The sequence below is a fragment of the Hibiscus syriacus genome, unplaced genomic scaffold, assembly GCF_006381635.1.
Source record: "Hibiscus syriacus cultivar Baekdansim isolate YM2019G1 unplaced genomic scaffold, ASM638163v2 tig00111402_pilon, whole genome shotgun sequence".
Lineage (NCBI taxonomy): Eukaryota > Viridiplantae > Streptophyta > Magnoliopsida > Malvales > Malvaceae > Hibiscus > Hibiscus syriacus.
The window spans coordinates 1,925,174-2,047,081 of record NW_024063082.1 but is presented as its reverse complement, the minus strand read 5'-3'; the positions used below and the strand labels follow the sequence as shown (position 1 = coordinate 2,047,081).

General features: G+C 34.4%; 6 protein-coding genes, 1 long non-coding RNA gene and 6 pseudogenes across 10 annotated transcripts; 6 read left to right on the top strand and 7 right to left on the bottom strand.

Annotated features, from left to right (window-relative positions):
- Nucleotides 1-9,285: 9,285 nt before the first annotated feature.
- On the top strand, nt 9,286-21,629 carry LOC120162045 (CCR4-NOT transcription complex subunit 9-like). 3 transcript variants are annotated; one of them, XM_039172231.1, is made up of 10 exons: nt 9,288-9,508; nt 10,907-10,978; nt 12,333-12,422; nt 12,937-12,979; nt 18,372-18,478; nt 19,476-19,571; nt 20,037-20,227; nt 20,348-20,417; nt 20,756-20,806; nt 21,541-21,629. In XM_039172231.1, exons 1-10 carry the CDS (start codon nt 9,323-9,325, stop codon nt 21,550-21,552), a joined length of 918 nt encoding a protein of 305 aa, XP_039028162.1. In that variant the 5' UTR covers nt 9,288-9,322; the 3' UTR covers nt 21,553-21,629. The 3 variants fall into 3 exon arrangements, with proteins under 3 accessions (XP_039028161.1, XP_039028160.1, XP_039028162.1); XM_039172230.1 differs by lacking the exons at nt 10,907-10,978; nt 21,541-21,629 and adding an exon at nt 11,016-11,087 and having other exon boundaries at nt 9,286-9,508; nt 20,756-21,176; XM_039172229.1 differs by lacking the exon at nt 21,541-21,629 and having other exon boundaries at nt 9,287-9,508; nt 20,756-21,176.
- Nucleotides 21,210-24,010, bottom strand: LOC120162044 (annotated as a pseudogene).
- Nucleotides 24,011-46,963: 22,953 nt separating this feature from the next.
- Nucleotides 46,964-52,938, bottom strand: LOC120161568 (DNA topoisomerase 6 subunit B). Its single transcript, XM_039171794.1, has 19 exons — nt 52,635-52,938; nt 52,472-52,524; nt 52,064-52,161; nt 51,848-51,953; nt 51,450-51,587; nt 51,275-51,326; nt 51,094-51,158; nt 50,516-50,622; nt 50,146-50,248; nt 49,925-50,010; nt 49,641-49,837; nt 48,801-48,916; nt 48,583-48,668; nt 48,401-48,473; nt 48,042-48,133; nt 47,775-47,913; nt 47,594-47,688; nt 47,330-47,504; nt 46,964-47,223 (listed from the first exon to the last, which is right to left on the bottom strand). Exons 1-19 carry the CDS (start codon nt 52,714-52,716, stop codon nt 47,077-47,079), a joined length of 2,010 nt encoding a protein of 669 aa, XP_039027725.1. The 5' UTR covers nt 52,717-52,938; the 3' UTR covers nt 46,964-47,076.
- An 874-nt stretch (nt 52,939-53,812) lies between these two features.
- Nucleotides 53,813-54,020, top strand: LOC120161404. Its single transcript, XR_005519482.1, has 2 exons — nt 53,813-53,866; nt 53,906-54,020. It is a non-coding gene; the product is annotated as an uncharacterized LOC120161404 (long non-coding RNA).
- Nucleotides 54,021-54,069: 49 nt separating this feature from the next.
- LOC120161401 lies at nt 54,070-61,017 on the bottom strand (annotated as a pseudogene).
- Nucleotides 61,018-64,862: 3,845 nt separating this feature from the next.
- Nucleotides 64,863-65,634, bottom strand: LOC120161616 (annotated as a pseudogene).
- Nucleotides 65,635-70,238: 4,604 nt separating this feature from the next.
- On the top strand, nt 70,239-74,980 carry LOC120161614 (protein EMSY-LIKE 3-like). The gene is made up of 11 exons (XM_039171835.1): nt 70,239-70,539; nt 71,029-71,167; nt 71,513-71,748; nt 71,843-71,952; nt 72,060-72,297; nt 72,399-72,593; nt 72,661-72,729; nt 73,535-73,780; nt 73,866-73,934; nt 74,014-74,077; nt 74,638-74,980. Exons 2-11 carry the CDS (start codon nt 71,140-71,142, stop codon nt 74,706-74,708), a joined length of 1,326 nt encoding a protein of 441 aa, XP_039027766.1. The 5' UTR covers nt 70,239-70,539; nt 71,029-71,139; the 3' UTR covers nt 74,709-74,980.
- A 141-nt stretch (nt 74,981-75,121) lies between these two features.
- On the bottom strand, nt 75,122-77,196 carry LOC120161615 (annotated as a pseudogene).
- A 1,741-nt stretch (nt 77,197-78,937) lies between these two features.
- Nucleotides 78,938-79,963, bottom strand: LOC120162343 (AP2/ERF and B3 domain-containing transcription factor At1g51120-like). The gene has a single exon (XM_039172504.1). It carries the CDS (start codon nt 79,961-79,963, stop codon nt 78,938-78,940), a length of 1,026 nt encoding a protein of 341 aa, XP_039028435.1.
- An 801-nt stretch (nt 79,964-80,764) lies between these two features.
- LOC120162342 (protein NRT1/ PTR FAMILY 7.1-like) lies at nt 80,765-83,700 on the top strand. Its single transcript, XM_039172503.1, has 6 exons — nt 80,765-80,959; nt 81,489-81,542; nt 81,630-81,750; nt 81,860-82,077; nt 82,159-82,718; nt 82,812-83,700. The coding sequence occupies exons 1-6, from the start codon at nt 80,765-80,767 to the stop codon at nt 83,668-83,670; spliced, it is 2,007 nt and encodes a 668-aa protein (XP_039028434.1). The 3' UTR covers nt 83,671-83,700.
- Nucleotides 83,701-85,906: 2,206 nt separating this feature from the next.
- Nucleotides 85,907-110,607, bottom strand: LOC120161617 (transcription initiation factor TFIID subunit 11-like). 2 transcript variants are annotated; one of them, XM_039171837.1, is made up of 5 exons: nt 110,582-110,607; nt 87,441-87,814; nt 87,143-87,230; nt 86,626-86,725; nt 85,907-86,512 (listed from the first exon to the last, which is right to left on the bottom strand). In XM_039171837.1, exons 2-5 carry the CDS (start codon nt 87,809-87,811, stop codon nt 86,385-86,387), a joined length of 687 nt encoding a protein of 228 aa, XP_039027768.1. In that variant the 5' UTR covers nt 87,812-87,814; nt 110,582-110,607; the 3' UTR covers nt 85,907-86,384. The 2 variants fall into 2 exon arrangements, with proteins under 2 accessions (XP_039027768.1, XP_039027769.1); XM_039171838.1 differs by lacking the exon at nt 110,582-110,607 and having other exon boundaries at nt 87,441-87,816.
- On the top strand, nt 93,684-106,602 carry LOC120162341 (annotated as a pseudogene).
- Nucleotides 107,398-120,735, top strand: LOC120162339 (annotated as a pseudogene).
- Nucleotides 120,736-121,908: the final 1,173 nt, after the last annotated feature.

Sequence of the window (121,908 nt, the reverse complement as noted above, 5' to 3'; positions counted from 1 at the left end):
CATACCTTTAACTGATATAATTATATAAGGCGCGGTGCAGGTACCACACCTTGTATAATTATAGCAACTTTTCTCGGCTATAAATACCCTTCTCCCCCGGTTAAGTTCCTCACATCTCTCCTCTCAACTTATAAATTAATACAATAATTTCGTCAATGAGACAATAATTCTGACAATTTCCTCATATTTAATTCAGAAGTTCGTGCGATTTTTCATTATAAGATAATTTTATGATAAATTTTTTATTATACTTATTGTTTATTATGATTATTTGAAAAAATATTATACTAATTGTTGTCAATTAATTTATGTGTTTGTAAAATTAGAAAGCGGAAATATACGTCGAAATAGTTTTGCAGTACATGTAATAATATAAAATTATATTATTTAAATTATTTACATTTATGTGTAAAAAATTTATTCTGTTATATTTTCGTTCATATATTATTTATTTATTTAACATTGTTTCAGTTTTTTTTTCCAGATATAATATTGTCACACTTTTAAACTCAAAGAATGTTGCGACTTTCAGCTATTGTTTATTATGATGGTGAAATTCGAGAAGATGAAATCGGCGTTGTTTTTGTATCAAATGAGCGTGTTAAAATATCATTGAAGAGAAACATAACTCTTGAGGAGCTAATAACGAAGATTTCGAGGAAGATTCATGTTGAAAGTAGTAGAAGAATGTCGTCGTTGTAGTATAGATTTCCAACATCATTGTTTCCATTAACTTATACAGTGTTCAAACTTTTGAACAATGATGATGTTGAAATGATGGTTAAAGCTCAAAGTAATTATTCAGACGCCGATATTGAGATGTATGCAAATTTTATTCAAGTGCGTGCCGTTCGGGGTCAATCATTAAGCTCCCACTATGGGCTGGCTGAACAAGTTGATCAAGTTGATAACCCGACGACAGTAATGTGTAATGATTTTAATGTCATAATAGGGAGACATTCATCCGCAACTCCTTACAATATGTACCGAGGTCGGTCGACGAATAATCCGTATGGCAGCATCGTGTCCAATTCAAGGGGAAGACATTCATCTGCAAATCTGTTTGACCTTAATATGGAGATGCCATCGACGCAACCATCTGTGCAGATTCTATTTGACACGATGGCTTCAAACTCCAGGGGGAGGCATTTGACTGCGAGTTTTTTCGATCTCAATGTCGATATGCCTTCTAGTTCAAGGGAAGACGTGCAAGTAGTAGGTTCTTCGACCTAAATGTGGAGCGCATGGATGAACCATCATCTCCACCAGAAGAATCGCTTCGTGAGCCTGGTGCGGATAGTGCTGAGACTGGACTATTCATTCACCCATAATCACCGCAATCCAACTCCGATGATGATGAAGTTCCAGGAAATGTGGCACAAACTGACCCTCCTGCACACATGTATGAAGCTGATTATGATGCAATATACGAGCCAGAATTTGCGGATATGCCTCATCTCGGTGACTATGGATATGAACTTCCAGGTTGGTTTAGGCTGGTGCGGACGTTGAATCCTGAGACAATTGTGGACTTCGAAACCTCCTATGCATACCATAATGATCGAGTTCTTCGCGATCGATGCCAATTCTACCGGGTTCTTTGGAGTTACCCACAGTGTGTTAATGTTGTCAAATACTGCAAGCCTGTGGTCAAGATCGACGGGACTTTCTTGTATGAAAAATACAAGAAAGTTTTATTATTGACAGTTGTCTAAAATGACAATCGCAACATTCTTCCAGTTGCTTTTGCTCTTGTCGAAGGATAAGATACATATTCTTGGGTTTTTTTCCTCCGAAATTTACGTACACATGTTATCACGAGGGAAAATATATGTGTTAATTCAGATTGCGGAGCTGTGATTAAAGCAGCAATGGAGTCTTTGGGTCCAATGTGGCAACCACCCTTTGTCCAACATAGGTATTGTCTCCGACACATTACTGCGAACTACCATGAAATGTATAAGAAGAATGATGAGCGTCAATTAATTGTACGCATGGGTAAGTGAAACTGATGTAGTTTGTTTTCTTTCGATCGTTTTAATTTTGCAAAGAAAGCAAATTAGTAAGTTATACATTTTTTGATCAGGTTACGAACTACTTCCTCGAACGTTTGAATCAATGCTTCAAGATTTACGGGCGAAGAACGAGGAAAGATACAATTACATCTGCCTCATCGATAAAGAAATGTAGACGAACGCATAAGATGGTGGATATCGATATGGACACATGAAGACCAACTTGGCAGAGGCAATCAATTCAACTTTAAAGGGTGTACGTCACTTACCAGTAGCGACTTTAGTAAAGACTATATATTTTTGTTTGGGGGCATTTTTTGCGAAGCTCGAGGGACAAGCTCAAACCTGGATGCAAGGCGGTCATGTCTATCACCCTAGATTAGTTACAGATCTATAGAAAAAAATTTCTGCATCAAATGGAATGTCTGTAACAAGTTTCTCTAGAAGGCACGAAATGTTTCGTGTCACAGAGTTGCCGCGACCTCTTCAAGGAATTGAAGCTGTGTCGTTAAGAGTAAATCTAAGGGACAGAATGTATGACTGCGGGTTTTTTCAAGCTCTGAAGTATCCATGCTCTCGTGTTATAGCAACTTGCTCGCATACACGTCAAGACTATAACCATTTTGTGGATCCCGTATACCTACTATCTGAAGTTTTTAAGGTATATGAAATTGAGTTTCCCCCAATAGGTAATGACAAAGACCCTGATGAGGTTCAAGATTGGCTTCTGATTGTACCAAATCTGAATTTATTGAGGGAGCATGGTCGTCCAAAATCCAATCAAATTCATTGCGATATAGATATTCGAGAAAGATCTAGACTAGACAGAAGATGTGTACATTGTAGAAACCCATAACACACTAGAAAAACATGTCCACTTCTGTTGCCATCAAGTAACAATTGATGAGAAAATAATAATTCTTGTACTTTAATTTGCATTTACTTCAAGTTAATGTCATTCGATAATCATTGATGAAGATTAAAAAAAACGATACAATAATACAAGATTGGACGTTTGTGTTATATGTGATTATAATAAAATAGATAATAAGTGGCAAACTTAAGAAAGTTATCGAACACAATCATTAAATTTTATCAAACTAATAACAATTTGGTATTTCAAAATAATTTTAAATACAACAAACTTACAATAAGTATTAAATGGTAAATGATAACCAAATTGCAATAACTGATATTAAATGGTAATAAACAAAATTAACTGAAATACATTAAAAAAAGTCCAACAAATTTAACAAAATAAAGTAAGTATTAAATGAGAAATAATAAAAAATTACAATTTAAAAGTCTAATAAACTAAATACAAATATAATAAAAAACAAAATATATCGATGTCTGCGAAGCGAATGTGTTCCGCAGGGCGGTGACTGTCGGTCTCGAGGAGGATTTCTTCGTATCACTGGTTGTGACTCCTCGCTGTTATCATCATCACCATCATCATCGTCGTCGTCGACGACGTCATCCTGAGTAACTACGTTAAGTTGATGAGGAGCTGATGACAATGAAGCACCTCCATAGAATAAGGACCCTGGAGGTGTATGACTGACTATCCCATCGGCATGCGAAAACTGGGAAAACTCATAAAACCCAGACATCGCTGAGTGTGAAAACTGTACAGGAGGTGTCTGTGCTGCGGCCATGGGTGATGAGGCTGAACCCGCCAAATATCCAGTATATGAACCCCAAGTTGAATATGCAAACATAGACCCATAATAGCCTCCAGGAGGGGTCATTTCTGACGGTGGCGGCGACGGGTCATAAAACCATGTGAAGGCGGCGACATCTGGTAATGGAAAGGTGGTGGTGGCATCATATATGGCTGCGATATATAAGTCGCTGGATACGGTGGCTACTGTGAAGGTCCTGCTGGTGCAGCTGAGGATGAACTGGAAGCACCTGCACTCCGTCCACGAGTCGGGGGATGATGGTGCTGTGTCGGTGAACGTCTCTGTCGACGTCGCGGAAAGGTCTGCCCTCGTGCATCCTCGGAAAGCAGAAACGGTTTCCCGTTACTGTTGAACCACTCATAATAACTGTCAGCAACCATCAAGAGGTCAAGTAAAATGGGCTCTCTACGAGGAAGGCGCCAATATCGATCCTCCCACAACGCGACCCACTCATGATGCCTCACCAGCCAATCTGTATATGTCTTGCCGCGTCTATCTGTGTTATGCAACTCATCCATATTGCGAGGTACTTCCGAAATTGGTTGAAAACAACCAAATTGCCGGAGCACGCGATCAGTGGAGTGTCACACGACGGTCGCATAACAGATCAAGGGGACCATCGACATCCAAACATCTAATGGGCCCATCAACTCAGGTGGGATCACTACCCTCACATCATCAGTAGAATATGACACTCATTCAAACTAAAACAAATATATATAATTTTTATCAAAAGAATAATCTAATTATATAACTATAATCTAAAATCGATTTTTAAACATTAAAATTCATACTTGTGTGCCAGCCTTCTGATCGATTAGCACCCTAATTTTTTCTAAATCATCATGTAGCTCTTGATGATTTTTCCTATCAGTAGACCACCTATTCAAAAAAAATTATTATACGCTTTATAAAATTATTAATATACGAAATCAGTTTTATAATTACCTCATGAGTAGTGGAAATACGAATGAGTTCTTCACAGCGGGACATAAAAATGGCAATCGATACCATGCCTAAGACCGCAGCAGCAGGAGACATCCGTCGATAGCATTACGCTTGTAGTCAGTGGCTCGACACATCTCCCTGTACAACAAAGCCAAAACTGTCGAGCCCCAACTGAATGATCCGACCAGATGAAAGTCGCTCAGATGTCGCAACCACATGCAGTAAACTTGGTTGCGCGATTTGTCTGGTATCAGCAACCCTCTTATCAGCTGCAGTATGCATGCCCGTGCATACATTTTAACTTCATCCTCAGACGCGTCCTCGCTCAACTCCCGAAAATTGGCATCTAACCAATTTAACGGTATCCGACCACCGTTAAAATTTTCCGGGACACGTCCTATATTTTCCCTGCACAAAGTAGCCCATGAATCCTGTGCGATCCCTGATATAACATCCCCATCCACCGGAAGCCTCAGGTGCATAACAACATCATCAAGTGTAATCGTGCACTCTCCGCACGGAAGATTGAATGTGTGGGTCTCCGGCCTTCACCACTCTACTAAGGCAGAGATAAGGTCTGGTTCTATCTTACAGTGACCTTGATATCTACCCATGTAACCAAATCCAACATCTACTAAATACAGCAAGACACGACTAGGTATCACTAACTTAAGGTTCCTAATAAAAGGATCTAATACACGATCATTCTTCTAAAAATAAATAATTACAAAAATTAATTCTTAATCTAATAATCATGCATTAAATAAATCAACAAATTATTACTAATAATTTAAATTAAATTAAAACGTTAAAATGTTACAGTATCAGCAAAGTGTCGAGATATATGATTTCCATCAAAGCGAAGTAGGCCGTCTTCCATTATATATCTGCAAAAAAATATATAAGTAAAATATTAAATAAATTAAAATAATTAAATAAATTAAATACAAAATATTAAAAATATAATAAAATATACCTTAAACAGAGAATATAAGAGTATTTGAGAGAAATTGAGAGAATTTGGTGTGATGAAAGTGATTGAGGATAGGGGTATTTATAGGGAAGATTGGGGTGTAAAGCATCGGGGTATGGGGGTAATTAAACATATAGCGTGGGGCAGGGGGCGCACCTTTTTGACGCGTGGCAGATACACAGGTAAGGCGCGACCCCTGATCCGCGCTATATCCACGTGTATCCCATGTCAGCATATAGCGCGGTGCAAGGCGCGCGCCTTACCCCACGTGGCGCCAAATCAGCAAATAGCGCGGTTCAGGAGGCGCGCTTTACTGTTAAGGGTGTTAGATCGAGAAATATAGTCTGACTGGTGTTAGATTGATAAATATACCGATCACCGATGATTTTTCGAGAAAAACGCCAGCCGAGAATAATCCGATAATGGGAGAAAAAGACTACATTTTGTTTTGGATTTTAAAGTTGAAAGTGAAGTTGATGAAGAAAGGGTTTTATATTATGTTTCTGGGTTTACATTTTCGACTCCAAAGCATTCCCTTCCACCATTATTAAACAGGTTTGGCAACTGCTGCTCCCTTTTTTGTTTTGGGTTTCTCTTTCTTACTCACATTTTTATCTTTTTGGGTTAGGGAAATTACTCATTTTTCTTTATTGGTTTAGTTTTTTTGCTGTTTGGTTGTTAGAAAAAAAATACTCATTTCTCAATTTTCTGTTCCTTTTGATGATTTTATGAGTTTGTGTGTTTTTAGAAGCTGTCATCAGAAAACTTTTCATCCATTGTGATTTTTAATTTCTAATGTTTATAATCTACTAGATCAACAATCTTCATTATTTTTTATGATATTTTTCTTAAATTTGTATTAGTAATTTACTTAAATTGAAGGAAAGAGGGAAAACTTTTCTGAAGAAGAAAGTGAGGTAAATTGGAGATTGTTAGACTTTTTCTTGTTTTAATCGAGGGTGAGTTATGTTTTTTTAACATTTAATTTATTTTTCTTTAATTTTTATGTAAATAATTGTTTAACATGTCATTTATTATTTTTTATTGGTTTGTGTGCACGTTACTTTTAAATTTAAAATATTTGGTACATATTTTGACAAAAAAAAATTTTAAGTACCTAAAAGAAAAATGTGATATAGTTTTGGTATTTATTTGTGATATAAGCTTTAATTTATCAATTATGAAGTAGAATTCTAAAGATCATTCCTGTTACTATTTGTTTTGCGGATTTAGTCCTCTATTATTATTTGTATTAAAATAATCCTTCAGATTTCTCAAATTTAGTCCAAATTGATGACAGATTCTATTAGCTTATTTAGTGATTCTGATGTGACTTTTGGTATGTGTAGGTGTTTTCTTAAATAAAGGGTAAATTACATAATTTATCACTGATTTTTTTTACTCTTATTTTAATCGTTGAAGTTTAAAAAGTTAAAAAAAAGCATGATAGTTTGACTCCCTAACTGAGCAAGCAAGCTTCTTAACATTATCCTCGTTGAATTAGAGAACTGTTGAAGTGAAAAACGATCATGATAAATAATTTTTAAGAATTTGTAAAATTGTATACGAAAGAAAAAACAAAGAAGAACAAAAAGATTGAGCCTTAAAATGATTTTAATCTAAAATACTATCATGTTTAACCTAAAAATTATATAAATTTTATATTTTTTTGTTGTAATCGAAAAGTTATATTTCGGGAATTTAGGGCGTACACTCGAAAATATGATGAATAATATAACATTTTTCGATTACAACCGAAATGTTACTCTATCCAACCTAAAAATTATGCAACTGATAAAAATTTCTGTTGCAACTGATTTATGTTGTTTTTTAACGTTATGTCAACAAATTGTATTTTATAATTTCCTCGAAAAAGAGCAAGTTATTTAGAATGAAAACGGTATACTTGCTCAATTTACTAAATCGAGTAGATAATAATATCCTTATTTATTTTGATGGGTTTAAGCATTTTAAATCAAGAATATTCAATGATGGATGTGATTTTATCAAAATTAGAAGTTTAAATTTTGATCAATGAAATGTATTAGACGGTTTAATATAATAATTTTAAAAGAAATTATTTTCTTATAAAAAAATGAGATAATTTAGTGATGTGAGGTATTAGAAATAAGATCACGAATTCAAATCCTAATATTTATAAATAGAATAAATTGAATAAAAAACCATTCTATAATAATTTTGTACATTATTCAATTTAAAATAGGGTAAAGTACATAAATGGTCAGATGACTATAGGATATTATTTTATTGAGTCTCCGATTATTAAAAGTTACAAAATAGTATAATGATTATAAGGTGTTGCTTTATTTAGTCCCTCGACTATTAAAAGTTATAAAATGATCACCAGACTATTCATTATGTTATAAACTTATCCTTTTTCTTTAAAAAATTAACGAGCGTATGAATTGAATGTTAACATGGTGACTAAGATATAAAAGTCGTTGGAAATTATGAGATCTCAGTCAACAGGTTAACGTCCAACTCAAATTGCTGTCAATTTTTTTAACAGAAAATGAAGAGTTTGAAGCATATTAACATTCGAGTGATAATTTTATAACTTTTAATAGTCAGATGATTCAACAAAGTAACATCATATAGTTGAGAGACCATTTGTGTACTTTACCTTTTAAGATAATATATAAGAAAAAAATAATGTTGCATGATTTTCTTAAAGTGGTAAATATAAAATTAATGAACATGAACCAAGTAATCTTAATGATTAAGAGTTTTTTTTATGCTCGACTTTAAGCACCGTGTATATAAAAATGTTAATTGTCAAAAGATTAAGAGTCTTTAAACAAATATTATCTTATATATTTATAAAAAAATATAACAAATAATGACCACTTATTTGTTTTATAGTTACCACTTACAATATGGATAAAGATTCAAGGGTAAATTATATGTTTAGTACTTAAATTATCAATTTTATTTAATTTTAATACCTAAACTTTCATTTATTTCAAAATCATATTTAAATTTTATTTTAATTTCGTTTTGATACATCTTCGTTAAAAACTTAGTGGAATTATTATAATATAACACATTTTTATGGGTAGATTACATCATTCATCGCTCAAATATCTTCTCACTCTTATTTTAGTCATTGAAATTTAATTTTTTAATTTAATTACTTAACTTTCATATTACTCCTTAGTTAATCACTCTAACTTTCAAATTTATTTTTTTATTTTAATGTTAATGTCAACAAAATTATTAATAAAATAAATTAGAATGAGTAAAACATGAACAATTTAAAAGTTGAGTAGTTAAATTGAAAAAATTTAAACGTTGGAAACCAAAATAAGAGTGAGAAGATAATTAAATGATGAATGATATAATTTACCCATAAAAATTCGTGCAGCGGTTTTCTAACGAGGGTACTAAAATAAAATAAAAGTAAATGTTAGGTAAAAGTTTGAAATAAGTAAAAGTTTAGGTATTAAAACGAAATAAAATTGGTAGTTCAGATACTAAACGTGTAGTTTAACCAAGTTAAATTGCACAATGAGGGCAAATTTGATTGCAAATCTCACGTACATGTAATGAACGTGGCAATAACTCTTTATTTTATGAACCCTGTAGAATCAAATTCTATCTCTCTCTCTCTCCTTATTAATTTTCTGGTATAACTCTTTCTCCTTCGAGACATTTTTTTTATTTTCCTATTTCTGTAATTTATGCTAACGGTAAATCTGCCTCAATCTCCATCGATGAATTCGCTATTCGGGGGACCCAGCGCATCGAATCCAACTGTCGCAGGAGCCCCGGCGCATAAGGATCGGAAAATGGCAACGGCCGAGCATTTAGTTATCGATCTCAGCAATCCTGATCTCCGGGAGAACGCTCTTCTCGAACTATCGAAGGTAATTAATCAACATTAAAACTCTTTTTATAGTATTTAAGTAAATGTTGCTTCTTGTTCGCCTTCTCTCTTGTTTGTTTCGTAAAGTAAGGTTTTGGTTTAGAGAAATAAGGTGATTTGGGGATATTTAATTTTAAATATTTATCCATCTTTGGTTTTAGAGGAACCCATAGAAACTACATGCAAAAGTGCCTGTTTTATGTTTATATGGATAGGGATTGAATCATCACTTTATATTAGACTGCACTGCAGAAATTAATTCCTCAGAACTTTTTACTTTTATTTTTGGGTTTATAGATGGTAATTTTCCTGAAAGAGAATGGATTCATGGAACGGGTATGACATATGCATTAATGGTGGGTTTCCATGGTTTGGCAAAAGTTATTGAAAATACTGATCTGATAATGAGAGTTTTTTGGGCTATAGGAGATGAAGACTATTAAAAGAATGGTATTGCTCGGCTGGCGGAAAAGACATTCCTCAGAACAGTTACTATTAGAAGTCTGGGTTGAGTTAGAAGATGGTAGAATGTGTTATATATGTTTGATATAGAGTCTTGATAATTTTAGAATCTTCTTGCTAATCCTCTCCTTAGAATAGGGTAGAATTAAGAATGCATTAAATATGTTCCATCCCCGAGTGCAAAGTATTTTAGAATCTCCTCACCAATCTACTCCTTGTCTTGCATGGTATCATCTTTTGCAAGTACTTTTGCTTAAAATGTAATCGTTGACCAGATTCATTACTCTTAATTTGTATTGAGCCTTAATTTCATTCACTTATGTCTTTTTTATGGTTGCATTGCATGTCATTTCTTATGTTGAAACCCTGAAGGAGATTGTATTTATTTTGCATTTGGTTTGTTTTAACTTTTAAGAATAACCCCCTCATGTATTTTATTAAGGATAAAATGGGTCGGAAACTGAAGATTGCATTTGCTCTTCCCCCCCTGCCCCCCCCCCCTTTCACGTGATGCATATCAATTTTCTCACCAAGGGCTTTGGTTTCATTCAAAGTATTTAGCATCTTATTAAACCACAACCACATTTGTATGCATCAACTTCATGATGATTTTGAATATTGAGGTTGAAATACTTATCCTTCCTTGAGAGTAGCAAATTAGTCAAGTTGTCGACTACTCACTACAATGAGTGATATGGAGACATAGGTGGTTGATTGAAGTGAATTCATCATCTTTGAAAATAGAACATATGGGTTCAGTGTCATTTGTAAAGATCTAGAAGTAAGGTAAATAGCTCAGAATAGTTCTTTCTTTCTGCATGGTTCTGCAACTTAAATCTCTCATGTTTTTTCTCTATATGCAGTTATGCAATTTAGCTGTTAAGCATTTGTTTGTTACCACTATAAACTAGTGTCTACCTTTTGGTTTATTTTTTAGAACAAGGAATTATTTCAAGATTTGGCTCCTTTCGTGTGGAATTCTTTTGGTACTATAGCTGCACTCATTCAGGTATGCCTAATAAACTTGTTTTTGTTTTTATTTTTAGAAGAGAGAACTATTTCAAGATTTGGCTCCATTGTTGTGGAATTCTTTTGGTACTATTGCTGCACTTTTACAGGTATGCTATTTATAGTTGGAAGTCCAGATTCACTTCTCTTTTATCTCCCTCTCCCATTCCCTTTCTTTGTTATTTTTGTAATTTCTTATTCACTGATTTAGCATGTAGGCTTGATAGAGAACTTGTTAAGTTCATTTGATCAATGTTCTCCAATTGTGTTATTGATGTTACTGTTGTTTTTTATGCAAAAAAGGTTTTTTCCCGATTAAAATAAGGTGCATACATTTAAAAATATATATGAAATATATATAGAAAAGTCATATGATACATATAAATTATAAATTTATAATAAATGATAATAGCTAGGAAGGTAAAACTTTACATCGAATACAGATCTGAAAAATAATGAACAAAATGAATTCCAATACAATACAAAGGCAAAAATAGGGCTCTGTTTTTTAGCACTAAAACAGAGCAACACCTTTGTTTTTAAACAGGCTTTAAAGTCAACAATGAAGAAGGAGAAAAAAATTAGAAGAAAATATAGTAGAGTAGATAGAGAATGAAGATTGGCGGGAAAAAGAAGACAAATAAAAGCTGACAGAAGAAAAAGTGTAGGTGGACAGAACATGAGGGTTTAAGGAGAGGATGAAGGTTACGTTATAGTTTTTTATATTTGTTTTCATATTTTAACGAAATTAATATTGGTGGGATTTTAATTAATAAAATAAAGAACATTTATGACATTATGAGTTTTCCATATTTTGGTTGCACCTGAGCGTGTAGGCGTGCACCTTAACATCACTGGTTAACATGCATTTCTTTATTGGGCTATTTCTTCATTTCTCTGTAAGCTTAAACCTTAGAGTTCCCTCTTAGTTGCTTGTAGGATGTGTAATTTTTATTTCTTGCAATTCCATTCTGTTGTATGTATCATTTCAAGTTTAAATTCATTTTAACTCAATTTGCAAAAAATATTTGCTCCTTTTAGGACCTACTCAATTAGAATGAGGATACGAAGATGTAGAAAAAGCTGTTTGCTTCAAAATAAGTGTATATTTAGTGTAAATTGATTTTTGAGTTTATTTTGACTTTTATCTTGCACTATGAAAAGTTTTATATCATTAATTTTTTGGGGGGTCAAAACAATTAGATTCTTGTCTTTTTTAGTCAAATGACCTGACATGCTAGATGCTTCTTATGAATTCTTTTATTAATCAAGTTGCCAATTGGAAATCGAAATATTGTCATAGTTAGGGATTTATTCTGTCTCAATTCATTAATGCTAAGCTATTTTTCTTGCAGGAGACAGTCTCAATTTACCCTGTTCTCTCACCACCAAATCTGACTCCAGCTCAGTCAAATCGAGTTTGTAATGCTCTTGCTCTACTTCAGGTGATATATTTTTGGCCTTTTCTACTGTTTCTGTTGGACTGAATTTTGCTCACTAATGGTAACTCACAAGTCATGACTAATGTTACCTTTGAGTTTGTTTTACATTTTTTTTCTCAGTTTATTTTTGAAGGAGAAAAATATGTTTTACTGGAACTTTTGTTCATTTTGGTTTTGGTCAAATTAAAAAAAATATTTAAAGGAGGTTTAATCAGTTCAACTGGCCCTTTCCATAAAGGAGGTTTAAATATCATATACAGGATTTTAATATTGAATTAGTATTAAGAAAAAAGATTAATTGTATGGCATTTAATATAGAAATAGAAGGCCAAAGACACAAGTCGCCACCACTCCCTAAAACCCATTTAATTCGGTCTTCTATCTGAACCGGTTTATTTACATTCATTAGACTTATAGGCAATCGGTTCTTGGTTCAACCAAGCCAGGTGCCCAATCCACATTTTTATTTTCTTTTAAATTTCTGCTAATGTGCCTTAATTTTCATCTTTTCTTACAGTGTGTGGCTTCTCATCCGGACACAAGGATGTTATTCCTAAATGGTATGTTCTTATCTGATGCGCATACGTGTGTACCCTGTTCCTTAACACATGACCTGAATATTTACTTTTCTTATTTAATTCTTGAAGTTACATATTTAAGAAGATTTCATTATTAGTTATGGATATTCCTCTGAAATAGCATGCTGTCAAATTGGATTTGCCTTCAAGCACCTGAGTACAAATCATTGTATTGAGATTTCTTGTTGCTGGAATCATAGAAGTTGGGTATTTGCTGAATAGGGATATAAATACTGTTTGAGGTCATGGAATCAACAATTAACTGATTTTTCAATTATCTTTTTTCACCATAAGATTTCTTTTCTGTAGAAAGATTATCCTATACACCAACTATAAGAGTTATTAAACTTCATTGGGTCTACACGGAAATATTTATGAAAAAGAATAAATCATTTAATTATTAAATGGTCATATGGAAAACTTTTAACCAGACATGTGGAGATTATAATTTCACTGACAGTTTATAAAGTAATAATACTTCTGATGTAGTTAATTTTCAAATGATTTTTTATGCGGTAAAAACGCCCCTATAACTGTTGAAGTTTTATTTGAACTGCAATTCATGTGAGAAGACTACTAGAAACTTTATATAGTAGCTGATCGGTAAATGTAAACGATTTGATATATGCATAATCTTATAAAAACTGTCCTCATTTTCTATTTCTGGATGTTCTGAATAAAATTGTATATAATAAAAAGTTAATGGTTGATTTTTGCAAAATTTCCTACTTTATTTAATAATTTTTACAACTGTAATACAAAATTTGGTTTCTTGTTCCTTTCATGGGGTTGTAATGGCAGAAAGGTTGAATTCATGTCGGACACTTGTGCATTTGTCTTTTCTAGGTACCCTTGAACTAAAAGTCCTATCCTGTGTAAAGACGAAGTTCAGTATGTGGTTCCAAGTTGGTTTCTACCTGAGTCTCACGAGGTTGTGAATTTATAGGTTGTGAAATCCTAGGATTAGTTATGGAAATATGAATTGGTTCCACTGAGCTATTTACAACCGATTTTGGCAAGGATGTTTGTTCCCAAAAACTCATTTCAGAGTCATTCTCCCCCAGAAGAGAGTTTTTGATTCGGATCAATAGGAGTCGCCACTGGTTTACATCCGAGTAATCCGGTCTCTTTCAAGATATCGAGGACATATTTCCTTTGCGAGATAATTATACATTTTGAGGATCTAGCCACCTCCATTCCAAGGAAATATTTGAGTTGTCCTAGATCCTTGACTTCAAACTGGTTGGATAAGAAGTTCTTCAACGACTCCAACTCTACTGTGTCATCTCCTGTCATAACAATGTCATCTACATACACAATTAAAATAGCAATTTTACCATTATTGTGTTTGTAGAACATAGTATGATCAGACTGGGCCTGAGTGTAACCATGTTGTTTCACAGCTCTCGTGAATCTCTCGAACCAGGCTCTCGGAGATTGTTTCAATCCATAAATAGATTTCTTTAGCTTGCAGACCCTGCCATCCTTCTTCAATTCATCAAAGCCTGGAGGAACTTCCATAAACACATCTTCCTCTAGCTCACCATTTAGGAACGCATTCTTCACATCAAACTGTCTGAGAGTCCAATCCAGATTGGCGGCTAGTGAGAGTAGGACACGTACGGTGTTTAGTTTGGCCACAGGTGCGAAGGTCTCCTCGTAGTCAAGGCCGTATGTCTGAGTGAAGCCTCGTGCTACGAGTCTTGCCTTGTATCTCTCGACCGAGCCATCTGCATGGTATTTGATGGTGAACACCCACTTGCTGCCTATAGATCGTTTCCCCTCAGGTAAAGGAGTTAGATCCCACGTGTCATTCTTCTTCAGGGCCTTTAACTCCTCAAAAATTGCCTCTCTCCATCTCGGAACTTCTAGAGCTTCATGTATCGACTTAGGTAGTGCATCATCCATAATCCTGGTGGAAAAAGCTTTGAAATCTGGAGAGAGTTTATTATAAGATAAGAAATTGGATATTAGATGTTTTGTGGTACATGATCTAACACCTTTGCGCAAGGCTATGGGTTCAAAGAATTCTGTAGAAGGCTCTAAATTTGGAGAAGAAATAGGAGAAAGAGAAGTAGTACCTTGGACCATAGTCGAGTCCGATGGTTGGCATACCTTGGGGACCGGTGGAACATTACTTGGTCGAGTCATCCGTCTAGAATAAACACGAAGTTCAGTAGGTGGTTCCAAGTTGGTTTCTACCTGAGTCTCACGAGGTTGTGAATTTATAGGTTGTGAAATCCTAGGATTAGTTACGGAAATATGAATTGGTTCCACTGAGCTATTTACAACCGATTTTGGCAAGGATGTTTGTTCCCAAAAACTCATTTCAGAGTCATTCTCCCCCGGAAGAGAGTTTTTGTCAAAAAAAAGGTTGTTTTTCAAAAAACGTGACATCCATACTCACATAATACTTCCCAGATTTAGGATCAAAGCATTTATACCCTTTTTGTGTTGGTGAAAAACCTAGACATATGCATTTATGTGCTCGGGGATCGAGTTTTCCTTTATTTTGGCCGTGTATATGAACAAAAGCAATGCAACCAAAAATTTTAGGTGTTAAATCAGTGAAAGATCTATTTTCAGGAAACATATTCTTTAGAGCTTGCAAAGGAGTAATATAATTAAGAACTCTTGTAGGCATTCGATTTATCAAATAAGACGCTGTTAAGAGTGCTTCATTCCAAAAATGATTAGGAACATTCATAGCAAACAGTAAAGCCCTAGTCACCTCTAATAAATGCCTATTTTTTCTTTCAGCAACTCCATTTTGTTGGGGAGTATCGACGCAAGAACTGTGATGAATAATTCCTTTTTGTTTCAAAAAATCACCTAAGATTGCATTAAAATATTCTCGACCATTATCGGTTCTAAGAACTTGGATATTTGCTTGAAACTGAGTATTGATCAGTGAGTGCAAATTTTTGAAAACACTTGCTGCCTCGGATTTTTCTTTTAGTAAATAAATCCACGCGACTCTAGTGTGATCATCAATGAATGTGATGAACCATCTAGATCCTGAGGTTGTTTATACTCGTGAAGAGCCCCAAATATCACTATGCACAAGAGAAAAAAGTTTTGATGGCATATACTTTAAAGATGGATAAACAGATCTATGATGTTTTGCCAATTCACAAGCTTCACACTGAAAAGAAAAACCGTCCTTTTTTTTGAAAATATTTGGAAACAAATATTTCAAGTAATTAAAACTAGGATGGCCTAACCTATAATGCCACAACATTATTTCATTCTCACAAGACAAGGTAGTAAAACATCTCGGTTTCTGAACTTGTTTATCTGAAGGATTGTCCGTGACCAAGTGATAGAGTCCATCAACCTCCTTAGCATTGCCAATCATCTTCCCCGAACAAGGGTCCTGAAATTCAAATCCAGCAAATGTAATTGTAGCAATGCATTTGCAATTATGAATTATACGATTAACAGAGATGAGATTGCAAGAGAGCTTTGGGACATGTAGGACATTTAGTAATGTGAGAGATGGAGAAATAATGATAGAGCCTTTTCCAGCTATAGAGGTTAGGGAGCCATCAGCAATTTTTACCTTCAGATTACCAGATAAAGGAAAATAAGATGAGAATATGGAGGAATTACCGGTCATGTGATCTGTTGCCCCTGAATCTATGATCCAAGGGTTTGATTTAGAACCGGCTATGAAAGCTGTAGGATATGTACCTTTCTGGGCTAATGATGAAGAGGCAATATAAGATGATGGGTTAGGAGTGTTGGATAGGGAATGAGAACTCATTAGTTGATACAATTGCTCTAGCTGTTCTTTGCTGAAGGCAGACAGTTCTGAGGCAGGTTTCGGCTCTTCAGAAGCATCTTCAGATGAGGCATGGAATCCCTTTGCATTACGAGAATTTCGATTGGCTGAAAAATTCTCGGCTGGCTTCCCGTGTAGCTTCCAACACTTGGCTTTAGTGTGTCCCGACTTGTTGCAGTGCTCGCAGATTGGCCGATCTCTGTCGTTCCGACGATCGTTGCGACGTGGTGGCTGACCCGAGAACAAGGCAGAAGACTCGGTGGGATTTGGTGAGTGGCCTCCAAGCATGACTGTCCGCCGGCTCTCCTCTCGTCTGACTTCGGAGAAGACTTCTCTTGTGGTTGGTAGTGGTTCACGACCAAGAATGCGCCCTCTGACTTCATCCAATTCCTTGTTAAGGCCGACAAGGAATTCGAAGACGCGTTCTTTTTCCACCATCTTCTGGAATAGAGCCCTGTCCTTAGCACAACTCCATTCGTAGTCGCTGAACATGTCAACCTCTTGCCACAAGGTCTTGAGTTCAGTGTAGTATTGAGTGACAGTTTTTTCTCCTTGTTTTAGCCTTCATAACCGAGTTTTTAGTTCAAACCATTGTCCTGCGTTCCCGAGATCAGAATAGGTCTCGTTCACAGCATTCCAAATGTCATGAGCAGTAGGTAGGAAGAGATAATTTCTCCCTACACTCGGATCCATGGAATTTATGAGCCAAGACATAATCATCGAGTTTTCTGCCTCCCATCTTTCAGATTCTTCATCTTCTTCGGCAGGTTTTGTAGTAGTACCTGAGAGATAGCCGAATTTTTCACGGCCACGAATAAATAGTTTCACAGATTGTGACCATTGTAAGAAATTATTTCCATTCAACTTGTGAGAAGTGATGGATATGTTTTGGAAGGATTCAGTGTTTAGGGTGATTGAAGGTGAGCGAGTAGAACTCATAGAGTCGATACCAGAGGTATCATCGTAGGGTTTGGCCAACCTGGCTCTGACACCATAAAGACGAAAAAACTTGTTCCGAATAAATCGTGTTTATTTCTGCTGAATATGGCTGACTTAAATAGAGTTTACAATGTAACAACTTTACATAAAAAGATGCATAAAATTAACAACAGAATAAAAATGATTCTATATAATTAAAAATGATCCTATCTAATAACTAATAGAATAAAAAACTGATTCTATCTAATTAAAAATGATCCTATCCAATAACTAATAGAATAAAAACTGATTCTATCTAATTAAAACTGATCCTATCTAATATTTAATTTAGATATTCTCGACACTGTGTAATGTGTATATGCCCTTTGGGATAAGTGCATAACTTGTTTGTAGAAGGTTAGGATACATTGTATTTCCACATTATCACTTGGTTACTTGGTACTTTTGCTTGTTGTTAGTTTGTTATTTTCTCTCTCCCCCCCAACCAAAAAATAATAATAATAAATAAGGCAAATTTTCTTTTCTTTTGTAGGGATGTTACTTTCTTGCTTCCTATAATTATTTAACAAATGACAAATAGTCTTTTCATCACGTGTATAAAGCTGCATATATTCTAATTGATGTTTCTCACTAATTATTTTACATTTGCAGCTCATATGCCCTTGTATCTGTATCCTTTCCTTAATACAACAAGTAAATCAAGGCCTTTTGAGTATTTGAGGCTTACTAGCTTAGGTGTGATTGGTGCCTTGGTGAAGGTAAGCACACATACCCTATTTGCATTTTGGTTTCCTTATTTGTGTCACTTGAATCCTGTAATCATAACCAGATAACCAATAGGAATTATCCATTGCATGCTTTTCAGGAGCTAATTAATGAACTACTTTCTGTTCCACATCTCTTTAGTCTAGAGCATTGTGCATCCATTTCCTAGGTGTTAGTAATGTCTTTTCACTTGAAAAATGAAATAATGCGAGAGAAAGGGGCAAAAGTCAAATATGTATATTGTTTAAAAGCAATTCATGCTGGATTAGATTTTTTTTTGAAATCGGTTTGGAGGGATAAAGGAAGTCTAATTTTAGAGAGTGATTCCTATAATGAACTAAAGTGGATTTCCAATCCGGAAACATGTCCAGATCTTTATGTTCATGTGGTCAGAGTTATAGCCAAGTTAGTTAGTGAGTTCAATGTAACTACTAGGCTTGTTAACAGATGTATAAATGTGGAAGCTGATCGTTTAGCTAAATCAAGCATAGGATAGCACAAGGTTTTGTGTGTTTGTATTTGGTGGTTGTCTTTCGGGTTGGTTTAAAGGGGTTTTCTGTTGTATTTTATGTTCTGAACTACTTGTATTTATTACTCTAGTAATAAATCTTTGGGCACTCTTTTCCTCCTTCCTATGATCATTGAGTTTTTAGGAGCTTAATGGTTATGAAGGGGTTTTTTAATGAGGCCCTATTTCTATAAAAAAAAATGTATATTGTTTTTTCTTCTCTTTCTCTGTTCCGACCCCTCAGGTTTGAGAGCATGCAATAGATGATGCTCTGTATATTGGCTTTTGTTTTAATATGTAATATTTGCTTCTTAAAGTAAAAATCTTTGTTCCGTGTAACACTTGATGTTTGGGAAAGAGATTCTTATAACTGTCAAATTTCAACCAAACTAGCAATTATCTTTGTGTTGTTATTCATCCGTGTCTGCATAATAATTTTAAATATACCTATAAAATTATCTTTTCCTTTCTTTCTTTTCCAGGTTGATGATACAGAAGTTATCAGCTTCCTTCTTTCAACTGAGATAATCCCACTATGTCTGCGCACAATGGAGATGGGCAGTGAACTATCAAAAACAGTTGAGTTTGTCGATTTTGTTACTTTACCAACTGTGCTAAATTATCTGCCATTTCTGTTTCCCTATGTATTTTATCTGAAATTATTTTGTTTTAGTAGTGAAATTTTTTGGATACCAACTTGCGTTCTTGAGGTGCCTACAGCCGTGTAGCCTGCCAAGGGCCACAAATACGTAAACATTTATTTATTTTTGGCAGATTCGAATAACCAAGAATAGGTTTAGGCTGATTCATGCCTTGCCACTGTTAATCTACTATCAGTGAACATTGGATTTAGGTATAGGCTATTGTGTTATGAAGAATAGGCGGGTCGGGATTCTGGGTAGGTTGGCTTTTGGTTGATGATTGTTGTATAGCTTGATTAATTTAAAAGGGACATCTTCTCATTCTGTTGTTCATTTGTTACAGAGTTAAGCCCTAAACCAGTAAATTTTCTTGATAAGTGACAAATGATTGTTTGATGGCAGGTTGCCACTTTTATAGTTCAGAAGATTCTACTGGATGATGTTGGCTTGGACTATATTTGCACTACTGCAGAGCGGTTTTTTGCAGTTGGTCGAGTTCTAGGAAATATGGTTGCAGCACTTGCTGAGCAACCCTCTTCACGACTGTTAAAACATATTATTCGATGTTATCTTCGATTGTCAGATAACCCAAGGTTTGTTAATGAAGTTGATAATGGATTCATTCATTAGTTTTTGGCTCTAGCTCACCCTCTTTCTTTACTTTTCCCTAGTTTCTTTTTGAGGTTTATGCATAAAGTTGATAATAAATTCAGGGCTGGCGATGCGTTAAGAAGTTGCCTTCCGGATATGTTACGAGATGCCTCCTTTAGTAGTTGCCTTCGTGTAAGTACTGATATTTCTATTATTTTTTTATTATTGGCTATGATTAATGCATGGTCATCAAGTTGTATTTTATCTTGAAGAGTCGAGCTGTTAAGGGTTCTATTTTTGGTGGCCATAAAGTTAAAATTGAAAAATATTACTCCTATTGTTTCTCTGGCTCTTGTTGAAACCCAAAAGTATCTTGTGAACATGTTCAGCCAACTATTTTGTATCATTTGAACTAAAAACTAAAAACCGATTGGATATTTTCAACCGGTAGGTAAAATTAAATCCACTCAAAAAGATTGATTTACATATTCCTTATTTTGTCTCATCATCCACTTTGTTCATGCTTCTAGGAAGATCAAACCACTAGGAGGTGGCTGCAGCAGTTGCTTCACAATGTTGGGGTGAGTCGGGTACCAACTCTTCAGGCCGGTGCAGGATTTGATCACATGCTGGTTAACTGAACAATCATACAAAATTCTTTCCATCATTCGAAGCTGGTTTTAGCCGGCATGGCCGTGGAAGCATCACTCGTGGTTTTATCTAACTAGTATTATTGTTAGTATTGGTATTTTATATTAAACAGTAGTTGTAATTAGTGATTTGCTGTTTGCTGTTTGCCCTTAGAAGGGAATGCAGTAGTAGGAGGCGCAAAATGGGTGTAAGGTGTAGGGGATCAATGCCTGGTCAGACCATTCTCAGTGTTGAATCTGAAATTGTGTACAGTTGTGTAGCTATTTTTCATGTGTAATGAAATTATGATAATGTCGTCCATTGCTGTGCTCGCTTTTTTGATCCGAATCTATAAAAACCGAAAGCAAATGATGGAGACTTTGATCATGCAATAATACTTGGAAAAGAGAAATGTAATTATGATGAAGTTAAAATCTAGAGCTTGACAACATAGGATACAAGAGATTGTCAAGGGGGAAAAGCATAGAAAGAGATTGCAGTCGGCATGAAATTTACTTAAATAAGGAAGATGAGAATTATATAATTATACAAGTTATAGCAAAACCATGAATTCACCACCAACTCAAGAGCTCCAAGTGCCGCTTCGTTCTTCCAAAGCTAGACTTCGGAGAGGAGGAACATATAATGCCTGGCTGTGCTCATAACATGCTGTCTGATCTTGCAGGCAGTCTCCTAAAGAAGTTAAGAGGTGTAGATGGAAGCTTGTGGCGGAACCTCGGGTGCCGTAAGATGTAAAGGCCTGTCAGAAGAGCAATAACTTGGAATGGCGTGACGTAAAGAACCAAGGCCGCGATCAAGCATAATGTCACAAATAGAGTGGTTGCTCTGGGGTCCCTCCAACTTAGCAGAGACTGGAATCTTTTTCCCCTTGTGTTGCAAGGTCACCGATCACGGTCTGAACTCTCCCTGCTATGCTTCTTATACGATCATACCTCATCCGGACAATGTCTGAGGGCCGAGAAGTGGGGAAGGTATCAAACTCTTCATCCAATTCATCAGGATGAGTGGCATCAGCATGAGAGAGTCGAGTGTCCATGTGAGGAGGGTGTCGAGGCCTCCAACGGTAGTTCCAGATACCGATTAGGAAAAGGTAGAGAAAAACTGTGGGTAGTATTAGCTCGGGATAAAGAACCAATATGATGAAAAGGATGTGAATCAAAATGGTTGTAAGAGGGTTCCTCCAGTTGCAGATTTGATCAAACCATTTTCCAACAGCAATCAACCCACTCAGAACTCCCATGATTCTGAAGAAGTTTGCTTTGCTTCTCCTCATGCTCCACATGTGTGAATCGACATCGAGCATGTACTCCACAACTTCCTTCCTCAAAGGAGGCTAAGCCCGGCTCAGTCTCATCGAGACAATCTGCATTGCTTGATGCCTCAAGACATCGAGCTGAACCACAGACAATGGATGAATGTAGTGCATCTTCGGCAATAGTGGATGTGAATACATATGCAGCATGTTAATCAAACTAAAGCAGGTGAACCTCAAAGCCAATTGAATTTCACCAGTCTTTTTAACCCCCGAAGGATGCAGCGCCAGAAGAGAGTATGAGTGAGTATAGACCCTATCAGCTTCAAGTGTAGAAAGTCGAATCCGTACCTTCCCAATTGTCGAGTCCTTTGACCCTCCGGCTCCCACATGAATATACCATTGTCAAAAACACCTACCGTAATAACAGTACAAGTGTCAAAAACCTCCCAAGTGTACTGCTCATTCCACCTTGGCACAAAGTTGTCTATGATCGTCCTTGTCCGGACCCATTTCTGCCCATACTTGGCCACACAATAAGAATCTGTGGTTCCTCGTCCGTCTTTCATTTTCATCGGCATCAGACCATGAGCACTTAGAATACCCAGTTCCAGAATTCCAATGCTCGGTCTCCATAATTGTTTTGCCGTCGGCCTAAGATCACTACTGTAGTGAGTAGATTCATCCAAATCATGATACCCTCCTTCTAAACAGATCCTCAAGTTAATCCTACTTGCAAATTTTATCACTTTTTTCTCTCCATCAACAATCACATGTTTCTCCAGATTGAGCCACCTACTGTTCATTGGTTTATGGTCTAACCCTCTCTGCACCATATGCAAAGGGATCACACACATACCCAAGCTTTCATCCTTGTTCGATCCGACCCTATCTTCCACACTTAGAACCAAAGGCTCCTCAAAAGGTTCAGCAGCTACAAACATTAAGTCTTCATTCCACATTGGATTGATAGTCTTACTTTGAGATACTCTAGTTCTCAAAGCCTGATTTCCGAGAACCGCTTTCACGAAAACCTCAGGGAACATGCTTTTATCAGTAAGTACCAAGTCCTGAGCTTCAATCACATTCACCCTCACATACCAAAGCTTGGGGGAAAGATAGACTTTCGATCGGATGTTTGAAACCGCATCAGGGCCAACCGATGCAGCATCCGAATGCCATGAATCAGGAAATGCCTCATCTGCTTGAGTTCCCATCCAGACAGCAAGCATGAGCTCTCCCTTAACTTTATTACCCTTCCGATCTTCCAATCTATACCACTGTGGTGCCAATGGACTGTCTGGAGGAATTCTTTTCGGAATTTAATTGAGATCGAACAAGGCCCTGCCGATTAAATCATCCGCGACGACATCCTTGTCCTTCACATAAACTTCCAAAACAGAAGCTTGAATCCTTTCTTTCGAGAAAGCAAACACTTGATTCCATTCTGGATTGCTCTTCTTCTGGAAATGCTTAGTGATTCCCTTGTAGTTCCCGAGTTTAACTTCGACATACGGATCACAACTACCAGTAACATCCTTTCCAGGTAAATCCTTGGCCTTCACAACTCGAACATAGAGGTATTGCATCTGCTCAACGAGGTCATAGGTGCTCACAAGCTTATCGCCCGTAAGAGCTCCCACCCCGATGTTCGGCGAGGTCTCCTTCAAGGCAAAGTCTGCAGCTTGTGGAGGCTTCTGCATCTTTGTTCTAAAGAACACCCCACAGTTAAGCAAGTGGCGACACGGGACAAGGGTTATCAGAAGAAGAAAAAACTGAAGTGTTTGGTTTTTTTCTTTATTACCAGGCAAAACTAAACTTGTAGGAAAGCTTTCAACACAAAAACCTGCAAAAATAAAAAAATAAAAAAAATCCAGGAAGAACAATGAGTAATAATTGTTAACACATCACACTTCCATCTGGATTCTGGATTCGGAGCAAAATAAAGAAAACGACATAGTACAACAGTAGCAAATACAGTGGTCTGGTTTCTGTGAGCTGTCATTAGGCATTACAATTACCAGGAAGGGATCATTTAATGGAGTTTAAATTAAAAGCCAAAGTGATGTGAACTTGATGATTCCTTTAAAGAAGGGAAGGAGAAAAAGAACTTTCTCAGCTACCAAACAGTATTAAAACAGAAAACATTTATCAAAACGTACAATAAGACAACGAATGTGCATTTCTTGTAGAAAAGCAGAAACAGATCTAAAACAAGAAAAACCCATCAAACCAAACAAATATTGGAAACAACTAAAGCCAAAGAGAAGAAAAATGCATTATCTTTTATCATGCATTAATGATATTATTACCATAGAAAGCTTAAACAGCTAGTCAAACCAACCCCAGAAATACAATTCTGAACCAAAACCAAGGCGTTCATTTTGTTTTTGGTAATAGAAGTGGAGTAAAAATGTTACCTTTCCGTGAAAATGTAAGTAAAGGATCGAACTTTCTTCGAGAATGGGAAAGGATTTGTAGTGTTAATTGAATGGCATGAAAGCAATTGAACGAACTTGAGAGTGAAAGCAAAGGGAGTGAGTGAGGATTAGGAATGGGGACATGTGGGTTGGGACACTGAAAGCTCTGTTAAAAAAAGACTGAATCTCTGCTGGATACCAGACCACATTTCTTTATTTTCATTTTCATTTTAGCATGAATAATGATATACTAATTGTTGGGCAATTTTCCCAATAAATCACTGGTGATTGGTATATTTACTGATCTAATACCGGTCAGATTATATTTTTTGATCTAACATCTATAACAGTATAGCGCGCCCCCTGCCCCGCGATATACGGTGATCTGGCGTCACGTGGGTATAGCGCGCCTCCTGATCCGCATTATACCTGAGTATCTGACACGTGAGGTATAGCGCGGTGCAGGGGGCGCGTTATACTCCTAAATACACGTCCCCATCCTCCTTATAAATATCTCCATCCTTAATCACTTTTATCACACCAAATTCTCTCAAATTCTCTAAATTTCTCTCAAATACTCTATCTCGACACTTTGCTGATACGGTAATATTTTAACGTTTTAATTTAATTTAAATTATTAGTAATAATTAGTTGATTTATTTAATGCATGATTATTAGAGTAAGAATTAATTTTTGTAATTATTTATTTTTAGGAGAAGGACCGTGTATTAGATCCTTTTAGTATGAATCTTAAGTTAGTGATACCTAGCCGTATCTTACCGTATTTAGTAGAGGTTGGATTCGGTTACATAGGTAGATATCAGGGTCACTGTAAGATAGAGTCAGACCTGATCTCTGCCTTAGTAGAGCGGTAGAGGCCGGACACCCACATATTCCATCTTCAGTGCGGAGAGTGCACGATCACGCTTAAGGATGTTTCTATGCACCTGGAGCTTCCGGTGGATGGAGATGTGATATCGGGGATAGCTTCCGGTTCTTGGACTACTTTGTGTCGGGATAGTCTAGGACGTGTCCCGGAAAATTTTATCGGAGGTAGGATACCGTTAAATTTGTTAGATGCCAATTTTCGGGAGTTGAGCGCAAACGCCTCTGAGGATGAGGTTAAGATGTATGCACGGGCATGCATACTAAAGTTGATAGGAGGGTTGCTGATGCCGAACAAATTGCGCAACCTAGTTCACTGCATGTGGTTGCGACATCTTAGCGACTTTTATCTCGTCGGATCGTTCAGTTGGGGCTCGACAGTTTTGGCTTTGTTGTACAGGGAGATGTGTGGAGCCACTGACTACAGACGTAATGCTATCGGCGGATGTCTCCTGCTGCTGCAGTCCTAGGCATGGTATCGATTGCCCTTTTTATGTCCTGTTGTGAAGAACCTATTCGTATTTCCACTACTTCTGAGGTAATTATAAAACTGATTTTGTATATTACAGCCTATAACAATTTTTTTCCTTGAATAAGTGGTCTACTGATAGGAAAAATCATCAGGAGCTACCTGATGATTTAGAAAAAATTAGGGTGCTAATCGATCAGAAGGTTGGCACACAGGTATGAATTTTAATGTATAAAAATCGATTTTAGATTATAATTATATAATTAGATTATTATTTTGATAGAAATTATATATTATTTGTTTTAGTTTGAATGGGTGTCATATTCTACTGATGATGTGAGGGCGGTGATCCCACCTGAGTTGAGAGGTCCATCAGATGTTTGGATGGCGATGGTTCCTCTAATCTGTTATGCGACCGTCGAGTGGCACTCCACTGATCGCGTGCTCCGGCAGTTTGGTTGTTTTCAACCAATTCCGGAAGCACCTCGCAATATGGACGAGTTGCATAGCTTAGATAGACGCGGCAAGACAGATACAGATTGGCTGGTGAGGCATCATGAGTGGGTCGTGTTGTGGGAGGATCGACATCGGCGCCTTCCACGTAGAGAGCCCATTTTTACTAACTTCTTGATGTATGCTTGTCAACACACATTTTTCGTCTTACTAGGATTCAAACTCCTAAAAATAGGATAGAATTTTAGGATTCAAACTCCTAAAAATAGGATAAAATTTTGCTAGGATTCAAACTCCTAAAAATAGGATAGAGTTATACTATTATATAAATTCCTAAAGATAGGATCCACAAGCACTATAAATAGCCATTGTAACTCACCATTGTAAGACACGATTTACACACAAAAATATAGAGGAAAGCACGGAAAGATACAAAGGCAAAACTATTGTAAATGATTCGAAAAGGAAATAAAAGGTAGTATTTTCTTTTTTCTTTCTTTTGCATGTGCACGTTATTTTTCTTGAAATTTGGTTCGAATAACCCAAAACGTAGGTTGCGCCGATGACCAAAATGGGTAGGGTTTCGAAGTTTCGAACCTAGATCTACCCCGAGGCTTATTTTGAAAAACCGGTTTGATTTTTGGTTAAAGGAGGGGAAGAACTTTTTAAAAATCTATATTAGTCCCTTTATTTATTATATGGATATTTTATTCATTTATTTTTATTATTCATGTTATTATTATTATATGTATATATATATTTATTATTCTCATTCTTTTACTATATTTTATTATTATTATTATTATATATATATATATATATATATATATATATATATTTCTTTAATATTCTAGTTATAAGTCTATTATTACTATATATATTGTAATTATCTTTATCTAGTCATATATATTTTTTATACTTTTAATAGTTTATTTATATACCTATTATTAATATATATATATTCTTAATTATTTTTATTTGGTTATTTTATAACTTTATATATATATATATATTATTATTTTCGTTTATTTATTTATTATTATTATATTATTTTTTAAAAAACCTTGTGTCTTTATCATTATTATTATTAAACATTATATTATATATTACTAATATAGAGGATCCATTTTTTTGTCTTATTTCTGACTAAAGCCCCTCACTTTCGGTGACGTGAGATGATAGCTTTTCTATTTTTAAATATTTGGTGTATATATATATAGCTTATTTATTTATTAATACTTTGATGTATATATATATATATATATATATATATATATATATATTTCCTTTTTCAAATATTACTATATATAATTATTACTTTACTATTTTTCTTCCTTTATCTTATTTATTTATTTTATTTTTCCCTTTTATCTTATTTGTTTTCTTTACCTTGTTTATCTAACACATTTCTCGATTTTTTAAGGATATTTTCAAATCAATCAAGGGTAAGTAATTGGGGTCGAAACTTTACCTTTTAATTTAACTTGTTATTTTTCTTAATTAAGACAACTGGAAATTACGTTGTACCGAAAGGGCGGTTCAAGGGTGCTAATCCTTCCTTGACCGTAACCGACTCCCGAGCCCGACATATTTCTGGTAAGACGCAGATCATGTAAGAAATAGGGTATCCGATCAACCCATTTATTTTTAAATAAATGATCGGTGGCGACTCCAATCCACATTTTTCAAGTCGAAGCCCAATTCTGGGGCCCAACCGAAAGACGGTTGCGACAGCTTGGCGACTCCGCTGGGGGCATTCAAGTGAGTCATGCTAAGGTAATTTTCAGTTGTCTTTTTAACGAAAAGGGTAAGTTTAAATTTTAAGGTAACATTTCGATCTTTATTGCTTACTTTGATTATATTTTTTCGAGTAAATAGTTGTACTAACCGTTTTCTCAATGATTTCAGCACTTAAAGTCTTTTTTCATCTAAGGCTCTAAACCCGAGCTCCGAACCCGTTTTAAGTGGGGGTGAAAGTGACGCATTCGTGTGAATTTATTCACCGCATATGCCTAGCAAGTAGCCTTCGGGATTCATATACCTTATGTCTTCGTGTGAATTTATTCTCCGCATAGACATAAGGGAATGTGTCCTCTCGAGTTTAACTTAGTCCACACAAGCTTGTAATAGGCTTAGGACTAAGGGTCTGGCAAGCCCAAGGGGCACCAGCAATGAGAACTCGGGTACCATTTTTTAGAACCTAAACCGGGAGACGATGGAGAATTAGAGCCCACCCCAAAACCTCATTCCAAACCTTAGGCTGCTTTGATTTTATTTCATGCCTTACTTTCTGTTCAAAGCATGCGAACTAGATAAATATGCGGTTAGGATTTGTTTGAGATTAGCATGCGGGATAGAGATCATGTCCGGGTAGGAATAATAAGCATGTGGGGTAGATATCATGTGGGGTAGGACTTTCATTTTTATGATCTTTTTTTATTATTTTTTTCACCTCACTAACTCTTTTCATCTTTCTTTTATTTTATTTTATTTTATTTTCATCACTTGCATCATAAAAGAGGTCATTGATCCACTAAAACGTGTTTGTTAAAACTCGAATAATCTGAATCCATGGACAAAGGTGTTGTAATACAAGAGATTAAAAACCCCGAGGTACGACTATGGTCCGAGAAGACTCAGAAGGAAAATGGAGATAGTCTTCAAGGAAGCTATGTGTCAGAGCTAGTTAGCTACGCCTCTATCAGTTTAAAACAGAATAATGTGCAAGAACTTCGAGACATATGAGATAGTTGGAAGAATGATCGGAAACAGAAGTTCAATCAGCGGTATGGTGACATTGCACTTTTGCTTCATGTTAAGACCAATGAGCCCTTAATCAGAGTCTTGGTTCAATTTTGGAACCTGGGATACAGTTGCTTCACTTTTAACCAGGAGGACATGATACCTACCATCGAGGAGTATACTACACTATTGCACTGTGAAAGCATTAAACTGGAGCGAGCCTACATCAAACACATTAAGAGTCAGCCTTTCAAGAACGGACTGGCTAAGATTGCAGGAGTTGATGAAAAATGGGTGACTGACCGACTCCGAAACAAAGGTAACGGGCAAGACTATAGACCTTTTTGCACTAGGTCTGTATGGCTTGATCATCTTTCCGAAGGTTTTAGGATGCATTGACGCAGCCGTGGTGGAACTGTTTGAGCAACTTCCGAAACGAGTCAACCCATCACCGACCATCTCAGCCGAGACCTTTTGGTCTCTCAACCATTGCCGAAGAGCTGGCGGAGGTAGATTCATTGGATGTGTTCAGTTCCTTCAAGTCTGGATTCACATCCACTTCTAGAAGACTAATGGGGTTGCCTACTGTATATTTAACACTACGTATTCACCTTTGAGAGAGTTCATCACCATGACAGGATATGAAGGTGCTTCAAAAGAGAAATTGATGAAAGTCTTCACTCATCTACAGGACCGGGATATTACCTGGAGAGCCCCCTGGTTGTTCCTCAGTGATGTTCTTTTCAAGTGTGGGAATTCTGACACTATGACCCTATTTGGACTTTGAGGTGCATTTGGGTATGCTTCGTTGTTGGCACTTAGACAGTATGGGGCACATCAGTTTGTCCCAGCAACATATGGATTATCTATATCAGAGTTTATGTATCAAGGTGACAGTTATAAGAAGATGATCAAAGAAGCAGTCGAGTCATGGAAGAAAGTATCTCGGATGGATGTCTAGAAGATTTAGTCCGAACATACCTTTTATTGTTTTTATGTCTCTTACAAGATAAAACATTTTTGTCTGAATAAGGATTATTTATGATAATGGACACTTTTCTGGATCAATGCCTCGAACATTTCATGCATTCTTGCATTTTGCATTTTTGCCTTTTTGCATTTTCATCTACATTTTAAGCATTTTCACAAACATGAAATTAAGTCGTGAAGGGCTCGATGAAGCGAATTTAACCACATAGAAGCAAGATTGTAAAAGTAGGAGCCTGATCAGCTGATTGTAGGACAAAGCTTGCCAGGATGATCTAAGAAAAGAATCCCCATATCCTAAGGGCCACGATGTTGAAGCTGCTAGCTGTTACCACGTAAGAAGCCCCAAACATTCCTCTGAAACCTGTAAGGCGCTTGCCGAAGAAGGAGGCATGGCATATACCATTTGCACTTAGAGGATTGTTTTGTTTGAACACGTCTTTGATCTTTCGCTTAATCTGTTAAATGATTGAATTTATGCTACTTTCTAAGGTAGAGCAATTGAACAAATTTTAATCTTTAGTTCTTCGAATATTAAATGAATTAAGGATTCTTTTAATTCTTCAAGAATTATAGATTTTTGACATATGACAAGATTAGACCTTTCTTATCATGTCTCAAACCCCAAAATGAAATACCTTGATCATTACCAAAAAGACCAAATTTTGACATAACTTCCCTTTGAAATTCTTGAACATTGTCTTTATCTTTTTGATACACCCATACCTTTCTTTGAGTCAAATAAAGTCACACCATTATACTCAAAATTGACATTTTAATACCCAAGGCATTGAGTTGTTCATTTGAACATGAGCATTCTTCTAAGACACAATTTGGGGCATCTCGCCGGGAGCCTGAACATTGAGATATGTTGGGAGCAAGGAGCAAAAAAACAATTCATTCGAAATAATTCTATCACGCATTAACTACACTGTTTTCATGTGAATGAAATTAATCCTGAAAATCTATCCCCCTGGGGATACCTCTTCTGTGAGGACTTCCATGTATGAAATGATGAACGGCTTTCTTTCTTTATCCCTTTACAACAGGAGAAAATATATATCCCTTGTGTCCCCTTTTGAGCCTATAGTATTTTTCTTCTGATTCAACCCTAACCAAGGATCACCCTCCACATTTGGGGGTAAGGTGGAAGAAATTTGCTCACATGAGTGAAGACATCAATCAAAAAGAGACACCAAAAGGTGGACCAAATGGCAAGTGCGAAGATCATATCAAGAACAAAAAAGAAAAGAAGCAAAAAAGCAAAAAAAACAAAGAAAAAGAGAAACAAGAACAAAAAAAAGAGCAAAAATCAAAAAGAAAAAGGGACAAAAAGCACATGCAAAGATTCCCTAAAGACAAATGGCACATCAAGCTTCAAACTATGAGATTGATCAAGCACAATCATTCCCGAATCTCTGAATCACTTCACTCGAAGATCATGGAACATCCAGAGAAAATCCAGAGAAACACATATGAGCATATCCAAATTGAGCAAGACAGGATTGAATGCATCAGAATGAATTGATCCTTGGTTCAATACCCTGAAACACTTATTTGGGCCTATTTATCCTTTTCTTTCATAACCACGAACCATGGCCTACATTACGTGCCTTAAAAGTCCCTTCTAATCATACATAGATTTCTAAACATAAGAGACTATCTTCAGATTTCATCCCGCCCATCAAGATTAATCTTTGTTTGCAAAAAAACAATGTAATTAATGTATGGTAGAGAAAAATAACAAAGGGGGGTTCAAGACATAAATCCTGAATAACGTCTTGAAACCAAAGGAGGATTCGAGTTGAAAATCTGAAAAGGCGGCTCGAATATAAAAATTGTGCAACTGAGGCGATCACACAAATTCCTTGATAAGGCATCGCACAATCCGAGTGTGACAACGAATGTTGGGAGTCAAAGAACACTTCCAGTAGAGAAGCATGCAAGCTACCCCATCAATCTTTTGAGCATCAAATACCAAACCTTTGAGCATCAAATGCCAAACCTTTGACCAAACACAATGACCTGAGACTTTTTATCCTTTCCTTACTTGACCATCTCTCAAAGATAGCTTTGATCTTGACACTTGTCAAATAGCTATAATTTATTGAAGGATTAACATTGTAATTAATTCTTTGATATCCAATGAACTCTAGTTTTATGATTCGTCTCATTTGTAAAACCGTGAAAGGGGCAATATTTTTAAAACTTGGGATTAAACATTTTTTGAAACTCTTTTAATTGATATTAAAAGAGAAAGAAAAACATTTTTTTCAAACAAGACAGTCTCTCTAGAGTGGATCTTGGTAAATGACATGTGACTCTTAGACACAAAACTCATGCTCATAATCAATGCTGAAGCAAGAAATGAGGAACATTTGGGGCATCTTTGAAGATTCAACATGAAATATTGGGGCATTTTTTTGGGCATCTTTGGGGATTCAACACCCTAATGCGAATTATCAGGCCTTTTCCGAGAGATAAAATATAACCAATTCATTTTATATGCATCTTATGCATACATTTTAAAGCATAATTTTTCCCCCACATACATAATTTTTGCAGCTTTTAGAGTCAAGTTTCGACTTCAAGACGAAGGATACTCGATTCAAAAGCACCTTTAAAGATTGATATTGGTTGCTTAACTCAACAGCAAGAAGCTACACTTCAACCAATTTGACATATTGAAAGATCGACAGATCTTAGAATCAACTTCAGACGAGTTCGAGAGATAATTCAGAACCGATCCAGTTCGCATTTTCAAGTTGGATTTCAACTTCACGACGAAGGATATCCAATTCCTGGCTCAACTTCACGACGAATGGGCCACCCACGATTTCAACTTCACGACGAAGGGAATCGTGCTCACCATTGTCTCTCTTGAGACAGTTTCCCTTGAAACAAACTTTGTCTCTCTTGAGACAGTTTCCCTTGAAACAAAATTTTTTCTCCCTTGAGACAGTTTCTCTTGAAACATAAACATTGAAAACATTTCCCTTGAAATGAGTTTTGTCTCTCTTGAGATAGTTTCCCTTGAAACAAAATTCCGTCTCCATTGAGACAGTTTCTCTTGAAACATAAACATTGAAAACATTTCCCTTGAAATGAATTTTGTCTCTCTTGAGATATTTTCCCTTGAAACAAAATTTTGTCTCCCTTGAGACAGTTTCTCTTGAAATATAAACATTGAAAACATTTCCCTTGAAATGAATTTCGTCTCTCTTGAGATAGTTTCTCTTGAAACATAAACATTGAAAACATTTCCCTTGAAATGAATTTCATCTCTCTTGAGACAGTTTCTCTTGAAGCATCATCTTTGAATATGTTTTCCTTGGAACTAATTTCATCTCCCCGTGAGACAATTTCTTTTGGAACTAAGTTTTGTCTCTCTTGAGACAGTTTTTCTTAAAACAAAATTTTGTCTCCCTTAAGACCGTTTCCCTTGAAACAACAAATATCTTTGAGATCGTTTCCCTTGAAACAAGTTCTGTCTCTTTTGAGACAATTTCTCTTGAAGCATCATCTGAACCGTTACACTCAGCTCAGGCACATACTTGAGATGGTCGAGAAGCATTTCTCAAATCAAAAATAGAATGTGCACATCAAATTTGAACATTTGAAGAATTCAAGATCATGGATCAAAATTTGAAGATTCAAGAATCAAGATTCCAGACAGGTAACTAGAGATCGAGATTTCTCTCCAGAGCCCCAAGATAACATATGTTGCATATGCATTTTAGGCACACCTAAGAGCATTGCATCCATAGCATCACATATATGCATAACTTTTTCAGGTTTTAGCTAGAGTCAATTTCAACTTCGCGGCGAATGATATTGAACTCAAAGCGACACAATTTGCTCGAGAGTGGATTTCAACTTCACGACGAAGGATATCTAGCTCGAAGCCAAACTTCACAATAAAGGGGTCTCCACGGTTTCAACTTCACGGCGAAGGGAATTGTGTCCACCCACAACATACAATACTTGGATTTCAACTTCACGACGAAGGATATTCAAGTCAAGGCTCAACTTCACAATGAAGGGGCCATCTGCGATTTCAACTCCACGACGGAGGATATCGTGGCACTCGAGACAACACAAGTTCAACTTCACAACGAAGGGACGACTGGTTGTCAACAAACAACTTCTCAATTTCAGAGCCAATTTCAACTTCACAACGAAGAATATTGGACTCCAGACAACGCAAGTTCAACTTCACGGCGAAGGGACCGCTGCCTGTCAACAACAACTTCTCAATTTCAGAGCCAATTTCAACTTCACAACGAAGGACTCCAGACAACGCAAGTTCAACTTCACGAAGAAGGAACCGCTGCTTGTCAACAACAACTTCTTAATTTCAGAGCCAATTTCAACTTCACAACAAAGGATATTGGACTTCAGACAACGCAAGTTCAACTTCACGACGAAGGGACCGCTACTTGTCAACAACAACTTCCCAATCTCAGAGCCAATTTCAACTTCACAACGAAGGATATTGGACTCCATACAATGCAAGTTCAACTTCACGACGAAGGGACTGCTGCTTGTCAACAACAACTTCCCAATCTCAGAGCCAATTTCAATTTCACAACGAAGGATATTGGATTCCAGACAACGCAAGTTCAACTTCACGACGAAGGGACCGCTGCTTGTCAACAAAATTTCATTCAGATTCAATTTCAACTTCACAACGAAGGATATTGGACTCGAGACAACACAAGTTCAACTTCACAACGAAGGGACGACTGGTTGTCAACAAACAATTTCCCAGTTCCAGAGCCAATTTCAACTTCACGACGGAGGATATTAGACTTGGAACAATGCTACTTACTTGGATTTCAACTTCACAACGAAGGATATCCAACTCAAAGAAGGATTATTGTCGAGTTCGACTCCATTCAGCTCGATAACACATCAATCGTACTACTTTCCGGTTACAGTCGAGGTTTTCAAGTCGAGAAGAGGACCTGGGTTAGCCGTGCCTTAGTGACAAGCAACCATTTTCAAACAGCATAGCTTAAGTCAAGAAAAAGCTATCTGTCAATGAAGATTTCTGAGTTCGATTCCGATCCAAGGTCTTTAAACCGAGAAGAAGACCGAAGGGTAACGGGAAGCCACGTGCTGATTCAAATTCTGAACTACGGCTTTAATTTCATATCATTTCAAGATGAACTCGACTTCACGATGGAGGAGTCATCCGTAACTCAATTCGACAGGGAGTTATTGAAACATCAGAGTTAATTTTCAACTCCACTGAACGAAAAGTGTGTCTTTTAATCTTTGCCCTATCCCCGTTACACGACTATGGGCAAAGAGGGGCAGCTGTCAACACACATTTTTCGTCTTACTAGGATTCAAACTCCTAAAAATAGGATAGAATTTTAGGATTCAAACTCCTAAAATAGGATAAATTTTGCTAGGATTCAAACTCCTAAAAATAGGATAGAGTTATACTATTATATAAATTCCTAAAGATAGGATCCACAAGCACTATAAATAGCCATTGTAACTCACCATTGTAAGACACGATTTACACACAAAAACATAGAGGAAATCACGGAAAGATACAAAGGCAAAACTATTGTAAAGGATTCGAAAAGGAAATAAAAGGTAGCATTTTCTTTTTTCTTTCTTTTGCATGTGCACGTTATTTTTCTTGAAATTTGGTTCGAATAACCCAAAACGTAGGTTGCGCCGATGACCAAAATGTGTAGGGTTTCGAAGTTTCGAACCTAGATCTACCCCGAGGCTTATTTTGAAAAACCGGTTTGATTTTCGGTTAAAGGAGGGGAAGAACTTTTTAAAAATCTATATTAGTCCCTTTATTTATTATATGGATATTTTATTCATTTATTTTTATTATTCATGTTATTAGTATTATATGTATATATATATATTTTATATTATTCTCATTCTTTTACTATATTTTATTATTATTATTATATATATATATATATATATTTCTTTAATATTCTACTTATAAGTCTATTATTACTATATATATTGTAATTATCTTTATCTAGTCATATATTTTTTTATAATTTTAATAGTTTATTTATATACCTATTATTAATATATATATATTCTTAATTATTTTTATTTGGTTATTTTATAACTTTATATATATATATATTTTATTATTTTCGTTTATTTATTTATTATTATTATATTATTTTTTAAAAAACCTTGTGTCTTTATCATTATTATTATTAAACATTATATTATATATTACTAATCTAGAGGATCCATTTTTTTGTCTTATTTCTGACTAAAGCCCCTCACTTTCGGTGAAGTGAGAGGGTAGCTTTTTTATTTTTAAATATTTGGTGTATATATATATAGCTTATTTATTTTATTAATACTTTGATGTATATATATATATATATATATATATATATATATATATATTTCCTTTTTCAAATATTACTATATATAATTATTACTTTACTATTTTTCTTCCTTTATCTTATTTATTTATTTTATTTTTCCCTTTTATCTTATTTGTTTTCTTTACCTTGTTTATCTAACACATTTCTCGATTTTTTAAGGATATTTTCAAATCAATCAAGGGTAAGTAATTGGGGTCGAAACTTTACCTTTTAATTTAACTTGTTATTTTTCTTAATTAAGACAACTGGAAATTACGTTGTACCGAAAGGGCGGTTCAAGGGTGCTAATCCTTCCTTGACCGTAACTGACTCCCGAGCCCGACATATTTATGGTAAGACGCAGATCATGTAAGAAATAGGGTATCCGATCAACCCATTTATTTTTAAATAAATGATCGGTGGCGACTCCAATCCACATTTTTCAAGTCGAAGCCCAATTCTGGGGCCCAACCGAAAGACGGTTGCGACAATGCTGAGGATTATTATGAGTGGTTCAATAGTAACGGGAAACCGTTTCTACTTCCCGAGGATGCACGAGGGCAGACCTTTCCACAACGTTAACAGAGACGTTCACCGACACAGCACCATCGTCCCCCGACTCATGGACGAAGATCAGGTGCTTCCGGTTCATCCTCAGCTGCACCAGCAGAACCTTCCCAGTAGCCACCGCAACCATATATGATGCTGCCATCGCCTTTCCATTACCAGATGCCACCGCCTTTACCTGGTTTTATGACCCCGCCATCGTCACAGATGATCCCTCCTGGAGGCTATTATGAGTCTATGTTTGCATATCTGACTTGGGGTTCATATACTGGATATTTGGCGGGTTCAGCCTCATCACCCATGGCTGCAGCACAGACACCTCCTGTACAGTTTTCACACTCAGCGATGTCTGGGTTTTCCCAGTTTTCGCAGGCCGGTGGGATAGTCAGTCATACACCTCATTCTATGGAGGTGCTTCATCGTCATCAGTTCCTCATTAACCTAATGTACCTACTCAGGACGACGACGACGACGATGCTAGCGAGGAGTCAGAACCAGTGATACGAAGAAATCCTCCTCGATACCGACAGCCACCGCCCTGCGGAACACATTCGCGACGCATGCATCGATAGATTTTTTTTTATATTTGTATTTACTTTATTTTGTTTAATTATAATTTTTTATTATTTCTCATTTAATACTTACTTTATTTTGTTAAATTTGTTGGACTTTTTTTTAATATATTTCAGTTAATTTTGTTTATTACCATTTAATATTAGTTATTGTAATTTGGTTATCATTTACCATTTAATTCTTATTGTAAGTTTGTTGTATTTAAATACCAAATTGTCATTAGTTTGATAAAATTTAATGATTGTGTTCGTTTTTTTAATCTTCATCAGCGATTATCGAATGACATTAACTTGAAGTAAATACAAATTAAAATACAAGAATTATTATTTGATAAACAAATACATCATTTCCTCATCAATTGTTACTTGATGACAACAGAAGTGGACATGTTTTTTTAGTGTGTCATGGGTTTCTACAATGGCCACATCTTCTGTCTTGTCTAGATCTTTCTTGAATATCCATATCGTAATGAATTCGATTGGATTTTAGACGACCACGCTCCCTCAATAAACTCGGATTTGGTACAATCGAAAGCCAATCTTAAACCTCATCAGGGTCTTTGTCATTACCTATGGGGGGAAACTCAAATTCGTATACCTTAAAAACTTCATATAGTAGGTATACGGGATCCACAAAATGGTTATAGTCTTGACGTGTATGCGAGCAAGCTGTTATCACATTAGAGCATGAATACTTCAGAGCTTGAAAAAACCCGCAGTCGCACGTTCTGTCCCTTAGATTTACTCTTAACGACACAACTTCAATCCCTTGAAGAGATCGCGGCAACTCTGTGACACGAAACATTTCATGCCTTCTTGAGAAGCTTGTTACATATATTCCATTTGATTCAATAATTTTTTTCTGTAGATCTGCAACTAATCTAGGGTGATAGACATGACCGCCTTGCATCCAGGTTTGAGCTTGTCCCCCGAGCTTCGCAAAAAGCGCCCCCAAACGAAAATATGTAGTTTTTACCAAAGCCGCTACAGGTAAGTGACGTGCACCCTTTAAGGTTGAATTGATTGCCTTAGCCAAGTTAGTCGTCATGTGTCCATATCGATATCCACCATCATATGCGTTCGTCCATATTTCTTTATCGATGAGGCTGATGTAATCGTATCCTTCCTCGTTCTTCGCCCGTAAATCGTCCCCAATTAATTGACACTCATCATTCTTCTTGTACCTTCCATGATAGTTCGCAGCAATGTGTCGGAGACAATACCTATGTTGGACAAAGGGCGGTTGCCACATTGGACCCAAAGACTCCATTGCTGCTTTGATCCCAGCTCTGCGATCTGAAATGACATAGATTTTCCCCCTTGTGATAACATGTGCACGTAAATTTTGGAGGAAAAAAGCCCAAGAATCTGTATCTTCTCCTTCGACAAGAGCAAAAGCAACTGGAAGAATGTTGTGATTGCCATCTTGTACAACTACCAATAATAAAACTTGCTTGTATTTTCCATACAAGAAAGTCCCGTCGATCTGGACCACAGGCTTACAGTATTTGGCAGCATTAACGCACTGTGGGTAACTCCAAAAAACCAGGTAGAATTGGCATCGATCGCGAAGAACTCGATCATTATGGTATGCATAGGAGGTTTCGAAGTCCACAATTGTCCCAGGATTCAACGTCTGCACCAGCCTAAACCAACCTGGAAGTTCGTTGTAAGATGCATCTCATTCGCCATGAAGTTTGACAATGGCATTTTGTTTTGCAAACCAAGCTTTTTTATAGGAGACGGTGTACCCATAATGCGATTGTATAGCTGAAATCAACACTGCAATAGCTATATGAGAGCTTGCTTTTACCATGGGCATGATGGCTTGGCATGTCATTTCAGAGTCCAAGTTGGGATGATCTTGGTTGACCCCTCCAGCACAAAATGTGTGAGGACCGTTGTATATTGTTAGTTCCCATATGTTGTTTTTCCTCTTCATTTTTGCTACGCAAACCATCCAATTGCATCCGTTTTCGCGTCGGGCACAGTAGCATACATATTTTTCGATCATCGATCGATTGACTCTGGACTTAACAGAATTACGGATATTGTAATTTTTGATAGCCACCACCGCTTCTCCTTTGCTTGAAAACTCCATGCCTAAAGATAACTCACCATTATTTATTGATGAGTAATATCCATAGTCACCGAGATGAGGCATATATGCAAATTCTGGCCCGTATATTACACCATAATCAGCTTCATACATGTGTGCAGGAGGGTCAGTTTGTGCCATATTTCCTGGAACTTCATCATCATCGGAGTTGAATTGCGGTGATTCTGGGTGAATGAATAGTCCAGTCTCAGCACCATCCGCACCAGGCTCACAAAGCGGTTCTTCTGGTGGAGGTGATGGTTCCTCCATGCTCTCCACATTTAGGTCGAAGAACCTACTAATTGCACGCCTTCCCCTGGAGCTTGAAGCCATCGTGTCAAATGGAAACTGCACAGATGGTTGCGTTGATGGCATCTCCATATGGTCAAATAAATTTGCAGATGAATGCCTTCCCCTTGAACTGGACGCGGTTTTGCCATACGGATTGTTCGTGGACCAAACTCGGTACATATCGTAAGGAGTTGCGGATGAATGTCTCCCCATTATGGCATTAAAATCATTACACATTACTGTAGTCGGGCTGTCAACTTGTTCAGCCAGCCCATAGTGTGAGCTTAAAGATTGACCCCGATCAACACGCACTTGAACAAAATATGCATACATCTCAATAGCGGCGTCTGAATAATTACTTTGAGCTTCAACCATCATTTGAACATCATCATTGTTCGAAAGTTCGAACGCTGTATAAGTTAATGACAACAATGATGCTGGAAATCTGTACTGCAACGACGACATTCTTCTGTTACTTCCAACATGAATCTTCCTCGAAATCTTCGTTATCAGCTCCTCAAGAGTTATGTTTCTCTTGAATGATATTTTAACATGCTCATTTGATACGAAAACAATGCCGGTTTCATCTTCTCGAATTTCACCATCATAATAAACAATAGCTGAAAGTCGCGCTATTGTTTGAGTTTAAAAGTGCGGTAATATTATATCTGCAAAAAAAATAACTTAAACAAACCTGATTAAATAAATTATATATGAACGAAAATATAACACAATTTTTTTTTACACATCAACGTAAAAATTTTAAATAATATAATTTTATATTATTACCTGCATCGCAAAACTATTTCGACGTATGCTCCCGCTTTTTAATTTTACAAACATAAAAATTAATTAAAAATAATTAGTATAATATTTTTTCAAATAATGATAATAAACAATAAGTATAATTAAAAAATTATAACAAAATTACCTTATAACTAAAAATCACACGAACTTTTAAATCAAATATAAGAAGATTTCCAGAATTATTACTCGTTGACGGAATTATTGTATTAATTTATAAGAGATGAGAGATACGAGAAGATGTGAGGAGAGATGCGAGGTATTTATAAACATATAAGGCGCGGTACCTGCACCGCGTTATATGTAATTATTACATAGTGCGGATCAGGGACCGCGTTAAATATAATTTTGGTACGGCGTATAGCGCGACCCCTGATCTGCGCTATACCCCTACGTGGCGTATAGCGCGGATCAGGGGGCGCACTATACCCACGTGGCACCAGATCACCATATATCGCGGGGCAGGGGGCGCGCTATACCCACGTGACGCCAAATCAGCGTATAGCGCGATTCAGGGGGAGCGCTTTACTGCTACGGGTGTTAGATCGGAAAATATAATCTGACCGATGTTAGATCGGTAAATATACCGATCACCGGTGATTTTTGGGTAAAATCGCCTAATTGTTGTGGGGTTGTCTAAAAAACGCAGATTAATATACTGTTAAAAAATTGTATGACTGAAAAGTTAATAAGATAATTAATAAATTTGATAAATCGATACCTAGTATGTTGATAGACTCATAATGTTATAGGTAGAAAATATGAAAATTATTAAAAAATTTGATAACCGGTAAACTTTGATTATCGGTAGGTATCGATACATATATATAAGTGTTTATACTTATTTCACTATGTAAAACATTAATTTAAAGTTATATTTTGAGTGAGTTTTAAGATATTAATTTAATAATTATACGAGTCTAATGATTTATTTTTATGTTACGGTATATATTATTATTAAATTAAAAATAATAAACATAAATATTACATATTTATTATTATCTTTGGTTAAAATTGTTAAATTTAAATTCTAAATAATATTTTATAAAATATTTAAACAATCAAATAATTTTTTGTGTAAATAAAATTATTAAATTAATATTGTAGGTAGAAAACATGAAACACTAATAAAATTTTTTGAAACATAAATTACATAAATTTCAACAAAGTATCGATACATGTACAAAAAATATCGATACTTTCAACATATCCGGTAACTCTTTACTGGTTTTGTCATAATGAAACTGATTTTGTCATATTTTTACTGTTATATTGTTATGCATCGATACATTTTTATAAAGTATCGATACTTTTAACATATCTGGTAGCTCTTTACTGGTTTTGTCATAATGAAATTGATTTTGTCATATTTTTACTATTATATTGTTATGTATTGATACATTTTTATAAAGTATCGATATTTTTAACATATCCGGTAGCTCTTTACCGGTTTTGTCATAATGAAACTGATTTTGTCATATTTTTACCTGTTATATTGTTATGTATCGATACATTTTTATAAAATATCGATACTTTTAACATATCCGGTAACTCTTTACCAGTTTTGTCATAATGAGACTGGTTTTGTCATATTTTTACATGTTATATTGTTATGTATAGATACATTTTTATAAAGTATCGATACTTTTAACATATTCGGTAGCTCTTTACCGATTTTATCATATTGAAACTGGTTTTGTCATATTTTTACCTGTTATATTGTTATGTATTAATACATTTTTTTAAAGTATCGATACTTTATAGGCGCTATTATTGTTTTTCTTTTAAATTTCAAAAGTGTCGATACTTATTTAAATGAAATCGATACTTTCAACATATCTGGTAGGTAGTTTAATGTAATAGGTAGCGCCTATTTTTTTTACCGTTTACATTATTAGCAACCTTAAAAAAACCGGTAGGTATTTTAATGTATTAGGTAGCGCCTATTTTTTTACCATTTATATTATTAGCAACTTTAAAAAACCGGTAGCTATTTTAATGTAATAGGTAACGCCTATTTTTTTACAGTTTACATTATTAGCAACTTTAATAAAAACGGTAGCTATTTTAATGTAATAGGTACCGCTTATTTTATTTTACCGTTGACATTATTAATAATCTTTAAACAAACTAGTAGTTATTTTAATATAATAGGTAGCACCTATTTTTTTTACCGTTTATATTATTAGCATCCTTCAAAAAAACCGGTAGGTAGTTTAATGTAATAGGTAGCACCTATTTTTTTTACCGTTTACATTATTAGCAACCTTAAAAAAACCGGTATGTATTTTAATGTAATAGGTATCGCCTATTTATGAGTCATACCTAACAAATCTCCACCTTGGTGAATATTCTAGCCCTTAGGGTACATTCAATATGGGTTGGATTACCTTACTTCTTTAACAACTCGAAACATTCAACAAGTCCAAGCAATGCTTGAACTTGTTTGTCATAACTGACTTGGTGAACATATCAGCGACATTCTCATCGGTATGTACCTTCTGAAACAAAATATCTCCAGATGCAACCAACTCTATGATATTGTTAAAACGTACATCAATATGCTTTGTTCTAGCACGATATACTTGATTCTTAGCCAAGTGAATAGTACTTTGCTTGTCGCAAAGCAATTGAACTCCACCTTGCTGAACACCCAACTTCTTACAGAAGTGTAGAAACTATGAATCTGTGTACTCCGTACCATTGTCAGACCGCAAACACTTGATTTTTCATCCTGTTTGGTTTTCTACATCAGCTTTCCACAGCTTGAACTTCTCAAAACATCGGACTTCTGTTTTAAAAAATATACCTAAATTTTTCGTGAAAATAGTGTTAAGGATTGAGAAAATTCTATAAAAGAATTTTTTAAGTGAGTGAAGATAAATTATGTGTGTGATATTTTTAGATAGTATCAATTATATTTAAAATGATATTAATATATTTTTAAGACAATGTTATTTTAAATGTATCAGGCGATAAGATAAGTCAAGTACATGGGTGTAATTGTTGGGATGACAGTGGAATCGAGAGATCCTTGAATGATCGTACGAGTAGATTGTTATACGAAGTATTTTATCCTTTTATATTTTTTTCTTTTGAAAAATTTTCTGAGTATGATGAAATCATTAAATTAATTTATAAATTGTTAAATTATAAAATATTAAAAGTATGATTATAAATTAGTTAAAAATTTAAATATTTAAATATAATATTTATAAAATATTTTTTAAGGTAAATTATATAATTGACCACCTAACTATTTACTTCTTTTACTTTAACCACCGATTTTTTTTGTCAATCGGATCATCTAACTATTTAAATCTTATTAATCAAACCACTTGTTGTTAAATATTAACGGAGGAGTTAATAAAATTTGTAGAATTACACATTTAGTCCCCATTACTTACATATTCTATTAATTTGGTCCTAACTTTTAATTAAATTAATAAACCTAATCCTCAATCAGATGGTAACATGTGTCACCATGTGATTGGATTTTTTTCCTTAATATTTTTATTTAATTTAATAAAATTTTCATCCAATCAAATGGTGCCACATGTCACCAATTAAATGAATAGAAAATAAATTTAACCAATAACTACTGCAGGTGAGGTTTGAACCCAAGATGTGAGGAGAGGAAGCAATCGCCCCAACCACTGGGCTACATCATTCAAATGACAAAACTATCATGACATAATATATATAGTTAATGGCAATAAAAAAGGGAAAATGACCTAATAAGAACTCCAACATGAAATAATTGATTAATACGATAATATGATATATATACACAAATATTATAACTGATTAATATGTGAATGTATATTATTTCTATTTTTAATCATTTTACTGGAAAAAATAATTTTAATATATTATAATTAAAATATAATGAAGAGCTTCGCTGACATAGAATTTTCCTAATAGTTGAGAGCTTATCGTAGTAAGCATTTTAACTTATGCATTGACTTAATTATATCCCGGTTAGAGTAAGAATTTTATATTTTATTATTTTTTCATTATATATTTGAAGAAAATTTTAGGGGAAACTTGATTTTATTGAATTAGTCTATTTTAATACAGAGTTGTTAAATAATATTAGAATCCGATCGACGTTATAATATTTTAAAATATAAGATATGATACATTTTATTTCAATAAAATTAGAATAATGAAGACAATTTATTAATTTTAAATATGTAAAATGGTACATTTCAATTATAACATGTTAAATTCACTTTTATTTTAGTTTTTGCATTAAATGTGATTTAAAGTCAAAATAAAACATTTATTAATCGATTATAATATTTATTTATATATATTTTATATTTTCATACTATTCAATTATTTCATGTTTGAGTCCTTATAAGGTCATTTATTAACATTAACTATATTAAAAATTATGTTTTATATACTAGACAAATTTAGTGGTCCACCTTAGTGATTAGGGTGCTCAATTTTTTGGCTTGCGTCTGAGGTTTAAACCCTACTAGCAGCGGTTATTGATTTAATTTATTTTTCATTCATTAAATTGGTGACATGGGGCACCATTTGATTGGACATATTTTTTTATATAAAAATAATTAAAAACATCTAATTACACAGTGACACATGTCACCATCGAATTGAGGAGTAAATTTATTGAATTAAATAAAAGCTATGACCAAATTAATAGAATGTGTAAGTAATAAGGACTACATGTGTAATTATACAAATTTTATTAACTGTTACATCATCTCCTTCATTAATATTTAAAGGCAGGTGGCTTAATTGAAAAAATTAAAAAATCGATGGTTAAAGTAAAAGGGGTAAATAGTTAGGTGGTCAATAGTACATTTTACCCTAAAAACTAATGTTTTATAAATATTATATTTTAATTAAATTAAATTTAATTTTTTAACTAATTTATAATTATATGTTTAGTACTTTATAATTTAAAGTTTTATAAATTAATTTAATAGTGCTCATCATTAACGGTGTTCATCCGTGCTCGTCAAACGTGACAACATCATCATATTTTTAATATAGATTTACAATATAACGTAATGTAACTTAATGAAATCTTCATACCAAACATTTTAATAATATGAAATTGTAACTCTATTGATAACTGATAAGATATCTTGTTTTACAAAGTATTTATTAATGAAATATGATTTGTGTGTGTTTTTTTTAATTAATCATCGGTATCTGATCTATTGATAGATTAATCTAGATCGGGTACTGCAGAGACGAGGGTGACCCTCTCAACCCAGTTTGCTCTCACAAACGTCAGGAGTTAAACTCCTAACCTTACTTATGGGATCTAATATCTCATTCTACTAGATCAACTAGTGATCGGTGATCGGTGATTTGTTTTTTTTAATCAAAGATGTTGACCTTATCAAATAGGGTCATTTTGACCCAACTAAATAGAATCGTCATAAGATATAGACGTACATGTACTCACCCATATATTTATATGTAAATGAATTTATTTATATTTTATCCTTTATTTTTAAACTGTGGATTAAAATTATAAAAAAAATATGCTTTTAAATGTACGTGATTGTATCGTCTCAATTTTTTCTTTCTCCATCAAAACTCTAAATCAACCTTGATGTAGTTTATTAATTATTTCCTTCACTCAATGAAACGGAAGTATCCCAACACCTTTTATGGATTCCAATGAGATGAGGTAAACTATAATAATATCTTCGTGCCTACCCCTTAGATGATATATACATCATTAACATAATTCAATAAAGTTATAAAAAAAATCTTGTTCCTAATCCGACAGTTATAAATAAATGCAAAAGAACTCTTTAATCCCCTGCATCTATAACTTTCATCAATGCGACTTTCTTTAAACAATTATTATTAATTAAACAATATAATTCTTCAATCATCTATATTTATAGTTTCTTAAGAATCAAATTCATAAAAAATTATAAACATAAAGAACTACCAAAGTATTGGCTTTTTATATAAATATTAGGACAACAAATAACGATAAAATTGGAGGAAGTTGGGGAGACTTAGTTTTTCAAATAAAAATAGTATAGAGACTTAATTTCACAAAAAAATATAGTATAAGGACTATATTTTAAATTCCAAAATAGTACACGAACTTATATATTTAAACCAAAAATTATAGCATAAAAAATCCACTTAATGGTATCCAGGCTAATGTACACTCAAATTCAACACAAATAACGAGTTTTGCTTGTAGGGATACAAATCAGTAAAAATGAGGTCGCTAAATTGCTAAATAGAACAAATGATGTAATTAAGAACCAAGTGTATGGCAAACTCCCTATAGAAAGAGTCTAAAGACAAATATAGGACTATGGAAATCAAATAAGTTACCTTTACCATCTAGTGACTGTAAATATATATCTTCACTCGGTTCCTCTCTTACTCCGGTTTGCGTTGCATACTCTAATGCCATCTGGTAATCCACCTGAAAATACGACACCGTTAAACATCAATATTTTCCAGGATGAACATATGGGATTGTACCAGTGCTGGAAGATGTTTACTCCGGGCAGCAAACAACAATAACTCACCTTTTCCACATGTTCAGTGAGCTTTTCCTTTAGTGTCTCGTTAGTAATTGAATGATCAGATACTTTTCGAAGAATGTCTGCATCCCCCTCCTCATAACGTTTCTTTTTTGACACATGAGACCTTGCCATTTCTTTCAAAACATCATAAACGGCATTCGTGGCATCGGGGATGTACCTGGAGATGGATTGTTGTTATATTTGGTATCTGTTTAAGCTAAATGAAGAAGAAATACCATTTGGATAGGATAGGGGATTTGAATTTACTTGCTCAAATTTCGTTTTCTCTCTTGCTGTTCGCGAGCCTGCATTTTCTTTACTATTTTTGACTTAAGCTGGATGCAGCACTGCTGAATTGCAGACTGAAAATAAAGGGTTGCTAGATTATTCATTATATTCGTAATGAAAACTTGGATGCAGAAATTAGAAAAGCAGAAAACTTTCTCACTTTGACAGCACTGGCTATTTCGCTGATATCATCCCCAATGTATTCCTTTCCAGTCCCTTTAAATGGGATTTTTGTGCTTACGATACTCACAAAGACGCCGATTTTATCTTGAGTTTGGTTGATCTTGTAATTATTCCAACTGAATATTTGATTAGAAGAACTGTTTACAACTCACATTGTTTTTTTATGACAGTTTAATTGTAATAAGCCAATAAACAGTTCACAATCATGACCTAAAGCAAAAGAATTGCACGTGGTATATTTTACCTGATTCTCTTCAGCGCGGTCCTTGTGACAACATCACCACCTTGCTCAAAAAGAAGTGGTATTCGATTTGCAAATCGGAAAATATTCAAACCCTGTAATTTAGGGAGTATTCGTTAGTTCAATTTTCTTGCCTGATAGCTTTGGAGCACTAACAAAATTTTACTTGTAAAATATCTCAACCCTGCCACTACCATTGACATTGGTTTCGAGAGATGATAGAAATGACAGATTGCTAGAACAACGAAGAATTCAAATATAGATTGCTTCGTTCATTCACTCTGGAACTTTTTGCCTTTTACCTTGCTAATTTGAAATGACAGAACTAAATAAACTCAAGTCTCAGGAAAGCAGGAACTTGCCTGTTTAACATCTTTTCCACCCACACTAACACCAGCTTCCACAATGAACGGGTGTCCCTCAAAAACTTGAGCACTGTATAAAATTGTAAAATATTCAATCATTTAGGAAAAGAAAACTTATCCGACATTTCTTAGCCAGGTGTATAATTGATCCAAGTAGAAATCAGCCCACCGGGACAAACCTGCCAGAATAAGTTGCAACCATGTCAGGGTGTAGCTCCTTTATAATTCCTAAGCGAAGGTTGTACTCACCTGCAGGGCTTAGACACTGAAAAAAGCATTGAAGTTAAGAAGGGAGGTGCTTTGGAATGAAAGATGTAGTAATAAATTTAATAGCAAGGCAGTTGTATTATATAGCTTAGAAGACAGAAAACTGAACTATCAAAGAAATATAGCTTACATCACCACTGGGGTCATCAAATTTGGCTTGACGAAATAACTGGTGAATGCGAACTATTTGCTGATCGGTTAGAGATTTAACGGCCATTTTTGGACTAAATTCTGGACCCATTTCTCCTAAAGAGTGAGCAAAACAATCACAATACAGCTCAGTTTAAGCATCTAAAGATTAACCAATATCGACCAAGGAACATATAAGAATATTTCATATTTTATCAATCTATCAACACTTGAAACAACTTCAACACCAACCACATTTTAACTAATCCTAGTTCAATATAGAAAAAGTTGCAGCACCAACCAAATAGAAACAAGCTACTATTGACCACCTCATAGAATATTAATCCACAATAGCAGAAGTACTGTTCAGTAATAACTCCTGCCCTTCAGAAAAATGCCAACCCTCATTGAATCAACGTAATCATAAATGTTCCCAATCTCTACTAAAAAATGATTACATATCAGATATACAAGAAACTCAAAGTGATAGAACCAATGCCTTGTTAACATTTATTTTGTAAGATACCTTAGTGCATCATTTTGACAACTCTGTAACTAGTAAAAAGAAATAGAAAGGGTAAAAAATGCAGTTGACCTCAACAAGATAAGAAATAACACAAAGACATTCTTACTAGAATGGGGTAAAAAGGTAAAAGAAAGAACTCTCAGAGGAATGAAAAGATAATAACAAAAAACAATTCCCAAGCTAGATCTCAACAAGATAAGAAATGCCATTATGACATTCTCACTAGAATGTGGTAAAGAGGTAAAAGGATAAACTCTCAGAGGAATGAAAAGATAAGAAAAGCATTCCCAAACTATATCTCCAAAAATTTCTTACCAATTAATCTCTCAGCAAGAGGTTTCCCAATATTAACAAATTCATGCTGAAGAAATTGCAAAAGGTTTGGCTTTGAAGTTTCAGCAATAAGACGCTTGATTAGTAGTATGTCAACAGATGAAGGATGGTGCTTTGTCTCAACAGGGACTGGAGGCACTGCATCTGTTCTCCGTGCAAACTTTATAGTGATATTTTTACTGCATAAGGAAAACATAAAAAATTTAAACACAGGTGAGCAAAATTATGTGCTTGTGAAGACTGATTGAGATAGAGAGAGAGCATACTCAGGGGTGTCCGATACAAACTTAAACAGAAATTGAGCATAGGGGGTGATAACAGCCATTTGTCTCATATAATGCAATATTTTGGACTGCAAATACAAACAGAATGATCATTTAGCTAATGAAACAAAGGAGTACCAACTGCTACTTTCAGTCATCAAGAAACATTAAAATGCAGAGGCATCTATGAAACTCAAATAAAATAATAAGCAGCTGCTGCATACACGGTATGTTGTCCAATTTCCCTCGATGACCACTTGAATTTCTGCTCCATGCCATTTATCCTTGTTGTCACGTTTTTCATGCAAATGAATGTGAGGAATGTTCCTGAAATTAAAAATGCCATTATGGTACAACCATTCACCAACGACAAGAACTACTTACCGTCAAATAAATTGTGGGTTTTCAAACAAACTATAACCCTCAGAATAGATACAGAGACAAGAATTCAGAGTTTATACATCTTCATGAAGAAAAAATATCCTAGAGTGAAAAACGCAGAGATAAATCAAATGAATGTTTGTGGTTTATATATATCAAAGAAACATTTGTGTTATTGAGATAATTAAAATAAACCTTGCATTTAGATCATACCTATGAATGTCAATATCCAACCTACAGAATGAGATATAATTTTGACCCCTCATTGATGATGAGATGTCAATTGGCAGGCCGGTACTCATTTTGGACCAAATTAAGGCCTGCATGAAAGTAACTTCCACAAATTCAATATGTACCAAACCACAATAGTCAGATAGAGAAGTAGGAGCCAAATTACATAAGCTATTCTCTTAACAGCTTTGTTCAATATCATATGCGGGGAAATTTAAATTGAATTGCTTTGAGTTATCATGTCCTATGGGCATCCCACTGCTTGTTCCAGACATTGAATGGTTTCAAAGAGGACAATATTGGCACAATAATGATTGATTTAAAATTGTGAAATGAGAGGATTCAGTAAAATCCAAAAGGCATGCAGCATTTTATTGAAGGGAGTATTCAAATTAATACACTGACACCTAAGGTGCAAGATAAATCACAACTAAACACAAGCAACCTACAGTACAACCAGCATTAAAAAAGTCAAGCGAATATAATGAACATGTTATGCATATATCTATGTCAAATTAAATACTGAAATTAAAGTAAGGAACACATGTCAGAAGTATAACCATTTTTGCACCAAGACCAAACTTCCCACGTGTCTGTTTCAAGCCATATTTCGTGCCAGACAGAACTGCATAAATGAGCATTCAGGCAGGGATTAAAATGGAGGTGGAAAAAATTATCTACAATATGAAAAACAATCAAACTAGAGCCAATCAGGAACTTAATATCATAAGTAATTTGAACCTCGACCAAACATGTTTGGGATGTCATCATGTGGCATGCCTCTTCCATTGTCCTGCATTTCAAATCAACACCAGTCAAGAGATTTAGGCCTAAGGGAAAAATTTAGAACAAATCAAAGAACTAAAAAAGGAAAAATCCAATATGGTAAGCAGGGTTGAGATGGTGGTAATTATACCTTGCATGTCACCCTGTAAAAAGAAGCTTCACCTCGACCCTTGGCACCCTTGGAAACTGTATGTTCCTTGACTTTCTTCCCCAGGGAAGCATTCTTTGCTTGTATTTCTTGAGCTCGAGCTTCTTTTGCCAATCTTTTCTGAACGAGTGAAAACAAATTGGAGCAGGAGAGTGTGAGATGACTAACAAACAGCTAAGAGAAGAGTTTTTATATTCCTTACTACAACAAATTGTGTGCATAAAAAGCAGTTGAAAGAAAATCTAACCACTTCAACACATCAAGTGAACTTAACACATAAAACTCCAAAACATATGCAAAATCTGAAGTACCCTACGCTCTACATAGTTCAATCAGGAAGTTAAAAACAAAAGAGAAAGCATATTAGAAGGTGCAGATACCTCACGGGCCTTAGCTGTCTCATAATCATCATATAATGCTTCATCAATACGTTCTCTATCAACAAGCCCAATCATGGAATTGAACTTGCTTTTGATGATCTCTTCTCTGCAACAGCAATGTGGACTTAGGCAGAAAATAAATAAACATATATTCACAAATAAAATGATAGCTGAAAGCATTTTCCAATGTATTTCCAGCAAAGACCAGAAGCTTACATTGTTATTTCTATCACCGGAAGCTCAGATATTGACTCTGCTGAATCTAGAGCGTTTTCAACAAATTCTCGAACAGTCGTGTATAGACATTTCCCAGGCTGAAATTCAAACATAAGTAAATCATACCTTATATAAAATCTTTAATGAAATCACTTAAAAAAATTGCAATGAGCTTCCATGATCTGTACTTAAATTTATAATATAATAATTGCAAAATTACAAAAATCTTTTACACTGAATCTGATTTTACCAATCAAAAAGTTATATAATGAAATGCATCTTTAATTTTTTTTTCTTCAATATTTTCAAGAGCTACTTTCGACTAATTACAATTTCAGGTAAACTAACATAATAACAAAAGAAAATTAAATTGCAGAAAGAAAAAAAGAAGAGAAAAACGTAACTGACATTATCAAATCCAGCAATGTTCTTGTTCTCGGCAAAGAATTCGGCAGGAGACTCTGCATAATCCACACGATTTTTTTAAAAGGAAAAAAGCAAATAATCTCAGTATTGATCCATCTATGTACACATACACGCATGCACATATTTTTGGTAAATCGGCACATACTTTGCTTGAGAATGCTTTCTTTAGCTTTTTTGGGAGTTTTTGATTTGCCTTTCTTTGTTTCAATTGGACTTTCACTTTCCATTTGAAATTCTCGAAGAAAAAAATGAAAAAAAAAATAAGTTAACAAAAAATCATGATAAAATTTTCAGAAACCAAAAATAATAATAGCAGAATCAAGGCAACAGTAGGGAATTTGAGAAATGTTCGAGCAAAGAAGACGAGGGAAAGCTAGGGTTAGTAAAGCAAACTGTGATACCGTACGGTCATCTGTATAATAAATTATTGTGCGCGCCATTTATCCGTTTCATACTGTCCCGCCAAAGATTGTGTGTTTTGTTTTTCCGCGAAGTTTAGGCTAGGCGCTGCTGATTGCTAATGGGATCTCGGTATTTGGAATTAGAATTGTAGTTGAGACTGGATTTTTATGCGAAATGTGAATTAAAAAAAGTATTTGAAATTATTTCAATTTATTTAAATTCATATTATTATAATTTAATGTGAATTCTGAAATAAAATAAATTTTAAATAATATTGTATGAAATTATTTTAATTTTTTAAAATTCATATCATAAAGGATGTTGTGACCAGGATGAATCATTAGAAGAATGTTGATGAAACCCTCTTTAATAACCTTCTAAATATGATTACGAATTTGATCGATTTCGAAATTAATAAAACTATAGTTGTCTAACGCTAAGTGATGTATTTAAAAAAAATTCAATGTTATCATTTTTTTCTATTTACGCTTTAAATTGTCTTTTAACAATTAAAATCTTAACGTTTCAATTTTTTCAAATGAATTCTTTTTAAATTATCACTGACAATCAATATTTTTGATAACGTGATATTTTTAAGGACATAACATAACGAGATAAAATTGAGATTTTTGGGGTGCTAAAAACGCATTTTTATTGTTCAGAATATATTTATGATATTAAAAATAAATGTCAAAAAATAGTTTATAATTAAATCTCCCATTCCATATTTTCACTCCAATAAGGTAAGGAAACCATCCCTCATTTAAGGGCATTTTTTTAAATAAAAAAAATACCATGTTCAAGTTCAAAATACATTGCAATCATATTTTATCAAAGAAATCCCCATTAAACAAGAACGCATAAAACTGGTTAAAGTCACCTGAAAGTAAATAAATATTAACAGAGCTCGAACTCAAAAAACTAATTCCATGAATGCTGCACCACCTAGGATGATGATAATAGACAGTACAGTCTGTAGTAAATAGAATATCTATGAGCTAGGATGACGATAAGAGACATTACAGTCTTTTGTAAATAGAATATCTTACAATCTGGCCATAGTTAGCATGAATGGGACATATTTCGGATACGAAAGAAGTACATCCCAAACCTAGAATAGATGAAAATGAGCTTTAATAAGCAAAATGGAGAAACAAAAGTTTGTGAATAGGCTTAGCATTGGCTTACCATGTCAATAAATGCAAATGCCTATCATCTTCTTAATCTTAAGGGCATTTTCTTTGTATATATGAAGTTCCATGTTCTTCATACCTGTAAGATGAATGCACTTAAAATTAAGTAATTTACAATAACTTACTATATGATTACTTCTACTGATGTCGGTAACATCGAGATTGCAATATGAAAAGTTAAACATGATGCTTACTCGGAATTCGAGAACCACATTTGCTGGAATGAACCAAGAGATGCCAAGATACTCCCTCCTATCCAAACACTGTTTCATTCATGTTAACAGAATTTAGTAAGAGCAAGAAAAAAACAAAAATTCTTACTGAAAATTTAAACAAGCTTATGCTAAAATAGCAAATAGAAAAGGTAATAAGTTCTTATAATCAATAGAAGGTAATTACTATGGTTTTTAATCATTCATCTTATATATTCATGAATTCTATATTTTTTACTCTTGGAACTTTCTGTTCACTATAAATCCTCGAAGCTTGGGCAAACATCTTAGTAATAGCTCCTCCTCCAGATATTTCAGCTTTTTCAATTACGTAGTCAGCTGTACTTGAACCTCCTTGTTAGTTGTCTCTTATTTCAATGATTTGCTATATCTCTTGCAAAGGAAATGGTGCATGCATTCACATAAGACCTTTTTGGCTTCTTGATCATCTCCACTCAACATGAACCATAAAAATGGAATCTCATTCATCTTCCTACCGATAAGACCTTACAACTGCAAGTTGGTTTCTAAGATACAATCATGTTTATGAACATATCAAGTGCCTAAAAGTGGTTACTGGTTCTTGCATTACTAGGGAGTACATGATCAACAACAAGGTACAAGTCCAAAAAATTATATAACAAGGGGGACACATGGAACTTGTATCATATACTTGCTGATGAGATTCAACAATACTACTTTAACCAAAAACAAAACAGATAAAATAAATTGGGTAGAACCCAAAAAAAAAAATTAAACCACAACAAACTTTTTTTTTGAAAGGTAAACAGTTTTATTAATATCAAAGAAAGACTTGCATTGTTAGGGGCCCTCATTAAAAAACCTCCCTAAACCTAAATGGAGGAAAAAGAGTACACCCTAGACAATGACAAAATAGCAACACTTAGCCTCCTTATAAAATCATAAATAGAGTACAACCTGAATCTTCTTTCTGTTGCATTTCCACTCGCCAATAACTCTAGCAGCATGAGGAGATTCCTTCATATAGACAGACAATGATAGTGTTAATTTGTTACCAAAATTTTTATTCTACCAACATGCAGAATTATGACAGAAACTGTGGTGATATGAAATCATGTTCTCAAGGATTATGTCAAAACATCAACAACTGCTAAAACATGAAATCAAGCTTTAGGATCATAAATAGAGTAAAAAAACACTTGTGCAGGAATGGAAAACAAAAAAGAATACCTCTAGCAAGTCTTTCTCAAGTCGTTCTTTCAATTGTTGCATTGATGCTGTGCCACCAGCAAGCTGCAATATAAAGGAATAACAGAAGTGATAATATCAGTTATGCAAAAAGATCTGACCTAAAAGATCATCCATGTTTATCAATTAAATTATTAATACACATTTCATCCAGTCAAATAAGCTACTTGTTTTGGAATATGATATTCAAAAGAGAAACATGAGATGAAAAAATTTATCAGGACACTGGAGTACGGGCTTGCTTGGGTGTGATTGTCTTACCAATATACTGCCAAACAATTCTTTCCGGATGTCCACATCACATCTATTGATGCTTTCTATGACCTGCAAAAAATTGAAAAAATGCTTAATTAAATAATCCTTGTAAAAATACAATGTCCATTGAAAGGAGTAAAAAGAGGTTGATATTAAAGGCAGAATGCATGAAGTAAATTAGCATACCATTTGTGGCAAACCACGAGCAGGTGAATAAATCTCAGTAAAATTGTCCATTCCAGGAATCGTCTAGTAACAAACAGGAAATCAGAAAAAATATCAACATACACACTAACTTACTAATGGAAGAATATACTCTAGTTATGCATGGAAAATAATAAATAAACTACAAAAAAAAAACTTTAAATTGATTCTTCATATTCATTTTATCAACAAGAATTACAGGTCAGCCAAGAAACCAAAAGTAACCGATTGAAAGAAGCAATGAATTCAGAGACGGATGATATCAACAAATTAATTAAGAAAATTCCAAATCCAGCAGCAATTCCAGGAATACCATTCCTTAAGGTAATAATCAAACTTATTCCCAACGGTCTATAAATGCCAGAGGAATAAGAATGCTAGACCAACCAAGTTAAGGCAAGACTCCTTACATATTTCATTAAGACAAACCTAAGAACTAAGGATCATTTCATACCAATCTTATACAACAGAAAAAGTTGCAATTTTAAAACCATGCACATTAGATAAATCCAGAATAAGCACTTCACAAATAGACAAGATAAGAGGTCCTATCATTGTTATAAAAAAAAGTGCACAATGCATATATATTTAGGACAAAAAGCTGCAGACTGAATACACGCTCAAAAGAACATCAATTGACTATAAACATGCTGATGAAGCATGTTGGAAATAAGTGCTTATGGATTAAGCTCCTTAAGATTTTATTTTTGTTAATTTACTACATTTTAGGAGTTTATTTGTAAAAAGCTAGATATAAGCTTTCTTTTCTTTATGTTGGCTATTTTGCATTCTTTAGTGTTACAATTATTTTCTAAGTATTAGACCTTTAGAGTTACACTGGTATTTGACATGGAAACAAGGATTTAACGTTCAATATCTGGCAGCTTTAAATCATGAAAATTTTGATGGAGTTTTGATTTCTTTCACCTAGGATCATTTTGCTTTCCACTCCTGATTGTTCTATTTCTTTCCGAAACCCTCTTTTCCCCAAATTTCTTCTATCTCTTTTTTTTCTTCTCATATCACTGTTTCACACTTTTTCCCTTCTAGTCCAACAACACGTGCTAATGTCCCCAACAGAACTTGGATAAAAAAAATTAACAAAAAAATGTAACTGCAAGTGCACAAAAAGCATGAAAGAAAATGAAATCAGGATCCCCAAATTTTGAAGACCACCTACCTGAGCCAAAGATGGGTTAAACAGAATATCAGGGATCTTGAATCTATCAGCACCAATTTCAATTGTCCTGAATTAAAATAAAAGAAAATGCAGGATCAATTAATATAAGTAATAATAGAAACAGAAATCCAAGGACTATTTTGTCATAGCTAAACAGGATTAGACAATCCTGTTGATACTACAAGTTGTATGGTGAATGCAAAGGGTTCAAAAAAAGCACAAACATTGTTTATACTTTATAGTTCAACTCAAGGATGATAGCAAACAGAACAAAAGCAACCTAATTATGACAACAAAACGGTTCTAATAAACTAATAAGGAACTCACTGGCCATCGGGAAGCTCATATGAGGTCATTGGGATATTTGAATATGAACTTTCTGCAAAGGAAAAGGCAGCATACAGCTGTATAATCAAATCAATAATATCATTCGAAAGAGATTTTTTAAAAAGCATAATGCCATAAATATCAATCCAGCTACAGCAGACAAGAATATTTGAGATATTATTGAAGGCAGCTTCCATGACTATGAACATACATAAAATACAAACATAAAATAGGAATAAAAGGATGAAGTGGCATGACTTCATGATAAAAGAAGATGGAAAACGAATACAAACCATCATATGGAGTATCTGGAGCTCAACAGACACATTCCTTGATATCACTTGCGATCACTCTCTGTTGTAAGAAAATATAAAAAGGTATTAAAGGAACGAACTTGTCAATTTGGAAAGGGGTAACAATGATTAAAAACAAACCTGGGAATAAAGCTTGTAGGATTCTGTTGTGTGTGGCAAATCAACATCTACAGTCTAAGATTCTCAAAACAAAAGCAAAGAGAATTGTCAGAAAGCAATGTAGGTTATTTACTAGAAATTAATATGAAAAAGAAAAAGTGAAACAGCAACTGGAGAAAATTTCCGTCAGAGTACGTTGCAGTTTCAAGAAAACTATTTTTACTTTGGAAAATCAATTAATATAAGAACAAGACAAGCATCATTCTCTACCATATGGCAATGCTTTGAAGTTCTTTTGCCTTCTCTTTCTATAGCGTATATTTAAATAAGGGATTTTCCCCCATACCATTAGAAAAGAAGAGGAAGGGAACTTTTGTCAGTGTTTAATTTCTTTAAATATCACTCAGTGACTGTTAATATTCAAATCGCTGAAACATCACAGGAAGCAAGGAGTGATGCCATCTCCCACTTGCCACATTTGAGCAGCATTAAGGATTTCAAAACAAGTCTTGAAACTGATCATAAACCTTAATGGGTTTTTGTGCACCAGTGTTGTCAAAGAAAAAAGTCGAATAGTTTTTTGTTTAATTTCATTAGGACTGCCAGTGTTGTCAAAGAAGTTAAACTTAGGATGACATGTATGCATGAAATGCAAGAAGCAAAAGCAATTAATTGCATAAAACTTAAATGGGTTCCAGTGATATTCTAAAATACCTGGAACACCCCTGGTTGTATTTCTTTTCTCTTAAAAGAGTACCTTGGTTTTATCTACAAACATCAGGATAAAAACAGTTGAAATTGAAGCAATGAATGATACATGAATTCTCACATTATGCCATCACTTACCACGATGCCTTTGCTTTCCAAGCTTTTCATCAAGCAATCGGTAAGAAATTCACCTCCAATAGGAGAAGAAGACACTGCCTGTTTATTGCAAACAAAAAAGGTAACAGGGGAAAGGTAAAAACAAAAAAGACAGATCATCGGACTTGTAAAGGCTAGTAAGAATTAAAAAAAGTAATAAATCCAATGCTTAAAGATCTCATAGAAATAGAATTTCATCCAGCAGGAAGTTCATTTTCAGGATAAAAAAATTAAGAACATTGCAGAATTTTGCTCCCCCAGCAAATCATTACTTTGCAGAAGAAAAATGAAGAGAGTGTGCAACAATTAACTTATAAAGCCAAGGTGCATATTCCAGCCTCAGTTATAAAAATTTTTAATCGTAGGAATTTGCAACTCAACATAGCTGCTAACATATTGCCAACTCCTAGAATTTTGTCCTAATTCCTATTAAGAACCGCAAGATAAAAAATTCCCCCAGAAAAAGCTCCTCGATACACGAGCAAAACATTTAGTCCTTTCAAGACTAATTCAGAATTGAATAATTTTGGGGGAAAAAGGGCAATCTGAACAGCAAAGTAGAGGGAGAGAGAGAGCAATACCTTTTGAAGAACATAACCATCATGTACTGGGGCAACCATAGTTGATCCTCCACCACTAAAGGAATTAATAGTTATACAGAAAACATGTTAGCAAAAGAAAGCAAGGAAAATTGTACAACCAGTACAGAAAAGTGAAGATACTTCTTTTGTTCTATTTATATGTAAGTATACAAATGCAACTGATCCATATAACCTAGGTTCTCATAATTCAGTATCTAAACTATGAAAATAAGTAATCTTTCAAGGTTCTCTCACTTCTATACTGAATGTGATTTCTGTGGTTACTCTTACATGCAACTTCCAGTTTTCTATGTTCAACTTTTGACAGACTAATATTGATAGCTGGGTAGAAGTCCCAAAGGAAGCCAAAAGAAAGTGAATGGCATTAAAGCCACAAGGTATTAAAGCCACTCTCTGCTCACAGAAAAATTTAAGAATATAAAGTATACCTATCAATGACAACAGAGGTAGCAGATGTAAGAACCTGGCATAGAAAAGAATTTTAATCAAACCCCAATTATTAAAACGGAAAGAATTGGAAATGAGGAAAATAGTAATACCGCATTCTTGGCCAAAAACAGAGCAGGAACTTTGTACTTTTCAAACATGAGTTCCGCTGTCCTGTTAGATTTTAACAAAACCAAACAGCATGTTTTCAGATTGGGGGAAGAAAAAAGCGAAGAAAATTAACTAGCTTGATTGCTTGGAAATTCTAACTTTTCCCTCTGTTGTTGAGTGTTGGAAGAAGGTTCAGCAAGTAGCATTGGATGTTCCTTAGGATCAACAAGTAAACAATCCTTTAAAGCATGATCCCAGATGTTATCAACAATATCCCAGTCAACAACAACCCCATCCTTTAGGGGAGACACCACCTGGCGAATGCAAGCAGCTGTTAACTAACTAATGCATACACAAATAGTAAATACATAAATGAACTAATACCAAAAAATCAAGTATCATCAGCAAGGACCTCACCTCCATATGGTCACGGCGAAAACCCAAGGCTTGAGAGCCTACATACAATTTGCGTTTTCCTTTGGGTTCGTTGGAATCGGCATTATTGTTGTTAGTCTCGGAATCGTTGTTTTCTTTGTCATCACTAGCATCCATTTGATCAATGCACCCCACAACCTTAACAAACAAACAAAAGAACATAAAAAATGAAGAATTATGTGATTAGGTCAAAAAAGAAGAAGAAGAAAAAACAGAAGGCAACATCAAATTAGAAAGAAAGAAGCTAGGACTTGTCTTACAGAGGGAAATACAGCCTTGGGAGCATCTTCGCCAGCATAACCAGCTTTGCAAGTGTGAGACCCTAAGTCTATCACTATAGCCGATACTTCATCTGTGCATGTTGATTATTATGTATAGTTACTTAATTTTGAGATTCAAGACAAAAGTAGGCAACGCATCAAAGTAACAAAACACATACACACACAAAATGCTAAATGAGGCTCAACTTTATTTCAACTCACCCCCTCCATACATGGCTGAAACTCAGAGTGAAAACGAGCGATACTGGAGGGAACAGTTCGTAAATGTGGTTTCGCCAGTCACAGATAGGATGAAGAGACGGCGAAAGTGCGGTCGGCGGCGGCGGGAAGAGTTTCCTTGATTTTTTCTTTGATTGTGATTTGGGCTTTTTTAGGTTTGAACGGTTTCCAACTATCTTTTTCGAATTAGGTTTTTTTTGGGCCCTTTTACAAATTTAGGATCTATAATTTTTGTATGTATTTTTCATTAATTTTAAATAATATAAATTTATTCGGAAAACAAGTGTTTTCTGTTTTATATGATTAAATTTTTTTCCAATAAAAAAATTCTATTTTCTAATTTAGAGTTTATATTAATGATATTTTAATGTGATTCAACCGTTATGATGTGGGTAAAGCCATAAACGACCACTATAAATTGATAGTAAGAGAATTGATAGCAAGAGAATTGATAGTAAGAGAATTGATAGCAAGAGAATTGATAGTAAGAGATATCAGCTTTATCACTATCTTATTTAATTAGGCTGTAAACCGTTTGGCATTAGATCTATCAACTGCTGGTTAACAGTAGGAGCAATCATCTTCTGAAAATTTTAAATTATTATATATTTTAATATTTTAATTTTATAAATTCATTAACTCCTAATATTTTAAGAGTGTTGTACACTCTTTCCTACGTGTCTGATTATAAATAGGATTTTCGAACGAATGTGATAAGATGGTTACAACAAAAAGAAATGCACAAACTTTGATAATCGTGACTCTCATTTCTTTCTTTATGACACCAAAATATCTAAAGAAAAAAATCTTATGCAAATATGTATTTCAGGCAGTAACAGAATACTCATTAGATCATATGGCCTTGATGTTATCAATAAGCAGTAAACTATCAATAGCCGGTATGTTAGAATTCATTCTAAATTCTTGCAACTGTGTCTGTATGGATCCCCAACAGCCCATATGAAAGCCAACTTTTCATTGGTCTTTAATCTTTTATGGAAATGACTGTCAAGCAGAGTATATTTTTGCAGAATAAAGAGCTCGAGTCATAGTGATGCTGTAAAGCACGTTGTCACAAGGTAAATCCAGGCCGATTTATCATCTTCCTCGGGCTTCCCCTCCTAGAACTCGGCCTTTCTCTGCTTCTGCGTCATTTAATCTAATAAAAACTCAATGAAGATGGAAAAATCTAGAAATAAATGAATATACACACTGCATTCATGCATATATAATGTTAAAGATATATGAACATGAAACACCACAATCATATACAATGTTAAATAGAAGCTAACATTGTAAGTTTGGAACAGGGAGAAAGAATAAGTGATATCTGAGAGGACATTAGCAAACTAGCTGAGGAGCATGAACATCGGGTAAAAGGACAGTAACTTGGAAAGAAATTCTTGTGTGTGTGCATGAGAGAGAAGAGAGAATCCACTTTAACACTTTTGGTTCTAAAGGTTCTATTATCTACCTGAAAGGATTTCTAGCAGCATTATTATAAGGTAACATGTTTAGTTGTCTTTACATGAGCTGCATCATGGATCATGTTACCTAGAAAAGTAAACAAAAAAATATAGTACCCCACTCTTGTTTTGTTCATCACATGAAGTCACATGTAAAAAAACTAGGGAGATCAAGAGATGATTCAAATTAGAATGGTGCAACTTCTGCAGAGACTTACACTGCACAAAGAAAAATTAATTCAGGCCAAATGTAGCCATGGAAATAACCAAAAAAATGGAAACAAACAATGATTAGCACAAATATCACAGACAAGATGCTTGTGATCTTCTCAAAGAAACTCCATTATTATTATTTCTTACAGTTACAGGATACTGTGAATAAACTTTAATTTCAGCCCCAAGTCTACCACAAAACAAGACTTGAAGAAAAAAATAAGTCAGTATTGATAAGTAGCAGATACAGAAAAGAAAAGAAAGAGTAGAGATCCAATAGTCCTATCTATCTGACAGTAAAAGTAAGAATACTGCAAAAATGTTGAATGATAATTGGGCCTTTATTTCTCTTTCCTCCTCAGATCTCTAGGCAGTAGGAAAGCACTGGAGTCACTTGTTTTGGTTGGGATTTGAAGCACTCGGTGGTGCTTGTCTTAGGCTTGTCTCCAAAGGATCTTGAATGGCTTCACTCAACTTGTCTAGATTTGCAGAAATAGAAACAAAAGAACCTAGCAATCTCCTCGGTTGATTTCCAGCTCTTGGATGAGTCTTTCTCCAACAGCAGAGGGACAGCGGAGAACATATGAGTAAATTAAAGAGTATCAAGGCAAAGACAGCAAACGGAGCTCTATGAATGAATTTCATATTGATCTTCTGTTGGAAAAGAAATGTAATAGAGATGACTTCGGATCTAAGACATTGAGAGATATCTTCAGGAAAGGTGACACTGCATGTCTTACATGCTTCTGCTAAAGTCTTAAAATGAGTGTAATATATAAAAATGTTACTAGACAATAACTCCATACCTACTAAAAACACTGTTTCAAAGTTGAATATTCCTATCTTGACTAGGTATCATGTGCTTAAACTAAATACAATATCACAGCCCTATCTTGACTACGTATCATGTGCTTAAACTAAATACAATATCACAGCCCTATCTTGACTACGTATCATGTGCTTAAACTAAATTCAATATCGTAGCTAGTAAAGCAGGGCTATGGTATATTTAACTCAACTGGTTTTGATCACCAGATATAACGCATATCCGATCAGGTTCTAAAATAATGGAGCAAAGATACTCATAAGCACAATTATTCGCAGTATAACCAAACATCAGTATAGGTTAGAGAAAACTAAAGACAGCAAAGTAGGCTAGTAAGTCCATTAAAATAATCATAAATTGCATGTTGGGATTTCTACTAATAATGTAGATTATAATATCTTCTTGATCAGATTTATTCTTAATCATTTTTCTTTGTTACTTAAAGAAATGGGAACTCAGAAGCTGCTGATCATGTGACGCTGATTTGAAAAGCATTTTTCTGTGTCTTTTCTACAATCCTCAAATGTTAGATAACATGTCTCATGTGACCAATCACATGAAACCAAAATCAGTTGCATCATTTGCCTGTCCTAACCCTGTAACAAAAACAGCTAAAGTTAGCTGGGTAATCCTGCTTTCTGCTAAACAACCACTCATAATGTTTCTAGGAAAATGCCTTCCAATTGAGTCTTTTGAACTTCACTGTGGTTATAGCAGGGTCTTCTCCTTTCTAGCATAATCTCCTTTTTTTTTCCTGATTAAGTTTAACAGGCTTGTCAGCCATGATTGAGGACTGATGCACTTAATTTAATCTGAAACTTCTTCGGGTCTATTTGTATTCCTTGGTTTCAAGAGCTTACTGAACATAGAACAAGGATTTCAACTACGTGGCATAGTAAAGGAAGTCTATAACTGACAGACATTATTAAAGATTTTAAAAGCAAGTTGAAAAGACTTTTTTTCTATATTTGACAAGCTTTCACATCACTGATTAGTCAGCAGTCAAGTTCAATGGAGGGGAGGGAAGTTTACATGCATAATGACAGTTCCATCACCCTAGGAATGGTGATAGAAATAGAATAGGAACATCATCAATATAAAAAACTCTGCTCAAGGGACCCCTGAAATTAGTATTCAAAGGATTTATATATTACCAAAATCACTTGAAACAGCCTGGATTAACACTAAAGAAAAATGATTGATTCAAAACCAAATGCTTAGGCTGGGATTGACCAAAAGATAATACACAGGTGATGCTCCAAAGCTAAGGAAAAGAAAATTCACTCTTTCAGCAGACTTTTCCATCCATTTTATGAAAATAAAAAAAGTTGAGGTATTAAAGGTGTCAACCACTTTATGCCTTGAGGATAGCGTAGAGTGTGAACATCATTCAACTTTGAGAATATCTTCTACACATCCTGAGTCCAACATCAATGAGGATCTCTAAATTGAAGTCACATGATGAAATCAGAAAATTTGATTATTTATCTTCCAAGAATGAATTAATCAAAGTTTACATAGTCAAATCATTTGACACGATACTAGCTGCAACTCACTCTATTTCTTCATGATCAGACACTATTGAAGGATTCTCCTTACATACAACAGTATTATAACCAAAAAGTCTTGCAAAACAAGAAATTAACTGCCCGTGAATGACTTCTTCAGAAGGAAGCACGGTAGATGTCTCTCTACTCAAGGATGTAACTTCTTTATCTGCAATTCCACAAGGCACAATATGTTCAAAATACTTTAAATCAGAATCAATGTTGAATGCTAGCCCATGAGAGTTATTCCAAGTGATATCCGGACACCAATTGCACCGATCTTTCTTTCTCCAACCCAAACTCCTGTCTCACCCTTTTGGCCAGCACAAGCTTTCACACCATACAAGAATGACAATTCAATCATAGTCGACTCAAGTTTCACCACATAATTCCTGGCACCAAGCCCAATTTCACGAAGTGAAATAATAGGATATAGGATGGCTTGACGGGGACCATGAAATGTGATGTCTCCTCCCCTTCGCGTATAATGAAGCTCAGCTCCTATATTTTTCAATTCAGACGCAGGAATTAGCAGATTGTGATCAGTTTGTCGTTTTCCAAGTGTATATGTTGGTGGATGTTGCAGGGACAAGAGAGTATCAGGAATCCTACATAATTTTCTATCAGATACCAGCTTCTCCTGCAGCTTAAGTGCATCCAAGTAATTGACAAAGCCCATTTTCCACACCTCAAGTTTAAGTGGACCTCTCATTCCCTGTGGAATACAACATCAATGAGCACATTTATGATATCAACTATCCGGTACATCATAAACCTACTACTGCTCGAAGCATCTAATACTAAAAGGCATTGCAAAGACAATTCTTCACATGTAATGTTTAAGTTATTGTTAATTCACAAAAGAGCTTAGCCTTACAAGGATTTAGCCGACCTGCACTTAAACTGGGCCCAATCTTTTACTAAAAGGATTGAGCCGATCCTATAGTCTATATATTTTGGTTAAATACTTTTTTTAACCAGATATACAATAAACAATATCTTAAATACAAAAGTAAATGAGTAAACCCAACTCCAAATTCAGATCAGAAAATAACATTAGCATTGAAAACTTGAAATGATAATAGTCAAAAAAAAGTTTACCAACTCGCTGTTTTCCAACCACAACTACGTGGCAATACCCAAGGAGAAAATATGAAGCTTAATGCTCTACTTTAGTACTTTCTTAAACAATGTAAAGTTAAGGGTTAATAGTCTAGTGCCTCATTTCTTCTTTCTTTTTCTTATTCCTCCTTTCCTTTTTCTTTCTCGACCTAAATCCACCCAGAATCGGTCTCGCGCTGGCCGCCATTCTGGTCACTGTCGACCACTGTCATCAGAGGTCGACGAGTCTCAAAATATCTCACCATACTCGCCTCACCCTTTTGAACGCGAATCTTTTGTCCATTTAATCGAAAAACAACATAAACTCTATAAATCTAGCTTTGATACCAACATCGTTCATCATGCTTTGGTCACCATTCGCGTTGAGACCAGGGCCGAATGAAAGCTTTTCCTCTCCTTTTTTTAATCATTTGGTTTAGAACTTTATAAAAACCATCCTAAAAGGCATGACTCCAAATTAAAGTCTATATTTTTTGTATGCAACTGCAACAACCGGAACATTGGGAAATTTATGAGGTTGAAAAAGAAGTATTGAACAGAAAATAAACAAAAAATATGCCAGAAATTCAAGTTAACTTTACTTTACATCTCAAAGAAGCATTTTGTCATACACTTGGATACGAGTTTAAGGAAAACTGAATGTGTGTTGGGAATTGGACACAAAAGATAATACCAACAGCCTTACCTTTAGCAAAAAGCCAAATTTTCACCTCTTATCTTAATTTATTAATGAAGGAACGGAAAAGAAAGCTCAAATGAAGAAATCAAATGCGAAACAGTAAAAATAGCTCAACTATGTGTTAGATTTGCAGAGGACAAACCAGGTATCAGAGCTCGCTTCCTCTCTGAATTCTCTTATAGCGTTGAGTTGCTTTGATCTCAACAACTACTGGCCCCTGAAATTCTAGAAAATTTGTCATTATATCCTTTGAAATTTTAAAAATATAATTGGGCTCTTAAGTTTTGAAAAATTATCATTTAGTCTTTTAAGATTTTTTAAAATGATATTAGTCATCTTCAAATATTTGATTTTTTTAAATATATATATATATATATATAATTTTTAAGAAAATCATTAACATGATCAAACACATTTGACTAGCCGACTAAGTTGCTCATTTTCCCCCTAATATTTCTTTAGGTCATAGGTATAGATATCCACTAAGAGTACTCCCTCTCCTTCCTCTAGGATCTTCCTTCTCCTACCATTTAAGTAGGATTAGAGTTAGGTTTAGAATTTATCAAAAAAAAATAGTTAATATACACTAATATAGTGATGATGACAATTGCAAGTTCTTGCTATTACAAATTGTTAAATTGATGGATGGAAGTATAAATATGTAATTTTGACATTTGATTACTAAAAAGGTTAATATGTGTAAGTGCATAGTATTGATGACAATTACAAGTTGTTACATCGATGAATTGAAGTATGGATAAGTAATTTTAACATTTGGTGACTAAAAAGGTTAATTTTTGTAAATGTATAGTGATGATGACAATTGCGAATTATTACTATCACAAGTTATGACATTGATGAATGAAAGTTTAAATATGAAACTTTCAAATTTGGGACAAAAAAGGTTAGCTTATGTAAATATATGGATATGATGACGATCACAAGTTTACGTTGTTTCAAGTTGTTATTTTAAAAAATACAAATTTCATCCTTCAACTATCTTTGACTTTCATTTTGATCATTAAAATTTTAAAATTACAAAATTAATTGAATTGTTCCTATTTTTATCATTTCATAGTTAAATAATTATCGACATCATGATATGGCAACCTTCACCAAAACAACATAATTTTGGATCCCTATATAAGATCAAATTCTATCTAAAACGTCATTATTTAATTCCATATAAAAACTTTTTTATTCGTTTCTCTCACTTCTTTTTTATTCTTCTTCACATTTACTCCCTTTCGATCTAAACCAACATAAAATTCAACCACCACGTTGGTTGTTTAATTGAAAAATAATCCCAACTCAACAAATTTAAAGTTGATATCGTCATCGTACGTCATATTCTGATCATTATTTGTATTGATATCGATGTCGAATGAAAGTTTTTCCTCTCATTTTTCAGTACTTCTATTTAGATCATTGTAAAAAGATAATTAAATAATAATTTTTTATAATTTATTCTTAAAAAATTTAATTACTCTACAAAGTTGTGTGCTAAGATCCGTCATTAATAAGAGATGAAGCTAAGCTTATCATAACCCTTATCATTATGTAATGCACCTTCATAACCACTCTTAGTAGAAAAATAATTGATCTATCAATATTAATTTTTTTTCTTCTGAATCAATAAATAAGCTCAAAAGAGTAAAGAATTGTGAGGGTAGAGTTTGGACTATGTAATTAAACAAAATGACATGGAATTATGGGCGTAGGGAGCGGAACTCAAACTAAAAAAATTGCGCCATAATAACATATTTCAAGTCCGCATTCTTTCTTTCCCCTCTCAAACATGGGAAATGTTTACGTGTGGCGTTTAATATGCGGTTAAAAAAAAGTGATTCTGATTTTGTGATTGTTGTACACAATAAAATCAGTAAAAAGTATCGAAAACATTAATATTTTTATCTATTTGTTATTATTTTGACATTTTATCGGGTTTCTTAACAAAATCGGTAAAAGTATTATCGATTTTGTATCAAAAAAATTATTATTTCTATCGGTTTTGTTATTATTTTGGCATTTTACCGAGTTTCTTAATTAAATTGATAAAAGCGCTACTGGTTTTGTTATTGTTGTGCATAGTAAAACCGGTAAAAATTACCGAAAACATCATTATTTCTACAAGTTTTATTATTATTTTGGTATTTTATCGGGTTTATTAACAAAATCGGTAAAAACGCTATCGGTTTTGTTATTGTTGTGCATAACAAAACCGGTAAAAATTATCAAAAACATCATTATTTTTACCGGTTTTGTTATTATTTTGGCATTTTACCGGGTTTCTTAACAAAACCGGTAAACCCGGTAAAAGCGCTATCGGTTTTGTTATTATTTTACCTGTTTAGTTATTGTTTGACATTTTACCGGAAATGTTAAAAAACATGGATGTTTTAGGTAGAAATAATAATGTTTTAGGTAATTTTTACCGGTTTTGTTATGCCCAACAATAACAAAACTGGTAAAAATATATTTTTTTAATGACAAAATTAGTAAACACAAAAATTTGATTCCAACATTTTGTCCAGTATGGTTCTCAAACATAAAGTTTCCAAAACAGTGTCGATACATTTATTGTAAGTATCGATCATCAAAACATCGAAACCAATTATTATAAAGTAATACGTAAAATATACCGGTTTAATGAGAGAATAGGTAAACATATGCGTCGATACATTTTCTAAAAGTATCGACTCCAAAAACATCAAAACCGATAATTATAATGTAATAGGTAAATTTACAATGTAACTGATATAAATATACCGGTTTTATGATAGAATATGTCAACATTTTGTATCGACACAATTTTAAAAAGTGTCAATACATTTTGTCTAGAATGAATGTCAAACGAGGTGCACACATAAAGTGTCGATACATTTATTAAAAGTATCGATCACAACAACATCGAAACCGATAATTACAATGTAATAGATAAATTTACAATGTACCCAGTAGAAATATACAGTTTTTATGAGAAAATAGGTCTACATAATGTATCGACAAGTTTTAAGTTTGTGTCGATACTTTTTTTCAGAATGAATGCCCAATGAGGTGCACACATAAAGTGTCAATACATTTAAAATTGTATTGATCCCAAAAACATCGAAACTGATAATTATAATGTAATAAATAATTTTACAATGTTATCGGTATAAATATACATGTTTAGCTAGAAAATATGTAAATATAAGCGTTATCTTTTACATTATATAAGTGTTACCTAATATGTTATTGTACTTGATAATATTTTCAGTTAAATGCCTATTTTATTATATAAACACTACATATTATATTATATAAGCGCTACATATTACATTATATAAACGCTACATAATATTTTATTGTACTTAATAATATTTCTAATTAAATACCTATTTTATTATATAAGCGCTACCTAATATGTTATTGTACTTGATAATATTTCCGATTAAATGATATAATATAATCGGTATAAATTTTAATCGATCAATTATTTAATCAATTACGCCCCTTTTTAACCGTTTTTTTAACGGCCGCACATTAGAACTTCCCCTCAAACACACACTCTCTCGTGCAAATCCAATACCATATCTCTTCACACTAAAATAGTAAAATTCACTCTAAAACCTAATTTTATCCCCAATCTCCATACCGAAGCATCTCCTTATTTCCTCAGATTCCCATCGCTGTTCAAGTTTCAAGCAGAATTCGAAATTTTGAAACATGAATATTCTCCGCTTATCGGAAGAATTCGTTTCTTGGGATTTAACTTCTTCCGAGCTTCTTTGACCTATTTTTTTCTCGGTTTTCGAAGAGGTTTTGGAGAAAGCGTTGTTGGAAGCTGATTGAACGAGCAAGGTGAGCTCGTATCTTTGTATTATGTTGTTTTAGTTAAGATCTTACTTTTGGAATTAGGGTTTTGTTTTAACGAATTTTTCTCGAAATCATTTTTTTGTAGGGGGTAGGAAAATTGCATTTTATTGTTCAAAAAGAGTTGCGTTTTTTTTAACTTTATGCTTTTTTATTCAAATGTGTTTATAGAAGCGAAATGCAAGTAGCAAAATGGCGTTTAACTAAGGCAAATTCATTAAGCTAAAAAACCTAAATCACATTCGTAAAACACCACTGAACTATCACATTGTTTTGTTTTTTATTGATCTAGTTGAAGCAATAAAGAGTAATTTACATGCTTAATATTATAAAAAATATGCTAAGGTTCATGGGTTCAGCTAGGGCTTATTTTGATAATTTATTACTGTTGATTATTGTACCAACAAATACTAGAATAATGAGTTTATAGTTAGCTAAATTGAGGCTTATGACTTGGTTGAATTTTTATGTTTACAGGTAATTGTACCTTGTCTTTCTCAAGAACTTAGCAGCTTGCTTCTGGTGCTTGTATTGGTTCATAAGTATTTTCATAGATTTCAGTGAAGATTGAATTTTTGAGGAGCTATCATGGACTATGGGCTTTCTGATAGCAGTGGTGAGTTGAGATGAAAGTTTTGTTTTAGTTTGTTTTTACTCCTTGTACTTGATGATTTTGAGATTCAAAGGACTTGGGTTTTTTCAGATTGGTTTATTGTTGGAAAAGTAAAGTGGATTTCCTTGGTTAATTTGAGTGAATATTTAGAGTTCATAAGCCATTGCTATTCAATAACTTGTAATCACTAAATGTTCGAGCCTCCTTTTTTTTGCACCCGTTCCCTCTTTCTAAATGTTGTAATTTCTACGTTGTCTTGAGGTGTTCTGCAAACCTTTGCATAAATTTTTCCCTACCATAGAAGCTCAACTCAGATAATGGATTTTTTCGGATCTGAAACAACTGCAGGAACAGATGATGATCTTCCTTCTTCACAGCAAAATAGGTTTCAGAGAGGGGGTCGCACTGCTGCAGGCAATGGAAGATCAGCAGTTGTAGGTTCTGTGGGCAATAGGAGATCAGAAGTTGCTCCTTTGCCCAGGATTCATGGTGGTGATATGGAAACACAAATCCATCTGATTGAACAGGAAGCATACAGTTCAGTCCTGCGTGCCTTCAAAGCTCAATCAGATGCTTTAACTTGGGTATTTGTCAAAAAAAAAGTCAATAATTTATCCCATAAAGATTGTGACAATTAGGTTTTAAAGCTATTTAAACCTAACGTGTTTTCCCTCTCAGGAGAAGGAAAGTTTAATAACTGAACTCAGAAAGGAGTTGAGAGTGTCAGATGTGGAACATAGAGAGCTTCTATCCAGGGTTAATGCCGATGACATGATCCGGAGGATAAGGTCTGACTATACTTTGACATGCTCTACTGAGCAGCTTTTATTAAATATGTAATGACTTCTTCTCATATCTTCATTTTAATGGGAACTATGTTCAATATTACTGTTAGGGAATGGAGAACGGCAGGTGGGATCCAGCCTGGAATGCTTAGTGCAAGTCAGCCTTTTCGTGACCCTTTACCTAGTCCTACAGTATCAGGATCACGCAAGAAACAAAAGATGTCACAATCTGTAGCTTCACTGTTGATGGTTGCACCATCTCCTGCACTGCATCCATCTATGAAACCGTCTTTATTGGCCTTGAGGCGAGCCCCCCCTACAGGTGCAAAGAGCAAGAAGTCAAACTCTGTGAGTCAATTTGTTCCAAGGAAGTTAATGAATGGAATATGCATATCCTATTTTCACCATTTACTGATGATGTATGCTATTTTGCTGTATCCTCAATGAAGTCGACGCGGTACCCTTCTGCAGGACTTCCTGGCAGACCCCAGGCTTCTAACTGTATGTTTTCTGGGGCCTTTACAACAAATGAACCTGCTGAAGCAGCAACATATGATCCATTAATTGGAAGGAAAGTTTGGACAAGGTGGCCTGAAGACAATCATTTTTATGAGGCTGTTATAACAGACTATAACCGGGTTGAGGTATATTTTGTAGTTGTATATATAGTATATTCTTAATTAATGGAGCTTTATACTCCCATGTTGATAGGGGCGGCATGCTTTGGTTTATGACATTAATACAGCGGATGAAACTTGGGAATGGGTCAATCTCAAAGAGGTAGGATTATTTCATTTTCATGCTATCTCATACAATGTATTATTTCTTTGTGTCACCTCATTTACCTTCAGCTAGTATGTTACATAGAAATTTTAATAAAATCAACTTTTATCCTTGCTGCATATGTTTTCCTGAATCTTTTATGCCATTGATAAGGCATTGCAGAATTCATGTGCATGTCTATTCTTGTGCCTTGAACCATATGTTTCAAGAGATATGGTGTAAATAATATAGTTTTACGAACTTATACTACATTGTGAAGCTTATCAGTTAATGATTAATATGTTTTTCTTGAATTTGGGTGCAGTTTGGTTCGGAAATAATGAAATTATGAAGGTGTCGATATACTATTGCATGTATTTTGATATATTTCCTAGTTGTTGACATACTTATTACTCAATTCAAGTTGTGTTACCTAGTAATGGCCAATGCCATCAACTATCTGCGCACATCTTGACAATTTGTTTCATTATTATCATTCTCAGTCAAATGTATCAAGTGTTTTGTATCATATTCAGAGAATCTGGTTCATGTTTCGGTGCTGTTGTATCAATGATCCCTAGGCATTATGCATGACTGTTCTAAGTTTGTAATATTGCATGCGGAGTGGTAACTTTTAAATAACTCCTCTCAAATTTTTGTTACTTCCAAGGATGTCTTTTGTTATCTTTTAGTTCCTTTCACTACTTGAGGCTCTTAATGAGATTTAAGAAACATGGAATGGCATTTTATGTATCCACTTATTCGGTCACTCAAATGCAATATCAAGTCCACTCAACTGATTGTTATATATATATGATGGTAGATATCTCCCGAAGATATTAGATGGGAAGGTGATGATCCTGGAATTTCCAATAGAGGTGGTCGCCCTGGACCAGGCCTTGGGATTAAGAAGTCCATGGGACATGGTGGTGGGGTGGTTGGAGCAGGCAGAGATAGGGGGAGTATAAAGGGTCAGGGCAAGAAGGGTTTCCCTTTGGCCCAAAATGGTGTTGGGAAAAAGGTTTTGGGTGATATTGAGATACTTCGTACAGATACTTTAATAAAGGAGGTATAATTGCTGCTCAAAGATAATCTATACTGAGAATGTAAAAAATGTAGTGTAATTGTTTTCTAATTTTGGAAATTTTGATTAGGTGGAAAAAGTCTTTGGTGCAAACCATCCCGATCCAATAGAGATTGAGAAAGCAAAGAAAGTGTTGAACGTAAGTATTGTCCTCTAATGATATTATAATGTTCTATATCAGCTATTGCAGCAATCATAATGGGTAGTCATTATTGCAGGAGCATGAACAAGCACTACTTGATGCAATTGCAAGACTTGAAGGTGCATCCGATGGTGAAAGTGGTAATAACTAATTTCATAAGTTATATAATTTTGGTTAAAATAAGGATGCAACAATCTTCTATTGTACAATTTAATTGTAGCTTTCGGATGTTCGGTTTACCTGTGGAAAAGGTGTAAAAATTTCCAATTAATTATTGTTTTTCCTCATTCGTAAGAACGAATGCGATGATACAAATTTCAAATAGACAAGAACACTACACCGCATATTTAACATAGCTTCTATCTTAAGCCTGCCTCGTAATTTAACTAGTTAATTAGCTGCCGTTCGTGCAACTTCAACAACAGCAAGATGTAAACCCACTCTGGGGAAAAATGAGCTGTGACATGTCCAAAGCTGTGTTACCTCATACATTTTCATTACCTAATTTTATGGGGCATATAGCTCAAAGCAGTTGAGAGGTTTTATAGCTTTACTTATGAAGGAAGAACGTCTTGTGCCATCTTAAATTCATTAGATTAAAATGAAACTTGACATTTATTTACCCATTTTTCTGCAATAGATGTCCAAAACACAGTTTGCGTTGCCATAGTTTTTATATACTTGTTTGGCTTAAAAGCAGATGGTGAGCATCCATTTCTCACAAGGACAATCAATGGTTCAACCAAGGGCATGGAGAAAACTGCAGTTTGATGAGAATGATTGAATCTAAAGGCATAAACATGGGATTTTAGCCAGCTTTATGTATCCAGTAGAGGTTGCAGAAGCTTTTGTATCTTGTTTTATCCTCTACTTTTTTCTATCAGCTAGGCTATTACCCTTTTCATTGTACATAAATCTTTTTGGTTAGAAAGTTCATTGGATTTAGTTCATTGTAACTTCAACTTGACTTGTGTCAACTAGGAAAATGCTTTGTATAAATTTCTTAAATGTTAGTGAATGATATATCCCTGACCTTGTAAAAATTTATTTCATCTTGTGTTTTGCTTTTATCATCATCTTTGTACCTATCCTTGTTCATTTGGTTTCAGTCATGTTCAGTGGGGACCGATGTTTACAAATATTGGGAAACTAAAGGTTTAATTTCCTGCAAGTTGCACAAAAATTATACACAGAAACAACAAATGTCAGAGCAATTCAAGCAACCAGTCTAAGAATAGGTTGCTTGTCCTGCAATGAGGCAATAAATTAAAGGATACAATTCACCATCTCAGCATCATAATCAGGGCCTTCCATTTCAAAGTGGCTAACTCCTTTTATTAAACGCTTCTAGGTGTGTACTGCTGCAGATTTCAGCTTGTTATTGAGCTGATCCACGCTCGTAAATCCATCCTGAGTACCAATGACACAGTTTGGTTTCAGGGACTGCAGGATGCCATCACGCCAAAAGGGTACCCCAGACTTACAAAGCCCACAATCCGCTTTAGTTGATCTACTGCATAACCTGCAATAGGTACCCCCCATAAAAAAAGAGCACCCATTTACCTCTGACCTGCAAGACAATTCAATGCAAAAGAAAACAAATCTAGTTATTTTCAGCAGATTCATTTCATGGGTGATGAACTGAAAACCATCCATGCATAAACTAATAGAAAACTATAAGAGCATTGTAATACATAATAATGATAAATTTTTATGCATATAAAGCATAAGAAAAACTCAATTTCATAATTAATTATCACACAGATGCTACCAATATATATGTATCTGATCCAATCACTTATGCTTCTCACAATCATTAATGAAAATGGCTTCCTCAAAGCAAACACTGCACGAAACCCACAATACATCAATAACTTCCAAAGGAAAAACATTAGTTAAAAAACTTGTAGAAAAAATAATTTTAAGCAACTCAAAGTACAGACTAGTTTGCCTTTGACAAAGCCTCTAGTAAGAATCCAGTCAAGCCCTCACATTTACGTATAAAGAAGAGCATAGTTGAAAAACAAAATTCACTAATTTGTTCTAGAACTAGCATAAAAACATAGGCTTCCTAGCCAAAATGAAACTCATCCCTGTCCCCATTCCTCGGTCCTCACCTTATAAGTCTAGGTTTGATAATACTCTTTACCCTTCAATTTATCTCATGGACAAAAGATGAAAGTTCTCAACAAATCATTTTCTAAAACAAATGTAACTCCACCTCGGGCATCTACTATAATCATCTACACATGTAGTAGATGTGTATTTATCAAAAAGTTTTGAGGTATTAAAGACGTCAACCACTTTATACCTGGATGGGAGGATAGCGTAGAGTGCGGACATCATTCAACTTTGAGAATATCTCCTACTTATCCTGGCTCCAACATCAATGAGGATCTCTAAACAGCCACATGACGAAATCAGCAAATTTGATTATTTCTCTTCCAGAAGATTTAATCAAAGGTTATATAATTGAATCATTTGACACAATATTAGTTGCAATTCACTCTATTTCTTCATGATCAGACAATATTGAAGGATTCTCCTTCCATACAATAGTATTATAACCAAAAAGTCTTGCAAAACAAGAAATTAACTGCCCGTGAATGACTTCTTCAGAAGGAAGCACGGTAGATGTCTCTCTACTCAAGGATGTAACTTCTTTATCTGCAATTCCACAAGGCACAATATGTTCAAAATACTTTAAATCAGAATCAATGTTGAATGCTAGCCCATGAGAGTTATTCCAAGTGATATCCGGACACCAATTGCACCGATCTTTCTTTCTCCAACCCAAACTCCTGTCTCACCCTTTTGGCCAGCACAAGCTTTCACACCATACAAGGATGACAATTCAATCATAGTCGACTCAAGTTTCACCACATAATTCCTGACCCCAAGCCCAATTTCACGAAGTGAAATAATAGGATATAGGATGGCTTGACGGGGACCATGAAATGTAATGTCTCCTCCCCTTTGCGTATAATGAAGCTCAGCTCCTATATTTTTCAATTCAGACGCAGGCATTAGCAGATTGTGATCAGTTCGCCTTTTTCCAAGTGTATATGTTGGTGGATGTTGCAGGGACAAGAGAGTATCAGGAATTCTACATAATTTTCTATCAGATACCAGCTTCTCCTGCAGCTTAAGTGCATCCAAGTAATTGACAAAGCCCATTTTCCACACCTCAAGTTTAACTGGACCTCTCATTCCCTGTGGAATACAACATCAATGAGCACATTTCCTTGATTTATTATTTCTAGTTATGACATCAACTATCTGGTGCAGCATAAACCTACTACTGCTCGAAGCATATGATGCTATAAGGGATTGCAAGGCCAATTCTTTACATGTAATGTTTAAGTTATTGTTAGTTCACAAAAGAGCCCAGACTTAAAAGGATTCAGCTGACTTACACTTAAACTCGGCTCAATCCTTTTAGTGCCCAATCTTTTACTAAAAGGATTGAGCCAATCCTATAGTCTATATATTTTGGTTAGATATAGTTTTAACCAGATATAAAGAACACAACTCAAAATTTAGAAAACAACATTAGCATCGAAAACTTGAAATGATATAGTTTTCCAACCACAACTACGTGGCAATACCCAAGGAGAAAAATATGAAGCTTTTTTCCCCCTTAATGCTCTACTTTCTTAAACAATGTAAAGTTAAGGGTTAACAGAATATAGATATGCCAAATTTCTTATTATATTTGGAAACCCACAACACATCAATAACTTCAGAAGGAAAAACATTAGTCAAAAGACTTAAACAAAAAGTAATTTTAAGCAACTCGAAGTACAGACTAACTTGCCTTTGACAAAGCCTGTAATAAGGCTAGTGTTGAAAAACAAAATTCACTAATTTGTTCTAGAACTAGCATAAAAATCTAGGCTTCCTAGCCGAAATGAAACTCATCCCTGCCCCCACTCCTCAGTCCTCACCTTATAAGGCTAGTGTTGATAATACTCTTTACACTTCAATTTATCTCATGGACAAATGACGAAAGTTTTCAACAAATCATTTTCTAAATAAATGTAACTCCACCTCGGGCATCTACTATAATCATCTAAACATGTAGTAGATGTGTATTTATCCAGATTCATAAAGTATTGATCATAAATCTAGAACCACTACTCAGCAAAACAATTAGATCACAAATTCCAGGATTAGCTCTTAACTCATACGAAATAGAATTTCTCCAACTAACTTCCCTTCAATGTTACAAAGAGATTAACTTTTTTTTCTTCTTAAGTAAATTATGTAGAATTCTATACCCCTCGAATGGAATCTAAATCTAACAAAGATCTAATCACTACCCAAAACCAAAGAACAATTCTCCATATCAGAATCAATATATTTTCCAAAAAAAGGATGATTATTTCATACCTGCAGAAGAACCCAGCAACAAGATCTTGTGAAAAGAAAGATTTTGAGAAACCCAATTGCAGACGGCAACTTCAGGAAGAAAAAAAGCTGGAAGAGAAGGTTTTCCGGTTGACCTTCCGGCACCTCTCATTCAAAAGTAACTGCGGGGCAACCCTTGTCAGCTAACCCAAAAGCAATCCCTTGCATAAAATTGATGAAAGCAGTTGGGAGTTTCAGTGTTGTTTAGTTGGACAACTGGATACAATCCGAGAGCCACGAAAGTTTTACTTGCTGGGCTACTTTTAAACTAAAAGGTATAATTTCACCTATAGTCCTTATATTATTTGGAATTTGAAATTTAATCCCTTTAGTTATGTTCCGAAAAGTTTGATCTTGAATACCATCTGATTTAAAAATTAACTTTTCATTGAAGTTTGATATTACAATGTCAAATATTTTTAATACATTCATCGAATTTTGATTAATTTAAAAAGGATGAAATAAATGAGATAGTGTAACGAAAAAAAACCAGAAACAGAAATAAGATGGAAAAAAACTTTTAGATGAAAATTTGGAGGGTTGTTATTGTTCTAATTTATTAACTTGTTAGATTGATACATGTATGTTCATCAGTTGATCTGTACTCCAAAAAGGGTAACACTTTTCTTCTCTACTGTTTTATCTTCACTACTAATCTTACAGTAACTCTTCTTCCCCAAATTCAGCTCCAACTCCAACTCCATATTATCCTCCAGACAGTCGTCATCGGCCGATGTTTCCAATGTATCTTTCTCGCCATTGTAATTCACATCAATGAGGAAGAAATTTCTACCATTTTGATCCCCTCCAGGGCGCTCGCATGCGTAAAACGTTACAGTATCTTTCTCACTCAGTTTCTTCTCCTTCACGAATCGGCTCCATCCCCTTGTGAACACAAAGCTCTGGCTACTCCTCCAGTAGCAGTAACGAAATTTCCATGTCGCCATCAACTTGTCGTAGAAGACAAGCTCGGTGTCTTCGACCTCACCGGCCAAGCTTTGTCGACCGGTCTCGCAGATTTGAGGGAAGTGTTTAACGGCGTATTTTTTAGGGATCACGAGCCGGTTAAGTTTGCCAACATCGCTCGGCGTTAATTCCTTTTGAAAAAGTTGCGTGCATGAAAACTGTGTATTGCCATGCACGAGCTTTTTGTTAAGATTAGTGGTCGATTTCCCATCTTTTTTAGACAAAATCTTGACGAAATCTTCCAACTTGGCTTGATACGAACCGTCTCTGATCATGTTCAGTACATCTTCGTTCGAATAGAGGCTTTGAAAGGCCGGTTCTTGGATGTTGAGATCTGTCCAGGGGAAGTTCCTTTGGGTGTCGCCGGCGCAACGTAGCTTGATGGCTGCACTGTCGTATGCTAGGGCGGCCTCTTTCTCGGACTTGAACGTTCCGAGCCATATCCGCTGGTGGTTGGCGTATATTTGTGCACCCCAATTCCCATTTTGCTGCGGGGCTAGACCTTTAAACCTCGGTAACGACCCACCGTGATCGTGCCGGGCACGTTTGCTGGGACGATGCTTGTAGTTGCTGTTGCCAGAAACCGAGGTTTCGGATGGTAAAACAGTCCATTTAGTGTTCAAAATGATGCTCGAATCATCGTCCATCATTAGAGACTGGTCTTAAAACAAAAACAAATCTCTACAGGCAAGAGGTGATGAAGGATAATGAAAATGGCAGGTTTTTGAATTGGAGAGATGAATTGGGTTACCAACAATTATAAAAAAAAAGTAGAAGATTAAGTTAAAACCATAAATTTAACTTAAAATGATAAAATCCCAGGAAAATATGTATTTTCCAGTGAAAATAATAGGTTAGAAACGAATTGTGTTCTTGTTGTACTCGGACAATACCGCTTGATATTAACACAGGATAATTAAGTTGAAACAAATTCTGAGTGAATGGCTCTTGATCATATTTTATTGAACTTAAATTATTTACTGAGCCTCTCAGTTAGATCCTATTCAACTAAACAATTGCCTCTGGTTCAATGGTTTTTAACTAAAACAAATTATAAATGAAACCAATTTTTAAAGAGTTTTTATTTGAAAAATACAGGTTATTTAAATAAAAAAATTATAAATATTAACTCCCTAAAATTATTATTTTGGTAATAAACCCCCTAAAATTATGTACAAATCAAAATTACTGTAAGTAAAAGGCAAAGTGTACACGTTTGACTTGCAAGAAGAATGTGAATCAGTAAACACTGAGCAGGTAAATGGCTGAGTAATTTTAGGAAAATTTGGTTACATTTAAACCGAATCCTCTCTTTTTTTATATGCCTCCAACAATTTCAGCATGCAAAAGCTTAAACTTATTCGTGTTAGTGTCGCTTCTTCATCTTCTTCACACGTAAAATTCTGATCAGTTGCGAGCTTAATAGTCTCTCATCTGTGGCAACTCTATAAATGACAATAGGCTTCACCGGATCATTGTTTCCTACTTCGTGGAGTGCAACTCTACCTCTCTCTGTCTTCAATACCGGTTCATCTCCGTCGCCGGAGTCTTTAACAATCCCTGAAGACGTTATCTTCTCCATCACCACGTTTCGTAAAAGGTTAGTAGTGACCCTAGCCAAAGACTCCTTCCCCCATGCCAAAATTGTATTGGCTTGAAATGAATTGGATGAATAAATTTTGCTTATTTAGTTTTACATGTGAATGTACAGTTTATGACTATTCCATATGCTTTGTGATGACATTATTCAAGTATATAGGAAAAATATATGATCATATACATACAACACCAAGGGTGAAATTCAAGAGTGATTATCGAAATAGTATGAACATATATACGATATCGGTGATTGAGTATCACTTTCAAATCAAAACAAAATCCCACTGCCCATTTTTCATGTAAGATTTGACTTGATATGTGGCACACTCTTCTTCTCCTTCTTCTTTTGAGCTGAAATAAAGTAAAAATTTCAATCTCTATATGTTCATTCTCCTATATATATATATTGGACTCTTTCCTCACTTTCTTCTCATACCACCCACTTCTTTCATCTCTTTTTTCCTAATAAGAAATTTTCTCCTTGTAAGTTTCTTTTACTGCAATTGTTTTAATCCATTATTAACGTATTTGGAGCTGTTTTTTTTTCACTCTCCCTTGGCATAGATTTTTTTGCAGAAGAAACTATCAATGGCTGCCGTTGAGAACTCTACCACTGAGATTGAGAGAATGGTTAGCAAATTAAAATAAATTAATAATTCACCTTATAATGTTTTTCTTATAGCCAGTATGATCTTATTTAACTATGTATAATGACAGGCTTATGAAGAAATTATTAGCTCTAGACAAGTAGAAGATGTGGACGAAAATGAGAATATTACAAATGGAAAGGATAAATACGAGAACAAAGGAGGATGGAAATTAGCAAGTCTTTTGCTAGGTATTTCTCAGTTTTATATATATGTGTGTGAGTGTATACTTTCATAATCATTTGTAATAATAGTAGAGGAATTGTTCTGCACTATGTTCAATTTTGTTTTTGGTTGCAGTGAATCAAGGCCTAGCAACATTAGCATTCTTTGGAGTAGGGGTGAACTTGGTGTTGTTCTTAACCCGGGTTCTCGACCAAGACAACGCTAGCGCTGCCAATAACGTTAGCAAGTGGACCGGAACCGTCTACCTATGCTCGCTGATTGGAGCGTTCCTTAGCGATTCATATTGGGGTCGTTACTTGACATGTGCCATCTTTCAGCTCATACTCGTGCTGGTACCGGACAGTCGTCTTCGTTCTTCTTCATTTATGTATGCACTTGATATCAGTAATACTGATTGTGGAATGTTGTTACAGGGTTTGGCACTACTGTCACTTGCTTCAAGGCTTTTCTTGATAAATCCTGCTGATTGTGGTGATGGAATAAGACTCTGCAACACCCCATCACCACTCGGCTCTGCTATGTTTTACTTATCGATATATCTCGTAGCGTTCGGGTACGGCGGGCATCAACCGACCTTAGCCACATTTGGATCGGACCAGTTCGATGATTCGCATCAGAAAGGAGCAAACTCGAAAGCTGCATTCTTTAGTTACTTCTACTTTGCACTTAATGTTGGCTCTCTATTTTCAAACACTATACTGGTTTACTATGAGAATTCGGGCAAATGGACGCTAGGCTTCTTGGTTTCTTTCGGCTCTGCAATCATAGCCCTGTTGTTCTATCTGTTGGGGACTCCAAGATATCGGTACATTAAAGAGAGTGGTAATCCGTTGCCCCGTGTCGCTCAAGTATTTGTAGCTGCATATAGGAAGTGGGGTGTCACGCCGGCTACTGTCGATGCTTTGTATGAGGTCGAAGGAACTGAATCCGCAATCAAAGGTAGCAGAAAGATACTTCACAGTGATGATTTCAAGTAAGTATAAGATCAATCATGGACATTCTACACTTGGTGATGATGTTACTTTATCATTGGTGCTTTGTTAAGCTGCTGAAAATCGATCTGCAGGTTCCTCGACAAGGCGGCTACGATAACTCCGAATGATTTGAGTGCACTAAACAATCCATGGAGGCTCTGCACTGTAACTCAGGTTGAAGAAGCCAAATGTGTACTAAAAATGTTACCAATTTGGCTTTGTACTATAATGTACTCTGTCATCTTCACGCAAATGGCATCCCTTTTCGTGGAGCAAGGAGATGTAATGGCGTCCAAACTTGGAGACTTCCGCATTCCAGCTGCGAGCATGTCGGCATTCGACATTTGCAGCGTTCTCATCTGGACTGGGGTGTACCGACATATTGTTGTGCCCTTGGCTCGAACATTAAGTAATAACCCCAAGGGATTAACCGAGCTTCAAAGAATGGGGATCGGACTCATCATCGGAATGATCGCGATGGTTGCTGCAGGCTTCACCGAGATACAAAGGCTCAAATTCGTGACCCCGGGCGAGAAGAAAAGCTCTTTAAGCATATTTTGGCAAGTACCACAATATGTTTTAGTAGGTGCATCTGAAGTTTTCATGTACGTTGGTCAATTGGAGTTCTTCAATGCACAAGCACCGGATGGCATTAAAAGTTTCGGAAGCTCCCTTTGCATGGCGTCCATGTCTCTTGGCAACTTCGTTAGCAGCCTGTTGATTAACATAGTAATGGAGATCACGACGAGAGGTGGTAGTCCCGGATGGATCCCCGAGGACCTCAACTCCGGTCACATGGACCGGTTCTACTTCCTTATTGCCGGTTTAGCCGCGGTTGATTTTATAATATATGTGTTCTGTGCCAGATGGTACACTTGCATCAACCTTGACACCAGTGAGAAGGGCATTGAATTGGAAGAACAACAGGAGGAGGTGCATGCAAATGTTTAGTTTGTATCCATTTTGGACATGGGAGGCATGAATTTTACCTGCATGATTCCCTCCTTTGTATCTTAGGACTCTGTTTCTTCAACTTTTTAGTTTTTTATAAATACCAGTCATTGTTGTTGTCTGTTTCTTTTTTCACTGTTATTATAAATAAAAATATTTAATGTTCTGATTATTATCTTAAAACTTTCTTTTTATAATTATGAAAGAACCATAGACTATGCTCACTTCTTTTATTAGCAGTTACTATTTATGATTAAGAAAAAGTCACCGGAAAAAATATGGTATATGTCACGCTTTTATTAACAATTAATATTTAAGATAAAATAGAATAAAAATAATAGTTTAATGTTAAAGTCGGACAAAAAAATAAGTACTAAAATAGAAAACTGAATATAGTTCATAAGTAGGGATGGTAACTCATAATTTGAATATTTAAATTCGATTCAAAATTATAAAATTAAAAACATATTTATTTTAAATGAATTTGAGCATTAATTATTAGTTTATATAAATTTAGATTTATAGGTGATTCAATATATAACCCTTGGAATTCATAACAAAGAAATTCAACTATATTTATGTAGTACGTGTAATAGACTAGCTGTGAGGAGGAAAACTCAGGACTCTTGGATATCCACATATTCGATTCCTAAGCTAGATAATATTAACATGAAATGATTATAATATAATATTAGTTCGTAATTATTTTTAATTTATTGATAATATATTGCAGACGTAGTTATTCAAACTTAGAATTTTTAAACAAAATTTCTAATAATTGGTTTCATTCCCAACAAAAACAATGTATTATTAGATAATTAGTATAATGTTCCACGTGTTTGTCCCAATTAACATTTTCAACGCACCGACTCAAATCATCTTTCACATCCATATTTGAATTGCAAATGTAAATGTATTAGAATGTTGAAGTGGGATTCGCAGACATCAAGTGTAAGTGGAGGATCCGGTTACATGGGATAGACATTGCCTACCAGAGTTGTCAAATAACATTGAAAACGGCCAGTTACCTGCTGACGAGGGAAGAACCTAAGCTTTTTCAAACCAGAAAAATGAGAGGACCAAACCAAATGTTGTAGTCCAGGTGATTGATGTAACAGCCTGCAAAACAATGAGGGGACCAAACCTAATGTTTTACTCCATTGATGTAACCCCAAACCCCTCTCATTTTCTTTATGTTGCTTCTGTGCTAATTAACAATATTCATTCATAGCCTTTCATAATGCTAAGTGTGTCATTATGAGGTGAAACAAGAGATTTGCATTTTGAGTTGAGACCAAGAAAATTAGAGAAACAAGCAAATGGGTATTTAAGCATGGTTTCAATTCCTTCAAGTACGTTGGCAGTTGAGATATTATTTTATAATCTTATTAATATATCCAGATTGATAAAAAATAATAATTATTTTTTATCATTAAAATGGTAATATCAAAGTCATGTAAAAATTTAACTATTCATGAGAGTGTTTATGTGAATTTTGTATACCATTTTAATGCTAGCAACTAATAGTGTGAATCTACCAATAATATTACCAAAATAAAATAAGATCAAATCCCAAATTTCAACATAATAAAATCACTAAAACCATAGTTAAACCGAGATTATCTCATTCTAGACAACTTTTTCTCATTTCTGTGAATGAAGTAAGGAACAGTGGAAAGGTTGACCAGAAGTATCTATCTTTGACGTCTCCATCCACCAACTATGTGTTGTTGGTTTGGTCAGTGTCAGAAATCACAAGAGTTTGAGCACTGAACATAACATAAAAAGGCAGGAATCTTTGTCATGTGGGGCAATAAGTTTCCATTGATGCCAAGTTATAATTGCTAAATACATGCAATTATTCCTTTTCAGAAACATCTGATTCATATTAATCCTTTAAAACAAGCAGAGGGAATCCATTAGTTGTAGTTTGGAATTTTGTTTGCCAGTTTCTGTACCTTCCCACAGATTTCATGTTTCTGACATTAAAGAACTATGCTGACGGGAAAAAGTGTTTTTTATATAAAAATTTAAGATTGTTCAGAAAAATAATCATAATCAAATGAACACGACTTTATCTAAAGCGCTTTCTGGGTGAAAAAGAAGAACAAATTTGTGCTAATGGTCATAAAATTTATAGCAGAGCAAGCCATGTATGTGATAGTCGTAGGAGATGAAGTGCAGTAAATTTTGAAATGGAATGATCTAGCATGACAATGGAAATTTGGGATAGAAACGAAATTCAATCTCCTATAATATTAAAACTAGCATGTTAATATCCAACGGCTCGTGTTAGGGAATGATAGGCTTCTTCCATCAATACATGTTAACGGATGATTCATCCCAAGTATGGAGAGCCTCCTGAAAACATCATCATGCAATGCATTGAATCAAAACTATAAGCAACGGTAATATCGATAAGTTTCGATTGTCGAAACTTGCTGAATGAAATCAGATAGAAGAGCCATCACTTTTCTCAAAGTTTCTCTGTTGTATTCAAGATCTTGTAGCTGAGCAAAGACCCTCAGCATAACACCCGCCAACGGATTCATGGCCTACAGGCATCTAACTACCACAACATTGAAAAGGAAGCACGATGGATGGTAACAAAACGTTGGAAAGTAATTAGTTTACCAGGTGTTGTCAGATACGCAAACCATGTTGATAGTAAAAAACACCTGATAAATGATGAACAAGCTTGTTTGTTGATCCTCTTAGCGAAACAGCCTTTGCACTGATCTCTTAGGCACTTTGCCCTCAAACTTCAATCTTCTATAAGCTTCTCGGATGTGGCAAGGCCTGATTGGGCCAGATTCTTTTCTTTCTGTCATGACCATTCTAGCTGCAAACCACCAATGGTAATTGGTGAAGAAATTTTCCGGCTGCCAGTTATGCTTTACCAACAACTGCATTTACCAAGAAGATTTAACTACGACCGGAGAAAAGTGCATGTACCTTTCTCAACAAGTTCACCAACAAACATTTTTGCTATCCCACACACGACAATGGTCATTGGTAAAGAAATTTTCTGGCTGCCAGTTATGCTTACCAACAACTGCATTCACCAAGAACAAACCTTAAGTCAATGTATCATTCAAATCGTGTTTTGCGATATTGAAACAAATAATTGAGCCGTGGACTTAAAGCTAGCTCCAGTACATATGATGTAAGGAATCTCATGTCCATTCATCAATGACAGGAAAAAATTTCAGCTAATAATCACTACCTTGTAAATGAAATGTTAAAAAATAAAAATTGAAATATAGGCAGTTTAATATATCACCTTTATCTTTTAAAAGAAGCATAATGTAAGAACAAAATTTAGAGCATGTAAAGATACAACAAATAATTATTGACACATCATTATATGATAATAAAAGAAAATTCTTGAGAAAGACCACCAAAAAAACAGAAAACTACTACTAATAATTCTAGAGAAAGCCACCCAAAAAAGCTTTGCCAAGAAGCCTACCCTTCTCATGTTAGACTTTTGAAGTGCAGATCTCCTAAATGATTCATATCTACTCATCTGATCCTCTGTGAATTGTGATAAAATAGTTCTGAAAAGAAGAAAAGATTTAACAGTTTTAGACAGATGCTTCCCTATATTGGAGAAAGGCAATAGAAGTATGAAGGAAAAGATCTTCAATTTTGAAATAGTTATACATAGTCATTTAAAACACTAGAAAACATGGCTGTTCAACTGATACATAGTATTTGAAAAACAGAACAGGAATATGGAAAGAGAAAAAGGGAGTAGAAGAACTCACTGCATCTTGGCCATTTTAGCAGGGTCAGCACTAGAAGGGAACTTACTAAGCTCAACCTCCACATTTTCCTCTTCTTCGTCATCATCATATTCTTTGTTCTTGTTGGTGACTGCAGCAGCGACATTAGCATTAATACTTGTGGAGTGCAACTTAGGAGTTAAACTCGATGATGGATGAGAGGGATTTTTGCTGTTGGAACCGATGTCATCATAATCATCATCATCTACAAGAATATTCTGTCCACCGTCGGTTTGATTCTGGGTTTCATTTGGAGCTTGGCTGTTCAACTCATCCTCACCAACTGGGGAATCAGGTGGCGATTCCTCTTGCTCCTCCAATGCTGCTTCAAATGGATCCTTCGATTGCTTCATTCTATCTGACAAACCATTGCAAAGGTAATGCACATAAATCACATGGTAGAAAGAGAAAGACCACTAGATGGTAAAAAGATATCAACAGTTAGGGAGATATAAGGGTTCCACTCTATAATTTTACAGGTAGGTGCTAGAGTAGGGATTTAAAAATTAAGATGAGCAGCAGGGTTTTGGGCCTTTGGCTAAGGTTTAATGTTAGAGTATAGAGAAGAACAAACATGTTTTACAGGTCCGGAATAAAAATATGCATGTTTCAGAAATTCAAGCAGATGCATGTGGAAATGAATAGAACAACAAAGATGCAATATTGCCAACGATTGCTAATTCTAATCAAGACCGGAAAAAAAGAAGAAAAAGAAACAACTGAGATTCTAGATCGAAATGGCATACCTGGGCAATAGCAATCAAGCCTGCCCAATTCCAGTCCACCAATTTAACTATTATTTCATTATTAAAACAAAACAATGTTAATTTAATATGCTTACATCTAGTTTATCTGGAAGGTAGACTGCAATGAAGAGCCCTCACCATCTCTTCTATCCTTAACCAGATTAGGGACACAGTCAAATGTAGAATAGAGCAGATGGGCTTCAATGGATCCAGGGAGGCATTGTTAATAAAATGCTCCTTAAGAACTGGGGGGAAGATGATAAGATACCTGTATAGCTATTCTTTGTTCTTATTGTCTTTTTATTGATGTTATGAACTTATGCGTAGCTTGCTGATCAATTCAGCAAGTTCCCTTTGTAGAACGCGAATATGCTAATGAATACAAATCTCATTTGTCAAAAACCAATAATATTTCAAAATTTAACAGTGAGAAAGAAGATACTTTAAATTGATGAACATAGTTTAATCATACAATAAAAGGTCTAAAAGTCAATGCCCAGGCATGCCCGAGTTAGGGCGGGAGCGGAGAGAGCCCAGGTCCTTAGATACATCTAATTTTGAATATAAACTCCTAAATACGGTTAAAACGAATAAAATCCAAATAATGCGCATACTGGTATTTGGCATTAAGAAATTCAATTCAAGAAAATTTACAGGAAGGTGACCACTTAAAATGAAATAAAGCAGAGAAAGTCAAAATCACCAAATGAATTAAATATATGAAAGAAACCAAAGCAATGAATTTAAACAAAGAAACAAGGAAAATGCAATCAAGAAACGTCTAGTGCTTCCCTAGGAAAATTATCACTTACTGGAATACATAGGATTTCAAATGAGCAAAAGAAAGCGAAATCAAATGATAGGGCATTACCCAAAAGGTTGAAGTAGTTACTTCAACTGTAGTTATCTAGGGTTCAACTTCTAGGTTTTGGAGGTCTCCTGTGGCTGAGATATTCGTGCCTCAATCGCTGATGGATCACCGGAAATTCAATTCGCTGAAAGATATCAACCCAATCTGAAGCTTCTAAGATTTCGAATTGGCAAAATTAAAGAGAAACAAGAAACAATTTGAAAGGCATAAATTAAAGAAAAATTTGTACGGATAACGAATGAGTGGAAAAAGTTACCTTTGCGAACGAGAGAGTGAAATAGATTCGAAGCAGCGTTTAAAGGACGCCCTAATTTAGCTGGTGCGGTTTCATGGAAAACGTAAACATATAGAGTAAAACACAAATTTCATCCCTCAACTATCTTTTCCCTTATATTTTTATCACTAATGGTTAAGAATTTTTAGTTTAATCACTAAAATTTTGAATTGTTCCTACTTTGATCACTCCACCGTTAAATAATTAATGAAGTCATGACATTACCAACTACATCAAAATGGTGTCACTTTGGATTCATGCATAAAATCGATTTTAATTCAAAATGACATCGTTTTAATTTCTAATAAAAATTATTTTTCTATCATTTCTTCTTCTTCTTCTCCTTCCTCCTTTCTTTTTTCTCTCTTAACTTAAACCAACTTAGAATCAACCACCGTGTTGGCTGCCATTATGGCCACTGTCGATCACTTCTACCAAAGGTTGATGAATCTCAAAATATCTCATCAGACTCGTCTCACCCTTCTAAACACAAATCTATTATTCATTTAATTGAAAAACAATCTAAACTCCACAAATCTAGTATTGATACCATCACTGTCAAACATCATCATGCTTTGGTCACCATTCGCATCGAGACCAGTGTTAAATAAAAGCTTTTCCTCTTCCTTTTCAATTCTTTGGTTTATATCTATGTGAAATCAATCCAAAGCCACGAAAACTAAATTAAAGTTTGAACCAAATAATTTCGATTTGTACCCCTTTCACCGTCCGATTGAATAACAATCGAGATATGTTACTCTCTACTAAATGGGCTGTGATTTAACTGTTGGTATCTACAACCAGAGATATAAATGTACTATAACCTAAAATCTTCAGGGTTTACGTTCTTTCAAGAAGAATTTTGGGTTTTCGATGGTAGGGTCGATGAGAGGTTGCAGTTTAAAGTTTAGAGTAGTTTGTAAGAGTTTTAGCACCGGGATAATGACGATGAGATCAATGATGATTTGGGCGATTGATGTGAGTTTAGAGCTAAGATTGTTTCTAGTAGTCATTAAGGATTTAAGGTTGGAATGATCTAGGATGATCAATTGGAATTTAGTTTAGGTTTTAAAAAATTTAATTGTATGATTATTTTTATCTTAATTAATAATATAATTATTTTTAACCAAATTTTATAGAAGTCACCTAAGCAATTCTACATTGTTTCTTATTTATAAATAAATATTTTCTTTTCATTTTAGATTACGTTTGAATAAAAAAAAAGTGTTTTTATACAATTAATAGTAACACATCTATACGATTACAAGCAAAATTAATAAGTATAATGAACACATAAAGTTATAAATATATTTAATATATTTATGTAATCAGAAGCTATCAAATGGTATTAATGATTGAAGACACTAGTTTTTTTCATTTTGTTTTTGTTTTTTATTATTATTATTTTATTTGTTTATTACTATTATATTATTATTATTATTATTATTATTAAAATAAATTTTATTATTTACATTACAGGCCCAAAACCAGACCGGCCCAATTTACAAGCCTAATCCGGTCCAGACTCAAAACTAACCCTAAACCCAATTAGGGTTTATGTCATCTCAGATCCACGCCACCGCTGGGGAAGGATGACAAGTTTCCAGCCGCCCCAGCCAACTGTTCAACTCCCAGCTGCCTCCAGATGCTTCTAGTCGCCCCACTTCTCACGCTACCGACGCCACGTCTCTGCCAGGTGGTCCAACAGCCGCCTCCAGATGCTTCCAGCCCCCCACAAGTCGCAGCTATGGGGTGAGTCACCACATAGCTCGATGACTCACCGAGATTGCACCCATGGGACTGGTCCGACGAGAGCCCCATTGAAACTATAAAGTCTCGGCTCACCTGCAAACAATGAGAGGGGAAAAAAAAGAACAGAGGGAAGAACGAACCAACAACCAAAGACAGATAGCAAGAACAACACAAAACCGAGAACCAACACCAACAACAAACCAACAACGAAAAATAAACCGAGAGAGGAGAGAAACTTACCACGACCATCGGAGCCCTCCAAAACGTCGTCGAACGTTAAAATATCGAAGGTATTATCTTTAGATCTAGAAAATACTATGGGGTTTTAGGAGAAAAGGATACCAGATTTGGCTTTAGGGTTAAAAGAGCTTTGATTTGGTATGGTTTTGTAAATTCCGGCCACCGTTCACGGTGGTCGGCGGCGGTGCTTGGCAACGGATCATGGCTGCCGGCCGATGGTCGACTCTCTCTCCGGAGAGAGAGTCTAGAGAGAACAGAGAGAGTTTTCTCTCTCAGAGAAAGAAAGAGAGGAAAGAAATGAAAAAAAATAACCCATAAAGGCTGGCTGTTGGGTTTATATACCCCTTCCCAAACGACGTCGTTTTGGGGAGGGGTATGTGTGTAATTTCTCTAATGATAAACCCCGTCCGCAACCCTTCAAGTTTTGTAACATTCCATTTTAGTCACTAAAATCGAATTTTAAACTTTTAAATTTGATCTCCGAATTTTATTTTATTTTATTTTAGTCCTGTCCAGTATAAGCTTATATATTTAGGGTAAATAACTGATTTAGTCCCTTGTCATTTAATCAATATTTATTTTAATACTGTATTAACATTTAGGTTAAATCACGTTGTTCATACCTATATTACATAATATTATTAATTATGTCTATTAATTTTTATATTTTATAATTTAGTCACTGATTTTTCATAATTTTTCATTTTGATCCTAAGTTTTATTACTTTTATATTTTAATCTTATAGCTTTTTAATTCTTTTTATTTTGATCATTATTGCAATTTTATTTTGTTTTTAATACTTTCATTATATTTCATTATTACTTTTATATTTTAATTATTGCTTTAGTTATTATTTTATTATTATTTTTATCTTAGTCTTATAAATATATATATATATATATATATATATATATAATATTTATTTTTAATATCAAATAAAAGGACAGTCTTAAAGCAACTAGATGTTCTATTTTGGTATTTTAAATGAATAAATATCTTACTTATAAAAATCAGAAAATACCTATTGTTTTATTTAAATTATTTTATTAAAAAATAATCATATTTTAATATATATATTTATCAATATTAAGAAAGGGCAATCTTAAAGCAACTGGATGTCCATTTTCTAATATTTTTAAATAAAAATAAATATTTTACTTTTATAAATTATATATAAATCTATTTTTTATATATAAATGTTTTATTAATTTTTATTTATTTATTTTATATTAAGAAAAGAGTTGTCTTAAAGCACCTAGAAACCCTTTTCTGATATTTCTAAATAAATAAATATCTTATTTATATATTAATAGATTTTTTAATTATAGTAATAAATGTAAAATAACAAGATTATAAATTAAATATATATCTTCGAATTTTTAAATTTCTAATAATAGAGACAATTTATAATTAATAAGTACCAATTTTGGGCATTGTGGGGGTGTTAATCATTCTCCAAACGTAATCGACCACGAATCTCTTTTTATTATTAAAAAGAACGAATTTTTGGTTAAAACGCAGATCAATTTATCTTTTAACTGATGTTTTCTTAAAAACTCTTTTAAAAGAAAATTTTTAGGTATTCGACCTACCTGACCCAAAAGGCCGATGACGACTCATTAAACATTTTAAAAACCATTTATTCACATCACTTTTCCCGCCAAGTAAAAATTTCGTGCCCGGACGAAAACCGGTTATGACAATAATAAAAAAATATTATTTTTTAAGGCCCCGAATTTAAATAATTACTTACGCATAATATTATTAATAATTTTTTTAATAAATATTATTTTATAATTATCTCGACTATTCAATATATATATATATGACAATAAGTAAAATATATTTTTCATTATGTTGTGGTATACTTAATTATTTTTCTAGCATAACTAAATTATTTAATTAAATAAATATTGTTATAATATGTATGTTTTGGAGATTCCAAAGAAAGTGATCATCATGAGAAACAGAAAGGTCATCATCAAAGGGTATGCGCTGCTGATTTCATTCTCGACGCGTAGAACCAAACCGAAACGGCTATGGATCGTCCAAGCGTAATCCACCCACGCAGGTGAAGCAGCGGGAGACACTTTCTTCTCTTCCATTTATTACAAATACCTCATAAAGCAACACGCTTCTTTTGACCAAAACAGGAAGCGGTGTTTTCAGCTGTCGTTAACAGCTTTCTCTTTTTTCTCTCTATATCTAAAGGTACTTTCTACAGAGTTTCTATCATGTATCTTATTGTTTAAGATAATCACATGGATTTTGAGGATATGAATTATCTCACATGGATTTTGATATTAAGCTCCACAGCTAACTTTTTTTTTCCAGCAACAATATGGGTGCCGGTGGTAGGATGTCAGTCCCCAGCAGCAACAAGGAAGCAAAGGAATTGGAAAGCACCGTTGATCGAGTTCCCTACGAGAAGCCGCCGTTTACTCTCGGTCAGCTCAAGCAAGCCATTCCTCCCCACTGTTTTAAGCGATCCCTCCTCCGTTCATTCTCCTACGTACTCCATGACATGTGTTTTGCCTCTCTCTTTTACTACATTGCCAATCCACCCGGCCGAGTTCTGTCCCTACTCCTTAGCAATCACATTGTAACACACCCAACCCGTATCCGACCCGAATGCGAATCCGAGGTGTCACATTGACTTTTCAAAAATTGTCTCTAAAAAAACCCTGACATTTTTAACTTTCATTAAATAAAATTCGTTGTTTTACATAAAAGAAATCGTTTGGTTCTACAAATCCTATTAGATTATATTCAACTATATCAATTAGTACATGCCAACTACATTCAACATAACAAAATACATAATCACATCTATTTCTTTTCTGATCTGAACTTTGTAAAGGAGAGCTGACATGTCTTGCTCCTCTTAACTTCTCTTCTCGTTTTTCAGAACCTACGTGTGAAACACTCACACGCTAAGTCGATGACTTAGTAAGGCATATAAAATATATAACATAACCATGACTCCTAACAATGAATGCATGTTTTCTACTATCATATCAAACAACCTCATATACACTTTCACATAACACATATATACATACATATACATCATCATATCATCTATGCTTATATACTATTTCATGTCTGTTGAAAACATTTTAATATTTCGATATAACAAATTAAGATAAATGAATTTTAAGATTTTCCAATAAGGTTTTCTAAGAATATTCGATATAATTATTCAAATATCAAAATATTACTCCAAATCTTTTAAAAGTCATTTTTAATCCTTACTCAAGTGTAAAATTAAGTTTTAGTCTTAAAATAATTTCAAAACAATTTTACAAAATATTTCGAACCATTTCAAAGCCAAAAATTCCAGATTGCTCATAGGGAACCGATTCCCCCTGAATGGTTTGGCTCCGAGAATTTCAGTATGCTCAGAGGGAACCGATTCCCCCCACTATTCAACGATCGAATATTTGAATTTTACACTTAGGGAACCGATTCCCCATAAGGGGTACTGATTCCCCCCACGCTCCAAGCCGTTGTATTAATTATTTTCACACTTAAACGGCTCCAATAACTTCATTAATGATCCCCAACGTTCAGAAGTGATTCAAGGTGTATTTAAGCAAGCTTAGAAGCCATTGATCAAAAATAAGAAACATCAAGCAACTAGAATCAAAGAGAAAGCATCAAACCTCAAGTTTGAGCATTTCAAGCCTATTTTTCATTCAATATTCATTTTGCTTTCAAGAAAACTTATTGTGCTCAATTATATTTATTCTTGATTGTTCTTTCTTTGTTCTAGAATTGTGCAAACATATTTGCCTTGTGAGGTTTTTCTTGTAAGTTTGCAAATTTGTAATCTTCTCTTTGAGAAAAGAGTGTTATCAAGAATTGGGGTATATTCTTGAGGGAGTTGTAAGGTTATCTCTTTGGCCTCAAAAGAAAGAACAAATTAGTGAATTTGTTGGAAAATCCTTAGTGTGGATAGCTAAGCTAGTGGACGTATACTTTGGTTGATAAAGTCGAACCACTCTAAATCGCTGTGCAATTACTTTCAATTTTCTGCAAAAGCTTCCACAAAATTTTAATTACCAATTCACCCCCCTCTTGGCCGATTCCGTCAATCGATTAACTCAACAATTGGCATCAGAGCCTAACTCATTTGAAGGTTTAATCACCTCTTGAGTCGATTCGGGAAGAGTTACATTGATAATCAAAGTCATCAATGGCCTCTACTTCAAACTTCGACTCCGGTCTTGATTCGATGCCCGTCAACAAGCCTCATTTCTTCAATGGGGCTAACTATGCCTATTGGAAAAATAGGATGATGTACTTCATTCAAGCAAGTGACATGGGAGCATGGAATATCGTAGAAGAATGATACATCAAGCCTCTCACTCATCCAAGATTGTGGAGTGAAGGAGAGACAAAAATGTTCCAGCTCAACTCCAAAGCCATCCATATCATATTTTGTGCTCTTGGACCAAATGAATACGGAAGAGTTTCATCTTGTACAACCGTCAAAGAAATATGGGACAAACTTCAAGTCACTCATGAATGTACCGATGAGGTAAAGAAATCTAAAATTAGTATTCTAACGCATAGCTATGAAAATTTCAGGATGAAACCAAATGAAGATATCAAAGCTATGACGGATATATTTTCAACGATTGTCAATGGTCTCAAATCATATGGAGAGATCATTTCAAATGAAAATCTTGTGAGGAAGTTAGTTTACTCCCTTCCAAAATCATGACAATCAAAGAATACGTCAATCATCGAGTCTAAGGACCTAACGTCCTTAACTCTTGAAGAACTAATCGGTTCCCTCCTCACTCATGAAATGATGCTTGAAGATGAGGTGGACCACGATAAGATTGACGAGACACCAAAGGAGAAGGAGAAGGAGAAGAAGAAAAATATTGGAGTTGCTCTCAAATCCACAAAAGATGAGAGTGATTCAAATGAAGATGACGATAATGAGGAAATGACATTATTTGCCAAACGATTTAGAAAGTTGATGATGCCCAACCGAGGAAGAAAATTCAAACGTCATGAAGGCTTCAAAACTGAATCGAAGGAGAAAGACCCGATCATTTGTTACGAATGCAGAAAGCAGGGCATGTCAAATATGATTGCCCATAATTGAAGAAAAATGGTCAATCCAAAAAGAAGCACAAGGCTCATGTAGCTACATGGAGCGATGAAGAAGATTCCGATGAAGATGAACAAGAAGTTACAAACTTGTGCTTGATGGCTATCGTGGAAGATTCTAAGGTAACCTCTAACTCATTCGATTTGGATGAATTATCTTATGATGAGTTATTAGAGGATTATAATGGGTTGGCTTCGGATTATAAGAATTTATTTTCAAAATACAAAAATGCTATTTCAAAATTGAAAAACGAAAATAGTCTTATATCCAATACCAACAATGAGCTTGAAAGTAAGATCAAAGAATTGCAAATCAAAATTAATGATTTTGAAAAGAAAAATACTGATTTGCATAACTTATTTTCAAAAGTTCATGATGATTATCAAAAGAAGATTGATGATCTTAAAACTTATTTTAATAAGGTTGGAACAAAAAGTTATGAAAAAGGTGAAAATTCAAAATCCAACTTTGTTAAGAAAAGTTTTAGAAGCTACAATCATAGAAGTCCTCAACGAACCTTGAATGGTAAAATTATTAGGAGTATATGGGTTCCTAAAGAATTCATTACTACTAAAGATAAGGATGCCCTTTATAAATGGATACCAAAGGGGACAAGGATTTTAGAAACTAATGAATATGGACCCAAAAGAATTTGGGTACCAAAAATTAGAAATTAATCTATGCTTGTAGAAAAAGGAGCATTGCTACAAGGCACGGGAAAAAAATCCAAATTCATGGTACCTTGATAGTGGATGCTCGAGACACATGACCGGGGATAAAAATCGGTTCATAGAGCTTAACGCCAAAAATGGAGGAGAAGTGACTTTTGGGGATGATTCAAAAGGTCACATTGAAGGTATAGGTACAATAGGTAATACCTCTTCCATATAAATTAAAAATGTGTTATATGTGAATGGATTAAAGTATAATCTCTTGAGTATTAGTCAATTATGTGATAAGGGATTCAATGTCATATTTGAAACTAATGGTTGTAAAGTCATTGACATTGCATCTAATAGGATTATGCTTGTTGGTCATAGAATAGGAAACATATACATGGTGCATTTAGACTCTATAGAAATGACTAATTTATGCCTAGTTGCTAAGGATGAGCATGATAGTTGGTTATGGTATAGGAGACTAAGACATGCTAGCATGAGTGTTTTGCAACGGTTAGTTCAAGGAGAATTGGTTCGAGGCCTGCCTAAACTAAAATTTGATAATGATAAAATCTGTGATGCTTGTACTAAAGGAAAACAAAAGCGAGTTTCTTTTAAATCCATTAATGATGTGTCAACTAGTAGAGTATTACAATTGATCCATATAGATCTTTTTGGGCCAACTAGGACTACTAGCTTGGGTGGAAAACAATATGCATTTGTCTTGGTAAATGACTATTCTAGATATACTTGGGTTCTATTCTTAAGTACTAAAGATGAAGCATTAGAAAATTTCATCACATTTTCAAAAGTAATCCAAAACGAAAAAGGTTACTCTATCACTAGTGTTAGAAGTGATCATGGCACTGAATTTGAAAATCTTGGATTCAATGAGTTTTGTAATTCTAATGGTATTAGCCATAATTTTTCAGCACCTAGAACCCCTCAACAAAATGGAGTTATTGAGAGGAAAAATTGAACTTTAGAAGAAATGGCTGGAACCATGCTTTGTGAAAATAATTTGCTAAAATATTTTTGGGCGGAAGCCACAAATACCGCTTGTTATATTGTAAATCGAGTAATGATTAGGCCAATATTAAAGAAAACTCCATATGAAATATTCAAAAATAAAAAGCCTAATATTAGCTTTTTTCATCATTTTGGATGTAAATGTTTTGTTTTAAACAACGGTAAAGAAAACCTTGGCAAATTTGATGCTAAAAGTGATGAAGGAATTTTTCTGGGTTATTCCTTAAATTCTAAAGCTTATCGAGTATTTAATAAAAGAACTTTGGTTGTAGAAGAGTCTATACATGTTGTTTTTGATGATAATCTCCTTCCGAGGAAGGATTCTTTTTTAAATGATGATGTAGGTATTATAAATACAAATGTTGTTAGACATGACGTTGGAGAATCATCATCAAAGGAAGAAACGAAAGATGAGGAAACTCATGATCCTCTTGAGAATCCAACCATTGAAGAAAGGGAAATATCTTATCCAAGAGAGTACAACTATGTCAAGGATGGTGAGATTATAGGTGATCCATCAAAAGGGGTAACAACTCGATCTTCTCTTAGAAATATTTGTAATTATGTTGCATTTATTTCATGCATAGAGCATAAGAAAATTAAAGAAGCATTAAATGATGAACATTGGATTATGGTTATGCAAGAAGAATTAAATCAATTTGAGAGAATTAAAGTATGGACATTAGTTGAAAGGCATAGTAATAAATCTACTGTAGGTACTAGATGGGTATTTAGGAATAAGTTTGATGAGAGTGGTAATATAGTGAGAAACAATGCTAGACTTGTTGCTCAAGGGTATACTCAAGAAGAGGCCATAGACTATGATGAAACATACGCTCCCGTAGCTAGGATGGAAGCAATTAGAATGTTATTAGCATTTGCCTGTTTTCATGAATTTAAACTATATCAAATGGATGTTAAAAGTGCATTTTTAATGGTTTTATAAAAGAAGAAGTGTATGTGGAACAACCTCCAGGTTTTGAAGATTCAAAATTTTCGGATCATGTTCTTAAATTGACAAAAACACTTTATGGTTTAAAACAAGCTCCTAGAGCTTGGAATGAAAGATTGTCAAATGTTTTAATTGAAAAAGGTTTTTCAAAAGGGAAGGTTGACACTATATTGTTTTTAAAGAATAAAGGTAAAGATTTATTAGTAGTTCAAATTTATGTTGATGATATAATATTTGGTTCTACTAATGATGTTCTTTGCCAAGAATTTTCTAAGCTAATGCAAAGCGAATTCGAAATGAGCATGATGGGGAGCTCTCATTTTTCTTGGGACTCCAAATCAAGCAAAGAAAAGATGACATCTTCATCAATCAATCTAAGTACGTCAAAGATATGCTCAAGAAGTTTGGACTGGAAAATGGGAAACCTCATGACACTCCAATGAGCTCTTCTACAAAGCTTGACTTGGATGAAGGAGGTAAATGTGTGGATGTTAAATTATATAGGTCAATGATTGGTTCTTTGCTCTATCTAACTGCAAGTAGACCAGACATTATGTTTAGTGTTTGCTTATGTGCTAGATTTCAATCATGCCCTAAAGAATCACATTTAATAGCTGTTAAGAGAATCTTTAGATACCTTAAGGACACTCCTAGTTTAGGACTTTGGTATCCTAGAGACTCTAGCTTTAGCTTGCATGCCTTTTCTGATGCGGAATATGGAAGATGCAAATTAGATAGGAAAAGCACCTCCAGTACTTGCCAATTCCTTGGAAATATGTTGATTTCTTAGTTTTCAAAGAAACAAAATTGTGTTGCATTATCTACCACTAAAGCCGAATACATTTCAGTCGGTAGTTATTGTGCACAAATTTTATGGATGAAACAACAACTTTTTGATTATGGAATTGAAGTAGGTATCATTCCTATCAAGTGTGACAATACTAGTGCTATTTGTCTCACTAAAAATCCCATCCAACACTCTAGAACTAAGCACATTGAAATTAGACATCACTTCATTAGACCATGTCGCTAAGGAATATGTAGTTCTAGAATTTGTTGATACTTTGCACCAATTAGCGGATATTTTTACAAAACCCTTAGATAAGGAAAGATTTTGGACACTTAGGAGAGAATTAGGTTTAACTGACCTATCTTCACTTAGTGTTTAAAAATAATTTTTAGAACTTTTAAGAATAAATGAAAAATGCTTAAAATAATATTTTTGATTGCATTCTTGTTATTAGGTAGGGGGAGTTTATGATTATTAGTGAAAATTAATTGTTTGTTCAAATGATGTTTAATGACAAATTTGATTATTTGAACATAGTTAATTTTCGAAATATGAGTTGCCAATACCACTAGGATTAATTAATTTAGCACTATTGGATGTTTAAAATATAGATTTTTTTTTAAATATTTGGCAGAGGGAATCGATACCCCCATAAGGGAACCGATTCCCCCTTTGAATGGGAACCGATTCCCTCCTTGAGGGAATCGATACCCCCCACGGGTTCTGGATATATCACGACCAGAAAACTCATTCTCTCAAAACCTCTATTCTTTCTTAAACGTCGTTCATCCTCTCTTTCTCTTTAAATCTCCATTTTGCCAAAATCATCAAATACAAGTCGGAATTAGATCGTTCTTCAACTTCTAATCCTTGCAAACAACATCACATTCTCATAAAATCCAAATTTTCAAGGTAATATTTCAAAATCCTCTATTTCATTGATTTTTGAACTTAGGACTAGTTTTGATTAGTTCTAAGATTAACATTACATTGGACATTGGTTATATGATGATTTTACAACCAATTTCGTCAAAAACACTCAAATTTTCAAAACTTTTTTTTTCGAAATAAAAAAATTGAAAATTGTTGTTTTAATTGATGTTTTTGATTCAATTATGTTTTCATAAAAACTATACGTATTATGATTTTCAAACATTATTTTCCAAATAGTTTTTCAAAACATTACCCTTTAAGATTTGGTTTAGAGAACCTTGAAATATTGAGAACTCATTTGAGTTTTGGATTTGATTATATTGCATACATGTGTTTAAATTTGCAGGTTACATATTCTATTTTGATTCTTAAACAATGTCAAATCCTAAATGACCTAGGACATTGTCTAGTAGCTCAAGTCAAAATCGACCTCTTATTCCTCCACCCAATCCAAATAACCCAAATATGACCATTATGAACTCTTGTTTCAACGTACATGGTTGTGGACAAGATCTATACCATATGCACCATACTTGTTTTGAGTCATACAAAATCTGGGAAGAGCGTATCCCTTCGATCCAAGCTATAGAAGATATGAACTTCCAATATCTTCCTACTCTTAAATCCTAGAAGTTTGATAAACTCTTTAAACTCAAACCTTTGGTTTATCATCAATTAGTCCGCATTTTTCTATTCCAATGTGGTATGTGTCCAAAACGAGCGCCGATCTAAAACTATAGGAATTCAATCCTATCTTTTAGGACAATTCATTTTTATTGACTCGGCACAATCACTACCTATTTTGGACTAGATAACTCAGGTTTAATGAAAAAGAGACTGTGGATTCACCCTATAAGTCTAAGGATAGTGAGAGTACCCTAAGAACTCATCGTGATAGATTCCTTAATTATTTGATCTCTTGGTGGTTTAGACCATTCGGAGATAGGTACTCCTCCCTTAGGAACATAGATATATGGTGGATATATTGTATCCAACATAAAAAGAAGATTAATCTGCCACATATCATCTTTATTGAGTTTCCATAAACATTGTTCCTTCCAAGAATATAAAAAACTTTGTTTATGGTTGTCTCCTTAATAATTTGTTTATCAAACTCGGTCTTTGGGTCAATGGTCCCGAACTCAGAACTTTTAATTGTGAAACATTTTGATGTTCATGGATTGTTTTATTTTGGGTGTTTGAATTTGTTGGATAATTGGATATTTGAACTTACATGCTTATATATTTGATTTGATTTTCACTTTCATTTTGAGCTTAATGTTTATTTTTGCATCATTTACATATTAGTTGCATTATGACCAATTTTTTTTACCATTTCACATTGTTTATGAATATTGAATTATGGAACTAATGGCTAATCTTTCTCTTGATTATGATCTTAGCAGCTTAAGCTATATATAATCAATTGGCTAAATGATTTCAAAACCTTGTTTAAAATCTTTTAAAATGTCTTTTAAATTTAACAAAAAGGGGGGATAACTGTTAAAGTAAGGGGGAGTAATTTTTCAAAAACGTCGTTTTTGATTTCAAAATCTTAAAATTACTAAAATGTTTTGTTATATCAAAAAGAGGAAGATTGTTGAAAACATTTTGATATTTCGATATAACAAATTAAGATAAATGAATTTTAAGATTTTCCAATAAGGTTTTCTAAGTATATTCGATATAATTATTCGAATATCAAAATATTACTCCAAATCTTTTAAAAGTCATTTTTAATCCTTACTCAAGTGTAAAATTAAGTTTTAGTCTTAAAATAATTTCAAAAAAATTTTACAAAATATTTAGAACCATTTCAAAGCCAAAAATTCCAGATTGCTCATAGGAAACCGATTCCCCCCATGGGGGTACCGATTCCCCCTGAATGGTTTGGCTCCGAGAATTTCAGTATGCTCAGAGGGAACCGATTCCCCCCCAGGGGGTACCGATTCCCCCACTGTTCAACGGTCGAATATTTGAATTTTACACTTAGGGAACCGATTCCCCATAAGGGGTACTGATTCCCCCCACGCTCCAAGCTGTTGTATTAATTGTTTTCACACTTAAACGACTCCAATAAATTCATTAATGATCCCCAACGTTCAGAAGTGATTCAAGGTGTATTTAAGCAAGCTTAGAAACCATTGATAAAAAATAAGAAACATCAAGCAACTAGAATCAAGAGAGAATCAAAGAGAAAGCATCAAACTTCAAGTTTGAGCATTTCAAGCCTATTTTTCATTCAATATTCATTTTGCTTTCAAGAACACTTATTGTGCTCAATCATATTTATTCTTGAGTGTTCTTTCTTTGTTCTAGAATTGTGCAAACATATTTGCCTTGTGAGGTTTTTCTTGTAAGTTTGCAAATTTGTAATCTTTTCTTTGAGAAAAGAGTGTTATCAAGAATTAGGGTATATTCTTGAGGGAGTTGTAAGGTTATCTCTTTGGCCTCAAAAGAAAGAACAAATTAGTGAATTTGTTGGAAAATCCTTAGTGTGGATAGCTAAGGTAGTGAACGTAGACTTTGGTTGATAAAGTTGAACCACTCTAAATCGCTGTGCAATTACTTTCAATTTTCTGCAAAAGCTTCCACAAAATTTTAATTGCCAATTCATCCCCCTCTTGGCCGATTCCGTCAATCGATTAACTCAACAATGTCCATAAAGTCCTGTGTATTTATCCCACTCAACTTATCACATTTTCCTATGATCATTTAATAATTTCTTCAATAAAATTCTTAATCATATAATTTCTATCCCAAAATCACATATATTATCCCTTATTCCATAAGTTCTATCTATCATATACCCATAGGTTTTGGTGACATGTTCTATATCATATTCTTGTATAACAACTCCTTATATTTTATTAATTCATTTTTCGTATAAGTTATCACATAAACATATATATTTTAGTAACTTATCGTAAATTAACTCCTATGATATTTTCATTGAAATATATATAGTCTTTCCTATACAATTTATCTCATATATTCTTATTCTTATTCCTATATATATATTTTCTATTTGATATATTATTTACTTTGTTTCTATTCTAATATAACTTCCATTATACTATTTCATTCACAAAGTATATTTCACACTACAATCTTAATTATTCTATTCATATAATCCTATAGTTCACTCCCCCATTACATATATACTTATACTTATGGAGTTCACAACATTTCTCAAGTAATTACTCATAACTTATCATATAAGCTCATTTTATTTCCTTATAATCCAGCATAGCAAACAATCATAAATTATAACATTAGACCATGTAACATATGCAATACATTCAACCAATACACTCACTTCTAATTACACAATTATATAACAATCATATTACTTCTTATTTATATTATATCTTTATTGGCCCATGTACACTTTGGAGAACTAAAGATATGTGAGTTTATTAAGGTTGTCACCACAGCTCGAATAATTCCCACTAGGGGCACTGAATATTTGTCCCGAAGGACCACTATATCCCAAATGACCACTGAAAATTCCTGGACTCTTGGCTTGCCAACTATACCTCTAGCTCTCATTTCATAGAACATGGGCATTATGATTTATATAATTTCACATATTTCATATATACACGTTGATCACTTACATGTAGAACATTTCATATGATTCACCTATCATATGTACTTTCTCTTTCATATATCTCATATCACATAGTTCACTTCCATATAAATCACATATCACATATACATGTAAACACTTAATTTCTTATTCATGTAATTCATGTCACTTCTCATATGATTTCATATTCATATATCACATAGCTCATATTACTTTGCATGGATTACAAAAACATATATATTATCATATTTATCATCAAGGCTCTTTCACTTAATCTCTTATACGCGTATATCACATATTCATATCATTCATTCAAATCATGTCACACACACATGCAATAACATATAGCTCAGACACTCATAGAAAATACATGCTCAGGTTCATGAATTCATGCATAACACTATAGGAAATAGACTTATCGCAAGTCTTATTTCCATTAAACATCATATGCTATCTAATATACACTCACCTTGGCCTCACTAAGTTCTAATCCACTTTTATGATTTCCTTTATTTCGATCGAATATTAACTTGATGATCGTTCTGGAACTTGTTCGTGCTTGATATCTACATAAATATACATTTTAAGGTAATTATCAGATATCTACACCTTGTAATTTAATGCTAATAACTTGAACGAATTTAATAGACCAATATTCACTTTTTCCTTTAAGGGTGTATCGATGCACTATGGATGCATCGATACACAAATTAAGTTCGAAATACCCATGCATCGATGCACCCCTTAATGTATCGATGCACCTTCAAAATTGGTCTTAGTGCATCGGTGCATATTCATAGTGTACCGATGCACCTGCCCAGAATAGGCTATTTTTACCCGAAATTCCTCAATACTTTACCCAAATTTTCATGTATAAACCCTTTATTATGCTATCAAACTCATATATAACCATTATAACTAATTTCTAGCATTCCAACACCTTATAATCTCCCATATTTCATCCAAATTCTTAAAGCTAAGAATCATACCAAAATATCAACATGATCCAAATTCAATTCTAATGCTTTAGACTTCTTAATTCTTCTTATGTCAAGTCAAAAATCTCATCAAAACCCTAAAAACCAAACCATATCAAAATTATCTTTAGAACTCATTTTACAAATCCCATCATAATTCACTCATCTTATTGTTTTAAGTTTATATAAGCTTTCCTTAAGCTTATATAACACCCAATTATTCCAACCTAACCTATAAATTCAAGGAATTAACAAGATGAAATCAACTTACCTTTGCTTTGGCTCTCACGGTGAAAAGAAAAAAGAAGAATGGAGAGTTCTCTAGAAACTTTCCCTCATTTCCCACGTTTATATAGCCTACAAAAAGAAAGATAAAAATCTTTATTGTCAAATGACCATTTACCCTTATTTCTTTCATTCTTTACTAAACCATCCATCACAAAATGTTTCTAATAAAGTCCCTAAACTTTTAACTTATTTCAAAATTAAACCCAAAACTTTCAAAATTCATATTTTAGTTACTAGCCCTGTTTTAGGATGTTACACACATTGACTCTAGGTTGGCCGTTATACTTAACCTTCAATGTTTCGGGCCGACCATATGATCGATTTGCTTGCCACTATGATCTCTATGGCCCCATTTAATCTCGTCGTGAAAGGCTACAAGTTTACATATCCGATGCTGGTATATTTGCGGTAACTTATGTGCTCTACAACATCGCTGCAACGAAAGGGCTGGCTTGGCTTATGTGCATCTATGGGTACCTCTGCTCATCGTGAACGGCTTTCTTGTTCTGATTACCTACTTGCAACATACTCACCCGCGTTACCGCATTACGACTAGTCGAAATGGGATTGGTTGCGAGGAGCACTGTCGACGATGGATTGAGATTACGGGGTATTGAATAAAGTGTTCCATAATATCACAGACACGCATGTGGCTCACCATCTCTTCTCGACGATGCCGCATTATCATGCCATGGAGGCCACTAAATCAATCAAACCTATACTGGGAAAGTATTATTCCTTCTATGGGACGCCGGTTTACATGGCAATGTGGAGGGAGGCAAGAGAGTGTCTTTACGTCGAGCCCGACGAAGGCATGGTCGAAAAGGCTTTTACTGGTATCGCAATAAGTTCTGTGACCAACTTCCGGCAGCCCACCAGTTTAGATCGATGAAAGCGTACTTACTAGACTAGTGTTTGCTAGGGAAGTGCAAGTGCTGCGCTAATAAATTATGGAAGAAACAAATGTACCAAAATGAAAGAAAAGATGGTAGAAAAATATGGAAGAGTTGTCTTCTAGTTATTATGTTCTAAGTGCTGCATTAATAAACGATGGTAGAAAAACTGTGCAAGTGCCGAAATGTTTTTATGAACACTAATAAATCCTACTTCAACCATAACTTAGGGTGCTTAAGGATTTAAATTGAATTATAATTTTTTAAAGGGCTAAAAATGAAATTTAATCAATTTTCAAGAGGTCTAAGCCTCAGGCTCAACTTCAGCCACGCACATGCCAACCGCCTACCTGTATATAATTAAGGGTGAAGTACATAAATTATCAATAAAACTATAGTAAAATGATTTTTTAGATATTAAAGTTTTACAATTTATAAAATGATCATTATATATTTTAAATAATAATAAAATAATCATTAAATTTATTGAATTATTATAAAATGATCCTAATCTTATCGATATTTATTACTATTTTATAATGTGCAAGAATAATTTTATAATAATCTGATAAGTTTAATGATTATTTTGTAACTTTAAAAACTTTAATGACTAAAAGAATTATTTCAACATAATTTAGTGATTTATATAGTCTAACTGTAACTAAATATTTAAAATAACCTAAACAGATAGTTAAAGATATTGCTATGAGTATGCATTAGGAGACTCCATCTAGATCGAACAGACAATGGCTATGGCATCTGCTGATCTGCAAATGTACATTGCACCAATGGTCCACCGCCATTGACAAACAAGTTAGCTATACCAATAATTCCTAACTACAAGTATCTTCCCTATGTTCAATATTTATTATCTTTCTCCGTCAATTTCACCACGTTTTCCTTCCTCTTTTGCTCATAGAAGCATACTATTGAAGACGAGGCCAACCTAGAGGGTAACATAATTTCCCACAGCTTGCATCACATTTTCACCCGTCTACATAAAATGGGGAGATTCCATGAGATCCAGGCTATGGCATCTGTAACTGTACATTGCATGAATCCCAGAGACAGTTATTGGCTATGCCAATGGCTCCTCACTATACAAGTCTCTTCCCTGTATATATTATGTGCAAATGACATTCATTTCTTTGAGAACGATCTGTTTCACTTGCCGGGACTTGTGCAAGAATATGACGTGGATTCATTCAATATGCCGGTTGTCCTCTTGGAACGACCGCACTAACATGCTTGCTCGTGCCCACAACGATCTAGTAGCCATCTTGTTGATTTAGTTCATCCAACTAACCAAATGAATTTATTTCATTCTTATCGTCCTCGTCGCCTCCACCAGAAACAAAATATTGCATAATTTATTTCATCACATACTTTTTTGCTGTCATCTTACTTCGATTGGTCAAATTAAGGCAACAGTATAAGTCCTACTGGCCAGTAGCCACTGGTCTTTGTAGGTGAGCGTTTGCCCCATGAGAAGAGTACAAAACAAGTTAGCATTGTACTTGTAATGTCTCTAAAGTAGTTGTTCTATTTACTCTTATTATCACGTAAGATGTATTGTATTCTTGAGATTTCAATAATGCTACAGTCCAATATATATCAAGAGTCTCTATTGTACATATGATGGTAGTTAATGAGACTCATTTTCTTTGAGAACGATCTATTTGATTTGCAAGAATCTGATATGGATTCATTACCCCTTGCAAACAAGAAGCAAGGGAGATCATTGAAAAAGAAGGATCGTTCAATCTTGTTTCTTTTTAATATTCTTTCTACAATTCTTTTTTAGGTGGAGTGTGAAGATTGCCAGTTGCCGCTACTATATGACTTGCATTAATTTCTATCACATATAAAACTAATCCATTTTACACGTGAAATTAAATTCTATCACATATAAAATATAACACAATAAATATATAAAAAATATTATTATCAATGTGTCATTTTCGTGCCACTATCACCTTGTATTTTCTATCAAAATGCATAATTGAGATTCGTAATTTAAAAAAATAGATATAATATCTTGATTGTATAAATATTATTAATTTGTAAAATATTACAAAGTGATAATATTATTAATTTGTAAAATATTACAAAGTGATAATATTATTAATAATATAATTTTAAAATTGCGAAAAAAACCACTCAAACGTTTAATTTGAAGGGGAAAAAGTAGGATAGTTAAGATGTTAAAACTTGAAAGTCAAGAAGGGGGCTGAATGGGTCAAAAAGGGGGAGGGGCACTGAATTTCGTGCCTAATTTTTTGGTGCCCAATTTTGTTGAAAATGATAATATAAATAATTATAATTTAGTCCCTGCACTTTATAGTATTTATAAGATTAATCATTAAGCTTCAATTATAAATACTCTAACCCATTTAGTTTCAAAACCATCCCAAATCATTTCTTTCTCCCAATACTAGAGAGCTTTCTTGTGAGTGTTTTGTAATCACCTGTAAATTTTTTCTCTTTATTAAAAGATCTGCAGCAGTTCGGAGACGTAGGTAAAATTGGTTGAACTCCGTTATCAATTTCGGGTATTATTTTTTCGCTTTTATTTCGCATTCTCACTAATCTGGTTATATGGAAATTACTCATTTTAATTCCCAACAACTGGTATCAGAGCTTTTGGTGGTTAATTTTGTCAGTTTTTCTTCGAGGTTATTATTCACATGAATAGTGAATAGTAAAATTTGGTCGGCGATACGAGTTTGTCGACAGAGGTGTTCTAATACACGGTGGTTCGCAAGAATTGTCAGAAACTATCCAAAAGAAGCCAGATTCGTGTATGAGCGATGGCTGCAGACGAATGGAATGTGAAAATTTAAAAGTTCGATGGTGCGAACTTTGGCTTTTAGAAGATACAGATTGAAGAGTTTCTGTACCAGAAAAATCTATATCAACCTCTCTCATGAAAGCAACTAGAGGGCATGAAGAATGAAGACTGGACTCTTTTCGACAGACAAGCACTCGGAGTTTTCCGACTGACATTATCCTGTAATGTTGCTTTCAACATAGCAAAGGAAAAGACCACGGCGGGTCTTATGGGGACTCTCTCCAGTATGTATGAGAAGTCATCGGCCTCAAACAAAGTTCACTTGATGAGGCGATTATTCAATTTGCAGATGACGGAAGAGGCATCAGTGGCTCAACACCTAAATGAACTCAACACAATCACAACCCAGTTTAGTTCCGTGGAAATTGAATTCGATGATGAAGTTTAAGCTTTAATTATCTTATCATCTCTACCAGACAGTTGGAATGCTATTGTTACAGCAGTCAGCAGCTAATCGAGAAATAGTAAATTGAAATTTGACGATGTTCGAGATCTGGTATTGAGTGAAGAAATTCGACGGAGATAATCGAGTGAAGCATCAAGCTCCTCAGCCTTGCACACGAAGTCTAGAGGGAGAAATTCATAAATAAATTCAAATTGTGGCAGATCGAAATCCAGAACGGGAAAATCAAGAACGGGAAAAAAAGATTTTAACTGTTATAATTGTGGCAAGAATGATCACTTTAAAAGAGATTGTCGAGCACCGAAGAAAGATATCGGTGCACAGGAATCTGCCAACATGACAGAAGAGACATGTGATGGAATGATTCTAAGCGTCAACAGTCCGATTGAATCATGGATCTTGGATTCAGGGGCATCTTTCCACTCCACCCCATGCCAAGAAATCATTGAGAACTATGTCAGTGGTGATTTTGGGAAGGTTCATCTAGCTAATGATGAAACCTTGAAGATCATCGGAAAATGAGACATCTTATTAAAGTTGCAAACCAGACCACCTGGAAGCTGAAATGAGTGAGACATATTCCTGGCCTCAAAAGAAATTTGATTTATGTAGGACAGCTTGATGAAGAAGGATATAATACAATACTTTCATGTTGTGAATGGAAGATTACCAAAGGAGCACTCGTCATCGCTCGTGGTAAGAAGACTGATACTCTCTATGTAACCTCAAATTTAGAGAATAACATTGCAATAGCAGATGTTGATGGAAAATCAAACCTATGGCACCAAAGGCTTGGCCATATGAGCGAGAAAGGGATGAAGACACTTTTGTCAAAAGGGAAGCTGTCCGATCTAAAGAATATAGATGTCGGACTATGTGAGGATTGTATCTTTGGCAAACAAAAGAAAGTCAGTTTTGCAAAGATTGATAAGACACCCAAGGCTGTAAAGTTAGAGTTGGTTCATACTGATGTATGGGGACCATCTCCAGTTCTATCTCTTGTAGGCTCACTATATTATGTCACCTTCATCGATGATTCTACAAGGAATGTGTGGGTTTATTTTATGAAGAATAAATTAGAAGTCTTTGATACCTTCAGAAAATGGAAGGCCATGGTGGAAAATGAGATTAGTCTGAAATTCAAGCGGTTGAGGTCTGATAATGGAGGAGAGTACAAAAATAGCGGATTCAGATAATTTTGCTCAAACAATGGGATCAAGATGAAGGCAACAGTTCCCATGACACCGCATCATAATGGTGTAGCAGAGCATATGAACATAACTCTGAATGAACGTGCCAGAAGCATGAGGATACATGCCGGATTGCCCAAATTGCTATGGGCTGAAGCTATCAACACTACAGCTTACCTGATCAACTGTGGGCCCTCAGTTCCCTTGGATGGTGGAATACCAGAGGAAGTTTGGAGCAAGAAAGAAATAAACCTTTAACACTTAAGAGTGTTTAGTTGTATTTCTTATGTACACATAAATTATGCTGAAAGAAGTAAACTTGACGCCAAGTCCAACAAATGTATCTTTGTTGGTTATGGTGGTAATGAGTTCGATTACCGGTTTTAGGACTATGAAAATCAAAAGATCATCAGAAACAGATATGTTATTTTCAATGAGAATGTGATGTACAGAGACAGGTTAACCGTAGAATCAAATAGCTCCAATACCGAAGCTGAAACAAAGAAATTTACTGAGTTTGAGGAGATTTCTGGAAATGATGTTCAGATCAATCCTGAAGCAGTTCAAGAAAAACCAGGCACACCAGAACTGAGACACTCCTCCAGAATTCCTAAACCAACCCATCGTTATTCGTCTTCTTTGCACTACTTGTTGCTGACTGACAATTGTGAACCAGAGTGCTATGATAAAGCAATGCTGGTAGAGGATTTAGTCAAGTGTGAGTCTTTCATGAAAGATGAGATGAACTCACTTATGTCAAATCAGACGTGAGAATTAGCTGAATTACCACCAGGCAAGAAAGCGCTCCATAACAAGTGGATTTATAGGATCAAATAAGAGCACGATTGGAGCAAACACTACAAAGCAAGATTGGTTGTCAACGGTTTTGAGCAAAAAGAAGGTTTTGACTACAATGAAATTTTCTCTCCAGTCGTGAAGATATCTACAATCAGACTGGTGTTGAAAATTATAATTGCAGAAAATTTATATCTTGAGCAATTAGATGTAAAGACAGCTTTCCTTCATGGTGATTTGGAGGAAGAAATCTATATGAGGCAGCCAGAAGGCTTCATAGAGGCAGACAAGAAAAACTTGATATGCAGGTTAAAGAAGAGCTTGTATGGTTTAAAACAAGCTCCTAGACAGTGGTACAAGAAGTTCGATATCTTCATGAGTAGCAGTGGTTTTACCAGATGCCAAGCAGATCATTGTTGCTACATCAAGAGGTTCGACAACAGCTTCATTATTTTATTATTGTACGTTGATGACATGCTCGTTGCAGGCTCAGTCATGCAAGAGATTATAAACTTGAAGCAAAAATTGTCAAAGCAGTTTGCAATGAAATATCTAGGCGCTGCAAAGCAGATTCTTGGGATAAGGATCAAGAGAGACACAAAGTCAGGGACTTTGATATTATCACAGGCTGAGTACATCAACAAAGTACTCTCCAGGTTCAACATGCAAGATGCTAAACCAGTAAGTACACCTTTAGGTGTTCATTTTAGACTCTCCAAAGAACAGTCACCAAAGACGAAAAAAGAACATGCACACATGGTGAATGTGCCGTAAGCAATTGGAAGTCTAATGTATACCATGGTTTGTACTAGACCAGATATTGCTCAAGCAGTGGGAGCTGTTAGCAGGTACATGAATAATCCAGGCAAGGTACATTGGGAAACAGTCAAATGGATCCTTATATATCTGCGGGGTACTACAAACAAAACACTGTTTTAAAGGTGGAGATACGATACTGACATGCTATGTAGATGTTGACTTAGTCAGAAATGTTAACATTAGAAGGAGCACTACAAGGTATGTCTATACTCTAGGAGGTACTGCAGTGAGTTGGGTTTCTCAACTACATATGATATTTGCTCTCTCTATAACTGAAGCAGAATTTGTTGTTGTTACAGAAGCCAGCAAGGAGATGGTTTGGCTCCAAAGTTTCTTGGAAGAGTTAGACAAGAAACAAGAAAACAATGTCTTGTATTGTGACAGTCAAAGTTCTATCCATCTAGCGAAGAATCTGTCTTTTCATTCCAAGACGAAGCACATACAATTGCAATATCATTTTATCTGGTCTCTTTTGGAAGATGAGATTTTGAAACTTGAAAAGATTAGTGGAGCTCAAAATCTGGCAGACATGTTAACAAAGACGGTGACTACGGACAAACTGAAGTTGTGTTCAGCTTCAGTTGACATGCTACAGTAACAAGAGCATAATTGATCGAGGTGTGAAGACAAATTAAAATCAGTCTTCATGTGGGAGATTGTTGAAACTTGAAAGTTAAGAAGGGGGGCTGAATGGGTTAAAAGGGGGGAGGGGCATTGAATTCGATGCCCAATTTTTTGGTGTCCAATTTTGTTGAAAGTGATAATAGGAATAATTATAATTTAGTCCCTGCACTTTATGATATTTATAAGATTGGTCCTTAAACTTCAACTATAAATACTCTAACCCATTTAGCCTCAAAACCATATCAAATCATTTTTTTTCTCCCAATACTAGAGAGTTTTCTTGTGAGTTGTGAGTATTTTGTAAACACCTATAAATTTTCTCTCTTTATTAAAAGATCTGCAACAGTCCGTAGACGTAGGTAAAATTAATTAAATTCCGTTATCAATTTCAGATATTATTTTTTCACTTTTATTTCATATTCTCACTAATTTAATTATAAAAAAATTACTCGTTTTAATTCCCACCCATCAAAGTCAGAATAAGATTTAAGTGAGAGATGCAACCAAATGTTTAATTTGATGTCCTGATTCGACTCTTATCAGACTGGACAAGAAGCCAACTTTTGTCGGGAAAAAAAGGCTTTCCCATAAACAAAACGTGTCTGTTTGGTCACTTCCTTTCTCTTCACTTCTTTTAATGGTGGATCGTGGATACCATTTTCATCACATATATTTTTTTGCGGTCAGCTTACTTAGATTGGTCAGATTAAGGTAACAGTATATATATGCCCCACAGGTGTCAGCTGCAGACTTTCACTGGTCTTTATAAGATAAGTATGCATTAGGAGACTCCACGTTTCCAGCTGGCAATGGCTATGACATCTGCAAATGTACATCGCACAAATGCAACTAACGAATTAGCTATGCCCATAATTCCTCGCTACAGGTCTCTTTCTCTCTTCCCATGTCCAATATTTATTATCGTTATCCCTCCATTAAACTAATTGTTTATCACTTCCTTTTCTCTCTTTTTTTCCTCAGAGAAACGTGCTATTGAAGACAAGGCCATTCCAAGATGGGTACCATCAAGGATATGCTGAGCAAGATTTTGCCGGTTACTTGTATTAAGGTGGCGGAGTTTGGTTGTGCTTCCGGTCCCAACACCTTCATCCCAATATATGAAATTATGAATACAGTCAGTAGGATTTGCCAGCAACAACACTGGGAATCACCTGAGCTTCAGGTGTTACTAAACGATCCCCACAATGACTTCAACACTGTCTTTAGATCTGTTCCTACAATGCGAGGCTCATGGAAGACAAGGGACACCCAAGGGGACCTTGTTTCATAACCGGGGTAGCAGGTTCCTTTTACCAAAGACTTTTTCCAAGCAAGACCATTCACTTTGTTCATTCTTCTTATTCTCTTCATTGGCTCTCAATGGTTTGTAAACAATTCTAACGAATGTTATTGCATAGGAACATTAATATTACATTACATTACAAATTTCATCACAAATTTGATCCACAACTTTCTTCTCACACCTATTTTAATCATTAAAATTTAAACTCTTTTAATTTACTCACTAATCTTTGATTTACTCTTATGTTGTTAACTCTGCCATTAAATACTTGATGGCCTTATGATTGAACATTTTCCTTTTAAAGGTTATGAAATGACCTCAAAATTTTGTTATTTTTGTGTAAAACTCCTAAGTTTAAATTTTCTTTGATTTTTTAACAATAAATCATATTCTTCCATATTTCATCAGTGGAGAGGTAGAGAAAAAAATGAGTTGTATAGATCATAGTTATTTAGAGTTTTATGAGTTTTGGGTTTAAATTGAATTTCGTGAATTTTAAAGTGATTTGAGTAAAATTTAAACTGATAGAGTGGTAGGAGAGAACGAGACAAGTTTGCCAATATCTTGAATTATCATAGACTATATCAAATAGTGGTAATTACAGCATCGATGTGAGATATAGATGAAATTGTAAAATTTTCATAATAAAAGAAAGAAAGAGTGACTTAGGAATCATATGAATTGATATGGACTGATTTTTATTGACATGTCATTCATATGTTATTTTTTTATATTTTTTATTTTATTTTCTTTCTCTGAAGATAAAAGTGTGACTTAGGAATCACATGAATTGATGTGGACTGATATTTATTAACATGGCATTTATATGCTATTTTTTATATAACGTCTGAGTGATCAAGATAAAAATAAATCAAAAGTTTAATAAGTAAATTACAATATTTTAAATTTTAATGACTAAAATTGTCACACCCCAATATGAGGTTAGATTTCTTTAAGTTTAAATATGTGAAATGATATGAAGTTAGTTGGCAAATAATTATTTTATCATATCTTTATATTATTAAACAAATTGATGAGGATAGAGTAGGTAAAAGAGGACAAGTTGTTGGGTGGATTAGATTAATAATAATGACATTGTCTGGAACCTTATCGTTACCCTCACCACTCAAAATTCCAGCCTGTACAGCAGTTTCATAAAGAACAACTTCATCGGGGTTAACTTGGATCCTTCTCTACTACCTGAATCAAGATTCGAGTTTGGGCAGCATTGATTTCATTGAAGATGAACCTGTTCTACTGTCACAAGTCAAGGTTAGACAAGAATATGAGATTGACCTCACTACTTTTACTGGGCTATACCGATATCGACTAGGGGATGTGGTGGAAGTGAGCGGATTTCACAACCGGACATCAAAGCAGAATTTTATATGCAGGAAGAAGCTAATATGGGCTGTTAACATCGACAAAAACACTGAAAAGAACCTTCAGTTAGTGGTCGAGAGAGGGTCCGAGCTGTTAAGCAATCACCGAGCCGAGTTCATCGATTTCACGAGCAGTGCCGAAGTCATGCGTAAGCCGGAACAATAATGAATGTTTTTAATAGTTGACCCAAGATAAGCCTCGTCAATCTCTTTAATCTTCGTCAGGACCATGGAGCAGAAAAAGGTTGAAGAAGATACAAAGAAAGGAGATGAATCTAAAGGAGAATCTGCTCAATAACCTCAAGAGGTTATCTTGAAAGTTTACATGCACGGTGAAGCTTGTGCTCAAGAGATCAAAAAACATATCAAAAGAATGAAAGGAAGGTGTTGTTCAGACCTCGTGTGGCGTTGGATCTGGATCAGGCACGAGACAAAACGGTGAGATAAGGAATTGAATCAGACTCGCGGAACGATTGACGGGCATATTCGTTGATGAAAATGACGTGGATTTGTTGCTTCAATAGAGCGATAGAGATGATAGGGTTCTTCAATGGTTACAAGCTTTAGATATGCAATTAATCGGCGATTGTTGAACCGATGAGAGGCTAAAACCTTTGTTGAAAGTCAACGTATCAAACGGCATCGCCGAGGATCGATTATTAGCTCATTTGAGTCGGTGCTTTGAGCCATCGGAAATTGGTATACTGGGGAGGTATTCTTGCATTCCATTGGTTTCAGTTTGAGTATGTGATAAAATGAGGAAGGCGAAATTACTAGGTTAGTCATCCAAGTTTGTTAAAAAAAAAACTTAATCTTGTCTTTTAGCTTTCGTATTATTATGATTATGGCATAATGGTTTAAATAAGAATAATTTAGTCCATGGTGTTAGTAATTAAATATTATTGGCTCTTCAAGTTTTTAGTTTTGCAAATTGAGTCACCAAATTATTAATTAGATTCTAATAATTTATTTTTATGGAAAGGAAAATTATTTGAAGTCGTATTTGTACGGTGGATGGTCCGTGTTCATGAGAAAAAGATGGAAGTTAGAAACCAAGTTGATGAGATTAAATTTAAGAGTCATATTTTGGGTTTTGTTGACGTCCTGAATCTGAATCTGAAGTTTGTTTTGTCAAATTCAAACTCGGTAAGCTGTTTTTGACTGATTTATCACCCGATTCGATCCGTTTTTCGGAATTAAGCTCTGTTTTTTTTGTAATTTCTGTTGATATGCATCTGAGGAATTATTGGAAGTTGATTTCAAGATCGAGGGCGTTCAAATGGAAATTAATGGTCGATCAGTATGGCACGAAAATCGAGGTAATACTTTACTACCTCTTTATGCTTTATGGAACATGTTGATATTGGTAAATGCATGAATAAGATAACGTTTGTCACTTTTGTGGAGTTGAATAATTTATTCACTCGATATGAATGTGGTAGAAATTCTGTAACTGAATACGGATCGAATGACTAATATAAGAGATTGAGGAATTGTTATAATTAAATTACAAGTTTGTGATAAGTAATAAAGAAATCAGCCCTGGATTTGTAACTTATATTTTATATCATCAAAGGTTAAATGTTAAAGGTACTTATATGAGAAATTATGAGAATATTTCGATTAGGTAAAATTACAAAATTACCCTTATGTTGGAAAATGACAAGAATTGTCCCTGGAAGTGGATTAGTAAATCTGAAAAGACATATTGATCTGATAAATTTATTGATGTGCATAAGAAATGTTAGTTTTACTTGAAAATTATGGATAACTGGTTTTTAACCTCAATAGGGATTTTGCAAGATACTAGAAGTCTGTTAAGGAATCATTTCAAGATCAGAGAATGTTCGAGGAAACAACTAACCATAGGATCTTTAAATTATAAGTATGCTCGTTAAGAGTTAATACTGAAATCATCTGGTTAAAAAATTACAAAAATGCCCTTGAAAGGTAAAAATAGCTCGAGTTGACCCTGAATGAGAAAGTTCTTGGAGGATTTGTACTTAACTCAATGAATTACGTATTTAATTGTTAAGATCCTGTCTTTGTACATAAAATTTCTGATAACCTATTGGTAACATCTGAGAAGACAATCGATCTGAAAATCTTCGAGTTAAGAATAAATTATCGATGGTGCTCTTTTGTAAGAATTATTTGAAAGGTCTGGAATAAATGATAAGTTGGAATTAAATAATAAGACATAATTGAAGGAAAGAATTGAAATACACCGGATCTGTAAAATGATCAGAATACCCTTGTAATGAAAAAGACTCAAGAATATTACCAAGCTCAGGAATGATTGGATATCCTCGAGCTCTGAAAAGAATGGAATAAAACTGGGCACCAGAATGACCAAAATACCCTTATGACCTAAAATTAGTAGAAGTGTTGGATTAATTAAGGAATCCAAATAAACATGGATATGGTACTGCTCTTAAAAGTTGTGGATCATATATTAAGCCGAGCAATCAATGCTAGTGTATATGTCAGTACCTGAAATGTATAGATGTTACTTGAATGCGTGTTCGTCTTCTCAAGTGTGGTTCAATGATAATTTTGAAAGTACTCAGCTCAACTCAACTCTAGGTCGCATTCGATAATAAGAAATGAATATTTGTTAGACAAATCAACCACGAAGACCAAATTAAACTAAACGGAAGTACAATATATATATGAAATTCAGAAACGTCTGGATTATCTGGAAAGCTCTGAAGTAATCGGGATAGACTTGACTGATAAACGAACTGAGTAACCTCAATGACTGAGGATTAGTAGGTGATTTGATGAGTTTGGGAACACTGTTGAACTTACATGATGAATTATCCTTATGGGTCATAAAACATGAATCAAGTACGTATGTATTTCCTGATATCGTTGAAATATGGAAATGAAATAAAGACTATTGGAAGATCTATTCAGCGATGATTACGAAGATGATTTATGGACAAGAATTTTGGTATTAAAGAGTAAATACTCTGAAAAGGCAGTAAATTGACGGGTCAACATGCATTAGTTCAGAGAGCTTGTTCAGTTCGAATTGTTTGATAAATCGATCGATTAACATGGATTGTAAATGTCTTGAAGCTTCGTTTCTCCTTTATTAGCTCAAATCACTCTGGGCATTCTGGAACGCTTTACTGATGCACATGAATCATAGTGGAATTCTAAAGTATCAACTTTAAATGTCTGATTAGATCGGTTAATAATCAATTCTCTCCAATAGGACCTTGTTCTTAGAATCCGATCAAATTGCACGAGCTTCATGTTATCCTTACCGATAATTACAGAATGCCTCTGAAAAATACTTGGATCCTCTAGTGTGTTCCCTAATTATTACTGAACTGTTTTATTGGTTTTAATATGAGGTACACTGAGTTCTTTGGTTACTGTTTTATTGATGCGCCAATTTAATGTGATGATTTATGGAATTTGTGACACGGTGCAATTGAACTTTTGGATTGAATTATAATAGTATAGCTTTGATCAAGCTAATAAACAGAATGGGCCTAATGTGACTCTTGGGGCCCCAAGATACATTAGGTTGGCTTCCCTTGCTGTGTGCTTAGGGTAAGCTATATGGACTTGGACTTACGGGCCTAAGGATACAAGCTCTAAAGCTTATCCTTAGGTTGGCTTTCTTTTTGCTGTGTGCTTAAAGTAAGTTATATGAAAAATAGTTTTGGGAACTACTGATGGTGTACAAGAAAAGGGTTTAAACTATGATTTTCAAAAGTTAAACTCTTTTATGAATTTATGAGATTTACTGGACTATGATTTGTTTAATGTACCTATTGTGATTTTAAGGTAATATTGGGACACACTGAGCCTAGCTCACCTTTCGAAAATGTTTTTCCCCTTTCAGATACTGTTGGTTAGATATCTCGGTTCGAGCACTTGGAGGATCAACATATCTCTTGAAGTATATCTGATTGTAATGTTTTATCTTGCTAGTTGACTTTATTTTTGTGACATGGACCTTATTTTAAAGTATCGTATTTTAGGATGATGACACTTTTACTATTACTGTTCGGTTTATTGTGATTTTGATTTTGAAGACCTGTTTTAAATTAATTTATTACTTACTGGTATTATATTTACAAGTTGGGTTTTGATAGTATAATATCATGTCATTTATAATGTGATTTTACAATGATTGAATAACGGTTTCAGAAAATGTCTTTAAGAATCATGTATGTGATCCACTAGACTTAGTCGAAATGCATAGTCCGGGTCTAGGGGGTTACAAAAATAGAAATAAAAAGAAAATTGATTAATGAATTTGTAATTTACCCTTGATATTAACTTTTATTTATATGATTGGGCGTGAGTTTTAGGTCCCGAAAGGAGTTGAGAATAACAAGGGGAACGTATATATATATATCAAAGCAGAGTCCACCTAATGTATCCAAAGCTTATTTGGAACAATTCCAAAATGATTTCTCAAGTTTTTTACGTTATCGTTCCGAAGAAATGATAACTGGAGGGCGAATGGCGATTACCTTAAATGGTAGGAGCGTCACGGATCCCACTAGCAAAGATTGTTGTTGCCTATGGGAACTTTTAGCTAAATCACTCCATGACTTGGTGGCCAAGGTTTAGTGTTTTTCTTTCTCATTGTGTACATAGATGTTGTGTGTTATATATGTACACGTTATATTGTGTTACAATAACATATTTGGTTGGTAGGGATTGGTGCATGAATCTGATGTGGATTCATTCAATACACCTTACTATTATCCATGTGAAGAAGAACTTAGGGAAATCATTAGTCATGTCACTCGGTGAATTAACTCATTAATAATAATAAGTTATGTTCGACTGATCATTATTGTTGTACTTACTATTATGATTGTTTGTTGTTATGTACTGAGATCAACGTTACTCAAAGCACCGAAGAGAGGACGAATATATCTTAAGGAAATTGTTCATGCAAGCCTCAACAAAATTATTCTATTTATCCGACTCTAATTCATCCATTTCCATGTTTACACATGAGCAAATGATTTGTTCCTCTATTTTAATTCTTTATTTATTTTACTTCGTTCGATGTATATAATAATATCAGTTTATTATTATTATTTGTTGGTTCTTAATCTCGTTTTATCTAACATATTTTTTTGAGTAAAACATATTAAAAAATTAAGAAAGGAGTCTTAATATACAACAATGTTTTAAGATACAAAGAAGGCCATACAAAAGAGTTTATCAACAATTCCCATAATTAGAAGTCTCTTCCTCTCTTCTCTATTGTGCAAATCTTATCATCTATACATGTCATTTAAATAAATTTGTTTCTTTCTTTCGGAGAAATATTTATGCCTTATTATTACCCTTGTGAAGAAGAATTGGGGGAACAAATCGAAAATGAAGGGTCTTTTACTATTGACTTGAAAGAATTTTTTGAAGTGAATTGAGATTCTGAAGATGATGTCTGTAACGAAAATTATGTATTTGAAAAGAGCAAAAGTGGACAAAAGATTGCAAATTACATAAGAGCACTTACCGAGCCCATGTTTGTGGATCATTTTGGAGAGACCATTATTGATGATTTATTCTCAACAACATGTGAGCGAATCAAAGTTGTTTAATATGAATGACTATGAAATAATTAACCAAAGGCGGAACAAGTATCAAGTTTTCTGGTGGAGAAGACAACCGTCTGTAGTATTTATTCAAGTACCTATATATGTGGCTGGCTGCGCATTTTCAATCGTCTTTATAAGATGAGTTTTAATTACGGGGCCTCCACCAGGCCATAACTATGGCTTCTCTAAATATGCTTTGCAAACAACTTAGGTTTGCCAGACATGATTTGTTCTCTATGCACAAAATGAAGATTAAGGTTGTTAGCGTGGCCGTTGTAATGACTCTGAAATCGTTGGTCATATGAAAGGGCGCAAGATTTAATAAATAACAAACTTATTAAAGTCTAAAAGGAAAATGAATCTATAAAATTAT

Coding starts and splice junctions, on each gene's coding strand:
- LOC120162343 (XM_039172504.1), bottom strand. CDS start 79,963: ATGATGGACGATGATTCGAGCATCATTTTGAACACTAAATGGACTGTT.
- LOC120162342 (XM_039172503.1), top strand. CDS start 80,765: ATGACAATAGGCTTCACCGGATCATTGTTTCCTACTTCGTGGAGTGCA. Junction 81,751..81,859: donor ATTAGCAAGTCTTTTGCTAG/GTATTTCTCAGT, acceptor TTTTGGTTGCAG/TGAATCAAGGCCTAGCAACA. Junction 82,719..82,811: donor CTTCACAGTGATGATTTCAA/GTAAGTATAAGA, acceptor ATCGATCTGCAG/GTTCCTCGACAAGGCGGCTA.
- LOC120162045 (XM_039172230.1), top strand. CDS start 9,323: ATGCTAACGGTAAATCTGCCTCAATCTCCATCGATGAATTCGCTATTC. Junction 11,088..12,332: donor CTATTGCTGCACTTTTACAG/GTATGCTATTTA, acceptor TTTTTCTTGCAG/GAGACAGTCTCAATTTACCC. Junction 20,418..20,755: donor CCTTTAGTAGTTGCCTTCGT/GTAAGTACTGAT, acceptor TCATGCTTCTAG/GAAGATCAAACCACTAGGAG.
- LOC120161568 (XM_039171794.1), bottom strand. CDS start 52,716: ATGGAAAGTGAAAGTCCAATTGAAACAAAGAAAGGCAAATCAAAAACT. Junction 49,838..49,924: donor TTTGTATCGGACACCCCTGA/GTATGCTCTCTC, acceptor TTCCTTATGCAG/TAAAAATATCACTATAAAGT. Junction 47,914..48,041: donor ACCGCGCTGAAGAGAATCAG/GTAAAATATACC, acceptor TCAAATATTCAG/TTGGAATAATTACAAGATCA.
- LOC120161614 (XM_039171835.1), top strand. CDS start 71,140: ATGGACTATGGGCTTTCTGATAGCAGTG. Junction 71,168..71,512: donor TGGGCTTTCTGATAGCAGTG/GTGAGTTGAGAT, acceptor AAACAACTGCAG/GAACAGATGATGATCTTCCT. Junction 73,935..74,013: donor AAGCAAAGAAAGTGTTGAAC/GTAAGTATTGTC, acceptor TCATTATTGCAG/GAGCATGAACAAGCACTACT.
- LOC120161617 (XM_039171837.1), bottom strand. CDS start 87,811: ATGAAGCAATCGAAGGATCCATTTGAAGCAGCATTGGAGGAGCAAGAG. Junction 87,231..87,440: donor GCTAAAATGGCCAAGATGCA/GTGAGTTCTTCT, acceptor TCTTCTTTTCAG/AACTATTTTATCACAATTCA. Junction 86,726..87,142: donor AAAAGTCTAACATGAGAAGG/GTAGGCTTCTTG, acceptor TGGTGAATGCAG/TTGTTGGTAAGCATAACTGG.